This window comes from Mesocricetus auratus, unplaced genomic scaffold, assembly GCF_017639785.1.
Source record: "Mesocricetus auratus isolate SY011 unplaced genomic scaffold, BCM_Maur_2.0 Super-Scaffold_6730, whole genome shotgun sequence".
Taxonomy (NCBI): Eukaryota; Metazoa; Chordata; class Mammalia; order Rodentia; family Cricetidae; genus Mesocricetus; species Mesocricetus auratus.
In genome coordinates this window covers 118,036,746-118,155,139 of record NW_024429184.1, presented here as the reverse complement: position 1 = coordinate 118,155,139, position 118,394 = coordinate 118,036,746, and the positions used below count along the sequence as shown (strand labels likewise).

The 118,394-nt window shown below is 38.4% G+C and overlaps 3 pseudogenes; 2 read left to right on the top strand and 1 right to left on the bottom strand.

Annotated features, from left to right (window-relative positions):
- The first annotated feature begins 32,249 nt into the window (after window positions 1–32,249).
- Window positions 32,250–35,896, top strand: LOC121139028 (annotated as a pseudogene).
- Window positions 35,897–35,932: 36 nt separating this feature from the next.
- On the top strand, window positions 35,933–111,463 carry LOC121139027 (annotated as a pseudogene).
- Window positions 111,464–113,140: 1,677 nt separating this feature from the next.
- On the bottom strand, window positions 113,141–117,097 carry LOC101840354 (annotated as a pseudogene).
- Between the last annotated feature and the right edge of the window lie 1,297 nt (window positions 117,098–118,394).

Sequence of the window (118,394 nt, the reverse complement as noted above, 5' to 3'; positions counted from 1 at the left end):
CTTTGTTGTACTTCATTCAGTTACGTATTGCTAAAAAACAGAAGCTCCCAGGAGGAGCAGACGCAGGAAATAATCAAATTGAGGGCTGAAATCAATCAAGTAGAAACCAGGAAAACATTGAGAAGAATCAATGAAACAAAGAGTTGGTTCTTTGAGAAAATCAACAAAATAGACAAACCTCTGTCCAAACTAACCAAAAGACAGAGAGAGAACATGCTAATTAACAAAATCAGGGATGAGAAAGGGGACATAACAACGGACTCTGAGGAAATCAAGAGAATCATCAGGGCATACTTTGAAAATCTGTACTCCACAAAATTTGAAAATTTAAAGGAAATGGACAATTTCCTGGATAGATATCACTTGCCAAAACTAAATCAAGAACAGATAAATAATCTAAACAGACCTATAACCCCTAATGAAATAGAAGCAGTCATCAAAAGTCTCCCAAACAAAAAAAGCCCAGGCCCAGATGGCTTCAGTGCAGAATTCTACCAGAAATTCAAAGAAGAGCTCATTCCAATACTCGTCAAAGTATTCCACACTATAGAAGCAGGAGGCTCACTGCCAAACTCTTTCTACGAGGCTACAATTACCTTGATACCCAAGCCACACAAAGACACAACTAAGAAAGAGAACTATAGACCAATTTCCCTCATGAACATTGATGCAAAAATACTCAATAAAATACTTGCAAACCGGATTCAAGAACACATCAGAAAAATCATCCACCATGATCAAGTAGGCTTCATTCCAGGAATGCAGGGATGGTTCAACATTAGAAAATCTATCAATGTAATCCACCATATTAACAATCTGCGAAAGAAAAACCACATGATCATCTCACTAGATGCTGAAAAAGCCTTTGACAAAATCCAGCACCCCTTCATGATAAAGGTCCTAGAGAGATCAGGGATAACAGGAACGTACCTGAATATAATAAAAGCAATATACAGTAAACCAACAGCTAACATCAAACTAAATGGAGAGAAACTCAAAGCAATTCCTCTAAAATCAGGAACAAGACAAGGCTGTCCACTCTCTCCATATCTCTTCAATATTGTACTTGAAGTTCTAGCTACAGCAATAAGACAACAAAAGGAGATAAAGGGGATACAAATAGGAAAAGAAGAAGTCAAACTTTCATTATTTGCAGATGATATGATAGTTTACATAAGTGACCCAAAAAACTCCGCAAGGTTACTCCTAGAGCTGATAAACAGCTTCAGCAATGTGGCAGGATACAAGGTAAACTCAAAAAAATCAGTGGCCCTATTATATACAGATGATGAAGTGACTGAGAAAGAAATCAGAGAAACATCACCTTTTACAATAGCCAAAAACAGCATCAAATATCTGGGGATAATGTTAACCAAGGAAGTGAAAGACCTGTATATCAAAAACTTTGTGTCTTTGAAGAAAGAAATCAAAGAAGATACCAGAAAATGGAAAGATCTCCCATGCTCTTGGATTGGTAGGATCAACATAATAAAAATGGCAATCTTGCCAAAAGCAGTCTATAGATTCAATGCAATCCCTATCAAAATTCCATCACAATTCTTCAAGGACCTGGAAAGATCATTAATCAACTTTATATGGAAAAACAAAAGGCCCAGGATAGCCAAAACATCCCTATACAATAGAGGAACTTCAGGAGGCATCACCATACCTGATTTCAAGCTCTATTATAGAGCTATAGTCCTGAAAACAGCTTGGTATTGGCACAAAAATAGGCAGGTAGACCAATGGAACCGAATCGAAAGCCCTAATTTTAACCCACACACCTATGAACACCTGATTTTTGACAAAGAAGCTAAAACTGTACAGTGGAAAAAAGAAAGCATCTTCAACAAATGGTGCTGGCATAACTGGGTAATGGTATGCAGAAGACTGCAGATAGATCCATGTTTATCGCCTTGTACAAAACTTAAGTCCAAATGGATCAAAGATCTCAACATACATCCAGCCACACTGAAACTTTTAGAAGAGAAAGTGGGAGATACTCTTCAACGAGTTGGTACAGGAGACCACTTCCTAAACATAACACCAGTGGCACAGGCACTGAGGTCAACAATTAACAAATGGGACCTTCTGAAACTAAAAAGCTTTTGTAAGGCAAAGGACACAATCAAAAAGACAAAAAGGCAGGCCACAGAATGGGAAAAGATATTCACTAACCCTACATCTGACAGAGGGCTAATCTCCAAAATTTACAAAGAACTCAAGAAACAAGTCTCCAAAACACCAAAGGATCCACTTGAAAGGTGGGGTACAGAGCTAAATAGAGAATTCTCAGTAGAGGAGGCTAAAATGGCCAAGAGACACTTAAGAAAGTGCTCAACATCCTTAGCCATCAGGGAAATGCAAATCAAAACAACTCTGAGATACCATCTTACTCCTGTCAGAATGGCTAAAATCAAAAACACCGAAGACAATTTATGCTGGAGAGGATGTGGAGAGAGAGGATCACTCCTCCATTGCTGGTGGGAATGCCGACTCATACAGCCTCTTTGGAAATCAGTATGGAGATTCCTCAGGAAAATGGGAATTAATCTACCACTAGACCCAGCAATTCCACTCTTAGGCATTTATCCAAATGAGGCAGGTTCATACAACAAGGGCATCTGCTCCACTATGTTCATAGCAGCATTGTTTGTAATAGCCAGAACCTGGAAGCAACCTAGATGCCCCTCAACTGAAGAGTGGATGGAGAAAATGTGGTACATTTACACAATGGAGTATTACTCAGCAGAAAAAAACAATGGAATCTTGAAATTCGCAGGGAAATGGATAGCACTGGAAGAAACCATCCTGAGTGAGGTAACCCAGTCGCAAAAAGACAAACATGGTATGTACTCACTCATATATGGATTTTAAATATGGATCAGGATAGTGCCAGTCTGCACTTCCACAGATAGAGAGTCTGGGAAACAGGAAAGAACCTAAAAGATATGCATATATGCATAGTACCCAAGAGAAGAGGATGGAGACAAGATCCTCTGAATGGATGGGGAACAGGGCGAGGGGGGTAGTGGGACCTGGGAAGAGTAGAGGGGGTAAAGAGGAAGGGAGTTGGTCATGGGGGAACAGGAAGTTGAGGGGGTGGGGGTAAAATAGGGGGAAGAGGGAATCATAGGATCGAAGACAGATCAGGCACCAGAGTGACCTCGAGTGATCTAAAGGTATAACATCAATTGGCAAGCTAAGCAATAGTGGAAGGACCACCTCGAATGCCCATTCCTGATAATGAACTTGATGTCTATAACTATCCGGGAGCCTTCATCCTGGGACTGATGGAAGCAGAGGCAAACACACAACTAAGCACTGAACTGAACCCAAGGAACCCAGTGACAGAGAGAGAGGAGTGATGAGCAAATTGGCAAGGAATGGGCTGGCAAAACCAGCAGAGACGGCTGATCTGAACAGGGGAGTGCTCTTGGACCCCAGACCGACAGTGGGGAGGCCAGAATGGGACTGATCTGGACCCCCCAAATGTGAGTGTCAGTGAGAAGGCCTGGGCAACCTATGGGGCTCTGAGCTGTGGATCAGTGTCTATCCCTGGTATACAATCTGTCTTCATGTGCCTATGGCACAAGAGAGATGCTCTCTCAGCCTGGACTCTTAGGGGAGTGCCTTGACCCTACCAAGAGTGAAATGATAGACTCTAGACATCCCCTATGTGGAGGGATTTGGCAATAGGGTGGGAGGGAGGGTGGAAGGGGAGTGCGGGAGGAGGGGAGGGAGAGGGAACTGGGATTGACATGTGAAACAAGCTATTTAAAATTAAAATAAAAAATGATTAAAAAAAATGCAAGAAATGGAAGAAAAAACAAAGCAAAAAATGTGAGAATTGGAAGAAGAATCATACCAAAAAAGGCAGGAAAGGGAAGAAGAAACAAAGCAAAAAATGCAAGAAATGGTAGAAAAAACAAAGCAAAAAATGAAAAAAATGGAAGAAGAAACAAACCAAAAAATGCAGGAAATGGAAGAAGAAACAAAGCACAAAATGTGAGAAATGGAACAAAAAGCAAACCAAAAAATGCAAGAAATGGAAGAAAGAACAAACCAAAAAATTCATAAAAGGCAACAAACGGACGAACAGATAAACAGAAAATTGCAAGAAGCAATGCAAACACTGCAAGGGTTGAAAACTGAAATAGAGTCATTAAAAAACACACAATCTGAAGAAAGGCAGAAAATAGAAAAGCTGGACAAACAGTCAGGCACTACCAATACAAGCATTACCAACAGAATAGAAGAGATGGAAGAGAGAATCTCAAGTGTTGAAGATACATTAGGAGAAATGGATTTATCAACCAAAGAAAACCTTAAATCCAACAAATCCTTAACACAAAACATCCAGGAATTATGGGACACCATGAAAAGACCAAACCTAAGAATAATAGGTATAGAAGAAGGAGAAGAAATCCAGCTCAAAGGGGCAGAAGGCATATTCAACAAAATCATAGAAGAAAACTTTCCCAACCTTAAGAAAGACATGCCAATGAAGGTACAAGAAGCCTACAGAACACCAAATAGAGTGGACCACAAAAAAAATCACCTCGCCACATAATAATCAAGACCCCAAACATACAGAATAAAGAAAGAATATTAAGAGCAGCTAAGGAAAAAGGTCAAGTAACATATAAAGGCAGACCTATCAGAATTACACCTGATTTCTCCATGGAAACTCTGAAAGCCAGAAGGTCCTGGATAGATATTCTACCTACACTAAGAGACCATGGATGCCAGCCCAGACTACTATACCCGGCAAAGCTCTCAATCACTATAGACGGAGAAAACAAGATATTCCATGACAAAACTAGATTCAAGCAATATGTGTCCACTAACCCAGCCCTACAGAAAATTTTGGAAGGAAAACTCCAACCCAAGGAAGCTAACTACAACCAGAAAAACATGAGCATTAGAGAATCCCTCTCTACCAACAGCCAAAAGAACAAAGGGGTGAAACTCCACACATAATTCCACCAACAACAACCATCGCAAATCAAAGAAGGATGAGCAATCATTGGTCATTAATATCCTTCAATATTAATGGCCTTAACTCACCCATAAAAAGACACAGACTAGCAGATTGGATTCGAAGACAGAACCCTTCCTTCTGCTGCATACAAGAAACACACCTTACCCTTAAAGACAGACATTACCTGAGAGTTAAAGGTTGGGAAAAAATTTTTCAATCGAATGGACCCAAGAAACAAGCCGGGGTAGCAATCCTAATATCTAACAAACTAGACTTTAAAATAAAATCAATCAAAAGAGATGAAGGAGGTCATTACATACTCATCACAGGTGAAACCCACCAAGATGAAGTGTCTATCCTGAACATCTATGCCCCAAATACAAAGGCATCCACATTCGTTAAAGAAATATTATTAGAACTTAAATCTCATCTAAAGCCCCACACAGTTATAGTGGGAGATTTCAACACACCACTCTCACCACTAGACAGGAATACCAAACAGAAACTCAGCAAAGTAGCAAAAGGGCTAATAGAAGTAATGACCCAACTGGGATTAACAGATATCTATAGAACATTTCATCCACATAAAAAAGAATATACCTTCTTCTCACCACCACATGGAACCTTCTCAAAAATCGACCACATGCTTGGCAACATATCAAACCTCAGCAGATACAAAAAAATTGGAATAACTCCATGCATCTTATCAGACCACCATGCCTTAAAATTAGAATTCAACAACAACACAAATTGCAGAAAACCTACAAACTCATGGAAATTGAATAATGCTCAACTGCACCATCCCTGGGTCAAAGAGGAAATAAAAATAGAAATTAAAGACTTCCTCGAATTCAATGAGAATGAAGACACAACATACCCAAACCTATGGGACACTTTGAAAGCAGTGCTACGGGGGAAGTTCATAGCACTAAGTGCTCACATGAAGAAACAGGAAAACAGTTATACCAGAGAATTAACATCACAGCTAAAAGCTCTAGAACACAAAGAAGCAAACTCCCCCAGGAGGAGTAGACGCCAGGAAATAATCAAATTGAGGGCTGAAATCAACAAAGTAGAAACCAGGAAAACAATACAAAGAATCAATGCAACGAAGAGTTGGTTCTTTGAGAAAATCAACAAGATAGACAAACCTTTGTCCAAACTTACCAAACAGCAGAGAGTGAACACGCAAATTAACAAAATCAGAAATGAAAAGGGGGACATAACAACAGACTCTGAGGAAATCCAGAGAATCATTAGGTCATACTTTGAAAACCTGTACTCCACAAAATTCTAAAATTTAAAGGAAATGGATGACTTCCTGGACAGCTATCATTTGCCAAAACTAAATCAAGAACAGATAAGCAATTTAAATAGACCTATAACCCCTATGGAAATAGAAGCTGTCATCAAAAGTCTCCCAACCAAAAAAAGTCCAGGTCCAGATGGCCTCAGTGCAGAATTCTACCACAAATTCAAAGAACAGCTTATACCAATTCTTCTCAAAGTGTTCCACACAATAGAAGCAGAAGGGTCTTTGCCAAACTCTTTCTATGAGGCTTCAATAACCTTGATCCCCAAGCCACACAAAGATACAACCAAGAAAGAGAACTTCAGACCAATATCCCTCATGAACATTGATGCAAAAATACTCAATAAAATACTGGCAAATCGGATCCAAGAACACATCAAAACAATCATTCACCACGATCAAGTAGGTTTCATCCCAGGGATGCAGGGATGGTTCAACATACGAAAATCCATCAACGTAATCCACCATATAAACAAGCTGAAAAACAAAAATCACATGATCATCTCACTAGATGCTGAAAAAGCCTTTGACAAAATCCAACACCCCTTCATGATAAAGGTCTTGGAGAGATCTGGGATAACAGGGACATACTTAAACATAATAAAAGCCATATACAGTAAACCAACAGCCAACATCAAACTAAATGGACAGAAACTCAACGCAATTCCTTTAAAATCAGGAACAAAACAAGGCTGTCCACTCTCTCCATACCTTTTCAACATGGTACTTGAAGTTCTAGCTATTGCCATACGACAACAAAGGGGGATCAAGGGGATACAAATTGGGAAGGAAGAAGTCAAACTTTCACTGTTTGCAGATGATATGATAGTTTACATCAATGACCCAAAGAACTTTACCAGGGAACTCTTACAGCTGATTAACACCTTCAGCAAAGTGGCAGGCTACAAGATCAACTCAAGAAAATCAGTAGCCCTATTATATACAGATGATAAAAGGGCTGAAAGAGAAATCAGAGAAACATCACCCTTTACAATTGCCACGAACAACATAAAATACCTTGGGGTAACGCTAACCAAACAAGTGAAAGACCTGTATCGTAAGAACATTGAATCTTTAAAGAAAGAAATTAAAGAAGCCCTCAGAAAATGGAAAGATCTCCCATGCTCTTGGATAGGTAGGATCAATGTAGTAAAAATGGCAATTCTGCCAAAAGCAATCTACAGACTCAATGCAATCCCCATTAAAATCCCAGCACAGTTCTTCACAGACCTTGAAAGAACAATAATCAATTTTGTATGGAAAAACAAAAGACCCAGGATAGCCAAAACAACCCTGTTCAACAAGGCAACATCCGGAGGCATCACCATCCCTGACCTCAAGCTCTATTATAGAGCTATAGTCCTGAAAACAGCTTGGTATTGGCACAAAAATAGACAGGTAGACCAATGGAATTGAATTGAAAACCCGGGTATTAACCCACACACGTACGAATATCTAATCTTTGACAAAGAAGCTAAAAATATACAATGGAATAAAGAAAGCATCTTCAACAAATGGTGCTGGCATAATTGGAGACTGGCATGTAGAAGAATGCAGATCGATCCATGTCTATCACCATGCACAAAACTTAAGTCCAAATGGATCAAAGACCTCAACATAAATCCAGCCACACTGAACCTCTTAGAAGAGAAAGTGGGTGGTACCCTTGAACGAATTGGTACAGGAGACAGCTTCCTGAGTATAACACCAGTAGCACAGGCAGTGAGATCAACAATTCATAAATGGGACCTACTGAAACTGAGAAGCTTCTGTAAGGCAAAGGACACAGTCAGCAAGACAAAAAGGCAGCCCACAGAATGGGAAAAAATATTCACTAATCCCACATCTGACAGAGGGTTGATCTCCAAAATTTACAAAGAACTCAAGAAGCAAGTCTCCAAAACACCAAAGGACCCTATTAAAAAGTGGGCTGCAGAACTAAATAGAGAGTTTTCAATAGAGGAGTCTAAAATGGCTGAGATGCACATGAGAAAGTGCTCAACATCCTTAGCCATCCGGGAAATGCAAATCAAAACAACTCTCAGATACCATCTCACTCCTGTCAGAATGGCTAAAATCAAAAACACCAATGACAATTCATGCTGGAGAGGATGTGGTGAAAGGGGGACACTCCTCCATTGCTGGTGGGAGTGCCAACTGGTTCAGCCACTTTGGAAATCATTGTGGAGATTCCTCAGAAAAATGGGAACAAACCTACCACAAGACCCAGCAACTCCACTCATAGGCATATATCCAAAAGATGCCCATTCATACAACAAAGATGTCTGTTCCACTATGTTCATAGCAGCTTTATTTGTAATTGCCAGAACTTGGAGCAACCTAGATGTCTCTCACCTGAAGAGTGGATAGAGAAAATGTGGTACATCTACACAATGGAGTACTATTCAGCAGAAAAAAACAATGGAATTATGAGATTCGCAGGCAAATGGATGACACTAGAAGAAACCATCCTGAGTGAGGTAACCCAGTCACAAAAAGAGAAACATGGCATGTACTCTCTCATATATGGATTTTAGACATAGATCTGGGGAGTGCCAGCCTACAATCCTATGGCCAGAGAGTCTGGGACACAGACTCTTTATTTAGTGGCTGATCGAAGAAGAGGCAGGCTCCCTTGGTTAAGTACTGAGCTGAACTCAGAGAGGGAGGACTGATAATCAAAGGGATTAAGACTGGGCTGGTTTAACCCCCAGAAACAGCTGACCAGACAAAGGTTAACTCTTGAATCCCAGGCATCAGCCTGGGAAGCCAGCATGTGACTGATCAAGACCCCCTGAATCTGGGTGTCAGTGAAGAGGCCTAGATAATCTATTGAGCCTTGGGCAGCAGATCAGTACCCATCCCAAGTATACACATGGACTTTGGACTCCCATAGAACAATGTGAGGTGCACTCTCACCCTGAACCCTTGGAGAAGGGTATAGGCCCTGCCCTATGAAATGACAGATTATGCACACCCCCATGGAGGGCCTCACCCTCCCTGGGGAAATGAGGGGATAACGGGGGGGGGAGGGCACGGGAGGAAGGGGGAGAATGGGAAACGGACCTGGAACTGACTTGTGAAGCAACCTTTTTTCTTATCTAAATTTAAACTGGAAATAAAATTAAAAAAAAAGAAAATAAAAGAAACTACGTGCGTATCTTCTTCAAAACTAAGGATACAACACTGAGTGTGAAACTATGTGCTTAACTCCAAGAAATCTAACTATATAACATTATATGAGAAACTACGTACTTAACATCATGAAAACTAACGATACAACACTGTGTTTGAAACTACATGCTTAACTTCTTCAAAACTAGTGTTACAACACTGTGTGTGAAACTACATGCTTATCTTCTTCAAAACTAACGATACAACACTGTGTGTGAAAGTACATGCTTAACTTCTTAGAAACTAACGAAACAACACTGTGTGTGAAACCACATGCTTAACTTCTTCAAAACTAACGATACAACACTGTATGTGAAACTATGTGCTTAACTTCATGAGAACTTACCATATAACACTTTATTAGAAACTACGTGCTTATCTTCTTCGACACTAAGTTTGCAACACTGTGTGTGAAACTATGTGCTTAACTTCTTGAAATCAAACGATATAACACTATAAGAGAAACTACGTACTTAACATCATGAAAACTAACGATACAACACTGTGTTTGAAACTACATGCTTAACTACTTCAAATCTTATGACATTACACTGTGTGTGAAACTACATGCTTAACTTCTTCAAAACTAACTGTACAACACTGTGTGTGAAACTACATGCTTAACTTCGTCAAAACTAACGATACAACACTGTGTGTGAAACTACATGCTTAACTTCTTCAAAACTAACGAAACAACACTGTGTGTGAAACCACATGCTTAACTTCTTCAAAACTAACGATACAACACTGTGTGTGAAACTACGTGCTTAACTTCATGAGAACATACCGTATAACTCTTTATTAGAAACTACGTGCTTATCTTCTTCGACACTAAGGTTGCAACACTGTGTGAAACTATGTGCTTAACTTCTTCAAAACTAACAATACACCACTATGTGTGATATTACATGCTTCACTTCTTGAAAACTAATGATACAACTCCGTGTGTGAAACTATGTGCTTAACTACATGAAAACTTACCATGTAACACTGTATTAGAAACTACGTGCTAATTTTATTCGAAACTAACGATACAACACTGTGTGTGAAACTATGGGCGTAACTTCATGAAATCTAACTATATAACACTATATGAGAAACTACGTACTTAACATCATGAAAACTAACGATACAACACTGTGTTTGAAACTACATGCTTAACTACTTCAAAACTAATGACATTACACTGTGTGTGAAACTATGTGCTTAACTTCTTCAAAACTAACTGAACAACACTGTGAGTGAAACTACGTGCTTAACTTCTTCAAAACTAACGATACAACACTGTGTGTGAAACTATGTGCTTACCTTCATGAAATCTAACTATATAACTGTATATGAGAAACTACATACTTACCTTAATGAAAACTAACAATACAACACTGTGTGTGAAAGTACATCCTTAACTACTTCAAAACTAATGACATTACACTGTGTGTGAAACTACATGCTTAACTTCTTCAAAACTAACTGTACAACACTGTGCGTGAAACTACATGCTTAACTTCTTCAAAACTAAGGATTCAACACTGTGTGTGAAAGTACATGCTTAACTTCTTCAAAACTAAAGAAACAACACTGTGTGTGAAACCACATGCTTAACTTCTTCAAAACTAACGATACAACCTTGTGTGTGAAACTATGTGCTTAACTTCATGAGAACTTACCATATAACACTTTATTAGAAACTACGTGCTTATCTTCTTCGACACTAAGTTTGCAACACTGTGTGTGAAACTATGTGCTTAACTTCATGAAATGTAACGATATAACACTATAAGAGAAACTACGTACTTAACATCATGAAAAATAACGACACAACACTGTGTTTGAAACTACATGCTTAACTACTTCAAAAGTAATGACATTGCACTGTGTGTGAAACTACATGCTTAACTTCTTCAAAACTAACTGTACAACACTGTGTGTGAAACTACATGCTTAACTTCTTCAAAACTAACTGAACAACACTGTGAGTGAAACTACGTGCTTAACTTCTTCAAAACTAACAATACAACACTGTGTGTGAAACTAGGTGCTTACCTTCATGAAATCTAACTATATAACACTATATGAGAAACCACGTACTTAACACCATGAAAACTAACGATACAACACTGTGTTTGAAACTACATGCTTAACTACTTCAAAACTAATGACATTACACTGTGTGTGAAAATACATGCTTTACTCCTCTAAACTAACGATACACCACTGTGTGTGAAACTATGTGCTTAACATCATGAGAACTTACCATATAACACTGTATTAGAAACTACGTGGTTATCTTCCTCGAAACTAACTATACAACACTGTGTGTGAAACTATGTGCTTAACTTCATGAAATCTAAATATATCACTGTATAGGAGAAATTACATACATACCTTCATGAAAACTAACAATACAACACTGTGTGTGAAAGTACATGCTTAAAGTCTTCAAAACTAACGATACAACACTGTGTATGAAACTACATGCTTCACTTCTTCAAAACTAACCATACAACACTGTGTGTGAAACTACATGCTTAACTTCTTCAAAACTAACGATACAACACTGTATGTGAAACTATGTGCTTAACTTCATGAGAACTTACCATATAACACTCTATTAGAAACTACGTGCTTCTCTTCCTCAAAACAAAGGATACAATACTCTGTGTTAAACTATGTGCTTAACTTCTTCAAAACTAACGATGCAACACTGTGTGTGAAATTACATGCTTCACTTCTTCAAACACGGAGTTGTATCATTAGTTTTGAAGAAGTGAAGCATGTGCAATGATACCTCTCCGTGTTTGAAAGTATGTGCTTAACTACCTGAGAACTTACCATGTAACACTGTATTAAAATTACGTGCTTATTTTCTTCGAAACTAACGATACAACACTTTGTGAAACTATGTGCTTAACTTCATGAAATCTAACTATATAACACTATATGAGAAACTACGTACTTAACATCATGAAAACTAATGATACAACACTGTCTTTGAAACTACATGCTTAACTACTTCAAAACTAATGACATTGCACTGTGTGTGAAACTATGTGCTTAACTTCTTCAAAACTAACTGAACAACACTGTGAGTGAAACTACGTGCTTAACTTCTTCAAAACTAACAATACAACACTGTGTGTGAAACTAGGTGCTTACCTTCATGAAATCTAACTATATAACTGTATATGAGAAACTACATACTTACCTTCATGAAAATTAACAATACAACACTGTGTGTGAAAGTACATGCTTAACTACTTCAAAACTAATGGCATTACACTGTGTGTCAAACTACATGCTTAACTTCTTCAAAACTAAGGATTCAACACTGTGTGTGAAAGTACATGCTTAACTTCTTCAAAACTAAAGAAACAACACTGTGTGTGAAATCACATGCTTAACTTCTTCAAAACTAACGATACAACACTGTGTGTGAAACTATGTGATTAACTTCATGAGAACTTATCATACAACACTTTATTAGAAACTACTTGCTTATCTTCTTCGACACTAAGTTTGCAACACTGTGTGTGAAACTATGTGCTTAACTTCATGAAATCCAACGATATAACACTATAAGGGAAACTACGTACTTAACATCATGAAAACTAACGATACAACACTGTTTTTGAAACTACATGCTTAACTACTTCAAAACTAATGACATTATACTGTGTGTGAGACTACATGATTAACTTCTTCAAAACTAACTGTACAACACTGTGTGTGAAACTACATGCTTAACTTCTTCAAAACTAACGATACAACACTGTGTGTGAAAATACATGCTTAACTTCTTCAAAACTAACGAAACAACACTGTGTGTGAATCCACATGCTTAGCTTCTTCAAAACGAATGATACAACACTGTGTGTGAAACTATGTGCTTAACTTCATGAGAACTTACCATATAACACTTTATTAGAAACTACGTGCTTATCTTCTTGGACACTAAGTTTGCAACACTGTGTGAAACTATGTGTTTAACTTCTTCAAAACAAACGATGCAACATTGTGTGTGAAACTACATGTTTCACTTCTTCACAACTAACGACACAACACCGTGTATGAAAGTATGTGCTTAACTATATGAGAACTTACCATATAACACTGTATTAGAAAATACGTGCTTATCTTCTTCGTAGGTAACGATACAACACTGTGTGTGAAACTATGTGCTTAACTTCATGAAATCTAACTATATAAGACTATATGAGAAACTACGTACTTAATACCATGAAAACTAACGATACAACACTGTGTTTGAAACTACATGCTTAACTACTTCAAAACTAATGACATTACACTGTGTGTGAAACTATGTGCTTAACTTCTTCAAAACTAACTGAACAACACTGTGAGTGAAACTACGTGCTTAACTTCTTCATAACTAACGTTACAACACTGTGTGTGACACTATGTGCTAAACTCCAGGAGAATTTACCATATAACAGTGTATTAGAAACTACGTGCTTATCTTCTTCGAAAGTAAAGATACAACACTGTATGTGAAACTACCTGGACTCTTAGGGGAGTGCCTTGACCCTACCAAGAGTGAAATGATAGACTCTAGACATCCCCTATGTGGAGGGATTTGGCAATAGGGTGGGAGGGAGGGTGGAAGGGGAGTGCGGGAGGAGGGGAGGGAGAGGGAACTGGGATTGACATGTGAAACAAGCTATTTAAAATTAAAATAAAAAATGATTAAAAAAAAAAAACTAATGACATTACACTGTGTGTGAAACTACATGCTTTACTTCTTCTAAACTAACGATACACCACTGTGTGTAAAACTATGTGCTTAACTTCATGAGAACTTACCATATAACACTGTATTAGAAACTACGTGGTTATCTTCCTCGAAACTAACTATACAATACTGTGTGTGAAACTATGTGCTTAACTTCATGAGAACTTACCATATAACACTTTATTAAAAACTACGTGCTTATCTTCTTGGACACTAAGTTTGCAACACTGTGTGAAACTATGTGTTTAACTTCTTCAAAACAAACGATGCAACATTGTGTGTGAAACTACATGCTTCACTTCTTCACAACTAACGACACAACACCGTGTGTGAAAGTATGTGCTTAACTACATGTGAACTTACCATATAACACTGTATTAGAAACTACGTGGTTATCTTCCTCGAAACTAACTATACAATACTGTGTGTGAAACTATGTGCTTAACTTCATGAAATCTAACTATATAACTGTATATGAGAAATTACATACTTACCTTCATGAAAACTAACAGTACAACACTGTGTGTGAAAGTACATGCTTAACTTCTTCAAAACTAACAATACAACACTGTGTATGAAACTACATGCTTCACTTCTTCAAAACTAACCATACAACACTGTGTGTGAAACTACATGCTTAACTTCTTTAAAACTAACGATACAACACTGTGTGTGACACTATGTGCTAAACTCCAGGAGAATTTACCATATAACAGTGTATTAGAAACTACGTGCTTATCTTCTTCGAAAGTAAAGATACAACACTGTATGTGAAACTATGTGCTTAACTTCATGAGAACTTACCATATAACACTCTATTAGAAACTACGTGCTTCTCTTCCTCAAAACAAAGGATACAACACTCTGTGTTAAACTATGTGCTTAACTTTTTCAAAACTAACGAAACAACACTGTGTGTGAAACTACATGCTTCATTCTTAAAAACCAATGATACAACTCTGTGTTTGAAACTATGTGCTTAACTACATGAGAACTTACCATGTAAAACTGTATTAGAAACTACGTGCTTATTTTCTTCGAAACTAACGATACAACACTGTGAAACTATGTGCTTAATTTCATGAAAATTAACTATATAACACTATATGAGAAACTAAGTACTTAACATCATGAAAACTAATGATACAACACTGTGTTTGAAAATACATGCTTAACTACTTCAAAATTAATGACATTACACTGTGTGTGAAACTATGTGAACTTCTTCAAAACTAACTGAACAACACTGTGAGTCAAACTACGCCCTTAACATCATGAAATCTAACTATATAACTGTATGTGAGAAACTACATACTTACCTTCATGAAAACTAACAATACAACACTGTGTGTGAAAGTACGTGCTTAACTACTTCAAAAACAATGACATTACACTGTGTGTGAAACTACATGCTTAACTTCTTCAAAACTAACTGTACAACACTGTGTGTGAAACTACATGCTTCACTTCTTCAAACTAAGGATTCAACACTGTGTGTGAAAGTACATGCTTAACTTCCTCAAAACTAACGAAACAACACTGTGTGTGAAACCACATGCTTAACTTCTTCAAAACTAACGATACAACACTGTGTGTGAATCTATGTGCTTAACTTCATGAGAACTTACCATATAACACTTTATTAGTAACTACGTGCTTATCTTCTTCGACACTAAGTTTGCAACACTGTGTGTGAAACTATGTGCTTAACTTCATAAAATCTAACGATATAACACTATAAGAGAAACTACGTACTTAACATCATGAAAACTAAGGATACAACACTATGTTTGAAACTACATGCTTAACTACTTCAAAACTAATGACATTACACTGTGTGTGAAACTACATGCTTAACTTCTTCAAAACTAACTGTACAACACTGTGTGTGAAACTACATGCTTAACTTCTTCAAAACTAAGGATTCAACACTGTGTGTGAAAGTACATGCTTAACTTCTTCAAAACTAACGAAACAACACTGTGTGTGAAACTACATGCTTAAGTTCTTCAAAATTAACGATACAACACTGTGTGTGAAACTATGTGCTTAACTTCATGAGAACTTACCATATAACACTTTATTAGAAACTACGTGCTTATCTTCTTCGAAACTAAGTTTGCAACACTGTGTGTGAAACTATGTGCTTAACTTCATGAAATCCAACTATATAACACTATATGAGAAACTACGTACTTAACACCATGAAAACTAATGATACAACACTGTGTTTGTAACTACATGCTTAACTACTTCAAAACTAATGACATTACACTGTGTGTGAAACTACATGCTTTACTTCTTCTAAACTAACGATACACCACTGTGTGTGAAACTATGTGCTTAACTTCATGAGAACTTACCATATAACACTGTATTAGAAACTACGTGGTTATCTTCCTCGAAACTAACTATACAATACTGTGTGTGAAACTATGTGCTTAACTTCATGAAATCTAACTATAAAACTGTATATGAGAAATTACATACTTACCTTCATGAAAACTAACAATACAACACTGTGTGTGAAAGTACATACTTAACTTCTTCAAAACTAACGATACAACACTGTGTATGAAACTACATGCTTCACTTCTTCAAAACTAACCATACAACACTGTGTGATAAACTACGTGCTTATCTTCTTCGAAACTAACGAAACAACACTGTGTGTGTCACTATGTGCTAAACTTCAGGAGAACTTACCATATAACAGTGTATTAGAAACTACGTGCTAATCTTCTTCGAAACTAAATATACAACACTGTGTGTAAAATTCATGCTTAACTTCTTCAAAACAAACGATACAACACTGTATGTGAAACTATGTTCTTAACTTCATGAGAACTTACCATATAACACTCTATTAGAAACTACGTGCTACTCTTCCTCAAAACAAATGATACAACACTCTGTGTTAAACTATGTGCTTAACTTCTTCAAAACTAACGATGCAACACTGTGTGTGAAATTACATGCTTCACTTCTTCACAACTAATGATACAACTCCGTGTGTGAAACTATGTGCTTAACTACATGAGAGCTTACCATGTAAAACTGTATTAGAAACTACGTGCTTATTTTCTTCGAAACTAACGATACAACACTGTGTGTGAAACTATGTGCTTACTTCATGAAATCTAACTATATAACACTATATGAGAAACTACGTACTTAACATCATGAAAACCAACGATACAACACTGTGTTTGAAATTACATGCTTAACTACTTCAAAACTAATGACATTACACTGTGTGTGAAACTATGTGCTTAACTTCTTCAAAACTAACTGAACAACACTGTGAGTGAAACTACGTGCTTAACTTCTTCATAACTAACGTTACAACACTGTGTGTGAAACTATGTACTTAACTTCATGAAATCTAACTACATAACTGTATATGAGAAACTACATACTTACCTTCATGAAAACTAACAATACAACACTGTGTGTGAAAGTACATGCTTAACTACTTCAAAACTAATGACATTACCCTGTGTGTGAAACTACATGCTTAACTTCTTCAAAACTAACTGTACAACAGTGTGTGTGAAACTACATGCTTAACTTCTTCAAAACTGAGGATTCAACACTGTGTGGTAAAGTACTTGCTTAACTTCTTCAAAACTAACGAAACAACACTGTGTGTGAAACCACATGCTTAACTTCTTCAAAACTAACGATACAAAACTGTGTGTGAAACTATGTGCTTAACTTCATGAGACCTGACCGTATAACACTTTATTAGAAACTACTTGCTTGTCTTCTTCGACACTAAGTTTGCAACACTGTGTGTGAAACTATGTGCTTAACTTCATGAAATCTAACGATATAACACTATAAGAGAAACTACGTACTTAACATCATGACAACTAACGATACAACACTGTGTTTGAAACTACATGCCTAACTACTTCAAAACTAATGACATTAAACTGTGTGTGAAACTATGTGCTTAACTTCTTCAAAATTAACTGAACAACACTGTGAGTGAAACTACGTGATTAACTTCTTCAAAACTAACGATACAACACTGTGTGTAAAACTATGTGCTTAACTTCATGAAATCTAACTATATAACTGTATATGAGAAACTACGTACTTAACATCATGAAAACTAACGATACAACACTGTGTGTGAAAGTACATGCTTAACTAATTCAAAACTAATGACATTACACTGTGTGTGAAACTACATGCTTAACTTCTTCAAAACTAAGGATTCAACACTGTGTGTGAAAGTACATGCTTAACTTCTTCAAAACTAACGAAACAACACTGTGTGTGAAGCCACATGCTTAACTTCTTCAAAACTAACGATACAACACTGTGTGTGAAACTATGTGCTTAACTTCATGAGAACTTACCATATAACACTCTATTAGAAACTACGTGCTAATTTCTTTGAACTAAGGATACAACACTGTGTGTGAAACTACGTGCTTACTTCTTCAAAACTAACGATACAACACTGTGTGTGAAACCACATGCTTAACTTCTTCAAAACTAACGATACAACACTGTGTGTGAAACTATGTGCTTAACTTCATGAGAACTTACCATATAACACTTTATTAGAAATTACGTGCTTATCTTCTTCGACACTAAGGTTGCAAATCTGTGTGAAACTATGTGCTTAACTTCTTCAAAACTAACGATGCAACATTGTGTGTGAAACTACATGTTTCACTTCTTCACAACTAACGACACAACACCGTGTGTGAAAGTATGTGCTTAACTACATGTGAACTTACCATATAACACTGTATTAGAAACTACGTGCTTATCTTCTTCCAAACTAACGAGACAACACTGTATGTGAAACTATGTGCTTAACTTCATGAAATCTAACTATATAACACTATATGAGAAACTACATACTTAACACCATGAAATCTAACGATACAACACTGTGTTTGAAACTACATGCTTAACTACTTCAAAACTAATGACATTACACTGTGTGTGAAACTACATGCTTTACTTCTTCTAAACTAACGATACACCACTGTGTTTGAAACTAGTTGCTTAACTTCTTAAAAATTAACAATACAACACTATGTGTGAAACTATGTGCTTAACTTCTTCAAAACTAACGATGCAACACTGTGTGAAACTACATGTTTCACTTCTTCAAAAAAAAGGACGCAACACCGTGTGTGAAATTATATGCTTAACTACATGAGAACTTACCAAATAACACTGTATTAGAAAGTACGTGCTTATCTTCTTCGAAACTAACGATACAACACTGTGTGTGAAACTATGTGCTTAACTTCATGAAATCTAACAATATAACACTATATGAGAAACTACGTACTTAACACCATGAAAACTAACAATACAACACTGTGATTGAAACTACATGCTTAACTACTTCACAACTAATGACATTACACTGTGTGTGAAACTACATGCTTTACTTCTTCAAAACTAACGATACACCACTGTGTGTGAAACTATGTTGCTTATCATCCTCGAAACTAAAGATACAACACTGTGTGTGAAACTATGTGCTTAACTTCATGAAATCTAACTATATAACACTATATGAGAAACTACGTACTTAACACCATGAAAACTAACGATACAACACTGTGTTTTAAACTACATGCTTAACTACATCAAAACTAATGACATTACACTGTGTGTGAAACTACAAGCTTTAGTTCTTCAAAACTAACGATACACCACTGTGTGTGAAACTATGTGCTTAACTTCATGAGAAATTACCATATAACACTGTATTAGAAACTACATGGTTATCTTCCTGGAAACTAACGATACAACACTGTGTGTGGAACTATGTGCTTAACTTCATAAAATCTAACTATATAACTGTATATGCGAAACTACGTACTTACCTTCATGAAAACTAACAATACAACACTGTGTGTGAAAGTACATACTTAACTTCTTGAAAACTAACGATGCAACACTGTGTATGAAACTACATGCTTCACTTCTTCAAAACTAACGATACAACACTGTGTGTGAAACTACATGCTTAACTTCTTCAAAACTAACGATACAACACTGTGTATGAAACTATGTGCTTAACTTCATTGGAACTTACCATATAACATTGTATTAGAATCTACGTGCTTATCTTCTTCGAAACTAAAGACACAACACTGTGTGTTAAAATTCATGCTTAACTTCTTCAAAACTAACGATACAACACTGTGTGTGAAACTATGTGCTTAACTTCATGAGAAGTTACCATATAACACTCTATTAGAAACTACGTGCTTGTCTTCCTCGAAACAAAGGATACAACACTCTGTGTTAAACTATGTGCTTAACTTCTTCAAAACTAACGATGCAATACTCTGTTTGAAACTACATGCTTAACTACTTGAAAACTAATGACATTACACTGTGTGTGAAACTACGTGCTTAACTTCTCAGAACTAAAGATACAACACTGTGTGTGAAACTATGTGCCTAACTTCATGAAATCTAACTATATAACTGTATATGAGAAATTACGTACTTACCTTCATGAAAACTAACGATACAACACTGTGTATGAAACTCCATGCTTCACTTCTTCAAAACTAACGATACAAAACTGTGTGTGAAGCTACATGCTTAACTTCTTCAAAACTAATGATACAACACTGTGTGTGAAACGATGTCCTTAACTTCATGAGGACTTACCATATAACAGTGTATTAGAAACTCCGTGCTTATTTTCTTCGAAACTAACGAAAAAACACTGGGTATGAAACTATGTGCTTAACTTCATGAAATCTAACTATATAATTATATATGAGAAACTACGTACTTACCTTCATTAAAACTAACAATACAACACTGTGTGTGTGAAAGTACATGCTTCACGTCTTCAAACTAAAGATACAACACTGTGTGTGAAACTACATGCTTAACTTCTGCAAAACTAACAACACAACACCGTGGGTGAAACTATGTGCTTAACTACATAAGAACTTACCATATAACACTGTATTAGAAACTACGTGCTTATCTTATTCGAAACTAAGGATACAACACTGTGTGTGAAACTATGTGCTTAACTTCTTCAACTAACGATGCAACACTGTGTGTGACACTACATGTTTCACTTCTTCAAAACTAACGACACAACACCGTGTGTGAAAGTATGTGCTTAACTACATGAGAACTTACCATATAACACTGTATTAGAAACTACGTGCTTATCTTCTTCGAAACTAACGATACAACACAGTGTGTGAAACTATGTGCTTAACTTCATGAAATCTTACTATATAACACTATATGAGAAACTACGTACTTAACACCATGAAAACTAACGATACAACACTGTGTTTGAAACTACATGCTTAAGTACTTCAAAAATAATGATATTACACTGTGTGTGAAACTACATGCTTTACTTCTTCAAAACTAACGATACACCACTGTGTGTGAAACTATGTGCTTAACTTCATGAGAACTTACCATATAACACTGTATTAGAAACTACGTGGTTATCTTCCTCGAAACTAACGATACAACACTGTGTGTGAAACTATGTGCTTAACTTCAAGAAATCTAACTATATAACTGTATATGAGAAACTACGTACTTAACTTCATGAAAACTAACAATACAACACTGTGTGTGAAAGTATATGATTAACTTCTTCAAACCTAACGATACAACACTGTGTGAAACTACATGATTAACTTCTTCAAAACTAAGGAAACAACACTGTGTGTGAGACCCCATGCTCAACTTCTTCAAAACCAGAGAGGCAACGCTGTGTGTGAAACTATGTGCTTAACTTCATGAGAACTTACCATATAACACTGTATTAGAAACTACGTAGTTATCTTCCTCGAAACTAACTATACAACACTGTGTGTGAAACTATGTGCTTAACTTCATGAAATCTCTCTACATAATTGTATATGAGAAATTACATACTTACCTTCATGAAAACTAACGATAGAACACTGTGTGTGAAACTATGTGGTTAACTTCATGAAATCTGACTATATAACACTATATGAGAAACTACGTACTTACCTCAATGAAAACTAACGATACAACATTGTGTGTGCAAATAATTGCTTAACTTCATGGAACCTGACGATACAACACATTATGTGAAACTAAGTGCTGAACTTCTTCAGAACTAACCATACAACACTGCGTTTGAAACTATGTGCTTATCTTCTTAAAAACTACGGATACAACACTGTGTGTGAAATTACTAGCTGAAGTTCGTGAAAACTAACAATATAACACTGTGTGTGAAACCAGGTTCTTAACTTCATGAGAACTTACGGTACAAAACAGTGTGTGAAACTATGTGCTTAACTTCATGAAATCTAACTATATAACACTATATGAGAAACTACATACTTAATTTCATGGAAACTAACTACACAACACTGTGTGTGAAACTATGTGCTTAACTTCATGAAATCTAACTATATAACACTGTAATAGAAACTACGTGCTTAATTTCATGATAACTAACGACACAATACAGTATGTGAAGCTAACTTCTTCAAAAGTATCGATACAAAATTGTATGAGAAAATACGTGCTTAACTTCATGGAAAAAAACGATACAACACAGTATGTGAAACTAACAATACAACACTGTGTTTGAAACTAGGTGCTTAACTTCTTCAAAACTAACGATACAACACTGTGTGTGAATCACATGCTTAACATCTTCGAAACTAATGAAACAACACTGTGTGTGCAACTACATGCTTAACTTCTTCAAAAGTAAGGATACAACACTGTGTGTGAAACTATGTGCTTAACTACATAAGCACTTACCATAGAACATTGTATTAGAAACTACGTGCTTAACTTCTTCAAAACTAGCGATGCAACACTGTGTATGAACCTACATGCTTAACTTCTTCAAAACTAACGATACAACACTGTGTGTGAAACTTTGTGGTTAGCAACATGAGAACTTACCATATAACATTATATTGGAAACTACGTGCTTAAGTTCTTCAAAACTAGCGATACAACACTGTGTGTGAAAGTACATGCTTAACTTCTTCAAAACTAACGATACAACACTGTGTGTGAAACTATGTGCTTACCTTCATGAGAACTTGCCATATAACACTGTATTAGAATCTAGGTGCATAATTATTCTAAACTAACGATACAACACTGTGTGTGAAACTACATGCTTAACTTCTTCAAAACTAACGAGATAACACTGTGTGTGAAACTATGTGCTTAACTTCATGAGAACTTACCATATAACACTGTATTAGAATCTAGGTGCATAATTCTTCTAAACTAACGATGCAACTCTGTGTGTGAATTACATGCTTACTTCTTCAAAACTAACGATACAGCACTGTGTGTGAGAAACTATGTGCTTAACTTCAAGAAATCTAACTATATAACACTATATGAGAAACTACGTACTTACCTTCATGAAAACTAACGATAAAACTCAGTATGTAATACTACGTGCTTAACTTCTTCAAAACTAACGATAAATATTGTGTGTGCAAATACTTGCTTAACTTCATGGAACCTGATGATACAACACATTATGTGAAACTAAGTGCTGAACTTCTTCAGAACTAACAATACAACACTGCGTTTGAAACTATCTGCTTATCTTCTTAAAAATTATGGATACAACCCTGTGTGTGAAATTACTAGCTGAAGTTCGTGAAAACTAACAATATAACACTGTGTGTGAAACCAGGTTCTTAACTTCATGAGAACTTACGGTACAAAACTGTGTGTGAAACTATGTGCTTAACTTCATGAAATATAACTATATAACACTGTAATAGAAACTACGGGCTTAACTTCATGAAAACTAACGACAAAACACAGTATGTGAAATTAAGTGCTTAACTTCTTCAAAAGTATCCATACAACATTGTGTGAGACAATACGTGCTTAACTTCATGGAAACTAACGATACCACACAGTATGTGAAACTAACAAAACTAACAATACAACACTGTGTTTGAAACTAGGTGCTTAACTTCTTCAAAACTAACGATACAACACTGTGTGTGAAACCACATGCTTAACATCTTCGAAACTAATGAAACAACACTGTGTGTGAAACTACATGCTTAACTTCTTCAAAACTAACGATACAACACTGTGTGTGAAACTATGTGCTTAACTACATAAGCACTTACCATATAACACTGTATTAGAAACTACGTGCTTAACTTCTTCAAAACTAGCGATACAACACTGTGTGTGAGAAACTATGTGCTTAACTTCAAGAAATCTAACTATATAACACTATATGAGAAACTACGTACTTACCTTCATGAAAACTAACGATAAAACTCAGTATGTAAAACTACATGCTTACCTTCATCAAAACTAACGATAAAACATTGTGTGAGACAATACGTGCTTAACTTCATGGAAACTAACGATACCACACAGTATGTGAAACTAACAAAACTAACAATACAACACTGTGTTTGAAACTAGGTGCTTAACTTCTTCGAAACTAACGAAACAACACTGTATGTGAAACTACATGCTTAACTTCTTCAAAACTAACGAGACAACACTGTGTGTGAAACTATGTGCTTAACTTCATGAGAACTTGCCATATAACACTGTATTAGAATCTAGTTGCATAATTCTTCCAAACTAACGATGCAACTCTGTGTGTGAATCTACATGCTGAACTTCTTCAAAACTAACGATACAACACTGTGTGTGAGAAACTATGTGCTTAACTTCAAGAAATCTAACTATATAACACTATATGAGAAACTTCGTACTTACCTTCATGAAAACTAACGATAAAACTCAGTATGTAAAACTACGTGCTTACCTTCTTCAAAACTAACGATACGACATTGTGTGTGCAAATACATGCTTAACTTCATGGAACCTGACGATACAACACATTATGTGAAACTAAGTGCTGAACTTCTTCAGAACTAACAATACAACACTGCGTTTGAAACTACGTGATTATCTTCTTAAAAACTATGGATACAACACTGTGTGTGAAATACTAGCTGAAGTTCGTGAAAACTAACAATATAACACTGTGTGTGAAACCAGGTTCTTAACTTCATGAGAACTTACGGTACAAAACTGTGTGTGAAACTATGTGCTTAACTTCATGAAATCTAACTATATAACACTATATGAGAAACGACATACTTAACTTCATGGAAACTAACGATGCAACACTATGTGTGAAACTGTGTGCTTAACTTCATGTAATCTAACTATATAAAACTGTAATAGAAACTACGTGCTTAACTTCATGAAAACTGACACAACACAGTATGTGAAACTAACTGCTTAACTTCTGCAAAAGTAACGATACAACATTGTGTGAAAAACACGTGCTTAACTTCATGGAAACTAACGATAAAACACAGTATGTGAAACTCAGTCCTTAACAATTTCAAAACTTACAATACAAAACTGTGTTTGAAACTAGTTGCTTAACTTCTTAAAAATTAACGATATAACACTGTGTGTGAAACTACATGCTGAAATTCTTCAAGCTAGCGATGCAACACTGTTTGTGAAACTACATGCTTTACTTCTTCAAAACTAATGACACATGACAGTGTGTGAAACCATGTTCTTACCTTCATGAGAACTTACTGTATAACACTGTATTAGAAACTACGTGCTTATCTACAGGGAAACTAACAATACAACACTGTGTTTGAAACTACGTGCTTATCTTCTTCAAAACTAACGATACCACACTATGTGTGAAATTACTAGCTGAAGTTCATGAAAACTAACAATATAACAGAGTATGTGAAACCATGTGCTTAACTTCATGGGAACTTACGGTATAACACTCTATTAGAAAATACGTGCTTATTTTCATGGAAACTAACGATACAACACTGTGTGTGAAACTATGTTGCTTATCATCCTCGAAACTAAAGATACAACACTGTGTGTGAAACTATGTGCTTAACTTCATGAAATCTAACTATATAACACTATATGAGAAACTACGTACTTAACACCATGAAAACTAACGATACAACACTGTGTTTTAAACTACATGCTTAACTACATCAAAACTAATGACATTACACTGTGTGTGAAACTACAAGCTTTAGTTCTTCAAAACTAACGATACACCACTGTGTGTGAAACTATGTGCTTAACTTCATGAGAAATTACCATATAACACTGTATTAGAAACTACATGGTTATCTTCCTGGAAACTAACGATACAACACTGTGTGTGGAACTATGTGCTTAACTTCATAAAATCTAACTATATAACTGTATATGCGAAACTACGTACTTACCTTCATGAAAACTAACAACACTGTGTGTGAAAGTGCATGCTTAACTTCTTGAAAACTAACGATACAACACTGTGTATGAAACTACATGCTTCACTTCTTCAAAACTAACGATACAACACTGTGTGTGAAACTACATGCTTAACTTCTTCAAAACTAACGATACAACACTGTGTATGAAACTATGTGCTTAACTTCATTAGAACTTACCATATAACATTGTATTAGAATCTACGTGCTTATCTTCTTCGAAACTAAAGACACAACACTGTGTGTTAAAATTCATGCTTAACTTCTTCAAAACTAACGATACAACACTGTGTGTGAAACTATGTGCTTAACTTCATGAGAAGTTACCATATAACACTCTATTAGAAACTACGTGCTTGTCTTCCTCGAAACAAAGGATACAACACTCTGTGTTAAACTATGTGCTTAACTTCTTCAAAACTAACGATGCAATACTCTGTTTGAAACTACATGCTTAACTACTTGAAAACTAATGACATTACACTGTGTGTGAAACTACGTGCTTAACTTCTCAGAACTAAAGATACAACACTGTGTGTGAAACTATGTGCCTAACTTCATGAAATCTAACTATATAACTGTATATGAGAAATTACGTACTTACCTTCATGAAAACTAACGATACAACACTGTGTATGAAACTCCATGCTTCACTTCTTCAAAACTAACGATACAAAACTGTGTGTGAAGCTACATGCTTAACTTCTTCAAAACTAATGATACAACACTGTGTGTGAAACGATGTCCTTAACTTCATGAGGACTTACCATATAACAGTGTATTAGAAACTCCGTGCTTATTTTCTTCGAAACTAACGAAAAAACACTGGGTATGAAACTATGTGCTTAACTTCATGAAATCTAACTATATAATTATATATGAGAAACTACGTACTTACCTTCATTAAAACTAACAATACAACACTGTGTGTGTGAAAGTACATGCTTCACGTCTTCAAACTAAAGATACAACACTGTGTGTGAAACTACATGCTTAACTTCTGCAAAACTAACGACACAACACCGTGGGTGAAACTATGTGCTTAACTACATAAGAACTTACCATATAACACTGTATTAGAAACTACGTGCTTATCTTATTCGAAACTAAGGATACAACACTGTGTGTGAAACTATGTGCTTAACTTCTTCAACTAACGATGCAACACTGTGTGTGACACTACATGTTTCACTTCTTCAAAACTAACGACACAACACCGTTTGTGAAAGTATGTGCTTAACTTCATGAGAACTTACCCTATAACACTGTTTTAGAAATTACGTGCTGATCTCCTTCGAAAGTAACGATACAACACTGTTTGTGAAACTATGTGGTTAACTTCATGAAATCTAACTATATAACACTATATGAGAAACTACGTACTTAACATCATGAAAACGAACGATACAACTCTGTGTGTGAAACTACATGCTTAACTTCTTCAAAACTAATGACACTACACTGTGTGTGAAACTACATGCCTAACATCTTCAAAACTAAGGATACAACACTGTGTGTGAAACTACATGCTTAACTTCTTCAAAACTAACGATACAACACAGTGTAAGAAACTATGTGCCTAAATTTATGAAAACTAACCATGCAAGACTTTGGAGAAATTACATGCTGAACTTCATGAAAACTAACGATAAAACACTGTGTGAGATCTACCTGAGTAACTTCTTTAAAACTGACAGCACAGGCCGAGTCCTTTTGTCCAAGATGGCGGCGCCGGGGGCGCTGCCTCCTGGGCTGCAGCCACTGCCTCCGTGAGGGGCCTGCGGGCTGCCTGCCCACTGCGCCTGGGCCATGAAGTGGCAGAATGAGCTAGACTCCAGCCCGAGCGGGCGTGGCTTGTCATTGTCCGCAAAGGGGCCGCGGGAGCGCTAAGGGGAGGCAGAGGCGGGCGGGCGGCCAGCAGCACACGAGGCCTCAGGCGGCACCAGCACCCAGTTCCAGCGCGGACGCGTGACAAGCCCCGTGGCAGTGGCAGCGGCGGGACTCGCGACGGTCATGCTGCCGGGGATGCGAATCACCGGGCGAGCACCGGGCGCGCCCGGAGGCGGAGGACGCACCTGCACGGCCTCGGGGGGCCCCCGGGCCGGCGGCGCGTCGCCCCCGTGCATCTCCACTCCCGCCGCCCCCGCCGCCCCCGCCGCCCCCGCCGCCCCCCGGGGCGGAACCTGAGGGTCCCGGCTCCATGGCGGCTCTGGAATACAAGAAGCTCCTCATCAGTAGCCTGAGCCCCGCGCTGCCGGCCGAGCACCTGGAGGACCGGCTCTTCCACCAGTTCAAGCGCTTCGCGGAGATCAGCCTGTGTTTTTCGCACACCCCGGAGCTGGGCCGCGTGGCCTACGTGAACTTCCGGCACCCACAGGACGTGCGAGGCCCGGCAGCATGCCCTGGCACGGCAGCTGCTGCTGTACGACCGGCCGCTCAAGGTGGAGCCGGTCTACCTGAGCGGCGGCGACAGCGGGAGCAGCAGGCTCAGTAGCAGTAGCAGCACCGCAGCCTCCACACCGCCCCCAGGGCCTCCCATGCCCGCAGATCCGCTGGGCTACTTGCCGCCGCACTGGGGCTACCAGTACAAGCAGTGCTCACTGTCGCCTGTGGCCGCCCCGCCCCTGAGGAAGCCCTGCGCCCGGCACGCCGAGGCAGCCTTCGCCCTGGACGCTGTGGCCACCAAGGCCGTGGGACTGGGGCCTTGGACTACTAAGGGTTGTACGACGACCTTGGGCGCCCCTACGGCTACCCGGCTGTGTGCCAGGAGGACCTGATGCCGGAGGATGACCAGAGAGCCACTCAAAAGCTCTTCATCGGGCACCTGGACCACAGTGTGTCTGAGGTGAAGCTCCGACGGGCCTTCGAGAAGTACGGTATCATCGAGGAGGTGGTCATCAAGAGGCCTGCCCGTGGCCAGGGGGGTGCCTGTAGGGAAAAGGGACCAGTCAAAGAAACACACCCTGAGCAGAGCCAAAGAAACACACTTTGGCCCTGCAACCAGAACCAAAGAAATGTACCCTGACCCTAAAACCAGTGCCAAAGGAACACACTTTGTCCCTGGAATCAGAGTCAGTGAAAATGTACCCTGGCCCTAAAATTGGAGGCAAAAGGCTAAAAAGGACCAGAGAAAGAAACACTAACGATACAATACTGTGTGTGAACCTAAATGCTTAACTTCTTCAAAACTAACGATACAAAACTGTGTGTGAAACTACATGCTTAACTTCATCAAAATTAATGATACAACACTGTGTGTGAAAGTAATTGCATAACTACATTATAACTTACCATATAACACTCTATTAGAAACTAGATACTTAACTTTTTCAAAACTAATGATACAACACGGTGTATGAAACTACATGCTTAACTTCTTCAAAACTAACGATCCAACACTGTGTGTGAAACTATGTGGTTAACTTCATGAGAACTTACCATATAACACTGTATTAGAAACTATGTGCTTATCTGCCTCGAAACTAACAATACAACACTGTGTGTGAAACTATGTGCTCAACTTCATGGAAGCTAACGATACAGCACTGTGTATGAAATTACATGCCTAAATTCTTCAAAACTAACAATACAACACTGTGTGTGAAACTACATGCTTAACTTCTTCAAAACCAACGATACAACACTGTGTGTGAAACTACATGCTTAACTTCTTCAAAACTAACGACACAACACTGTGTGTGAAATTACATGCTTAAATTCTTCAAAACTCACGATACAACACTGTGTGTGAAACTACATGCTTAACTTCTTCAAAACTAACGATACAACACTGTATGTGAAACTATGTGCTTAACTACATGAGAACTTACCATATAACACTGTATTAGAAACTACGTGCTTAACTACTTCAAAACTAAAGATACAACACTGTGTGTGAAACTATGTGCTTAACTTCATGAGAACTTACCATATAACACTGTATTAAAAACTACGTGCTTGTCTTGTACGAAACTAACAATACAACACTGTGTGTGAAACTATGTGCTTAACTTCATGAAATCTAACTATATAACACTATATGAGAAATTACATACTTAACATCATGAAAACTAACGATACAACTCTGTGCGTAAAACTACATGCTTAACTTCTTCAAAACCAATGACACTACACCGTGTGTGAAACTATGTGCTTAATTACATGAGAACTTATCATATAACACTGTATTAACTTCATGAAATCTAACTATATAACGCTATATGAGAAACTACGTACTTACCTTCATGAAAACTAACGATACAACACTGTGTGTGAAAGTATATGCTTAACTTCTTCAGAACTAACGACACAACACTGTGTGTGAAACTGTGAGTTTAACTTCATGAGAACTTACCATATAACGCTGTTTTAGAAACTACGTGCTTATCTTCTTCGAAACTAATGATACAATACCGTGTGAAACTATGTGCTTAACTTCTTCAAAACTAACGATACAACACTGTGTGTGAAACTATGTGCTTAACATCATGAAATCATACTATATAACACTATATGAGAAACTACGTGTTTAACTTCATGAAAACTAACGATACAACACTGTGTGTGAAACTATGTGCTTAACATCATGAAATCATACTATATAACACTATATGAGAAACTACGTGTTTAACTTCATGAAAACTAACGATACAACACTGTGTGTGAAACTATGTGCTTAACATCATGAAATCATACTATATAACACTATATGAGAAACTACGTGTTTAACTTCATGGAAACTAACGATACAACACTGTGTGTGAAACTACATGCTTTACTTCTTCAAAACTAACGATACAACACTGTGTGTGAAACTACATGCTTCACTTCTTCAAAACTAACGATACAACACCGTGTGTGAAACTATGTGCTTAAATTCATGAAATCTAACTATATAACACTATATGAGAAACTATGTACTTAACTTCATGAAAACTAACTATACAACACAGTATGTAAAACTACGTGATTAACCTCTTCAGGAATAAGATACAACACTGTGTGTTAAACTATGTGCTTAACTTCATGAGAACTTACCATATAACACTGTGTTAGAAACTACCTGCTTAACTTCTTCAAAACTAACGATACAACACTGTGTGTGAAACTACATGCTTAACTTCTTCAAAACTAACGATACAACACTCTGGGTTTAACTATGTGCTTAACTTCATGAGAACTTACCACATAACACTGTATTAGAAACTAGGTGCCATTCTTCTTCCAAATTTAGGATACAACACTGTGTGTGAAACTATGTGCTTAACTTCATGAAATCTAACTATATAACACTATATGAGAAACTACGTACTTAACATCATGAAAACGAACGATACAACTCTGTGTGTGAAACTACATGCTTAACTTCTTCAAAACTAACGACACTACACTGTGTGTGAAACTACATGCCTAACATCTTCAAAACTAAGGATACAACACTGTGTGTGAAACTACATGCTTAACTTCTTCAAAACTAACGATACAACACAGTGTAAGAAACTATGTGCCTAAATTTATGAAAACTAACCATGCAAGACTTTGGAGAAATTACATGCTGAACTTCATGAAAACTAACGATAAAACACTGTGTGAGATCTACCTGAGTAACTTCTTTAAAACTGACAGCACAGGCCGAGTCCTTTTGTCCAAGATGGCGGCGCCGGGGCGCTGCCTCCTGGGCTGCAGCCTCTGCCTCCGTGAGGGGCCTGCGGGCTGCCTGCCCACTGCGCCTGGGCCATGAAGTGGCAGAACGAGCTAGACTCCAGCCCGAGCGGGCGTGGCTTGTCATTGTCCGCAAAGGGGCCGCGGGAGCGCTAAGGGGAGGCAGAGGCGGGCGGGCGGCCAGCAGCACACGAGGCCTCAGGCGGCACCAGCACCCAGTTCCAGCGCGGACGCGTGACAAGCCCCGTGGCAGTGGCAGCGGCGGGACTCGCGACGGTCATGCTGCCGGGGATGCGAATCACCGGGCGAGCACCGGGCGCGCCCGGAGGCGGAGGACGCACCTGCACGGCCTCGGGGGGCCCCCGGGCCGGCGGCGCGTCGCCCCCGTGCATCTCCACTCCCGCCGCCCCCGCCGCCCCCGCCGCCCCCGCCGCCCCCCGGGGCGGAACCTGAGGGTCCCGGCTCCATGGCGGCTCTGGAATACAAGAAGCTCCTCATCAGTAGCCTGAGCCCCGCGCTGCCGGCCGAGCACCTGGAGGACCGGCTCTTCCACCAGTTCAAGCGCTTCGCGGAGATCAGCCTGTGTTTTTCGCACACCCCGGAGCTGGGCCGCGTGGCCTACGTGAACTTCCGGCACCCACAGGACGCGCGAGGCCCGGCAGCATGCCCTGGCACGGCAGCTGCTGCTGTACGACCGGCCGCTCAAGGTGGAGCCGGTCTACCTGAGCGGCGGCGACAGCGGGAGCAGCAGGCTCAGTAGCAGTAGCAGCACCGCAGCCTCCACACCGCCCCCAGGGCCTCCCATGCCCGCAGATCCGCTGGGCTACTTGCCGCCGCACTGGGGCTACCAGTACAAGCAGTGCTCGCTGTCGCCTGTGGCCGCCCCGCCCCTGAGGAAGCCCTGCGCCCGGCACGCCGAGGCAGCCTTCGCCCTGGACGCTGTGGCCACCAAGGCCGTGGGACTGGGGCCTTGGACTACTAAGGGTTGTACGACGACCTTGGGCGCCCCTACGGCTACCCGGCTGTGTGCCAGGAGGACCTGATGCCGGAGGATGACCAGAGAGCCACTCAAAAGCTCTTCATCGGGCACCTGGACCACAGTGTGTCTGAGGTGAAGCTCCGACGGGCCTTCGAGAAGTACGGTATCATCGAGGAGGTGGTCATCAAGAGGCCTGCCCGTGGCCAGGGGGGTGCCTGTAGGGAAAAGGGACCAGTCAAAGAAACACACCCTGAGCAGAGCCAAAGAAACACACTTTGGCCCTGCAACCAGAACCAAAGAAATGTACCCTGACCCTAAAACCAGTGCCAAAGGAACACACTTTGTCCCTGGAATCAGAGTCAGTGAAAATGTACCCTGGCCCTAAAATTGGAGGCAAAAGGCTAAAAAGGACCAGAGAAAGAAACACTAACGATACAATACTGTGTGTGAACCTAAATGCTTAACTTCTTCAAAACTAACGATACAAAACTGTGTGTGAAACTACATGCTTAACTTCATCAAAATTAATGATACAACACTGTGTGTGAAAGTAATTGCATAACTACATTATAACTTACCATATAACACTCTATTAGAAACTAGATACTTAACTTTTTCAAAACTAATGATACAACACGGTGTATGAAACTACATGCTTAACTTCTTCAAAACTAACGATCCAACACTGTGTGTGAAACTATGTGGTTAACTTCATGAGAACTTACCATATAACACTGTATTAGAAACTATGTGCTTATCTGCCTCGAAACTAACAATACAACACTGTGTGTGAAACTATGTGCTCAACTTCATGGAAGCTAACGATACAGCACTGTGTATGAAATTACATGCCTAAATTCTTCAAAACTAACAATACAACACTGTGTGTGAAACTACATGCTTAACTTCTTCAAAACCAACGATACAACACTGTGTGTGAAACTACATGCTTAACTTCTTCAAAACTAACGACACAACACTGTGTGTGAAATTACATGCTTAAATTCTTCAAAACTCACGATACAACACTGTGTGTGAAACTACATGCTTAACTTCTTCAAAACTAACGATACAACACTGTATGTGAAACTATGTGCTTAACTACATGAGAACTTACCATATAACACTGTATTAGAAACTACGTGCTTAACTACTTCAAAACTAAAGATACAACACTGTGTGTGAAACTATGTGCTTAACTTCATGAGAACTTACCATATAACACTGTATTAAAAACTACGTGATTGTCTTGTACGAAACTAACAATACAACACTGTGTGTGAAACTATGTGCTTAACTTCATGAAATCTAACTATATAACACTATATGAGAAATTACATACTTAACATCATGAAAACTAACGATACAACTCTGTGCGTAAAACTACATGCTTAACTTCTTCAAAACCAATGACACTACACCGTGTGTGAAACTATGTGCTTAATTACATGAGAACTTATCATATAACACTGTATTAACTTCATGAAATCTAACTATATAACGCTATATGAGAAACTACGTACTTACCTTCATGAAAACTAACGATACAACACTGTGTGTGAAAGTATATGCTTAACTTCTTCAGAACTAACGACACAACACTGTGTGTGAAACTGTGAGTTTAACTTCATGAGAACTTACCATATAACGCTGTTTTAGAAACTACGTGCTTATCTTCTTCGAAACTAATGATACAATACCGTGTGAAACTATGTGCTTAACTTCTTCAAAACTAACGATACAACACTGTGTGTGAAACTATGTGCTTAACATCATGAAATCATACTATATAACACTATATGAGAAACTACGTGTTTAACTTCATGAAAACTAACGATACAACACTGTGTGTGAAACTACATGCTTCACTTCTTCAAAACTAACGATACAACACCGTGTGTGAAACTATGTGCTTAAATTCATGAAATCTAACTATATAACACTATATGAGAAACTATGTACTTAACTTCATGAAAACTAACTATACAACACAGTATGTAAAACTACGTGATTAACCTCTTCAGGAATAAGATACAACACTGTGTGTTAAACTATGTGCTTAACTTCATGAGAACTTACCATATAACACTGTGTTAGAAACTACCTGCTTAACTTCTTCAAAACTAACGATACAACACTGTGTGTGAAACTACATGCTTAACTTCTTCAAAACTAACGATACAACACTCTGGGTTTAACTATGTGCTTAACTTCATGAGAACTTACCACATAACACTGTATTAGAAACTAGGTGCCATTCTTCTTCCAAATTTAGGATACAACACTGTGTGTGAAACTATGTGCTTAACTTCATGAAATCTAACTATATAACACTATATGAGAAACTACGTACTTAACATCATGAAAACGAACGATACAACTCTGTGTGTGAAACTACATGCTTAACTTCTTCAAAACTAACGACACTACACTGTGTGTGAAACTACATGCCTAACATCTTCAAAACTAAGGATACAACACTGTGTGTGAAACTACATGCTTAACTTCTTCAAAACTAACGATACAACACAGTGTAAGAAACTATGTGCCTAAATTTATGAAAACTAACCATGCAAGACTTTGGAGAAATTACATGCTGAACTTCATGAAAACTAACGATAAAACACTGTGTGAGATCTACCTGAGTAACTTCTTTAAAACTGACAGCACAGGCCGAGTCCTTTTGTCCAAGATGGCGGCGCCGGGGGCGCTGCCTCCTGGGCTGCAGCCTCTGCCTCCGTGAGGGGCCTGCGGGCTGCCTGCCCACTGCGCCTGGGCCATGAAGTGGCAGAACGAGCTAGACTCCAGCCCGAGCGGGCGTGGCTTGTCATTGTCCGCAAAGGGGCCGCGGGAGCGCTAAGGGGAGGCAGAGGCGGGCGGGCGGCCAGCAGCACACGAGGCCTCAGGCGGCACCAGCACCCAGTTCCAGCGCGGACGCGTGACAAGCCCCGTGGCAGTGGCAGCGGCGGGACTCGCGACGGTCATGCTGCCGGGGATGCGAATCACCGGGCGAGCACCGGGCGCGCCCGGAGGCGGAGGACGCACCTGCACGGCCTCGGGGGGCCCCCGGGCCGGCGGCGCGTCGCCCCCGTGCATCTCCACTCCCGCCGCCCCCGCCGCCCCCGCCGCCCCCGCCGCCCCCCGGGGCGGAACCTGAGGGTCCCGGCTCCATGGCGGCTCTGGAATACAAGAAGCTCCTCATCAGTAGCCTGAGCCCCGCGCTGCCGGCCGAGCACCTGGAGGACCGGCTCTTCCACCAGTTCAAGCGCTTCGCGGAGATCAGCCTGTGTTTTTCGCACACCCCGGAGCTGGGCCGCGTGGCCTACGTGAACTTCCGGCACCCACAGGACGCGCGAGGCCCGGCAGCATGCCCTGGCACGGCAGCTGCTGCTGTACGACCGGCCGCTCAAGGTGGAGCCGGTCTACCTGAGCGGCGGCGACAGCGGGAGCAGCAGGCTCAGTAGCAGTAGCAGCACCGCAGCCTCCACACCGCCCCCAGGGCCTCCCATGCCCGCAGATCCGCTGGGCTACTTGCCGCCGCACTGGGGCTACCAGTACAAGCAGTGCTCGCTGTCGCCTGTGGCCGCCCCGCCCCTGAGGAAGCCCTGCGCCCGGCACGCCGAGGCAGCCTTCGCCCTGGACGCTGTGGCCACCAAGGCCGTGGGACTGGGGCCTTGGACTACTAAGGGTTGTACGACGACCTTGGGCGCCCCTACGGCTACCCGGCTGTGTGCCAGGAGGACCTGATGCCGGAGGATGACCAGAGAGCCACTCAAAAGCTCTTCATCGGGCACCTGGACCACAGTGTGTCTGAGGTGAAGCTCCGACGGGCCTTCGAGAAGTACGGTATCATCGAGGAGGTGGTCATCAAGAGGCCTGCCCGTGGCCAGGGGGGTGCCTGTAGGGAAAAGGGACCAGTCAAAGAAACACACCCTGAGCAGAGCCAAAGAAACACACTTTGGCCCTGCAACCAGAACCAAAGAAATGTACCCTGACCCTAAAACCAGTGCCAAAGGAACACACTTTGTCCCTGGAATCAGAGTCAGTGAAAATGTACCCTGGCCCTAAAATTGGAGGCAAAAGGCTAAAAAGGACCAGAGAAAGAAACACTAACGATACAATACTGTGTGTGAACCTAAATGCTTAACTTCTTCAAAACTAACGATACAAAACTGTGTGTGAAACTACATGCTTAACTTCATCAAAATTAATGATACAACACTGTGTGTGAAAGTAATTGCATAACTACATTATAACTTACCATATAACACTCTATTAGAAACTAGATACTTAACTTTTTCAAAACTAATGATACAACACGGTGTATGAAACTACATGCTTAACTTCTTCAAAACTAACGATCCAACACTGTGTGTGAAACTATGTGGTTAACTTCATGAGAACTTACCATATAACACTGTATTAGAAACTATGTGCTTATCTGCCTCGAAACTAACAATACAACACTGTGTGTGAAACTATGTGCTCAACTTCATGGAAGCTAACGATACAGCACTGTGTATGAAATTACATGCCTAAATTCTTCAAAACTAACAATACAACACTGTGTGTGAAACTACATGCTTAACTTCTTCAAAACCAACGATACAACACTGTGTGTGAAACTACATGCTTAACTTCTTCAAAACTAACGACACAACACTGTGTGTGAAATTACATGCTTAAATTCTTCAAAACTCACGATACAACACTGTGTGTGAAACTACATGCTTAACTTCTTCAAAACTAACGATACAACACTGTATGTGAAACTATGTGCTTAACTACATGAGAACTTACCATATAACACTGTATTAGAAACTACGTGCTTAACTACTTCAAAACTAAAGATACAACACTGTGTGTGAAACTATGTGCTTAACTTCATGAGAACTTACCATATAACACTGTATTAAAAACTACGTGCTTGTCTTGTACGAAACTAACAATACAACACTGTGTGTGAAACTATGTGCTTAACTTCATGAAATCTAACTATATAACACTATATGAGAAATTACATACTTAACATCATGAAAACTAACGATACAACTCTGTGCGTAAAACTACATGCTTAACTTCTTCAAAACCAATGACACTACACCGTGTGTGAAACTATGTGCTTAATTACATGAGAACTTATCATATAACACTGTATTAACTTCATGAAATCTAACTATATAACGCTATATGAGAAACTACGTACTTACCTTCATGAAAACTAACGATACAACACTGTGTGTGAAAGTATATGCTTAACTTCTTCAGAACTAACGACACAACACTGTGTGTGAAACTGTGAGTTTAACTTCATGAGAACTTACCATATAACGCTGTTTTAGAAACTACGTGCTTATCTTCTTCGAAACTAATGATACAATACCGTGTGAAACTATGTGCTTAACTTCTTCAAAACTAACGATACAACACTGTGTGTGAAACTATGTGCTTAACATCATGAAATCATACTATATAACACTATATGAGAAACTACGTGTTTAACTTCATGAAAACTAACGATACAACACTGTGTGTGAAACTATGTGCTTAACATCATGAAATCATACTATATAACACTATATGAGAAACTACGTGTTTAACTTCATGGAAACTAACGATACAACACTGTGTGTGAAACTACATGCTTTACTTCTTCAAAACTAACGATACAACACTGTGTGTGAAACTACATGCTTCACTTCTTCAAAACTAACGATACAACACCGTGTGTGAAACTATGTGCTTAAATTCATGAAATCTAACTATATAACACTATATGAGAAACTATGTACTTAACTTCATGAAAACTAACTATACAACACAGTATGTAAAACTACGTGATTAACCTCTTCAGGAATAAGATACAACACTGTGTGTTAAACTATGTGCTTAACTTCATGAGAACTTACCATATAACACTGTGTTAGAAACTACCTGCTTAACTTCTTCAAAACTAACGATACAACACTGTGTGTGAAACTACATGCTTAACTTCTTCAAAACTAACGATACAACACTCTGGGTTTAACTATGTGCTTAACTTCATGAGAACTTACCACATAACACTGTATTAGAAACTAGGTGCCATTCTTCTTCCAAATTTAGGATACAACACTGTGTGTGAAACTATGTGCTTAACTTCATGAAATCTAACTATATAACACTATATGAGAAACTACGTACTTAACATCATGAAAACGAACGATACAACTCTGTGTGTGAAACTACATGCTTAACTTCTTCAAAACTAACGACACTACACTGTGTGTGAAACTACATGCCTAACATCTTCAAAACTAAGGATACAACACTGTGTGTGAAACTACATGCTTAACTTCTTCAAAACTAACGATACAACACTGTGTGAAACTACATGCTTAACTTCTTCAAAACTAACGAAACAACACTGTGTGTGAAACTATGTGCTTAACTTCATGAAATCTAACTATATAACACTATGTGAGAAACTACATATTTAACTTCATGGAAACTAACGATACAACACTGTGTGTGAAACTATGTGCTTAACTTCATGAAATCTAACTATATAACACTGTATTAGAAACTACGTGCCTAACTTCATGAAAACTAACGACATAACACAGTATGTGAAACTAACTGCTTAACTTCTTCAAAATTATCGATACAATATTGTGTGAGAAAATACGTGCTTAACGTCATGTAAACTAACGATAAAACACAGTATGTGAAACTAAGTGCTTCGCAATTTCAAAAGTAACAATACAACACTGTGTTTGAAACTAGGTGCTTAACTTTTTCAAAACTAACGAAACAACACTGTGTGTGAAACTATGTGCTTAACTACATGAGAACTTACCATATAACACTGTATCAGAAACTACGTGCTTAAGTTCTTTAAAACTAGCGATACAACACAGTGTGTGAAATTACTTGCTGACGTTCATGAAAACTAATGATAAAACACACTGTGTGAAACTATGTCCTTACTTCATGAGAACTTACCATATAACACTCTTTTAGAATCTAGGTGCATAATTCTTCAAAACTAACGATGCAACACTGTGTGTGAAACTACATGCTTAACTTCTTCGAAAGTAACGACACAACACAGTATGTGAAACTAAGTCCTTAACTTCTTCAAAAGTAACGATATAACATAGTGTGAGAAAATACGTGCTTAACGTCATGGAAACTAACGACATAACACAGTATGTGAAACTAACTGCTTAACAATTTCAAAACTAACAATACAACACTGTGTTTGAAACTAGGTGCTTAACCTTCAAAACTAACGACACAACACTGTGTGTGAGACTACATGCTTTACTTCTTCACAACTAGCGATACAACACTGTGTGTGAAACTACATGCTTTACTTCTTCAAAACTAATGATACAACACAGTGTGTGAAACCATTTTTTAACTTCATGAGAACTTACGGTATAACACTGTATTAGAAACTACATGCTTATCTTCATGGAAACTCACAGTACAACACTGTGTTTGAAGCTACGTGCTTATATTCTTCAAAACTTACGATTCAACATTGTGTGAGAAAATACGTGGTTAACTTCATGGAACCTGACGATAAACACCTTATGTGAAACTAAGTGCTTAAGTTCTTCTTAACTAACAATACAACACTGTATTTGAAACTACGTGCTTATCTTCTTCTTCTTCAAAACTAACGATACAACACTGTGTGTGAAATTACTAGCTGAAGTTCATGACAACTAACAATATAACACAGTGTGTGAAACCATGTTCTTAACTTCATGAGAACTTACGGTATAACACTGTATTAGAAACTACGTGCTTATCTTCATGGAAACTAACGATACAACATTGTGTGTGAAACTATGTGCTTAACTTCATGAAATCTAACTATATAACACTATATGTGAAACTACGTTCTTAACTTCATGAAAACAAACGATACAACATAGTATGTGAAACTACGTGCTTAACTTCTTCAAAACTAACGACACAACATTGTCTGAGAAAATACGTGCTTAACTTCATGGAAACTAACGATACAACACAGTATGTGAAACTAAGTGCTTAACTTCTTGAAAACTAATGAAAGAACACTGTGCGTGATTTGCGTGTTTAACCTCTTCAAAACTAATGACAAAACACAGTGTGTGAAACTATGTCCTACTTCATGAGAACTTACCATATAACAGTGTTTTAGAATCTAGGTGCATAATTCTTCAACACTAATGATGCAACACTGTGGGTGAAACTACCTGCTTAGCTTGTTCAAAAATAACAACACAACACTGTGTGTGAAAATATGTGCTTAACTTCATGAAATCTAACTATATAACACAGTATTAGAAACTACGTGCTTAACTTCATGAAAACTAACGACACAACACAGTATGTGAAACTAACTGCTTAACTTCTTCAAAAGTAATGATACAACATTGTGTGAGAAAATACGTGCTTAACTTCATGGAAAATAACGATACAACACAGTATGTGAAACTAAGTGCTTAACTTCTTCAAAAGTAACGGTACAACACTGTGTGTGAAACTATGTGCTTAACTACATGAGAACTTACCATATAACACTGTATTAGAAACTGCGTGCTTAACTTCTTCACAACTAAAGATACAACACTCTGTGTGAAACTATGTGCTTAACCTCATGAGAACTTACCATATAACACTGAATTAGAAAATACGTGCTTAACTTCATGGAAACTAACGATACAACACAACATGTGAAACTAAGTGTTTAACAATTTCAAAACTAACAATACAACACTATGTTTGAAACTAGGTGCATAACTTCTTCAAAATTAACGATACAACACTGTGTGTGAAACTATATGCTTGACTTCTTCAAAACTAACGGTACAACATTGTGTTAGAAACTGATTGTTTAACAACAAGAAAACTAACCATACAACACTGTGTAGTAAACTACGTGCTGAACTTCTTAAAAACTAATGATACAACACTGTGTGTGAAACTACGTTTAACTTCATCAAAACTAACGATACAACACTGTGTGTGAATCTCTGTGCTTAACTTCATGAAACTAAAGATACAACACTGTATGAGAATCTTGTTGAGTAACTACTTAAAAACAAACGATACAACACTGTGTGAGAATCTTTTTGAGTAACTACTTAAAAACACGATACAACACTATGTGAGAAACTACGCGCATAACTTCATGACACCTAACGATACAAACCTGTTTGAGAATCTACCTGCTTAAGATCATGGAAACTTAAGATACGACACAGTATGTGACACTATGTGGTTAACTTCTTCAAAACTAACAATACAACATTGTGTGAGAACCTAAATGCTTAAATACATGAAAACTAACGATACTACACTGTGGGTGAAGCTACTTGCTGAACTTCATGAAAACTAACGATACAACACAGTTTGTGAAACCATGTTCTTAACTACATGAGAACTTACCGTATAACACTGTATTAGAAATAAGGTGCTTATCTTCATGGAAACTAACAATACAACACTGTGTGTGAAACTATGTGATTAACTTCATGAAATCTAACTATATAACACTATATGTGAAACTACGTACTTAACTTCAGGAAAACTAACGATACAACACAGCATGTGAAACTACGTGCTTAACTTCTTCAAAACTAACAACACAACATTGTCTGTGAAAATACGTGCTTAACTTCATGGAAACTAACGATACAACACAGTGTGTGAAACTATGTGCTTAACTTCATGATAACTAACGATACAGCACTATGTGAGAATCTTTTTGAGTAACTACTTAAAAACAGACGATACAACACTGAGTGAGAAACTATGTGCTTAAATTCATGTAACCTAACGATACAAACCTGTTTGAGAATCTACCTGCTTATGTTCATGGACACTTAAGATCCAACACTGAGTGTGAAACTACTTGCTTAACTTCATGAAAACTAACGATACAACACTGTGTGAGAATCTTTTTGAGTAACTACTTAAAAACAAACGATACAACACTGAGAGAGAAACTACGTGCTTAAATTCATGAAACCTACTGATACAAACCTGTTTGAGAATCTACCTGCTTAAGTTCATTGAAACTTAATATACAACACAGTATGTGAAACTAAGTGAGTAACTTCTTCAAAACTAACAATACAATATTGTTTGAGAAGCTACATGCTTAAATACATGAAAACTATCGATACAACACTGTGGGTGAAACTACTTGCTGAACTTCATGAAAACTAACGAAACAACACTGTGTGTGAAACTACATGCATTACTTCTTCAAAACTAATGATTCAGCACTCTGTGTGAAACTACTTGCTGCACTTCATGAAATATGACGATACAACGCTGACTGTGAAATTATGTGCTTAATTTCATGAAAACACGATATAACACTGTATTACAAACTACGTGCTTAACTTCATGGAAACTAAGATTACAAAGCTGTTTGAGAATCTACATGCTTAACTGCCTGAAAACTTACAATACAACACTGTGTGTGAAACTACCTGCTTAACTTCTTCAAAACTGACGAAACAACACTGTGTGAAACTATGTGCTTAAATTCATGAAAACTTACGATAGAACACTGTATTAGCAACAAGTGCTTAACTTCATGAAAACCAAGGATACAAAGCTGTTTGAGCATCTACATGCTTAACTTCATGAAAACTTACAATACAACACTGTGTATGAAACTACCTGCTTAACTTCTTCAAAACTAACGATACCACACTGTGTGTGAAAGTACCTGCTTAACTTCCTGAAAACTAACGATACAACACTGTGTGAGAATCTTGTTGAGTAACTACTTAAAAACAAACGATACAACACTGTGTTAGAAACTACGTTCTTAACTTCATGAAACCTAACGACACTAACCTATTTGAGAATCTACAAGCCTACCTTCATGAAAATAACTATACATACACAGTATGTGAAACTGAGTGCTTAACTTCTTCAAAAGTAACGATACAACATTGTTTGAGAAACTGATTTTTTAACTTCAAGAAAACTAATGATACAACACTGTGTGTGAAACTACGTGCTGAACTTCTTCAAAACTAACGATGCAACACTGTGTGTGAAACTATGTGCTTAAATTCATGAAGCTAACGATACAACACTGTGTGTGAAAATATGTGCTTACCTTCACCAAAACTTACGATATAACACTGTATGAGAAACTTCGTGCTTAACTTCATGAAAACTAACGATCCAACACTGTGTGAGAATCTTGTTGAGTAACTACTTAAAAACAAACGATACAACACTGTGTGAGAATCTTTTTGAGTAAGTACTTAAAAACAAACGATACAACACTGTGTGAGAAGATTTTGTGTAACTACTTAAAAACTAACGATACAACACTGTGTGAGAATCTTTTTGAGTAACTACTTAAAAACAAAAGACACAACACTGAGTGAGAAACTACGTGCTTAAGTTCATGAAACCTAACCATACAAACCTGTTTGAGAATCAACCTGCTTAAGTTCATGGAAACTTAAGATACGACACAGTATGTGAAACTATGTGCTTAACTTCTTCAAAACTAACGACACAATATTGTCTGAGAAAATACGTGCTTAACTTCATGGAAACTAACGATACAACACAGTATGTGAAACTAAGTGCTTAACTTCTTGAAAACTAATGAAAGAACACTGTGCGTGAATCTGCGTGTTTAACCTCTTCAAAACTAACGATACAACACAGTGTGTGAAACTATGTCCTTACTTCATGAGAACTTACCATATAACACTGTTTTAGAATCTAGGTGTATAATTCTTCAAAACTAACGATGCAACACTGTGTGTGAAACTACATGCTTAACTTCTTCAAAACTAACGATACAACACTGTGTGTGAAACTATGTGCTTAACTTCATGAAATCTAACTATATAACACTATATGAGAAACTACATACTTAACTTCATGGAAACTAACGTTACAACACTGTGTGTGAAACTATGTGCTTAATTTAATGAAATATAACTATATAACACTATATGAGAAACTACGTACTTAACTTCATGAAAACTAACGACACAACACAGTATGTGAAACTAAGGGCTGAACTTCTTCAAAACTAATGATACAACATTGTGTGACAAAATAAGTGCTTAACTTCATGGAAACTAACGATACAACACAGTATGTGAAACTAAGTGCTTAACAATTTCAAAACTAACAACACTGTGTTTGAAACTAGGTTCTTAACTTCTTCAAAACTAACGATGTAACACTGTGTGTGAAACTGCATGCTTAACTTCTTCAAAACTAATGATACAACACTGTGTGTGAAACTATGTGCTTAACTACATGAGAACTTACCATATAACACTGTATTAGAAACTACGTGCTTAACTTCTTCAAAACTAACGTTATACAACACTGTGTGTGGAACTACATGCTTAACTTCTTCAAAACTAACGATCCAACACTGTGTGAGAATCTTGTTGAGTAACTACTTAAAAACAAACGATCCAACACTGTGTGAGAATCTTGTTGAATAACTACTTAAAAGCAAACGATACAACACTGTGTGAGAAGCTTTTTGAGTAACTACTTAAAAACTAACGATACAATACTGTGTGAGAATCTTTTTGAGTAACTACTTAAAAACCAATGATACAACACTGAGTGAGAAACTACGTGCTTAAGTTCATGAAACCTAAGGATACAAACCTGTTTGAGAATCTACCTGCTTAACTTCATGGAAACTTAAGATACTACACAGTATGTGAAACTAAGTGCTTAACTTCTTCAAAACTAACAATACAACATTGTGTGATAACCTACGTGCTTAAATACATGAACACTAACGATACAACACTGTGTGTGAAACTATGTGCATGACTTCTCAAAACTAATGATACAACCCTGTGTGTGGAATTACTTGCTTAACTTCGTTAAACTAACGATACAACACTGTGTGAGATTGTTGTTCAGTAACTACTTAAAAACAAACGGTACATCATTGTGTGAAAAACTCCGTGCTTAAGTTCATGAAACCTAACGATACAAACCTGTTTGAGAATCTACCTGCTTAAGTTCATGGAAACTTAAGATACGACACAGTATGTGAAACTAAGTGCTTAACTTCTTCCAAACTAACGATAAAACTTTGTTTGAGAAACTTCGTGCTTAACTTCATGAAAACTAACAGTACAACACTGTGTGTGAAACTATGTGCTTAACTTCATGAAAACTAACGTTACCACACTGAGTGTGAAACTGTGTCCTTGCCTTCATGAAAACCTACAATACAACACTGTGTGTGAAACTACGCGTTTAACTTCTTCAAAACTAACGATACAACACTGTGTGTGAAACTACGTGTTATAATTCATGAAACTAACGATACAACACTGTTTGTGAAATTATGTGCTTAACTACATGAGAACTTACCATATAACACTGTATTAGAAAATACGTGCTTAACTTCTTCAAAACTAACGATACAACACTGTGTGTGAAACTACATGCTTAACTTCTTCAAAACTAACCATACAACGTGTGTGAAACTATGTGCTTAACTTCATGATAACTTACCATATAACACTGTATTAGAAACTACGTGCTTATCTTCTTCGAAACTAACGATACAACACTGTGTGTGAAACTATGTGCTTACCTTCATGATAACTAACGATACAACACTATGTGAGAATTTTTTTGAGTAACTACTTAAAAACAAACGATACAACACTGAGTGAGAAACTACGTGCTTAAATTCATGTAACCTAACGATACAAACCTGTTTGAGAATCTACCTGCTTACGTTAATGGAAACTTAAGATCCAACGCTGAGTGTGAAACTACTTGCTTGACTTCATGAAAACTAATGATACAACACTGTGTGAGAATCTTTTTGAGTAAGTACTTAAAAACAAACGATACAACACTAGGTGAGAAACTACGTGCTTAAATTCATGTAACCTAACGATACAAACCTGTTTGAGGATCTACCTGCTTAAGTTCATGGAAACTTAAGATATGACACAGTATGTGAAACTAAGTGCTTAACTTATTCATAACTAACAATACAACACTGTGTGAGAATGTTGTTGAGTAACTACTTAAAAACAAACGATACAACACTGTGTTAGAAACTGCCTTCTTAACTTCATGAAACCTAACGGTACTAACCTATTTGAGAATCTGCAAGCCTACCTTCATGAAAAATAACTATACATACACAGTATGTGAAACTGAGTGCTTAACTTCTTCAAAACTAATGATACAACATTGTGTGAGAAACTAATTGTTTAACTTCAATAAAACTAACGATACAACACTGAGTGAGAAACTACGTGCTTAACTTCATGAAACCTAACGATACAAACATGCTTGAGAATCTACCTGCTTAGGTTCATGGGAACTCAAGATACGACACAGTATGTGAAACTAAGTGCGTAACTTATTCCAAACTATCGATAAAACATTGTTTGAGAAACTACGTGCTTAACTTGATGAAAACTAATGGTACAACACTGTGTGTGAAACTATGTGCTTAACTTCATGAAAACTAACGTTACCACACTGAGTGTGAAACTGTGTCCTTACCTTCATGACCACCTACCATACAACACTGTGTGTGAAACTATGCGCTTAACTTCTTCTAAACTAACGATACAACACTGTGTGTGAAACTACGTGCTTAACTTCATGAAAACTAACAATACAACACGGTTTGTGAACCTACGTGCTTAACTTCATGAAAACAAACAATACAACACTGTCTGAGAATCTACGTGCTTAACTTCAGGAAAACTAAAGATACAACACTGTGTGTTAAACTACGTGCTTAACTTCCTGAAAACTCTTGATACAACACTCTGTGAGAAATCAAGTACTTAACTTCATGAAAACTAACAATATAACACTGGTTTTGAAATTACGTGCTTAACATCATGAAAACTAACGATACAACACTGTGTGATAATCTGCATGCTTAACTTCACGAACACTAATATTACAAATCTGTGTGAGAAACATTGTGCTTAACGTCATGAAAACTAACGATACAGCACTGTGTGCGAATATACTTGCTTAACATCATTAAAACTAACGATACAACACTGGGTGAGAATCTACGTGCGTAACTTCAAGAAAACAAATGATACAACACTCTATGAGAAACTAGGTGCTTAACAACATGAAAACTAATGATACAACACTGTGTGAAAATCTGCATGCTTAACTTCATGAACACTAATATTACAACACTGTGTGAGAAACATCGTCCTTAACTTCATGAAAACTAATGATACAGCACTCTGTGAGAATATACTTGCTTAACTTCATTAAAACTGACAATACAACACTTGATGAGAATCTACGTGCTTAATTTCATGAAAACTAAGGATACAACACTCTTTGAGAAACTACTGCTTATCTTAATGAAAACTAACAGTACAACACTGATTGTGAAACTAGGTGCGTAACTTCATGAAAAGTAACGATACAGCACTGTGTGAGAATATACTTGCTTAACTTCATTAAAACTAACGATACAACACTGGGTGAGAATCTACGTGCGTAACTTCAAGAAAACAAATGATAAAACACTCTATGAGAAACTAGGTGGTTAACAACATGAAAACTAATGATACAACACTGTGTGAAAATCTGCATGCTTAACTTCATGAACACTAATATTACAATACTGTGTGAGAAACATTGTGCTTAACTTCATGAAAACTAACGATACAGCACTCTGTGAGAATATACTTGCTTAACTTCATCAAAACTGACGATACAACACTGGGTGAGAATCTACGTGCTTCACTTCAAGAAAACAAATGATACAACACTCTCTGAGAAACTAGGTGCTTAACTTCATGAACACTAATGACACAACATTCTATGAGAACCTACATGCTTATCTTCATAAAAACGAACACGACAACACTGTTTGTGAAAATACATGCTTAACTTCATTAAAACTAACGATACAACACCAAGTGAGAATCTACGTGCTTAACTTCATTAAAACAAACAATACCACACTGTGTGAGAATCTACATGCTTAAATTCAGGAAAACTAAAATACAACACTATTTGTGAAACTACGTGCTTAACTTCATGAAAACTAAAGACACAACACTGTTTGTGAAACTACGTGCTTAACTTCATGAAAACAAACAATACAACACTGTCTGAGAATCTACTTGCTTATGTTCAGGAAAACTAAAGATACAACACTGTTTGTGAAACTACGTGCCTACCTTCCTGAAAAATCATGATACAACACTCTGTGAGAAATCAAGTACTTAACTTCATGAAAACTAACGATACAGCACTGTGTGAGAATATACTTGCTTAACTGCATTCAAACTAACGATATAACATTGTGTGAGAATGTACATGCTTAACTTCGTGAAAACTAAGGATACAACACTCTGTGAGAAAATATCTGCTTAACTTAATGAAAACTAACAATACAACACTGATTGTGAAACTACGTGCTTAATTTCATGAAAACTAAGGTTCCACACTGTGAAACTACATGCTTAACTTCATGAAAAATAACGAAAAAACACTGTATGAGAATCTACATGCTTATCTTCATGAAAACTGACGATACATCACTGATTGTGCAACTACTTGCTTAACTTCATCAAAACTAAAGATACAACACTGTGTGAGAATCCACCTGCTTAACTTCATGAAAACTAACACTACAACACTGTTTGTGGAAATACGTGCTTACCTTCATTAAAACAAACATTACCACACTGTGTGAGAATCTACGTGCTTAACTTCCTGAACACTAATATTACAACCCTGTGTGAGAAACATTGTGCTTAACTTTATGAAATCTAATGATACAGCACTGTTTGATAATATACTTGCTTAACTTCATTAAAACTAACGATACAACACTGTGTGATAATCTACCAGGTTAACTTCATGAAAACTAATGATACAACACTCTTTGAGAAACTTCGTGGTTAACATCCTGAAAACTAACATTCCAATACTGTGAAAACACGTGCTTTACTTCATGAAAACTAATGTTTCAACACTGTGTGAGAATCTATGTGCTTAACGACATGAAAACTAACGATACACCACTGTGTGATAATCTGCATTCTTATCTTCATGAACACTAATGATACAACATTCTTTGAGAAACTTCGTGCTGATCTTCATGAAAACTGACGATACAACACTGATTGTGAAACTATGTGCTTAACATCAAGAAAACAAATGATACAACAGTCTGTGAGAAACTTCCTGCTTAACTTCATGAAAACTAAAGATACAACACTGTGAAACTACATGCTTAACTTCATGAAAACTAACGAAAAAACACTGTATGAGATTCTACATGCTTATCTTCATGAAAACAGATGATACATCACTTATTGTGAAACTATGTGCTTAACTTCAAGAAAACTAATGATACAACACTCTTTGAGAAACTTCGTGCTTAACTTCATGAAAACTGAGGATACAACATTTTTTGTGAAACTACGTGCTTAACTTACTGAAACCACATGATACAACACTCTGTGAGAAATCAAGTACTTAACTTCATGAAAACTAAAGAAACAACACTGTGATAATCTGCATGCTTAACTTCATGAACACTAATATTACAACACTGTGTGAGATACATCATGCTTAACTTCGTGAAAACTAACGATACAGCACTGTGTGAGAATATACCTGCTTAACTTCATTAACACTTACGATACAACACTGGGTGAGAATCTCGTGCTTAACTTCATGAAAACTAAGGATACAACACTCTTTGAGACACTATCTGCTTAACTTAATGAAAACTAACAGTACAACACTGGTTGTGAAACTACGTGCTTATTTTCATGAAAAGTAACAATACAGCACTGTGTGAGAATATACTTGCTTAACTTCATTAAAACTATCGATACAACCCTGGGTGAGAATCTACATACTTAACTTCAAGAAAACAAATGATACAACACTCTTTGAGAAACTAGGTGCTTAACTTCATGAAAACTAATAAAACAACATTCTGTGAGAACCTACGTGCTTATCTTCATAAAAACGAACACGACAACACTGTTTGTGAAACTACATGCTTAACTTCATTAAAACTAACGATACAACACTGTGTGAGAATCTACATTCTTAACTTCTTGAAAACTAACACAACAAAACTCTTTGTAAAACTACGTGCTTACCTTCATTAAAACAAACAATACCAAAATGTGTGAGAATCTACGTGCTTAACTTCAGGAAAACTAAAGATACAAAACTGTTTGTGAAATTACTTGCTTAACTTCGTTAAAACTAACGATATAACATTGTGTGAGAATCTACGTGCTTAACTTCATGAAAACTAAGGTACAAACCTCTTTGAGAAATTATCTGCTTAACTTAATCAAAACTAACAATACAACACTGATTGTGAAACTACGTGCTTTACTTCATGAAAACTAACGAAAAAACACTGTATGAGAATCTACAAGCTTATCTTCATGAAAACTGACGATACATCACTGATTGTGAAACTACGTGCTTAACTTCAAGAAAACTAAGGATACAACACTCTTTAGGAAACTTTGTACTTAACTTCAGGAAAACTAATGATACAGCACTGTGTGAGAATTTACTTGCTTAACTTCATTAAAACTAACAATACAACACTGGATGAGAATCTACGTGCTTAACTTCAAGAAAACAAATGATACAACACTCTGTGAAAATCTAGGTGTTTAACTTCATGAAAACTAATGAAACAACATTCTGTGAGAACCTACGTGCTTATCTTTATAAAAACGAACACGACAACACTATTTGTGAAACCACATGCTTAACTTCATTAAAACTAACGATGCAACACCTTGTGAGAATCTACGTGCTCAACTTCTTTTTTTTTTCTTTTTTTTTATTAATATTTTTTTTATTTTCCATTTTAAATTTAGATAAGAAACAAGGTTGCTTCACAAGTCAGTACCAGGTCCCTCTCCCTTTCCCTCCCCTCCTCCCGTGCCCTCCCCCCATCCCCCCCCCGTTATCCCCTCTTTCCCCCAGGGAGGGTGAGGCCCTCCATGGGGGTGTCCATAGTCTGTCATTTCATATAGGGCAGGGCCTAGACCCTTCCCCAAGAGTTCAGGGTGAGAGTGCACCTCACATTGTTCTATGGGAGTCCAGAGACCGTGTGTATACTTGGGATGGGTACTGATCTGCTGTCCAAGGCTCAATAGATTACCTAGGCCTCCTCACTGACACCCAGATTCAGGGGGTCTTGATCAGTCCCATGCTGGATTCCCAGGCTGATGCCTGGGATTCAAGAGTTAACCTTTGTCTGGTCAGCTGTTTCTGGGGGTTCAACCAGCCCAGTCTTAATCCCTTTGATCATCAGTCCTCCCTCTCTGATACTGGCTTTCTTGAGTTCAGCTCAGTACTTAACCAGCCAGTAAATGAAGTTTCTGTTTCCCAGACTCTCTGGCAATAGGATTGTAGGCTGGCACTCCCCAGATCTATGTCTAAAATCCATATATGAGAGAGTACATGCCATGTTTCTCTTTTTGTGACTGGGTTACCTCACTCAGGATGGTTTCTTCTAGTGTCATCCATTTGCCTGCGAATCTCATGATTCCATTATTTTTTTCTGCTGAATAGTACTCCATTGTGTAGATGTACCACATTTTCTCTATCCATTCTTCGGGTGAGGGACATCTAGGTTGCTTCCAAGTTCTGGCTATTACAAATAAAGCTGCTATGAACATAGTGGAACAGACATCTTTGTTATATGAATGGGCATCTTTTGGATATATGCCTAAGAGTGCAGTTGCTGGGTCTTGTGGTAGGTTTATTCCCATTTTTCTGAGGAATCTCCATACTGCTTTCCAAAGTGGCTGAACCAGTTGGCACTCCCACCAGCAATGGAGGAGTGTCCCCTTTCACCACATCCTCTCCAGCATAAATTGTCATTGGTGTTTTTGATTTTAGCCATTCTGACAGGAGTGAGATGGTATCTCAGAGTTGCTTTGATTTGCATTTCCCGGATGGCTAAGGATGTTGAGCACTTTCTCAAGTGCCTCTCAGCCATTTTAGACTCCTCTATTGAAAACTCTCTATTTAGTTCTGCAGCCCACTTCTTAATTGGGTCCTTTGCTGTTTTGGAGACTTGCTTCTTGAGTTCTTTGTAAATTTTGGAGATCAACCCTCTGTCAGATGTGGGATTAGTGAATATTTTTTCCCATTCTGTGGGCTGCCTTTTTGTCTTGCTGACTGTGTCCTTTGCCTTACAGAAGCTTCTCAGTTTCAGTAGGTCCCATTTATTAATTGTTGATCTCACTGTCTGTGCTACTGGTGTTATGTTCAGGAAGCTGTCTCCTGTACCAATTCTTTCAAGGGTACCACCCACTTTCTCTTCTAAGAGGTTCAGTGTGGCTGGATTTATGTTGAGGTCTTTGATCCATTTGGACTTAAGTTTTGTGCATGGCGATAAACATGGATCGATCCGCATTTTTCTACATGCCAGTCTCCAATTATGCCAGCACCATTTGTTGAAGATGCTTTCTTTATTCCATTGTATATTTTTAGCTTCTTTGTCAAAGATCAGATGTTCGTACGTGTGTGGGTTAATACCCGGATTTTCAATTCGATTCCATTGGTCTGCCTGTCTATTTTTGTGCCAATACCAAGCTGTTTTCAGGACTATAGCTCTATAATAGAGCTTGAGGTCAGGGATAGTGATGCCTCCGGACGTTGCCTTGTTGAACAGGGTTGTTTTGGCTATCCTGGGTCTTTTGTTTTTCCATACAAAATTGATTATTGTTCTTTCAAGGTCTGTGAAGAATTGTGCTGGGATTTTAATGGGGATAGCATTGAATCTGTAGATTGCTTTTGGCAGGATTGCCATTTTTACTACATTGATCCTACCTATCCAAGAGCATGGGAGATCTTTCCATTTTCTGAGGGCTTCTTTAATTTCTTTCTTTAAAGATTCAAAGTTCTTACGATACAGGTCTTTCACTTGTTTGGTTAGCGTTACCCCAAGGTATTTTATGTTGTTTGTGGCAATTGTAAAGGGTGATGTTTCTCTGATTTCTCTTTCAGCCCTTTTATCATCTGTATATAGTAGGGCTACTGACTTTCTTGAGTTGATCTTGTAACCTGCCACTTTGCTGAAGGTGTTAATCAGCTGTAAGAGTTCCCTGGTAGAGTTCTTTGGGTCACTGATATAAACTATCATATCGTCTGCAAACAGTGAAAGTTTGACTTCTTCCTTCCCAATTTGTATCCCCTTGATCCCCCTTTGTTGTCGTATGGCTATAGCTAGAACTTCAAGTACCATGTTGAAAAGGTATGGAGAGAGTGGACAGCCTTGTTTTGTTCCTGATTTTAGAGGAATTGCGTTGAGTTTCTGTCCATTTAGTTTGATGTTGGCTGTTGGTTTACTGTATATGGCTTTTATTATGTTTAAGTATGTCCCTGTTATCCCAGATCTCTCCAAGACCTTTATCATGAAGGGGTGTTGGATTTTGTCGAAGGCTTTTTCAGCATCTAGTGAGATGATCATGTGATTTTTGTTTTTCAGCTTGTTTATATGGTGGATTACGTTGATGGATTTTCGTATGTTGAACCATCCCTGCATCCCTGGGATGAAACCTACTTGATCGTGGTGAATGATTGTTTTGATGTGTTCTTGGATCCGATTTGCCAGTATTTTATTGAGAATTTTTGCATCAATGTTCATGAGGGATATTGGTCTGAAGTTCTCTTTCTTGGTTGTATCTTTGTGTGGCTTGGGGATCAAGGTTATTGAAGCCTCATAGAAAGAGTTTGGCAAAGACCCTTCTGCTTCTATTGTGTGGAACACTTTGAGAAGAATTGGTATAAGCTGTTCTTTGAATTTGTGGTAGAATTCTGCACTGAGGCCATCTGGACCTGGACTTTTTTGGTTGGGAGACTTTTGATGACAGCTTCTATTTCCATAGGGGTTATAGGTCTATTTAAATTGCTTATCTGTTCTTGATTTAGTTTTGGCAAATGATAGCTGTCCAGGAAGTCATCCATTTCCTTTAAATTTTAGAATTTTGTGGAGTACAGGTTTTCAAAGTATGACCTAATGATTCTCTGGATTTCCTCAGAGTCTGTTGTTATGTCCCCCTCTTCATTTCTGATTTTGTTAATTTGCGTGTTCACTCTCTGCTGTTTGGTAAGTTTGGACAAAGGTTTGTCTATCTTGTTGATTTTCTCAAAGAACCAACTCTTCGTTGCATTGATTCTTTGTATTGTTTTCCTGGTTTCTACTTTGTTGATTTCAGCCCTCAATTTGATTATTTCCTGGCGTCTACTCCTCCTGGGGGAGTTTGCTTCTTTGTGTTCTAGAGCTTTTAGCTGTGATGTTAATTCTCTGGTATAACTGTTTTCCTGTTTCTTCATGTGAGCACTTAGTGCTATGAACTTCCCACGTAGCACTGCTTTCAAAGTGTCCCATAGGTTTGGGTATGTTGTGTCTTCATTCTCATTGAATTCGAGGAAGTCTTTAATTTCTTTTTTTATTTCCTCTTTGACCCAGGGATGGTGCAGTTGAGCATTATTCAATTTCCATGAGTTTGTAGGTTTTCTGCAATTTGTGTTGTTGTTGAATTCTAATTTTAAGGCATGGTGGTCTGATAAGATGCATGGAGTTATTCCAATTTTTGTAGCTGCTGAGGTTTGATATGTTGCCAAGTATGTGGTCGATTTTTGAGAAGGTTCCATGTGGTGGTGAGAAGAAGGTATATTCTTTTTTATGTGGATGAAATGTTCTATAGATATCTGTTAATCCCAGTTGTGTCATTACTTCTATTAGACCCTTTGCTTCTTTGTTGAGTTCCTGTCTGGTATTCTTGTCTAGTGGTGAGAGTGGTGTGTTGAAATCTCCCACTATAACTGTGTGGGGCTTTAGATGAGATTTAAGTTCTAATAATGTTTCTTTAACGAATGTGGATGCCTTTGTATTGGGGGCATAGATGTTCAGGATAGACACTTGGTCTTGGTGGGTTTCACCTGTGATGAGTATGTAATGACCTCCTTCATCTCTTTTGATTGATTTTATTTTAAAGTCTAGTTTGTTAGATATTAGGATTGCTACCCCTGCTTGTTTCTTGGGTCCATTTGATTGAAAAATTTTTTCCCAACCTTTAACTCTCAAGTAATGTCTGTCTTTGAGGGTGAGGTGTGTTTCTTGTATGCAGCAGAAGGAAGGGTTCTGTCTTCGAATCCATTCTGCTAGTCTGTGTCTTTTTATGGGTGAGTTAAGGCCGTTAATATTGAGGGATATTAATGACCATTGATTGCTCATCCTTCTTTGATTTGCGATGGTTGTTGTGGGTGGAATTATGGGTGGAATTTCGCCCCTTTGTTCTTTTGGCTGTTGGTAGAGAGGGATTCTCTAATGCTTATGTTTTTCTGGTTGTAGTTAGCTTCCTTGGGTTGGAGTTTTCCTTCCAAAATTTTCTGTAGGGCTGGGTTAGTGGGCACATATTGGTTGAATCTAGTTTTGTCATGGAATATCTTGTTTTCTCCGTCTATAGTGATTGAGAGCTTTGCTGGGTATAGTAGTCTGGGCTGGCATCCATGGTCTCTTAGTGTAGGTAGAATATCTATCCAGGACCTTCTGGCTTTCAGAGTTTCCATGGAGAAATCAGGTGTAATTCTGATAGGTCTGCCTTTATATGTTACTTGACCTTTTTCCTTAGCTGCTCTTAATATTCTTTCTTTATTCTGTATGTTTGGGGTCTTGATTATTATGTGGCGAGGGGATTTTTTTTGTGGTCCACTCTATTTGGTGTTCTGTAGGCTTCTTGTACCTTCATTGGCATGTCTTTCTTAAGGTTGGGAAAGTTTTCTTCTATGATTTTGTTGAATATGCCTTCTGCCCCTTTGAGCTGGATTTCTTCTCCTTCTTCTATACCTATTATTCTTAGGTTTGGTCTTTTCATGGTGTCCCATAATTCCTGGATGTTTTGTGTTAAGGATTTGTTGGATTTAAGGTTTTCTTTGGTTGATAAATCCATTTCTCCTAATGTATCTTCAACACTTGAAATTCTCTCTTCCATCTCTTCTATTCTGTTGGTAATGCTTGTATTGGTAGTGCCTGACTGTTTGTCCAGCTTTTCTATTTTCTGCCTTTCTTCAGATTGTGTTTTTTTTAGTGTCTCTATTTCAGTTTTCAACCCTTGCAGCGTTTGCATTGCTTCTTGCAATTTTCTGCTTATCTGTTCGTCCGTTTGTTGCCTTTTATGAATTTTTTGGTTTGTTCTTTCTTCCATTTCTTGCATTTTTTGGTTTGCTTTTTGTTCCATTTCTTGGATTTTGTGCTTTGTTTCTTCTTCCATTTCCTGCCTTTTTTGGTTTGTTTCTTCCTCCATTTTTTTTCATTTTTTGCTTTGTTTTTTCTACCATTTCTTGCATTTTTTGCTTTGTTTCTTCTTCCATTTCCTGCCTTATTTGGTATATTTCTTCTTCTAATTCTTGCATTTTTTGCTTTGCTTTTTCTTCCATTTCTTGCATTTTTTGCTTCATTTCTTCTTCCATTTCGTGCCTTTTTTGGTTTGTTTTTTCTTCCAATTCTTGCATTTTTTGGTTTGTTTTTTCTTCCATTTCTTGCATTTTTTGGTTTGTTTTTTCTTCCATTTCTTTGAGGGATTTTCCAATATCCTCTTTTAGGGCCTCTACCATTTTCATGAAAGTGCTTTTAAGGTCGTTCTCTTCTGCTTCCTTCACGTTGGAATATTGGGGTCTTGCTGGTGTGGAGTCTCTAGAATCTGGCGGTGTCATATTTGTTTTTCTGTTGCTGACTGTGTTTTTGTATTGTCTCTTTCCCATCTCTTCTTTTAGTGGGTGCAGAAAGAGCCCCTTCCTGGTCTGGGGACCAGAGTTCCCTTTTGGTGGGTGCTAGTAAGTCCAGTAATCTGGTGGTTCTTCTATGCCTTGTCCAAATGCTGGTCCATGGGTAGAGAAGAAGAACAGGAATCTGGGGCGCTTAGCCTCCTACCTGGTCCCCTGGACCCTATGCTGGGTCCTGTTGTACCTGATCCGGAACAGCTACTCCCCAGGTCTCCCTGGCTCCTGTAGTTTCCTGGTCTCTTTGGTGGGAGAGAAGATCTGGAGTCTGGGGTGCTTGGCTCCCGCCGGGATTGGGAGCTCTGTGCAGTTCCCAGGTGATCTGCAGGGTCTGGAACACAGGCCGGGAAGCTGGCCTGTTTACCTGATGATGCCAGAGGGACAGCTACTTCCCTGTGCGCCCAGCCTCCTCTCCTTTCCTGGAATCGTTGGTGGGAGAGAAGATCTGGAGTCTGGGGTGCTTGGCTCCCGCTGGGATTGGGAGCTCTGTGCAGTTCCGAGGCAATCTGCAGGCTCTGGAACACAGGCCGGGAAGCTGGCCTGTTTACCTGATGCTCCCGCCGGGATTGGGAGCTCTGTGCAGTTCCCAGGCGATCTGCAGGCTCTGGAACACAGGCCGGGAAGCTGGCCTGTTTACCTGATCGCTCAACTTCTTAAAAACTAAACTAAAACACTGATTGTGAAACTACGTGCTTACTTTCATTAAAACAAACAATACCACACTGTGTGAGGATCTACGTGCTTAACTTCAGGAAAACTAAAGATACAACACTGTTTGTGAAACTACTTGCTTAACTTCGTTAAAACTAACGATACAACATTGTGTGAGAATCTACGTGCTTAACTTCATGAAAACTAAGAATACAACACTCTTTGAGAAACTATCTGCTTAAGTTAATGAAAACTAACATTACAACACTGATTGTGAAACTACGTGCTTAACTTCATGAAAACTAACGAAAAAACACTGTATGAGAATCTACAAGCTTATCTTCATGAAAACTGACCATACATCACTGATTGTGACACTACGTACTTAACTTCATGAAAACTAATGATACAACACTCTTTGAGAAACTTCGTGCTTAACTTCATGAAAACTGAGGATACAACATTTTTTGTGAAACTACGTGCTTACCTTACTGAAACCACATGATACAACACTCTGTGAGAAATCAAGTACTTAACTTCATGAAAACTAACTAAACAACACTGTGTGATAATCTGCATGCTTAACTTCATGAACCTAATATTACAACACTGTGTGAGAAACATCGTGCTTCACTACATGAAAACTAACCTTACAGCACTGTGTGAGAATATACTTACTTAACTTCATTAACACTTACTATACAACACTGGGTGACAATCTACGTGCTTAATTACATGAAAACTAAGGATACAAAACTCTTTGAGACACTATCTGCTTAACTTAATGAAAACTAACAGTACAGCACTGGTTGTGAAACTACGTGCTTAACTTCATTAAAAGTAGCGATACAGAACTGTTTGAGAATATACTTGCTTAACTTCATTAAAACTAACGATACAACACTGGGTGAGAATCTACATGCTTAACTTCAAGAAAACAAATAATACAACATTCTTTGAGAAACTAGGTGCTTAACTTCATGAAAACTAATGAAACAACATTCTGTGAGAACCTACGTGCATATCTTCATAAAAACGAACATGACAACACTGTTTGAGAAACTGCATGCTTAACTTCATTAAAACTAACGATAGAACACTGTGTGAGAATCTACATGCTTAACTTCTTGGAAACTAACACAACAAAACTGTTAGTGAAACTACGTGCTTACCTTCATTAAAACAAACAATACCACACTGGGTGAGAATCTACGTGCTTAACTTCAGGAAAACTAAAGATACAACACTGTTTGTAAAACTACTTGCTTAATTTCCGTAAAACTAATGATATAACATTGTGTGAGAATCTACGTGCTTAACTTCATGAAAACTAAGGTACAACACTCTTTGAGAAACTATCTGCTTAACTTAATGAAGACTAACAATACAAAACTGATTGTGGAACTACGTGCTTAACTTCATGAAAACTAACGAAAAAACACTGTATGAGAATCTACAAGCTTATCTTCATGAAAACTGACGATACATCACTGATTGTGAAACTCCATGCTTAACTTCAAGAAAACTAATTATACAACAATCTTTGAGAAACTTCGTACTTAACTTCATGAAAACTAATGATACAGCACTCTGTGAGAATATACTTGCTTAACTTCATTAAAACTGATGATACAACATTGGGTGAGAATCTACGTGCTTAACTTGAAGAAAACAAATGATACAACACTCTGTGAGAAACTAGGTGCTTAACTTCATGAAAACTAATGATACAACATTCTGTGAGAACCTACATGATTATCTTCATAAAAACGAACACGACAACACTGTTTGTGACACTACATGCATAACTTCATTAAAACTGACGATACAACACCGTGTGAGAATCTACATGCTTGACTTCAGGAAAACTAAAGATGCAACACTCTTTGCGAACTTACGTGCTTAACTTCATGAAAACTAAAGACACAACACTGTTTGTGAACCTACGTGCTTAACTTCATGAAAACAAAAAATACAACATTGTCTGAGAATCTACGTGCTTAACTTCAGGAAAACTAAAGATACAACACTGTTTGTGAAACTACGTGCTTAACTTCCTGAAAACTCATGATACAACACTCTATGAGAAATCAAGTACTTATCTTCATGAAAACTAACGATATAACAGTGGTTTTGAAATTACGTGCTTAACTTCATGAAAATTTACGATACAACACTGTGTGATAATCTGCATGCTTAACCTCATGAACACTAATATTACAACACTGTGTGAGAAACATCGTGCCTAACTTCATGAAAATTAACGATACAGCACTGTGTGAGAATATACTTGCTTAACTTCACTAAAACTAAAGATACAACGCTGGGTGAGAATCTACGTGCTTGCCTTCATGAAAACTAAGGATACAACACTCTGTGTGAAACTACGTGCTTACCTTCATGTAAACTAACACTACAACAGTGCTTGTGAAACTGCGAGCTTAATTTCATGAAAAATCATGATACAAAACTCTGTGAGAAACAACGTGCTTAACTTCATGAACACTAACGATATAACACTGTTTTTGAATTTACGTGCTTAACTTCATGAAAACTAACGACACAACACTGTGTGATAATCTACCTGGTTAACTTCATGAAAACTAATGATACAACACTCTTTGAGAAACTTCGTGCTTAACATCATGACAACTAACATTACAAAACTGTGAAAACACGTGATTTACTTCATGACAACTAACGATACAACACTGTTTGAGAATCTATGTGCTTGACGACATGAAAACTAACGATACAACACGTTATGATAATCTGCATTCTTATCTTCATGAACACTAATGATACAACATTCTTTAAGAAACTTCATGCTGATCTTCATGAAAACTGACGATACAACACTGATTGTGAAACTACGTGCTTAACATCAAGAAAACAAATGATACACCACTCTTGAGAAACTACGTGCTTAACTTCATGAAAACTAAAGATACAACACTGTTTGAGAAACTATCTGCTTAACTTAATGAAAACTAACAGTACAACACTGATTGTGAAACTACGTGCTTAACTTCATGAAAAGTAACGATACAGCACTGTGTGAGAATATACTTGCTTAACTTCACTAAAACTAACGATACAACACTGGGTGAGAATCTACATGCTTAACTTCATGAAAACGAACGGCACAACACTGTGTGATAATCTACCTAGTTAACTTCATGAAAACTAATGATACAACACTCTTTGAGAAACTTCGTGCTTAACATCATGACAACTAACATTACAAAACTGTGAAAACACGTGCTTTACTTCATGACAACTAACGATACAACACTGTGTGAGAATCTACGTGCTTAACTTCATGAAAACTAAGGATACAACACTCTGTGAGAAACTACCTGCTTACCTTCATGAAAACTAACACTACAACACTGTTTGTGAAACTGCGTGCTTAACTTCATGAAAACTCATGATACAAAACTCTGTGAGAAACAACGTACTTAACTTCATGAACATTAACGATATAACACTGTTTTTGAATTTACATGCTTAATTTCATGAAAACTAACGACACAACACTGTGTGATAATCTACCTGGTTAACTTCATGAAAACTAATGATACAACACTCTTTGAGAAACTTCGTGCTTAACATCATGACAACTAACATTACAAAACTGTGAAAACACGTGCTTTACTTCATGGAAACTAACGATGCAACACTGTGTGAGAATCTATGTGCTTAAAGACGTGAAAACTATCGATACAACACTGTGTAATAATCTGCATTCTTATCTTCATGAACACTAATGATACAACATTCTTTGGGAAACTTCGTGCTGATCTTCATGAAAACTGATGATACAACTTTGATTGTGAAACTACGTGCTTGACATTAAGAAAACAAATGATACAACACTCTATGAGAAACTACGTGCCTAACTTCATGAAAACTGAACATACAACACGGTTTGTGAAACTACATGCTTAACGTCATGAAAACTAACGAAAAACCACTGTATGACATTCAACATGCTTATCTTCATGAAAACTGACGATACATCACTGATTGTGAAACTACGTGCTTAACTTCAAGAAAACAAATGATACAACACTCTGTGACAAACTAGGTGCTGAACTTCATGAAAACTAATGATACAACATTCTGTGAGAATCTACGTGCTTATCTTCATAAAAACGAACACGACAACACTGTTTGTGAAACTACATGCTTAACTTCATTAAACCTAACGATACAACACCGTGTGAGAATCTACCTGCTTAACTTCCTGAAAACTAACACTACAACACTGTTTGTGAAACTACATGCTTACCTTCATTAAAGCAAACAATACCACACTGTTTGAGAATCTACCTGCTTATCTTCAGGAAACCTAAAGATACAACACTCTTTGTGAAACTACGTACCTAACTTCATGAAAACTAAAGACACAACACTGTTTGTGAAACTACGTGCTTACCTTCATGAAAACAAACAATACAACACTGTCTGAGAATCTACGTGCTTAACTTCAGGAAAACTAAAGATACAACACTGTTTGTGAAACTACGTGCTTAACTTCATGAAAACTCATGATACAACACTCTGTGAGAAATCAAGTACTTAACTTCATGAAAACTAACGATATAACACTGGTTTTGAAATTACGTGCTTAACTTCATGAAAACTAACGATACAACACCGTGTGAGAATCTGCAGTCTTAACTTCATGAATACTAATATTACAACACTGTGTGAGAAACATCGTGCTTAACTTCATGAAAACTAACGATACAGCACTGTGTGAGAATATACTTGCTTAACTTCATTAACACTTACTATACAACACTGGGTGAGAATCTACGTGCTTAACTTCATGAAAACTAAGGATACAACACTCTTTGAGAAACTATCTGCTAACTTAATGAAAACTAACAGTACAACACTGATTGTGAAACTACGTGCTTAACTTCATGAAAAGTAACGATACAGCACTGTGTGAGAATATACTTGCTTAACTTCACTAAAACTAACGATAAAACACTGGATGAGCATCTACATGCTTAACTTCATGAAAACTAAGGATACAACACTGTGTGAGAAACTACCTGCTTACCTTCATGAAAACTAACACTACAACACTGTTTCGGAAACTTCGTGCTTAACTTCATGAAAACTCATGATACAACACTCTGTGAAAAACAACGTACTTAACTTCATGAACACTAACGATATAACACTGTTTTTGAATTTACGTGCTTAACTTCATGAAAACTAACGACACAACACTGTGTGATAATCTACCTGGTTAACTTCATGAAAACTAATGATACAACACTCTTTGAGAAACTTCGTGCTTAACATCATGACAACTAACATTACAAAACTGTGAAAACACGTGCTTTACTTCATGGAAACTAACGATGCAACACTGTGTGAGAATCTATGTGCTTAAAGACGTGAAAACTATCGATACAACACTGTGTAATAATCTGCATTCTTATCTTCATGAACACTAATGATACAACATTCTTTGGGAAACTTCGTGCTGATCTTCATGAAAACTGATGATACAACTTTGATTGTGAAACTACGTGCTTGACATTAAGAAAACAAATGATACAACACTCTATGAGAAACTACGTGCCTAACTTCATGAAAACTGAACATACAACACGGTTTGTGAAACTACATGCTTAACGTCATGAAAACTAACGAAAAACCACTGTATGACATTCTACATGCTTATCTTCATGAAAACTGACGATACATCACTGATTGTGAAACTACGTGCTTAACTTCAAGAAAACAAATGATACAACACTCTGTGACAAACTAGGTGCTGAACTTCATGAAAACTAATGATACAACATTCTGTGAGAATCTACGTGCTTATCTTCATAAAAACGAACACGACAACACTGTTTGTGAAACTACATGCTTAACTTCATTAAACCTAACGATACAACACCGTGTGAGAATCTACCTGCTTAACTTCCTGAAAACTAACACTACAACACTGTTTGTGAAACTACATGCTTACCTTCATTAAAGCAAACAATACCACACTGTTTGAGAATCTACGTGCTTATCTTCAGGAAAACTAAAGATACCACACTCTTTGTGAAACTACGTACCTAACTTCATGAAAACTAAAGACACAACACTGTTTGTGAACCTACGTGCTTACCTTCATGAAAACAAACAATACAACACTGTCTGAGAATCTACGTGCTTAACTTCAGGAAAACTAAAGATACAACACTGTTTGTGAAACTACGTGCTTAACTTCATGAAAACTCATGATACAACACTCTGTGAGAAATCAAGTACTTAACTTCATGAAAACTAACGATATAACACTGGTTTTGAAATTACGTGCTTAACTTCATGAAAACTAACGATACAACACCGTGTGAGAATCTGCAGTCTTAACTTCATGAATACTAATATTACAACACTGTGTGAGAAACATCGTGCTTAACTTCATGAAAACTAACGATACAGCACTGTGTGAGAATATACTTGCTTAACTTCATTAACACTTACTATACAACACTGGGTGAGAATCTACGTGCTTAACTTCATGAAAACTAAGGATACAACACTCTTTGAGAAACTATCTGCTAACTTAATGAAAACTAACAGTACAACACTGATTGTGAAACTACGTGCTTAACTTCATGAAAAGTAACGATACAGCACTGTGTGAGAATATACTTGCTTAACTTCACTAAAACTAACGATAAAACACTGGATGAGCATCTACATGCTTAACTTCATGAAAACTAAGGATACAACACTGTGTGAGAAACTACCTGCTTACCTTCATGAAAACTAACACTACAACACTGTTTCGGAAACTTCGTGCTTAACTTCATGAAAACTCATGATACAACACTCTGTGAAAAACAACGTACTTAACTTCATGAACACTAACGATATAACACTGTTTTTGAATTTACGTGCTTAACTTCATGAAAACTAACGACACAACACTGTGTGATAATCTACCTGGTTAACTTCATGAAAACTAATGATACAACACTCTTTGAGAAACTTCGTGCTTAACATCATGACAACTAACATTACAAAACTGTGAAAACACGTGCTTTACTTCATGGAAACTAACGATGCAACACTGTGTGAGAATCTATGTGCTTAAAGACGTGAAAACTATCGATACAACACTGTGTAATAATCTGCATTCTTATCTTCATGAACACTAATGATACAACATTCTTTGGGAAACTTCGTGCTGATCTTCATGAAAACTGATGATACAACTTTGATTGTGAAACTACGTGCTTGACATTAAGAAAACAAATGATACAACACTCTATGAGAAACTACGTGCCTAACTTCATGAAAACTGAACATACAACACGGTTTGTGAAACTACATGCTTAACGTCATGAAAACTAACGAAAAACCACTGTATGACATTCAACATGCTTATCTTCATGAAAACTGACGATACATCACTGATTGTGAAACTACGTGCTTAACTTCAAGAAAACAAATGATACAACACTCTGTGACAAACTAGGTGCTGAACTTCATGAAAACTAATGATACAACATTCTGTGAGAATCTACGTGCTTATCTTCATAAAAACGAACACGACAACACTGTTTGTGAAACTACATGCTTAACTTCATTAAACCTAACGATACAACACCGTGTGAGAATCTACCTGCTTAACTTCCTGAAAACTAACACTACAACACTGTTTGTGAAACTACATGCTTACCTTCATTAAAGCAAACAATACCACACTGTTTGAGAATCTACCTGCTTATCTTCAGGAAACCTAAAGATACAACACTCTTTGTGAAACTACGTACCTAACTTCATGAAAACTAAAGACACAACACTGTTTGTGAAACTACGTGCTTACCTTCATGAAAACAAACAATACAACACTGTCTGAGAATCTACGTGCTTAACTTCAGGAAAACTAAAGATACAACACTGTTTGTGAAACTACGTGCTTAACTTCATGAAAACTCATGATACAACACTCTGTGAGAAATCAAGTACTTAACTTCATGAAAACTAACGATATAACACTGGTTTTGAAATTACGTGCTTAACTTCATGAAAACTAACGATACAACACCGTGTGAGAATCTGCAGTCTTAACTTCATGAATACTAATATTACAACACTGTGTGAGAAACATCGTGCTTAACTTCATGAAAACTAACGATACAGCACTGTGTGAGAATATACTTGCTTAACTTCATTAACACTTACTATACAACACTGGGTGAGAATCTACGTGCTTAACTTCATGAAAACTAAGGATACAACACTCTTTGAGAAACTATCTGCTAACTTAATGAAAACTAACAGTACAACACTGATTGTGAAACTACGTGCTTAACTTCATGAAAAGTAACGATACAGCACTGTGTGAGAATATACTTGCTTAACTTCACTAAAACTAACGATAAAACACTGGATGAGCATCTACATGCTTAACTTCATGAAAACTAAGGATACAACACTGTGTGAGAAACTACCTGCTTACCTTCATGAAAACTAACACTACAACACTGTTTCGGAAACTTCGTGCTTAACTTCATGAAAACTCATGATACAACACTCTGTGAAAAACAACGTACTTAACTTCATGAACACTAACGATATAACACTGTTTTTGAATTTACGTGCTTAACTTCATGAAAACTAACGACACAACACTGTGTGATAATCTACCTGGTTAACTTCATGAAAACTAATGATACAACACTCTTTGAGAAACTTCGTGCTTAACATCATGACAACTAACATTACAAAACTGTGAAAACACGTGCTTTACTTCATGGAAACTAACGATGCAACACTGTGTGAGAATCTATGTGCTTAAAGACGTGAAAACTATCGATACAACACTGTGTAATAATCTGCATTCTTATCTTCATGAACACTAATGATACAACATTCTTTGGGAAACTTCGTGCTGATCTTCATGAAAACTGATGATACAACTTTGATTGTGAAACTACGTGCTTGACATTAAGAAAACAAATGATACAACACTCTATGAGAAACTACGTGCCTAACTTCATGAAAACTGAACATACAACACGGTTTGTGAAACTACATGCTTAACGTCATGAAAACTAACGAAAAACCACTGTATGACATTCAACATGCTTATCTTCATGAAAACTGACGATACATCACTGATTGTGAAACTACGTGCTTAACTTCAAGAAAACAAATGATACAACACTCTGTGACAAACTAGGTGCTGAACTTCATGAAAACTAATGATACAACATTCTGTGAGAATCTACGTGCTTATCTTCATAAAAACGAACACGACAACACTGTTTGTGAAACTACATGCTTAACTTCATTAAACCTAACGATACAACACCGTGTGAGAATCTACCTGCTTAACTTCCTGAAAACTAACACTACAACACTGTTTGTGAAACTACATGCTTACCTTCATTAAAGCAAACAATACCACACTGTTTGAGAATCTACCTGCTTATCTTCAGGAAACCTAAAGATACAACACTCTTTGTGAAACTACGTACCTAACTTCATGAAAACTAAAGACACAACACTGTTTGTGAAACTACGTGCTTACCTTCATGAAAACAAACAATACAACACTGTCTGAGAATCTACGTGCTTAACTTCAGGAAAACTAAAGATACAACACTGTTTGTGAAACTACGTGCTTAACTTCATGAAAACTCATGATACAACACTCTGTGAGAAATCAAGTACTTAACTTCATGAAAACTAACGATATAACACTGGTTTTGAAATTACGTGCTTAACTTCATGAAAACTAACGATACAACACCGTGTGAGAATCTGCAGTCTTAACTTCATGAATACTAATATTACAACACTGTGTGAGAAACATCGTGCTTAACTTCATGAAAACTAACGATACAGCACTGTGTGAGAATATACTTGCTTAACTTCATTAACACTTACTATACAACACTGGGTGAGAATCTACGTGCTTAACTTCATGAAAACTAAGGATACAACACTCTTTGAGAAACTATCTGCTAACTTAATGAAAACTAACAGTACAACACTGATTGTGAAACTACGTGCTTAACTTCATGAAAAGTAACGATACAGCACTGTGTGAGAATATACTTGCTTAACTTCACTAAAACTAACGATAAAACACTGGATGAGCATCTACATGCTTAACTTCATGAAAACTAAGGATACAACACTGTGTGAGAAACTACCTGCTTACCTTCATGAAAACTAACACTACAACACTGTTTCGGAAACTTCGTGCTTAACTTCATGAAAACTCATGATACAACACTCTGTGAAAAACAACGTACTTAACTTCATGAACACTAACGATATAACACTGTTTTTGAATTTACGTGCTTAACTTCATGAAAACTAACGACACAACACTGTGTGATAATCTACCTGGTTAACTTCATGAAAACTAATGATACAACACTCTTTGAGAAACTTCGTGCTTAACATCATGACAACTAACATTACAAAACTGTGAAAACACGTGCTTTACTTCATGGAAACTAACGATGCAACACTGTGTGAGAATCTATGTGCTTAAAGACGTGAAAACTATCGATACAACACTGTGTAATAATCTGCATTCTTATCTTCATGAACACTAATGATACAACATTCTTTGGGAAACTTCGTGCTGATCTTCATGAAAACTGATGATACAACTTTGATTGTGAAACTACGTGCTTGACATTAAGAAAACAAATGATACAACACTCTATGAGAAACTACGTGCCTAACTTCATGAAAACTGAACATACAACACGGTTTGTGAAACTACATGCTTAACGTCATGAAAACTAACGAAAAACCACTGTATGACATTCTACATGCTTATCTTCATGAAAACTGACGATACATCACTGATTGTGAAACTACGTGCTTAACTTCAAGAAAACAAATGATACAACACTCTGTGACAAACTAGGTGCTGAACTTCATGAAAACTAATGATACAACATTCTGTGAGAATCTACGTGCTTATCTTCATAAAAACGAACACGACAACACTGTTTGTGAAACTACATGCTTAACTTCATTAAACCTAACGATACAACACCGTGTGAGAATCTACCTGCTTAACTTCCTGAAAACTAACACTACAACACTGTTTGTGAAACTACATGCTTACCTTCATTAAAGCAAACAATACCACACTGTTTGAGAATCTACCTGCTTATCTTCAGGAAAACTAAAGATACCACACTCTTTGTGAAACTACGTACCTAACTTCATGAAAACTAAAGACACAACACTGTTTGTGAAACTACGTGCTTACCTTCATGAAAACAAACAATACAACACTGTCTGAGAATCTACGTGCTTAACTTCAGGAAAACTAAAGATACAACACTGTTTGTGAAACTACGTGCTTAACTTCATGAAAACTCATGATACAACACTCTGTGAGAAATCAAGTACTTAACTTCATGAAAACTAACGATATAACACTGGTTTTGAAATTACGTGCTTAACTTCATGAAAACTAACGATACAACACCGTGTGAGAATCTGCAGTCTTAACTTCATGAATACTAATATTACAACACTGTGTGAGAAACATCGTGCTTAACTTCATGAAAACTAACGATACAGCACTGTGTGAGAATATACTTGCTTAACTTCATTAACACTTACTATACAACACTGGGTGAGAATCTACGTGCTTAACTTCATGAAAACTAAGGATACAACACTCTTTGAGAAACTATCTGCTAACTTAATGAAAACTAACAGTACAACACTGATTGTGAAACTACGTGCTTAACTTCATGAAAAGTAACGATACAGCACTGTGTGAGAATATACTTGCTTAACTTCACTAAAACTAACGATAAAACACTGGATGAGCATCTACATGCTTAACTTCATGAAAACTAAGGATACAACACTGTGTGAGAAACTACCTGCTTACCTTCATGAAAACTAACACTACAACACTGTTTCGGAAACTTCGTGCTTAACTTCATGAAAACTCATGATACAACACTCTGTGAAAAACAACGTACTTAACTTCATGAACACTAACGATATAACACTGTTTTTGAATTTACGTGCTTAACTTCATGAAAACTAACGACACAACACTGTGTGATAATCTACCTGGTTAACTTCATGAAAACTAATGATACAACACTCTTTGAGAAACTTCGTGCTTAACATCATGACAACTAACATTACAAAACTGTGAAAACACGTGCTTTACTTCATGGAAACTAACGATGCAACACTGTGTGAGAATCTATGTGCTTAAAGACGTGAAAACTATCGATACAACACTGTGTAATAATCTGCATTCTTATCTTCATGAACACTAATGATACAACATTCTTTGGGAAACTTCGTGCTGATCTTCATGAAAACTGATGATACAACTTTGATTGTGAAACTACGTGCTTGACATTAAGAAAACAAATGATACAACACTCTATGAGAAACTACGTGCCTAACTTCATGAAAACTGAACATACAACACGGTTTGTGAAACTACATGCTTAACGTCATGAAAACTAACGAAAAACCACTGTATGACATTCTACATGCTTATCTTCATGAAAACTGACGATACATCACTGATTGTGAAACTACGTGCTTAACTTCAAGAAAACAAATGATACAACACTCTGTGACAAACTAGGTGCTGAACTTCATGAAAACTAATGATACAACATTCTGTGAGAATCTACGTGCTTATCTTCATAAAAACGAACACGACAACACTGTTTGTGAAACTACATGCTTAACTTCATTAAACCTAACGATACAACACCGTGTGAGAATCTACCTGCTTAACTTCCTGAAAACTAACACTACAACACTGTTTGTGAAACTACATGCTTACCTTCATTAAAGCAAACAATACCACACTGTTTGAGAATCTACCTGCTTATCTTCAGGAAACCTAAAGATACAACACTCTTTGTGAAACTACGTACCTAACTTCATGAAAACTAAAGACACAACACTGTTTGTGAAACTACGTGCTTACCTTCATGAAAACAAACAATACAACACTGTCTGAGAATCTACGTGCTTAACTTCAGGAAAACTAAAGATACAACACTGTTTGTGAAACTACGTGCTTAACTTCATGAAAACTCATGATACAACACTCTGTGAGAAATCAAGTACTTAACTTCATGAAAACTAACGATATAACACTGGTTTTGAAATTACGTGCTTAACTTCATGAAAACTAACGATACAACACCGTGTGAGAATCTGCAGTCTTAACTTCATGAATACTAATATTACAACACTGTGTGAGAAACATCGTGCTTAACTTCATGAAAACTAACGATACAGCACTGTGTGAGAATATACTTGCTTAACTTCATTAACACTTACTATACAACACTGGGTGAGAATCTACGTGCTTAACTTCATGAAAACTAAGGATACAACACTCTTTGAGAAACTATCTGCTAACTTAATGAAAACTAACAGTACAACACTGATTGTGAAACTACGTGCTTAACTTCATGAAAAGTAACGATACAGCACTGTGTGAGAATATACTTGCTTAACTTCACTAAAACTAACGATAAAACACTGGATGAGCATCTACATGCTTAACTTCATGAAAACTAAGGATACAACACTGTGTGAGAAACTACCTGCTTACCTTCATGAAAACTAACACTACAACACTGTTTCGGAAACTTCGTGCTTAACTTCATGAAAACTCATGATACAACACTCTGTGAAAAACAACGTACTTAACTTCATGAACACTAACGATATAACACTGTTTTTGAATTTACGTGCTTAACTTCATGAAAACTAACGACACAACACTGTGTGATAATCTACCTGGTTAACTTCATGAAAACTAATGATACAACACTCTTTGAGAAACTTCGTGCTTAACATCATGACAACTAACATTACAAAACTGTGAAAACACGTGCTTTACTTCATGGAAACTAACGATGCAACACTGTGTGAGAATCTATGTGCTTAAAGACGTGAAAACTATCGATACAACACTGTGTAATAATCTGCATTCTTATCTTCATGAACACTAATGATACAACATTCTTTGGGAAACTTCGTGCTGATCTTCATGAAAACTGATGATACAACTTTGATTGTGAAACTACGTGCTTGACATTAAGAAAACAAATGATACAACACTCTATGAGAAACTACGTGCCTAACTTCATGAAAACTGAACATACAACACGGTTTGTGAAACTACATGCTTAACGTCATGAAAACTAACGAAAAACCACTGTATGACATTCTACATGCTTATCTTCATGAAAACTGACGATACATCACTGATTGTGAAACTACGTGCTTAACTTCAAGAAAACAAATGATACAACACTCTGTGACAAACTAGGTGCTGAACTTCATGAAAACTAATGATACAACATTCTGTGAGAATCTACGTGCTTATCTTCATAAAAACGAACACGACAACACTGTTTGTGAAACTACATGCTTAACTTCATTAAACCTAACGATACAACACCGTGTGAGAATCTACCTGCTTAACTTCCTGAAAACTAACACTACAACACTGTTTGTGAAACTACATGCTTACCTTCATTAAAGCAAACAATACCACACTGTTTGAGAATCTACCTGCTTATCTTCAGGAAACCTAAAGATACAACACTCTTTGTGAAACTACGTACCTAACTTCATGAAAACTAAAGACACAACACTGTTTGTGAAACTACGTGCTTACCTTCATGAAAACAAACAATACAACACTGTCTGAGAATCTACGTGCTTAACTTCAGGAAAACTAAAGATACAACACTGTTTGTGAAACTACGTGCTTAACTTCATGAAAACTCATGATACAACACTCTGTGAGAAATCAAGTACTTAACTTCATGAAAACTAACGATATAACACTGGTTTTGAAATTACGTGCTTAACTTCATGAAAACTAACGATACAACACCGTGTGAGAATCTGCAGTCTTAACTTCATGAATACTAATATTACAACACTGTGTGAGAAACATCGTGCTTAACTTCATGAAAACTAACGATACAGCACTGTGTGAGAATATACTTGCTTAACTTCATTAACACTTACTATACAACACTGGGTGAGAATCTACGTGCTTAACTTCATGAAAACTAAGGATACAACACTCTTTGAGAAACTATCTGCTAACTTAATGAAAACTAACAGTACAACACTGATTGTGAAACTACGTGCTTAACTTCATGAAAAGTAACGATACAGCACTGTGTGAGAATATACTTGCTTAACTTCACTAAAACTAACGATAAAACACTGGATGAGCATCTACATGCTTAACTTCATGAAAACTAAGGATACAACACTGTGTGAGAAACTACCTGCTTACCTTCATGAAAACTAACACTACAACACTGTTTCGGAAACTTCGTGCTTAACTTCATGAAAACTCATGATACAACACTCTGTGAAAAACAACGTACTTAACTTCATGAACACTAACGATATAACACTGTTTTTGAATTTACGTGCTTAACTTCATGAAAACTAACGACACAACACTGTGTGATAATCTACCTGGTTAACTTCATGAAAACTAATGATACAACACTCTTTGAGAAACTTCGTGCTTAACATCATGACAACTAACATTACAAAACTGTGAAAACACGTGCTTTACTTCATGGAAACTAACGATGCAACACTGTGTGAGAATCTATGTGCTTAAAGACGTGAAAACTATCGATACAACACTGTGTAATAATCTGCATTCTTATCTTCATGAACACTAATGATACAACATTCTTTGGGAAACTTCGTGCTGATCTTCATGAAAACTGATGATACAACTTTGATTGTGAAACTACGTGCTTGACATTAAGAAAACAAATGATACAACACTCTATGAGAAACTACGTGCCTAACTTCATGAAAACTGAACATACAACACGGTTTGTGAAACTACATGCTTAACGTCATGAAAACTAACGAAAAACCACTGTATGACATTCTACATGCTTATCTTCATGAAAACTGACGATACATCACTGATTGTGAAACTACGTGCTTAACTTCAAGAAAACAAATGATACAACACTCTGTGACAAACTAGGTGCTGAACTTCATGAAAACTAATGATACAACATTCTGTGAGAATCTACGTGCTTATCTTCATAAAAACGAACACGACAACACTGTTTGTGAAACTACATGCTTAACTTCATTAAACCTAACGATACAACACCGTGTGAGAATCTACCTGCTTAACTTCCTGAAAACTAACACTACAACACTGTTTGTGAAACTACATGCTTACCTTCATTAAAGCAAACAATACCACACTGTTTGAGAATCTACGTGCTTATCTTCAGGAAAACTAAAGATACCACACTCTTTGTGAAACTACGTACCTAACTTCATGAAAACTAAAGACACAACACTGTTTGTGAAACTACGTGCTTACCTTCATGAAAACAAACAATACAACACTGTCTGAGAATCTACGTGCTTAACTTCAGGAAAACTAAAGATACAACACTGTTTGTGAAACTACGTGCTTAACTTCATGAAAACTCATGATACAACACTCTGTGAGAAATCAAGTACTTAACTTCATGAAAACTAACGATATAACACTGGTTTTGAAATTACGTGCTTAACTTCATGAAAACTAACGATACAACACCGTGTGAGAATCTGCAGTCTTAACTTCATGAATACTAATATTACAACACTGTGTGAGAAACATCGTGCTTAACTTCATGAAAACTAACGATACAGCACTGTGTGAGAATATACTTGCTTAACTTCATTAACACTTACTATACAACACTGGGTGAGAATCTACGTGCTTAACTTCATGAAAACTAAGGATACAACACTCTTTGAGAAACTATCTGCTAACTTAATGAAAACTAACAGTACAACACTGATTGTGAAACTACGTGCTTAACTTCATGAAAAGTAACGATACAGCACTGTGTGAGAATATACTTGCTTAACTTCACTAAAACTAACGATAAAACACTGGATGAGCATCTACATGCTTAACTTCATGAAAACTAAGGATACAACACTGTGTGAGAAACTACCTGCTTACCTTCATGAAAACTAACACTACAACACTGTTTCGGAAACTTCGTGCTTAACTTCATGAAAACTCATGATACAACACTCTGTGAAAAACAACGTACTTAACTTCATGAACACTAACGATATAACACTGTTTTTGAATTTACGTGCTTAACTTCATGAAAACTAACGACACAACACTGTGTGATAATCTACTTGGTTAACTTCATGAAAACTAATGATACAACACTCTTTGAGAAACTTCGTGCTTAACATCATGACAACTAACATTACAAAACTGTGAAAACACGTGCTTTACTTCATGGAAACTAACGATGCAACACTGTGTGAGAATCTATGTGCTTAAAGACGTGAAAACTATCGATACAACACTGTGTAATAATCTGCATTCTTATCTTCATGAACACTAATGATACAACATTCTTTGGGAAACTTCGTGCTGATCTTCATGAAAACTGATGATACAACTTTGATTGTGAAACTACGTGCTTGACATTAAGAAAACAAATGATACAACACTCTATGAGAAACTACGTGCCTAACTTCATGAAAACTGAACATACAACACGGTTTGTGAAACTACATGCTTAACGTCATGAAAACTAACGAAAAACCACTGTATGACATTCTACATGCTTATCTTCATGAAAACTGACGATACATCACTGATTGTGAAACTACGTGCTTAACTTCAAGAAAACAAATGATACAACACTCTGTGACAAACTAGGTGCTGAACTTCATGAAAACTAATGATACAACATTCTGTGAGAATCTACGTGCTTATCTTCATAAAAACGAACACGACAACACTGTTTGTGAAACTACATGCTTAACTTCATTAAACCTAACGATACAACACCGTGTGAGAATCTACCTGCTTAACTTCCTGAAAACTAACACTACAACACTGTTTGTGAAACTACATGCTTACCTTCATTAAAGCAAACAATACCACACTGTTTGAGAATCTACGTGCTTATCTTCAGGAAAACTAAAGATACCACACTCTTTGTGAAACTACGTACCTAACTTCATGAAAACTAAAGACACAACACTGTTTGTGAACCTACGTGCTTACCTTCATGAAAACAAACAATACAACACTGTCTGAGAATCTACGTGCTTAACTTCAGGAAAACTAAAGATACAACACTGTTTGTGAAACTACGTGCTTAACTTCATGAAAACTCATGATACAACACTCTGTGAGAAATCAAGTACTTAACTTCATGAAAACTAACGATATAACACTGGTTTTGAAATTACGTGCTTAACTTCATGAAAACTAACGATACAACACCGTGTGAGAATCTGCAGTCTTAACTTCATGAATACTAATATTACAACACTGTGTGAAAAACATCGTGCTTAACTTCATGAAAACTAACGATACAGCACTGTGTGAGAATATACTTGCTTAACTTCATTAACACTTACTATACAACACTGGGTGAGAATCTACGTGCTTAACTTCATGAAAACTAAGGATACAACACTCTTTGAGAAACTATCTGCTAACTTAATGAAAACTAACAGTACAACACTGATTGTGAAACTACGTGCTTAACTTCATGAAAAGTAACGATACAGCACTGTGTGAGAATATACTTGCTTAACTTCACTAAAACTAACGATAAAACACTGGATGAGCATCTACATGCTTAACTTCATGAAAACTAAGGATACAACACTGTGTGAGAAACTACCTGCTTACCTTCATGAAAACTAACACTACAACACTGTTTCGGAAACTTCGTGCTTAACTTCATGAAAACTCATGATACAACACTCTGTGAGAAACAACGTACTTAACTTCATGAACACTAACGATATAACACTGTTTTTGAATTTGCGTGCTTAACTTCATGAAAACTAACGACACAACACTGTGTGATAATCTACCTGGTTAACTTCATGAAAACTAATGATACAACACTCTTTGAGAAACTTCGTGCTTAACATCATGACAACTAACATTACAAAACTGTGAAAACACGTGCTTTACTTCATGACACCTAACGATACAACACTGTGTGAGAATCTATGTGCTTAACGACATGAAAACTAACGATACAACACTTTATGATAATCCGCATTCTTATCTTCATGAACACTAATGATACAACATTCTTTAAGAAACTTCGTGCTGATCTTCATGAAAACTGACGATACAACACTGATTGTGAAACTACGTGCTTAACATCAAGAAAACAAATGATACACCACTCTTGAGAAACTACGTGCTTAACTTCATGAAAACTAAAGATACAACACTGTTTGAGAAACTATCTGCTTAACTTAATGAAAACTAACAGTACAACACTGATTGTGAAACAAGTGCTTAACTTCATGAAAAGTAACGATACAGCACTGTGTGAGAATATACTTGCTTAACTTCACTAAAACTAACGATACAACACTGGGTGAGAATCTACATGCTTAACTTCATGAAAACTAACGGCACAACACTGTGTGATAATCTACCTGGTTAACTTCATGAAAACTAATGATACAACACTCTTTGAGAAACTTCGTGCTTAACATCATGAAAACTAACATTACAAAACTTTGAAAACACGTGCTTTACTTCATGAAAACTAACGATACAACACTGTTTGAGAATCTATGTGCTAAACGACATGAAAACTATCGATACAACACTGTGTGATAATATGCATTCTTATCTTCATGAACACTAATGATACAACATTCTTTGAGAAACTTCGTGCTGATCTTCATGAAAACTGACGATACAACATTGATTTTGAAACTACGTGCTTACCATCAAGAAAACAAATGATACAACACTCTGTGAGAAACTACACGCTTAACTTCATGAAAACTAAAGATACAACACTGTGAAACTACATGCTTAACTTCATGAAAACTAAAGAAAAAACACTGTATGAGATTCTACATGCTTATCTTCATGAAAACTGACGATACCTCACTGATTGTGAAACTATGTGCTTAACATCAAGAAAACTAATGATACAACACTCTTTGAGAAACTTCTTAGTTAACTTCATGAAAACTAATGATACAGCACTTTGTGAGAATTTACTTGCTTAACTCATTAAAACTAACGATACAACACTGGGTGAGAATCTACGTGCTTAACTTCAAGAGAACAAATGATACAACACTCTGTGAGAAACTAGATGCTTAACTTCATGAAAACTAATGATACAACATTCTGTGAGAACCTACGTGCTTATCTTCATAAAACGAAAACGACAACACTGTTTGTGAAACTACATGCTTAACTTCATTAAAACTAACGATACAACACCGTGTGAGAATCTACGTGCTTAACTTTATTAAAACAAACAATACCACACTGTGTGAGAAACATCGTGCTTAACTTCATGAAAACTAACGATACAGCACTGTGTGAGAATATACTTGCTTAACTTCATTAACACTTACTATACAACACTGGGTGAGAATCTACGTGCTTAACTTCATGAAAACTAAGGATACAACACTCTTTGAGAAACTTCGTACTTAACTTCTTGAAAACTAATGATACAGCACTCTGTGAGAATATATTTACTTAACTTCATTAAAACTAACGATACAACACTGGGTGAGAATCTACGTACCTAACTTCATGAAAACTAACACTACACTGTTTGTGAAACTACGTGCTTACCTTCATTAAAACAAACAATACCACACTGTGTGACAATCTACGTGCTTAACTTCAAGAAGACTAAAGATATGACACTCTTTGTGAAACTACTTGCTTAACTTCATTAAAACTAATGATACAACATTATGTGATTATCTTCGTGCTTAACTTCATGAAAACTAAGGATACAACACTCTTTGAGAAACTATCTGCTTAACTTAATCAAAACTAACAATACAACACTGATTGTGAAACTACGTGCTTTACTTCATGAAAACTAACGAAAAAACACTGTATGAGAATCTGCAAGCTTATCTTCATGAAAACTGACGATACATCACTGATTGTGAAACTACGTGCTTAGCTTCAGGAAAACTAATGATACAACACTCTTTGAGAAACTTAGTACTTAACTTCATGAAAACTAATGATACAGCACTCTGTGAGAATATACTTGCTTAACTTCATTAAAACTGACGATACAACACTCGGTGAGAATCTATGTGCTTAATTTCAAGAAAACAAATGATACAACACTCTGTGACAAAACTAGGTGCTGAACTTCATGAAAACTAATGATACAACATTCTGTGAGAACCTACATGCTTATCTTCATAAAAACGAACACGACAACACTGTTTGTGAAACTACATGCTTAACTTCATTAAAACTAACGATACAACACCGTGTGAGAATCTATGTGCTTAACTTCCTGAAAACTAACACTACAACACTGTTTGTGAAACTACATGCTTACCTTCATTAAAACAAACAATACCACACTGTGTGAGAATCTACGTGCTTATCTTCAGGAAAACTAAACATACAACACTCTTTGTGAATCTATGTACCTAACTTCATGAAAACTAAAGACACAACAATGTTTGTGAACCTACGTGCTTAACTTCATGAAAACAAACAATACAACACTCTCTGGGAATCTACGTGCTTAACTTCAGGAAAACAAAAGATACAAAACTGTTTGTGAAACTACGTGCTTAAACCATGAAAACTAACGATACAACACTGTGTGATAATCTGCAGGCTTAACTTCATGAACACTAATATTACAACACTGTGTGAGTACATCGTGCTTAACTTCATGAAAACTAACGATACAGCACTGTGTGAGAAGATACTTGCTTAACTTCATTAACACTTACTATACAACACTGGGGGAGAATCTACATGATTAACTTCATGAAAACTAAGGATACAACACTCTTTGAGAAACTATCTGCTAACTTAATGAAAACTAACAGTACAACACTGATTGTGAAACTACGTGCTTAACTTCATGAAAAGTAACGATACAGCACTGTGTGAGAATATACTTGCTTAACTTCACTAAAACTAACGATACAACACTGGGTGAGAATCTACGTGCTTAACTTCATGAAAACTAAGGATACAACACTGTGTGAGAAACATCCTGCTTACCTTCATGAAAACTAACACTACAACACTGTTTCTGAAACTGCGTGCTTAACTTCATGAAAACTCATAATACAACACTCTGTGAAAAACAACGTACTTAACTTCATGAACACGAACGATATAACACTGTTTTTGAATTTACGTGCTTAACTTCATGAAAACTAATGACACAACATTGTGTGATAATCTACCTCGTTAACTTCTTGAAAACTAATGATACAACAGTCTTTGAGAAACTTCGTGCTAACATCATGACAACTAACATTACAAAACTGTGAAAACACGTGCTTTACTTCATGACAAATAACGATACAACACTGTGTGAGAATCTATGTGCTTAATGACATGAAAACTAACGACACAACACTTTATGATAATCTGCATTCTTATCTTCATGAACACTAATGATACAACATTCTTTAAGAAACTTCGTGCTGACCTTCATGAAAACTGACGATACAACACTGATTGTGAAACTACGTGCTTAACATCAAGAAAACAAATGATAAAACACTCTGTGAGAAACTACGTGCTTAACTTCATGAAAACTAAAGATACAACACTGTTTGAGAAACTATATGCTTAACTTAATGAAAACTAACAGTACAACACTGATTGTGAAATACGTGCTTAACTTCATGAAAAGTAACGATACAGCACTGTGTGAGAATGTACTGTTTCGGAAACTTCGTGCTTAACTTCATGAAAACTCATAATACAACACTCTGTGAAAAACAACGTACTTAACTTCATGAACACGAACGATATAACACTGTTTTTGAATTTACGTGCTTAACTTCATGAAAACTAATGACACAACATTGTGTGATAATCTACCTCGTTAACTTCTTGAAAACTAATGATACAACACTCTTTGAGAAACTTCGTGCTTAACATCATGACAACTAACATTACAAAACTGTGAAAACACGTGCTTTACTTCATGGAAACTAACGATGCAACACTGTGTGAGAATCTATGTGCTTAAAGACGTGAAAACTATCGATACAACACTGTGTAATAATCTGCATTCTTATCTTCATGAACACTAATGATACAACATTCTTTGGGAAACTTCGTGCTGATCTTCATGAAAACTGATGATACAACTTTGATTGTGAAACTACGTGCTTGACATTAAGAAAACAAATGATACAACACTCTATGAGAAACTACGTGCCTAACTTCATGAAAACTGAACATACAACACGGTTTGTGAAACTACATGCTTAACGTCATGAAAACTAACGAAAAACCACTGTATGACATTCTACATGCTTATCTTCATGAAAACTGACGATACATCACTGATTGTGAAACTACGTGCTTAACTTCAAGAAAACAAATGATACAACACTCTGTGACAAACTAGGTGCTGAACTTCATGAAAACTAATGATACAACATTCTGTGAGAATCTACGTGCTTATCTTCATAAAAACGAACACGACAACACTGTTTGTGAAACTACATGCTTAACTTCATTAAACCTAACGATACAACACCGTGTGAGAATCTACCTGCTTAACTTCCTGAAAACTAACACTACAACACTGTTTGTGAAACTACATGCTTACCTTCATTAAAGCAAACAATACCACACTGTTTGAGAATCTACGTGCTTATCTTCAGGAAAACTAAAGATACCACACTCTTTGTGAAACTACGTACCTAACTTCATGAAAACTAAAGACACAACACTGTTTGTGAACCTACGTGCTTACCTTCATGAAAACAAACAATACAACACTGTCTGAGAATCTACGTGCTTAACTTCATTAAAACAAACAATACCACACTGTGTGAGAATCTTCGTGCTTACCTTCAGGAAAACTCAAGATACAACACTCTTTGGGAAACTACGTGCTTAACTTCATGAAAACTAACGATACAACACTGTGTGAGAATCTATGTGCTTAACGACATGAAAACTAAAGATATAACACTGTGTGACAATCTGCATTCTTATCTGCATGAACACTAATGATACAACACTCTTTGAGAAACTTCGTGCTTGTCTTCATGAAAACTGAGGATACAACACTGTTTGTGAAACTACGGCTTAACTTCCTGAAAACTCATGATACAACACTCTGTGAGAAACCACGTACTTAACTTCATGAAAACTAACAATATAACACTGATTTTGAAATTACGTGCTTAACTTCATGACAACTAACGATACAACACTGTGTGATAATCTGCATGCTTAACTTCATGAACACTAATATTACAACACTGTGTGAGAAACATCGTGCTTAACTTCATGAAAACTAACGATACAGCACTGTGTGAGAATCTTCGTGCTTAACTTCATGAAAACTAAGGATACAACACTCTTTGAGAAACTATCTGCTTAACTTAATGACAACTAACAATACAACACTGATTGTGAAACTACGTGCTTAACTTCATGTAAACTAACGAAAAAACACTGTATGAGAATCTACATGCTTATCTCTATGAAAACTGACGATACATCACTGATTGTGAAACTACGTGCTTAAATTCAAGAAAACTAATGACACAACACTCTTTGAGAAACTTTGTGCTTAACTTCATGAAAACTAACGATACAGCACTGAGTGAGTATATACTTGCTTAACTTCATTAAAACTAACGATGCAATACTGGGTGAGAATCTACGTGCTTAACTTCATGAAAACTAAGGATACAACACTCTGTGAGAAACTACGTGCTTACCTTCATGAAAACTAACACTGCAACACTGTGTGTGAAACTGCGTGCTTAACTTCATGAAAACTCATGATATAACACTCTGTGAGAAACCACGTACTTAACTCATGAACACTAACGATATAACACTGTTTTTGAAATTACGTGCTTAACTTCATGAACACTAACGACACAACACTTTGTGATAATCTTCCTGGTTAACTTCATGAAAACTAATGATACAACACTCTTTGAGAAACTTCGTGCTTAACATCCTGAAAACTAACATTACAAAACTGTGAAAACACGTGCTTTACTTCATGAAAAGTAACGATACAACACTGTGTGAGAATCTATGTGCTTAACGACATGAAAACAAACGATACAACACTGTGTGATAATCTGCATTCTTATCTTCATGAACACTAATGATACAACACTCTTTGAGAAACTTCGTGAATATCTTCATGAAAACTGATGATGCAACACTGATTGTGAAACTATGTGCTCAACTTCAAGAATACAAATGATACAACACTCTGTGTAAACTAGGTGCTTAACTTCATGAAAACTAATGATACAACATTCTGTGAGAACCTACGTGCTTATCTTCATAAAAACTAACACTACAACACTGTTTGTGAAACTACTTGCTTAACTTCATGAAAACTAACACTACAACACTGTTTGTGAAACTACATGCTTACCTTCATTAAAACAAACAATACCACACTGTGTGAGAATCTACATGTAAGAACCCATATGCATAACTTCATGAAAATTAGCTAAACAAAACTCTATTACAAACTGCATAACTTAATGAAACCAAACTATGCAACTCTCGGTGACCATCTCTAAATTTTTCAAAAAAGTAACTATGGGAAACTACAGTCACTGCTTATTGGAAACTATATATCTCTCGGTGAGCACCTACATATATAACTTACAGAGAGCTAAATATATAACACTCACTGATCACCTACATGTATAACATCATGAAAACTGTACATCACCTGGGGAGCACCTACTTGTAAAAGTTCATGAGAAGTAATTATACAACATTCTATGAGAAAATACATGCATAACATCTTTTAAAAATTACTATACAACACTCTATGAACATCTACTTCAAAGACAGAATACATCCTTCTGCTACATACAAGAAACACACCTCAGCTTCAAAGACAGACAGTATTTCAGAGTAAATGGTTGGGAAAAGATTTTCAGTCAAATGGACCCAAGAAACAAGCAGGGGTAGAAATGCTAACGTCTAACAAATTAGATTTTAAACTAAAATCAATCAAAAGAGATGAAAGAGAAATCAACCAAGATGAAGTCTAAATTCTGAACACTTATGCCCCAAGTACGTTTGTAAAAAAAAAAAAAACATTACTACAACTCAAAGCACATATAAAACTTCACACACTTGTAGTGGGAGACTTCAACACCTCATTCTCACCTCTAGACAGGAACACGAGACAAAACCTAACAAGGATATGAAGGTCCTAATAGATGTTTGTTATGGCCCAGTTGGGTATAACAGACATCTATAGAACACTTGTACAAATACTGAAGAATATACCTTCTACTCAGCACCACTCGAACCTTCTCAAAAATCAACCACATACTTGGCAACATAGCAAACCTCAATAGGTACAACAAATTGAAATAACTCCATGTATATTATCAGACTATCATGCCTTAAAGTTGGATTTCAACAATAACACAAATCGCAGAAACCCTGCAAAGCCATGGAAATTGTATAATACACAATTGCACCACTCCTGGGTCAAAGAAGAAATAAAAAGAGAAATTAAAGATGTCCTAGACTTCAATGAGAATGAAGACACAACATACCCAAACTTTTGTGGCAATTTGAAAGCAGTGCTAAAAGTAAAGTTCATAGCACAAAGTGCCCACAGAAGAAACTGAAGAATAGAAACACTAGAGAATTAACAACACAACTGAAAGCTCTAGAACAAAAGGAGGCAAACTCATCCCAGAGGAGCAGATGCCAAGAAATAATTAAATTGAGGGCTGAAACCAATAAAGTAGAAACTAGGAAAAAGATACAAAGAATAAATAAAAACGAGTTGGTTCTTTGTGAAAATCAACAGGATAGACAAATCTTTATCCAAACTTACCAAACGGCAGAGTAGGAACATGCAGAATAACAAAATCAGAAATGAAAAGGGAGACATAACAACGGACAGTGAGGAAATCCAGAGAATCATCAGGTCATATTTTGAAAAGCAGTGCTCCACAAAATTTGAAAATTTAAAGGAAATGCACAATTTTCTGGATAAATAAAAATTAATTCGAGAACAGATAAGCAATCTAAACAGTCGTATAACACCTAAGGAAATAGAAGTAGTCAACAAAAGTCTCCCAACCAAAAAAAAAAGCCTAGGCCCAAATGGCTTCAGTGCAGAATTTTGACAGAAATTCAAAGAACAGGTTATGCCACTTCTCCTCAAAGGATTCCATGCAATAGAAGCGGAAGGTTCTTTGACAAACTCTTTTTACAAGGCTTCAATAACCTTGATACCCAAGCCACTCAAAGACAACTAAGAAAGAGATCTTCAGACCAATATCCCTCATGAACATTGATGCAAAAATACTCAATAAAATACAGGCAAATCAGATCCAGGAACACATCCAAAATGATCAAGTAGGTTTCATCCCAGGGATGTAGGGACGGTTCAACGTATGAAAATCCATCAATGTATTCCACCATAAAAACAAACTGAAAAACAAAAATCACATGATCATCTCACTAGATGCCGAAAATGCCTTTGATAAAATCCAACACCACTTCATGATAAAGGTCTTGGCGAGATCAGGTATAACAGGAACTTACCTAAACATCATAAAGGCTATATACAGCAAACTAACAGCCAACATCAAACTGAATGGAGAGAAACTCAAGGCAATTCCTTTAACATCAGAAACAAGGCAAGGCTGCCCTCTCTCTCCATACCTCTTCAATATTGTACTTAAAGTTCTAGCTATAGCAATAAGACAACAAAAGGAAATCAGATTCAGCTTCAGGAAGGAAGGAGACCAGTGGAGACGGAAAGACCCCACCAGCACCCACTGAAAGAAGAGATGGGAAGAAGACAGAATAAGAGCTCACTCAGTAATAGAAAGACCAACATGACTCCACAAGAATCTAGGGATCCAACACCAGCAAGACCCAAAAAGCACTACATAGAAGAAGCAGAGGAGACAGACCTTAAAAATTATTTCATGGAGCCCCTCCAAGACCCCAACCCAGCGAGCCCAGCTTCAGAAAAGAGATCAGCCCCTCCAAGACCCCAACCCAGCGAGCCCAGCTTCAGGTGAGATTGGGTCTCTGGCTGGGACCACCCACCCATCACCCATCCCCCTCCATCTTCGGGGCCGCTCCTGGCTTCCAGAAGAACTGCCCACACAGGCCCCTCCAAGACCCCAACCCAGCGAGCCCAGCTTCAGGTGAGATTGGGTCCCCGGCTGGGACCACCCGCCCATCACCCATCCCCCTCCATCTTCGGGGCTGCTCCCGGCTTCCAGAAGAGCCGCCCACACAGGAAAGAGATCAGCCCCTCCAAGACCCCAACCCAGTGAGCCCAGCTTCAGGTGAGATTGGGTCCCCGGCTGGGACCACCCGCCCATCACCCATCCCCCTCCATCTTCGGGGCCGCTCCCGGCTTCCAGAAGAACCGCCCACACAGGCCCCTCCAAGACCCCAACCCAGTGAGCCCAGCTTCAGGTGAGATTGGGTCCCCGGCTGGGACCACCCGCCCATCACCCATCCCCCTCCATCTTCGGGGCCGCTCCCGGCTTCCAGAAGAACCGCCCACACAGGCTCCTCCAAGACCCCAACCCAGCGAGCCCAGCTTCAGGTGAGATTGGGTCTCTGGCTGGGACCACCCGCCCATCACCCATCCCCCTCCATCTTCGGGGCTGCTCCCGGCTTCCAGAAGAGCCGCCCACACAGGAAAGAGATCAGCCCCTCCAAGACTCCAACCCAGCGAGCCCAGCTTCAGAAGAGCCGCCCACACAGGAAAGAGATCAGCCCCTCCAAGACCCCAACCCAGCGAGCCCAGCTTCAGAAAAGAGATCAGCCCCTCCAAGACCCCAACCCCAGCGAGGCCAGCTTCAGCTTCAGCTGCAGTAAGGAAGGAGACCAGTGGAGACAGAAAGCCCCCACCAGCACCCACTGGAAGAAGAGATGGGAAGAAGACAGAATAAGAGATCACTCAGCAATAGAAACACCAACATGACCCCACCAGAATCCAGGGATCCAACACCAGCAAGACCTGAAAAGCACTACATAGATGAAGAAGAGGAGACAGACCTTAAAAATTATTTCATGAAGATGATGGAGAGCCTCAAAGAAGAAACGAGGAAATCCCTTAAAGAAATAGAAGAAAAAACAAACAAAAAAATCCATGAAATGGGGGAAAAAATTCAAGAAATAAACAAATCTCTCAAAGAATCTAAAGAGCACCAAGAAAAAACAACCAAGAAAATTAAGGAAACAGCTCAAACAGTTGAAGGATTGAAAGCTGAAATAGAAACGATAAAGAAAACACAGAATGAAGGGATGCTGGAAATAGAAAAGCTCGGTAAACGGTCTGGAATTACAGATGCAAGCATCACCAATAGAATACAAGAGATAGAAGAGAGAATCTCAGGTGTTGAAGACTCATTAGAGGACATAGCATCGTCAACCAAAGAAAATCTCAAAACCAACAAATCCTTAACACAAAATATTCAGGAAATATGGGACACCGTGAAGAAGCCAAACCTGAGAATAATAGGTATAGAAGAAGGTGAAGAACTTCAACTTAAAGGTACAGAAAACATATTCAACAAAATCATAGAAGAAAACTTCCCTAACCTAAAGAAAGATATGCCTATGAAAGTACAAGAATCTTACAGAACACCAAATAGGCTTGACCAGAAAAAGAAGTCACCTCGCCACATAATAATCAAAACATCAAACCTACAGAGCAAAGAGAAAATATTAAGAGCAGCTAAAGAAAAAGGCCAAGTAACATATAAAGGCAGACCTATCCGAATTACACCTGACTTCTCAATGGAAACGATGAAAGCCAGAAGATCCTGGTCAGATGTCCTACAAACGCTAAGGGAACAAGGATGCCAGCCCAGACTACTATATCCAGCAAAGCTCTCAATTACCATAGATGGAGAAAACAAAATATTCCATGACAAAGCCAAATTTAAACAATACGTATCCATGAATCCAGCTCTACAGAAAATGCTAGAAGGAAAACCTAGAGCCAAGGAAGATAACTACATTCACAAAGACACAGGCAATATATAATCATACTTTACAAAACACTAAAAGAAAAAGGGAGGAGAAACTACACAAAATAACTTCACTAACAATAAATCAAGCGCAAACAAGGATCACCAATCAATGGTCATTAATATCCCTCAATGTCAATGGCCTCAACTTACCTATAAAAAGACACAGACTAGCAGAATGGATACGAACACAGAACCCTTCCTTCTGCTGCATACAAGAAACACATCTCAACAACAAAGACAGACGTTATCTCAGAGTAAAGGGCTGGGAAAAGATCTTCCAATCAAACGGCCCCAAGAAACAAGCGGGCGTAGCAATCCTAATATCTAACAAATTAGGCTTCAAATTAAAATCAATCAAAAGAGATGAAGAAGGGCACTTCATATTCATCAAAGGAAAAATACATCAAGACGAAGTCTCGATTTTAAACATCTACGCCCCAAATACAAAGGCACCTACATTCGTGAAAGAAACATTACTAAAGTTCAAAATGCACATAAAATCTCACACACTAATAGTAGGAGACTTCAACACTCCGCTCTCACCACTAGATAGGACCTCCAGACAGAAACTTAACAAAGAAACAAAAGAATTAATAGAAGTTATGACCCAACTGGGTTTAACAGACATCTATAGAACATTCCACCCAAATACAAAGGGATATACCTTCTTCTCGGCACCACATGGAACCTTCTCTAAAATTGACCACATAATAGGAAACATAGCAAATCTCCACAGATACAAAAAAATTGGAATAACCCCCTGCATCTTATCAGACCACCATGCATTAACATTAGAATTCAACAATAACACAAATCGCAGAAACCCTACAAACTCATGGAGATTGAACAATGCACAATTGCACCATCCCTGGGTAAAGGAACAAATAAAAAAGAAATTGAAGACTTCCTCGATTTCAATGAGAATGAAGACACAACATACACAAACTTATGGGACACTTTGAAAGCAGTGCTGAGAGGAAAGTTTATAGCACTAAGTGCCCACATGAAAAAACTGGAGAACAGTCATACTAGAGAATTAATAGCACAGCTGAATGTTCTAGAACAAAAGAAGCAAACTCCCCCAGGAGGAGCAGACGCCAGGAAATAATCAAATTGAGGGCTGAAATCAATCAAGTAGAAACCAGGAAAACATTGAGAAGAATCAATGAAACAAAGAGTTGGTTCTTTGAGAAAATCAACAAAATAGACAAACCTCTGTCCAAACTAACCAAAAGACAGAGAGAGAACATGCTAATTAACAAAATCAGGGATGAGAAAGGGGACATAACAACGGACTCTGAGGAAATCAAGAGAATCATCAGGGCATACTTTGAAAATCTGTACTCCACAATATTTGAAAATTTAAAGGAAATGGACAATTTCCTGGATAGATATCACTTGCCAAAACTAAATCAAGAACAGATAAATAATCTAAACAGACCTATAACCCCTAATGAAATAGAAGCAGTCATCAAAAGTCTCCCAAACAAAAAAAGCCCAGGCCCAGATGGCTTCAGTGCAGAATTCTACCAGAAATTCAAAGAAGAGCTCATTCCAATACTCGTCAAAGTATTCCACACTATAGAAGCAGGAGGCTCACTGCCAAACTCTTTCTACGAGGCTACAATTACCTTGATACCCAAGCCACACAAAGACACAACTAAGAAAGAGAACTATAGACCAATTTCCCTCATGAACATTGATGCAAAAATACTCAATAAAATACTTGCAAACCGGATTCAAGAACACATCAGAAAAATCATCCACCATGATCAAGTAGGCTTCATTCCAGGAATGCAGGGATGGTTCAACATTAGAAAATCTATCAATGTAATCCACCATATTAACAATCTGCGAAAGAAAAACCACATGATCATCTCACTAGATGCTGAAAAAGCCTTTGACAAAATCCAGCACCCCTTCATGATAAAGGTCCTAGAGAGATCAGGGATAACAGGAACGTACCTGAATATAATAAAAGCAATATACAGTAAACCAACAGCTAACATCAAACTAAATGGAGAGAAACTCAATGCAATTCCTCTAAAATCAGGAACAAGACAAGGCTGTCCACTCTCTCCATATCTCTTCAATATTGTACTTGAAGTTCTAGCTACAGCAATAAGACAACAAAAGGAGATAAAGGGGATACAAATAGGAAAAGAAGAAGTCAAACTTTCATTATTTGCAGATGATATGATAGTTTACATAAGTGACCCAAAAAACTCCGCAAGGTTACTCCTAGAGCTGATAAACACCTTCAGCAATGTGGCAGGATACAAGGTAAACTCAAAAAAATCAGTGGCCCTATTATATACAGATGATGAAGTGACTGAGAAAGAAATCAGAGAAACATCACCTTTTACAATAGCCAAAAACAGCATCAAATATCTGGGGATAATGTTAACCAAGGAAGTGAAAGACCTGTATATCAAGAACTTTGTGTCTTTGAAGAAAGAAATCAAAGAAGATACCAGAAAATGGAAAGATCTCCCATGCTCTTGGATTGGTAGGATCAACATAATAAAAATGGCAATCTTGCCAAAAGCAGTCTATAGATTCAATGCAATCCCTATCAAAATTCCATCACAATTCTTCAAGGACCTGTAAAGAACATTAATCAACTTTATATGGAAAAAAAAGGCCCAGGATAGCCAAAACATCCCTATACAATAAAGGAACTTCAGGAGGCATGACCATACCTGACTTCAAGCTCTATTATAGAGCTATAGTCCTGAAAACAGCTTGGTATTGGCACAAAAATAGGCAGGTAGACCAATGGAACCGAATCGAAAGCCCTAATTTTAACCCACACACCTATGAACACCTGATTTTTGACAAAGAAGCTAAAACTGTACAGTGGAAAAAAGAAAGCATCTTCAACAAATGGTGCTGGCATAACTGGGTACTGGTATGCAGAAGACTGCAGATAGATCCATGTTTATCGCCTTGTACAAAACTTAAGTCCAAATGGATCAAAGATCTCAACATACATCCAGCCACACTGAAACTTTTAGAAGAGAAAGTGGGAGATACTCTTCAAAGAGTTGGTACAGGAGACCACTTCCTAAACATAACACCAGTGGCACAGGCACTGAGATCAACAATTAACAAATGGGACATTCTGAAACTAAAAAGCTTCTGTAAGGCAAAGGACACAATCAAAAAGACAAAAAGGCAGGCCACAGAATGGGAAAAGATATTCACTAACCCTACATCTGACAGAGGGCTAATCTCCAAAATTTACAAAGAACTCAAGAAACAAGTCTCCAAAACACCAAAGGATTCACTTGAAAGGTGGGGTACAGAGCTAAATAGAGAATTCTTAGTAGAGGAGGCTAAAATGGCCAAGAGACACTTAAGAAAGTGCTCAACATCCTTAACCATCAGGGAAATGCAAATCAAAACAACTCTGAGATACCATCTTACTCCTGTCAGAATGGCTAGAATCAAAAACACCGAAGACAATTTATGCTGGAGGGGATGTGGAGAGAGAGGAACACTCCTCCACTGCTGGTGGGAATGCCGACTCATACAGCCTCTTTGGAAATCAGTATGGAGATTCCTCAGGAAAATGGGAATTAATCTACCACTAGACCCAGCAATTCCACTCTTAGGCATTTATCCAAATGAGGCAGGTTCATACAACAAGGGCATCTGCTCCACTATGTTCATAGCAGCATTGTTTGTAATAGCCAGAACCTGGAAGCAACCTAGATGCCCCTCAACTGAAGAGTGGATAGAGAAAATGTGGTACATTTACACAATGGAGTATTACTCAGCAGAAAAAAACAATGGAATCTTGAAATTCGCAGGGAAATGGATAGCACTGGAAGAAACCATCCTGAGTGAGGTAACCCAGTCGCAAAAAGACAAACATGGTATGTACTCACTCATATATGGATTTTAGATATGGATCAGGATAGTGCCAGTCTGCACTTCCACAGATAGAGAGTCTGGGAAACAGGAAAGAACCTAAAAGATATGCATATATGCATAGTACCCAAGAGAAGAGGATGGAGACAAGATCCTCTGAATGGATGGGGAACAGGGCGAGGGGGGTAGTGGGACCTGGGAAGAATAGAGGGGGTAAAGAGGAAGGGAGTTGGTCATGGGGGAACAGGAAGTTGAGGGGGTGGGGGTAGAATAGGGGGAAGAGGGAATCATAGGATCGAAGACAGATCAGGCACCAGAGTGACCTCGAGTGATCTAAAGGTATAACATCAATTGGCAAGCTAAGCAATAGTGGAAGGACCACCTCGAATGCCCATTCCTGATAATGAACTTGATGTCTATAACTATCCGGGAGCCTACATCCTGGGACTGATGGAAGCAGAGGCAAACACACAACTAAGCACTGAACTGAACCCAAGGAACCCAGTGACAGAGAGAGAGGAATGATGAGCAAATTGGCAAAGAATGGGCTGGCAAAACCAGCAGAGACAGCTGATCTGAACAGGGGAGTGCTCTTGGACCCCAGACCGACAGTGGGGAGGCCAGAATGGGACTGATCTGGACCCCCCAAATGTGAGTGTCAGTGAGAAGGCCTGGACAACCTATGGGGCTCTGAGCTGTGGATCAGTGTCTATCCCTGGTATACAATCTGTCTTCATGTGCCTATAGCACAAAGAGAGATGCTCTCTCAGCCTGGACTCTTAGGGGAGTGCCTTGACCCTACCAAGAGTAAAATGATAGACTCTAGACATCCCCTATGTGGAAGGATTTGGCAATAGGGTGGGAGGGAGGGTGGAAGGGGAGTGCGGGAGGAGGGGAGGGAGAGGGAACTGGGATTGACATGTAAAACAAGCTATTTAAAATTAAAATAAAAAATAATGTAAATCATCAATTACACCTGAAAAAAAAATAAAATTCTCACTACCTTTTAAAAAAAAATTATTTCATGAAGATGATAGACACCCTCAAAGAAGAAACGAGGAAATCCCTTAAAGAAATAGAAGAAAAAACAAACAGAAAATCCATTAAATGAGGGAAAAATTCAAGAAATAAACAAATCTCTCAAAGAAACTAAAGATCACCAAAAAAAACAAAAACAAAAAAATGAAGGAAACAACTCAAACAGTTGAAGGATTGAAAGCTGAAGTAGAAACGATAAAGAAAACACAGAACGAAGGGATGCTGGAAATAGAAAAGCTGGGTAAACGATCAGGAACTACAGATGCAAGTGTCACCAATAGAATACAAGAGATAGAAGAGAAAATCTCAGGTGTTGAAGACTCATTATAGGATATAGAGTCGTCAACCAAAGAAAATCTCAAAACCAACAAATCCTTAACACAAAATATCCAGGAAATATGGGACACCGTGAAAATACAGAAGAAGGTGAAGAAATACAGCTCAAAGGTACAGAAAACATATTCAACAAAATCATAGAAGAAAACTTCCCTAACCTAAAAAAGGAAAGGCTTATGAAAATACAAGAATCTTACAGAACACCAAATAGGCTTGACCAGAAAAAGAAGTCACCACGCCGTATAATAATCAAAACATCAAACCTACAGAGTAAAGAGAAAATATTAAGAACAGCTAAAGAAAAAGGCCAAGTAACATACAAAGGCAGACCTATCCGAATTACACCTGACTTCTCAATGGAAACGATGAAAGCCAGAAGATCCTGGACAGATGTCCTACAAAAACTACAGGAACAAGGATGCCAGCCCAGCAAAGCTATCAATTACCATAGATGGAGAAAACAAAATACTCCATGACAAAGCCAGATTTAAACAACACGTATCCGTGAATCCAGCTCTACAGAAAGTGCTAGAAGGAAAACCTAGATCCAAGGAAGATAACTACACTCACAACGACACAGGCAATATATAATCACACTTTACAAAACACCAAAAGAAAAAGGGAGGAGACACATAACTTCACTGCCAATAAATCAAGCACAAACAAGAATCATCAATCAATGGTCATTAATATCCCTAAATGTCAACGGCCTCAACTTGCCTATAAAAAGACACAGACTAGCAGAATGGATACGAAGGCAGAACCCTTCCTTCTGCTGCATACAAGAAACACATCTCAACATCAAAGACAGACGTTATCTCAGAGTAAAGGGTTGGGAAAAGATCTTCCAATCAAACGGTCCCAAGAAACAAGCAGGTGTAGCAATCCTAATATCTAACAAACTAGACTTCAAATTAAAATCAATCAAAAGAGATGAAGAAGGACACTACATATTCATCAAAGGAAAAGTCCATCAAGATGAAGTCTCAAATTTAAACATCTATGCCCCAAATACAAAGGCACCTATATTCGTGAAAGAAACATTATTAAAGCTCAAAATGCGCCTAAAATCTCACACACTAATAGTAGGAGTCTTCAACACTCCACTCTCACCGCTAGACAGGACCTACAGACAGAAACTTAACAAAGAAACAAAAGAACTAATAGAAGTTATGACCCAACTGGGTTTAACAGACATCTATAGAACATTCCAACCAAATACAAAGGGATATACCTTCTTCTCGGCGCCACATGGAACCTTCTCTAAAATTGACCACATAATAGGAAACATTTCAAATCTCCACAGATACAAAAAAATTGGAATAACTCCTTGTATCTTATCAGACCACCATGCATTAAAGTTAGAATTCAACAATAACACAAATCGCAGAAACCCTACAAACTCATGGAAATTGAACAATGCACAATTGCACCATCCCTGGGTAAAGGAAGAAATAAAAAATGAAATTAAAGGCTTCCTGGAATTCAATAAGAATGAAGACACAACATACGCAAACTTATGGGACACATTGAAAGCAGTGCTGAGAGGGAAGTTCATAGGACTAAGTGCCCACATGAAGAAACTGGAGAACTGTCATACTAGAGAATTAATATCACAACTGAACGTTCTAGAAAAAAAGAGGCAAACTCACCAGGAGGAGCAGACGCCAGGAAATGGTCTTGGAGTTTGTCTTTCCCTCAAAATTGTATGTCTTGCTGATCTTCTCCCACATAATACACTCTTGTTTTATTCTCTTTTGATCTTCCACACAAACTTGCTTCATAGTCACTCTGATCTTTTACAGGCATAAATATGTGAACAAACCAATGAAGAATCTGGCCTGAGGCTCTCAAGACATAACTCTTACATTGCAGCAAAGGGATATAAAATCAATTAGAGCATATTAAATTGGCGCTAAACTCATACCCCCATTTGAAGATATGTATAAATAACTTGGATTTTTAATCCCTTATTCTGGAAACGTGATTTATCTATGCTAAAATTACCTTATATGCATTCTTCTATGTTTACATCATATTATACAATCACCACTAAGAAAGTCACAAAAAATGTCATTGATGTCAAGAGCTCTTCAACACATTCAGATGGGGACAGTGTCATAAAAGGCTATTGAAGCAGAAAAAGAGCAGTGACATGTTGAGGTCATACACAAGTCATAGTGTTGAGGTCATATTCAAGTCATAATGAACTTGTACAAGATGTAAAAATACAGACTTAAATAAACTAAAATGTGATCAGAGTGGCAGTAACGCTTAAACTTGTGTGAATAAAGCAAAATAACTGATTGATGATAACAAAATAATGAGATAACAGTGACATGAAAGTGGACAGTAACACATTTTGATTATCCTCTTGCTAGAGATGTCCTTGCTTCTTCAGTACAAAGAACATATGAACTCATTAAACAAAAGCTAGTTTTGTTTCAACAATATAAATGAGATGAGATTGAAAATGTAAAAAACAAAAATATTGCATTACCTGTGAATTTTTTACTGTCCTATGACTGTAATGAGATTCCATGAATAAAGGAACTTGTGAAAAGAATCATATATGTCAGGACTTACCGATTCAGAGGGTATGTTGATGTTCATCATGGCAGGGAGGTTGGCAGATACGGCACTGGAGTAGTAACTGAGAGCTTACATCCTGATTCACAGGAGGAGGGGAGAGAGAGAGAGAGAGAGAGAGAGAGAGAGAGAGAGAGAGAGAGAGAGAGAGAGAGACTGGGCCTGACATGGGCAAAAGAACCTCTCACACCATGCTCCCTCACCTGAGACATATCTACTCCAACAAGGCCACACTTCCTACTCCTTCCCAAACAGTTCCACTAACTGGAGACCAAGCATTCAATGTATGAGCTCACTGGGTCATTCTCATCCAAACCACCACAGAATGAAATAGTTTCCTTTATTTAGCCAGTTTAAAAAAATTGTGCAACACTCCTTCATAAGTCTAAGAAACTGTGTTTGACAGATGATAATAATAGTGTAGCTTTCTTTAGATGACAAAACAACCAGCTTAAATATTATAAAAAGTGATGCCTGCTTTAAGAGCCTCCTGTGAAATAAAATTATAGTGAAAGAACATACGAAATAGGCTTACAAAATAACTATTGAAGCTTGGTGAACGGTACATGCTCAAAACTTTTCTAAAATCGGAAGATTTTAGAGACATGAAGAACACCTGATATGAGAAACACTGCTTTCTCTTCCCATTTCTCCTCACAAGCATTGCAAAAACTGTGAGACAGTGACTTCTCAGGATACAGCAGAGAACAGGCAAATATGAATGAATGATCTCATCATCCAGGCCCTGCATTAACAAGTGTGAAAAGCTCTACTCTTGATCTTGTCAAGCAATAAATGTCTTATCAATTCCTCCAGTTTAACAGACATTCTATCACAGCCAGTTACCACTGATACCATGTTATATAAAATTATTTTATTGCCATCTTAAGTTATTTACTTTTAATTAAACAAGTAACTATATACCCATTGAAGCAGTATATTGTGTGCTCACTGAGACACAAATAGTAGAACGGAATAAAGGGCACAGCTCATGCTTCTCTTTCATGTCCCCGTCTCTCTTTTTCTAAGAGGCTATTACACATAGTTCTAATTATGTGGGTTTAAAAGTTACATGAGCAGCTCTATCTTAGATGGTTTATGTGTAAGGACTTCTTAGTGAGTTTATGTGATGATGTCTATTTTTACCATCATGTGTGACATAATCCCTTTGGGACACGGAATTTTGTTCTCCTTTCACCTCTATTTCTCCAGACACTCAGTAAACACTCATTTGTAGGTGACGTTGATGGTGATAATAACAGCTGGATTCACGGCAACTTTTCCTAATTGCACTCAAACTAAACTCCAGGTCTGCAAATATTTTACCTTCCCCACCCCACAGAAAACTAACAATAGAGCACCACCAACCACAGGGGCACAAAATAGGAGCTGAAGGGACTGACATTCTGAAGACATTTTCCAGTGAGGTAAACAGTCAAAGCTGAGAACATGTGAACAGCAGGACACAGGAAAGAGGCATCCATCTTCACATTTCAAGTCATTGGGCTGGGCTCGGCAGAGTTCTCCAGGGAAGTAAACTGTCAATGCTGAGAACATGTGAACAGCGGGGCACAGGGAAGAGGCATCCATCTTCACATTTCAAGTCATTGGGCTGGGCTCAGCAGAGTTACTTCTGAAATTTACTAAAGAGAAATCTGCAGTAACTGATGAGCCATCCATAGGGCTGCATTTGGTGAGGAGAGAGGGCATATGTGTCCATGTACTCCGGATCTAGCTACCTTCCTAGCCTTGCCTCTCTTGTCATTTTTAGAATGCAAAAAAAATTGAATATGAGGAGGAACCAGATTCTGTGCTGTGTTCTGAACAGTTTCCAGCAATTTGAGCCCTTAGAACATGTTTAAGGAAAAACAAGATTTTTGCATTGGACTGGAGGGAATAGAACTTCCCCTTCATTTGCTAAAATGAGAATATCTTTTATTCACCAAAAGCTATTCTTTTGCTGACCAATTTAGCAAAAGAATAAAGAACTCCCCCCACTCGTGCATAGAAGGGACCTGTTCTTAAACAATTGAATGGTAATTAAGGACACATGTAGTAGCAGTGAGCCAGTTTGTAAAAGTAATTTTCTGGACAGAAACATATTTTCAGAATGTAGGACCTTGACTGGAAGCAGCCCTGCCCACGTTCAGTAGGGAATATTTGTAGTTGGACCAGGTGCATATAAGAGGAACAGAAAATTTTCTGATTGCATATGCCTAAGTCTCTAAGTGGGCAGAGGGGATGGTACTGTCTCCTGAATTCTTTAAGATCTAGAGTCTGCCTCACTAAAAGAAAAACAAGGTTTGTAAAATTTCACTTGACTCTGATACAATAGTTCTTGAGATTCAGATGAAAAGTAGATGTAACTGATAAAGTAAGCTGTATATGGTTACCGCAAAAGACTGCAAAAAAACACCTCTAGTGTCCCCAAAAGAGTCAAATCATCGGAGCAGCAGAGTAGCATGCAGTGGGTAAAGAAGGGCAGTCTTTTCATCATCCTAGGACAAGCCAAGTGTACAGTAATCTCACAAAATGGTAAGTGTGGTGGGATGCTGGCTTCCCAGCAAAGCACTGTAAATACAATAGCACATTTTAAGTAACTTCACGTGCAGGGCAGGAATTGGGGGACCCATCTTCAAAATGCAGTTATTCATAGTTTCTCATCTTGGACTGTTAAAGTATTTTAAATTAAGACCCATTTCAGCATTTATTAAATTTGAGATTCACTAAGCAGGCCAAATTTCACCTTTAGAATGACTTTTTTAATACCAACTTCCAAGTCTTGAAAAGGAAGACAGTGCTGTCTAGGCTGACAGTCCCTAAACACACAAACAAAATAAAGCAAGTTACAATGTATATGAAAAAATACACTACTTTTCCTTAGACCGTCAATTCATAAATATTTGAAATGGTAAGCTGCTAATGTAAAATGAAAGGACTAGAGCTGAAACCACAAGGGAATGACTACAATTTAGAGGAATACAGTCAAACTAATGAGACTGTAAACAAGAAGCTTAGTTGAATGACAAACATTATAAACCATCCACAGTGAAGGCTGGTTTACATGCTGTGCTCCATTTGTGTCAGTAGCTGTCATATGCGTGAAATGTATGGATGTTTCACCCAACAGCACATTTCCATAGGGAATGAAAGTGTAGGAAAAAGGGTAACCATGGCACCACCGCTGGTTAAAAACTGTTGGGAATGATGATCCAGTCAGAGAAAGAATACTACAGGTCTCCAGGGGAAATTTAACCTAATCCCTAAAACCATTTGCTGTCCTGTATTCTGTTACTTCTCAATTATTCTGAAAGTGCACTCCCTCAGTAGCTGGAGAAATTTTAGTGTGTGAAGGCAAAATAATTTCTCTTTCTCAAGAATATAACAAAATCTTCAAAATCTCTCCAGCATTAACAAGAGTGAATCAATCTAAAAGAGAATTAGAACTTATGCCTTAAAGGTATGTAAAAGACAAGAGCCCAGTGTTTCAGGTGAGATCTAGAGAACTATTCTCTAGCCACATAGAGGAGAGGCAATGGTCTGAGGTTTGGCGGCTTGGAGGTAGAGGTGAGAGCTAGTGGCTGGCACCTCTACTTTTCTGGCCTACACCTTAAAGCTTGGACCCCAGTATCTGTCGCTGGGTCTTTTATTTTTCGAGTTACACCTTTTAATATTGTTTAAATGAAAGTAATACAATATTCGCCAAAGAAACATTACTAAAGCTCAAACTGCACATAAAATCTCACACACTAATAGTAGGAAACTTCAACACTCCACTCTCACCGCTAGACAGGACCTCCAGACAGAAACTTAACAAAGAAACAAAAGAATTAATAGCAGTTATGACCCAACTGGGTTTAACAGACATCTATAGAACATTCCACCCAAACACAAAGGGATATACCTTCCTCTCAGTGTCACATGGAACCTTCTCTAAAATTGACCACATAATAGGAAACAGAAAATCTCCACAGATACAAAAAATTGGAATAATCCCCTGTATTTCATCAGACCACCATGCATTAAAATTTGAATTCAACAATAACAAAAATCACAGAAACCCTACAAACTCATGGAAATTGAACAATACACAATTGTACCATCCCTGGGTAAAGGAGGAAATAAAAAAGAAATTAAAGACTTCCTGGAATTCAACATACCCAAACTTATGGGACACTCTGAAATCAATACTGAAAGGAAAGTTCATAGCACTAAGTGCCCACATGAAGAAACTGGAGAACAGTCACACTAGAGAATTAATAGCACAGCTGAATGTTCTTAAAAAAAGAAGCAAAGTCACCCAGGAGGAGCAGAAGCCAGGAAATAATCAAATTGAGGGCTGAAATCAATCAAGTAGAAACCAGGAAAACATTGAGAAGAATCAATGAAACAAAGAGTTGGTTCTTTGAAAAAATCAACAAAAATAGACAAACCTCTGTCCAAACTAACCAAAAGACAGAGTGAGAGCATGCTAATTAACAAAATCAGAAATGAAAAGGGGGACATAACAATGGACACTGAGGAAATCCAGAGGATCATCAGGGCATACTTTGAAAATCTGTACTCCACAAAATTTGAAGATTTAAAGGAAATGGACAATTTCCTGGATAGATATCACTTGCCAAAACTAAATCAAGAAGAGATAAACAATCTAAACAGACCTATAACCCTTAATGAAATAGAAGCAGTCATCAAAAGTCCCACAACCAAAAAAAAGCCCAGGCCCAGATGGCTTCAGTGCAGAATTCTACCAGAAATTCAAAGAAGAGCTAATTCCAATACTCCTCAAAGTATTCCACACAATAGAAGCTGTTTGCAGTTTGCTTCACGCCACTTCTTTCATCGTCTTCTGCTAGAAATTCATCTTCAAGACTAGAGATTCTCTGTTTCTCATCTGAAAGTTCTGCCCAGTTAAGAGGCTCCTTGACTCTACTCTTAGGAGTACAAAGGTACACAGTACCCCACTCTAAGACTACCAACTGCATAGCACACTACAGGCATTGACTACTTCTATTTAAAGGGTTTGTTAGAAATTTATTTTCTGACTTTGGTTTGTTTGGGGGGAGGGATGTTTGGTTTTCCCAATATAACCAGATAGTCTCACTTTATTCTTAAAAGTTGGTTCTATTGGTTTCTTTGCTTATGACTTTAGCATAATGTTTACTGACTCTTTGGGAGTTACACATCATGCACTCCAATCCCACTCATTTCCCAGTCCCTCCATGTCCACTTTTCACCCTTGCAGCATCCCCATCGGCTCCACCAAAGTAAAATTATAAAAGAAATAAAGATACGAGCCCCTCCAAGACCCCAACCCCAGCGAGTCCAGCTTGAGGTGAGATTGGGTCTCCAGCGGGGACCGCCCCCCCATCACCCATCCCCCTTGATCTTCCAGGTCGCTCCAGGCATCCAGAAGACCCACCCACACAGGAAAGACATCAGCCCCTCCAAGACCCCAACCCCAGCGAGTACAGCTTCAGGAGACCTGCCCACCCAGCAAAGAAGTCAACAATTCCAAGACCCCAACCCCAGTGAGACTAGCTTCAGGAAAGACATCAGTCCTACCAGGACCCAAACTCCGTGTCAGGATCCCCAGCTTCAGCTGCAGGAAGGAAGGAGACCAGTGGAGATGGAAAGACCCCACCAGCACCCACTGAAAGAAGAGATGGGAAGAAGACAGAATAAGAGATCACTCAGCAATAGAAACACCAACATGACCCCACCAGAATCCAGGGATCCAACACCAGCAAGACCCGAAAAGCACTACATAGACGAAGAAGAGGAGACAGACCTTAAAAATTATTTCATGAAGATGATGGAGAACCTCAAAGAAGAAACGAGGAAATCCCTTAAAGAAATAGAAGAAAAAACAAACAAAAAAATCCATGAAATGGGGGAAAAATTCAAGAAATAAACAAATCTCTCAAAGAATCAAAAGAGCACCAAGAAAGAACAACAAAAAAAAAATTAAGGAAACAACTCAAACAGTTGAAGGATTGAAAGCTGAAATAGAAACGATAAAGAAAACACAGAATGAAGGAATGCTGGAAATAGAAAAGCTGGGTAAATGATCAGGAACTACAGATGCAAGTATCACCTATAGAATACAAGAGATAGAAGAGAGAATCTCAGGTGTTGAAGACTCATTATAGGATATAGAGTCGTCAACCAAAGAAAATCTCAAAACCAACAAATCCTTAACACAAAATATCCAGGAAATATGGGACACCGTGAAGAGGCCAAACCTGAGAATAATAGGTATAGAAGAAGGTGAAGAACTTCAACTTAAAGGTACAGAAAACATATTCAACAAAATCATAGAAGAAAACTTCCCTAACCTAAAGAAAGATATGCCTAGGAAAGTACAAGAATCTTACAGAACACCAAATAGGCTGGACCAGAAAAAGAAGTCACCTCGCCATATAATAATCAAAACATCAAACCTACAGAGTAAAGAGAAAATATTAAGAGCAGCTAAAGAAAAAGGCCAAGTAACATACAAAGGCAGACCTACCCGAATTACACCTGACTTCTCAATGGAAACGATGAAAGCCAGAAGATCCTGGACAGATGTCCTACAAACGCTAAGGGAACAAGGATGCCAGCCCAGACTACTATAGCCAGCAAAGCTCTCAATTACCATAGATGGAGAAAACAAAATATTCCATGACAAAGCCAGATTTAAAAAATACGTATCCATGAATCCAGCTCTACAGAAAATGCTAGAAGGAAAACCTAGAGCCAAGGATGATAGCTACATTCACAAAGACACAGGCAATATATAATCACACTTTACAAAAAAGAACCAAAAGAAAAAGGGAGGAGAAACTACACAAAATATCTTCACTAACAATAAATCAAGCACAAACAAGGATCACCAATCAATGGTCATTAATATCCCTCAATGTCATCGGCCTCAACTTGCCTATAAAAAGACACAGACTAGCAGAGTGGATACGAAGACAGAACCCTTCCTTCTCCTGCATACAAGAAACATATCTCAACATCAAAGACAGACGTTATCTCAGAGTAAAGGGTTGGGAAAAGAACTTCCAATCAAACGGTCCCAAGAAACAAGCGGGTGTAGCAATCCTAATATCTAACAAATTAGACTTCAAATTAAAATCAATCAAAAGAGATGAAGAAGGATACTTCATATTCATCAAAGGAAAAGTACATCAAGACGAAGTCTCAATTTTAAACATCTATGCCCCAAATACAAAGGCACCTACATTCGTGAAAGAAACATTGCTAAAGCTCAAAATGCACATAAAATCTCACACACTAATAGTAGGAGACTTCAACACTCCACTCTCACCGCTAGACAGGACCTACAGACAGAAACTTCACAAAGAAACAAAAGAACTAATAGAAGTTATGACCCAACTGGGTTTAACAGACATCTATAGAACATTCCACCCAAATACAAAGGGATATACCTTCTTCTCGGCACCACATGGAACCTTCTCTAAAATTGACCACATAATAGGAAACATAGCAAATCTCCACAGATACAAAAAAATTGGAATAACCCCCTGCATCTTATCAGACCACCATGCATTAACATTAGAATTCAACAATAACACAAATCGCAGAAACCCTACAAACTCATGGAAATTGAACAATGCACAATTGCACCATCCCTGGGTAAAGGAACAAATAAAAAAGAAATTAAAGACTTCCTCGATTTCAATGAGAATGAAGACACAACATACACAAACTTATAGGACACTTTGAAAGCAGTGCTGAGAGGAAAGTTTATAGCACTAAGTGCCCACATGAAAAAACTGGAGAACAGTCATACTAGAGAATTAATAGCACAGCTGAATGTTCTAGAACAAAAAGAAGCAAACTCCCCCAGGAGGAGCAGACGCCAGGAAATAATCAAATTGAGGGCTGAAATCAATCAAGTAGAAACCAGGAAAACACTGAGAAGAATCAATGAAACAAAGAGTTGGTTCTTTGAGAAAATCAACAAAATAGATAAACCTCTGCCCAAACTAACCAAAAGACAGAGGGAGAGCATGCTAATAAACAAAATCAGGGATGAAAAAGGGGACATAACAACAGACTCTGAGGAAATCCAGAAAATCATCAGGGCATACTTTGAAAATCTGTACTCCACAAAATTTGAAGATTTAAAGGAAATGGACAATTATCCTGGATAGATATCACTTGCCAAAACTAAATCAAGAACAGATAAACAATCTAAATGGACCTATAACCCCTAATGAAATAGAAGCAGTCATCAAAAGTCTCCCAAACAAAAAAAGCCCAGGCCCAGATGGCTTCAGTGCAGAATTCTACCAGAAATTCAAAGAAGAGCTAATTCCAATACTCCTCAAAGTATTCCACACAATAGAAGCAGGAGGCTCACTGCCAAACTCTTTCTATGAGGCTACAATTACCTTGATACCCAAGCCACACAAAGACACAACTAAGAAAGAGAACTATAGACCAATTTCCCTCATGAACATCGATGCAAAAATACTCAATAAAATACTTGCAAACCGGATTCAAGAACACATCAGAAAAATCATCCACCATGATCAAGTAGGCTTCATCCCAGGAATGCAGGGATGGTTCAACATTAGAAAATCTACCAATGTAATCCACCATATTAACAACCTGCGAAAGAAAAACCACATGATCATCTCACTAGATGCCTTTGACAAAATCCAGCACCCCTTCATGATAAAGGTCCTAGAGAGATCAGGGATAACAGGAACGTACCTGAATATAATAAAAGCAATATACAGTAAACCAACAGCTAACATCAAACTAAATGGAGAGAAACTCAATGCAATTCCTCTAAAATCAGGAACAAGACAAGGCTCTCCACTCTCTCCATATCTCTTCAATATTGTACTTGAAGTTCTAGCTACAGCAATAAGACAACAAAAGGAGATAAAGGGGATACAAATAGGAAAAGAAGAAGTCAAACTTTCACTATTTGCAGATGATATGATAGTTTACATAAGTGGCCCAAAAAACTCCGCAAGGTTACTCCTAGAGCTGATAAACACCTTCAGCAATGTGGCAGGATACAAGGTAAACTCAAAAAAATCAGTGGCCCTATTATATACAGATGATGAAGTGACTGAGAAAGAAATCAGAGAAACATCACCTTTTACAATAGCCAAAAACAGCATCAAATATCTGGGGATAATGTTAACCAAGGAAATTCAAGACCTGTATATCAAGAACTTTGTGTCTTTAAAGAAAGAAATCAAAGAAGATACCAGAAAATGGAAAGATCTCCCATGCTCTTGGATTGGTAGGATCAACATAATAAAAATGGCAATCTTGCCAAAAGCAGTCTATAGATTCAATGCAATCCCTATCAAAATTCCATCACAATTCTTCAAGGAACTGGAAAGAACATTAATCAACTTTATATGGAAAAACAAAAGGCCCAGGACAGCTAAAACATCCCTATACAATAAAGGAACTTCAGGAGGCACCACCATACCTGACTTCAAGCTCTATTGTAGAGCTATAGTCCTGAAAACAGCTTGGTATTGGCATAAAATAGGCAGGTAGACCAATGGAACCGAATCAAAAGCCCTAATTTTAACCCACACACCTATGAACACCTGATTTTTGACAAAGAAGCTAAAACTGTACAGTGGAAAAAAGAAAGCATCTTCAACAAATGGTGCTGGCATAACTGGGTACTGGTATGCAGAAGACTGCAGATAGATCCATGTTTATCGCCTTGTACAAAACTTAAGTCCAAATGGATCAAAGATCTCAACATACATCCAGCCACACTGAAACTTTTAGAAGAGAAAGTGGGAGATACTCTTCAATGAGTTGGTACAGGCACTGAGATCGACAATTAACAAATGGGACCTTCTGAAACTAAAAAGCTTCTGTAAGGCAAAGGACACAGTCAAAAAGACAAAAAGGCAGGCCACAGAATGGGAAAAGATACTCACTAACCCTACATCTGACAGAGGGCTAATCTCCAAAATTTACAAGGAACTCAAGAAACAAGTCTCCAAAACACCAAAGGATCCAATTAAAAGGTGGGGTACAGAGCTAAATAGAGAATTCTCAGTAGAGGAGGCTAAAATGGCCAAGAGACACTTAAGAAAGTGCTCAACATCCTTAGCCATCAGGGAAATGCAAATCAAAACAACTCTGAGATACCATCTTACTCCTGTCAGAATGGCTAAAATCAAAAACACCGAAGACAATTAATGCTGGAGAGGATGTGGAGAGAGAGGAACACTCCTCCACTGCTGGTGGGAGTGCCGACTCATATAGCCTCTTTGGAAATCAGTATGGAGATTCCTCAGGAAAATGGGAATTAATCTACCACTAGACCCAGCAATTCCACTCTTAGGCATTTATCCAAATGAGGCAGGTTCATACAACAAGGGCATCTGCTCCACTATGTTCATAGCAGCATTGTTTGTAATAGCCAGAACCTGGAAGCAACCTAGATGCCCCTCAACTGAAGAGTGGATAGAGAAAATGTGGTACATTTACACAATGGAGTATTACTCAGCAGAAAAAAACAATGGAATCTTGAAATTCGCAGGGAAATGGATAGCACTGGAAGAAACCATCCTGAGTGAGGTAACCCAGTCGCAAAAAGACAAACATGGTATGTACTCACTCATATATGGATTTTAGATATGGATCAGGATAGTGCCAGTCTGCACTTCCACAGATAGAGAGTCTGGGAAACAGGAAAGAACCTAAAAGATATGCATATATGCATAGTACCCAAGAGAAGAGGATGGAGACAAGATCCTCTGAATGGATGGGGAACACGGCGAGGGGTGGGGGGTAGTGGGACCCGGGAAGAATAGAGGGGGTAAAGAGGAAGGGAGTTGGTCATGGGGGAACAGGAAGTTGAGGGGGTGGAGGTAGAATAGGGGGAAGAGGGAATCATAGGATCGAAGACAGATCAGGCACCAGAGTGACCTCGAGTGATCTAAAGGTATAACATCAATTGGCAAGCTAAGCAATAGTGGAGGGACCACCTCGAATGCCCATTCCTGATAATGAACTTGATGTCTATAACCATCAGGGAGCCTTCATCCTGTGACTGATGGAAGCAGAGGCAAACACACAACTAATCACTGAACTGAACCCAAGGAACCCAGTGACAGAGAGAGAGGAGTGATGAGCAAATTGGCAAAGAATGGGCTGGCAAAACCAGCAGAGACAGCTGATCTGAACAGGGGAGAGCTCTTGGACCCCAGACCGACAGTGGGGAGGCCAGCATGGGACTGATTTGGACCCCCCAAATGTGAGTGTCAGCGAGAAGGCCTGGGCAACCTATGGGGCCCTGAGCTGTGGATCAGTGTTTATCCCTGGTATACAAACTGTCTTCATGTGCCTATAGCACAAAGAGAGATGCTCTCTCAGCCTGGACTCTTAGGGGAGTGCCTTGACCCTACCAAGAGTAAAATGACAGACTCTAGATATCCCCTATGTGGAAGGATTTGGCAATAGGGTGGGAGGCGGGGGAAGGGGAGTGCGGGAAGAGGGTAGGGAGATGGAACTGGGATTGACATGTAAAACAAGCTATTTAAAATTAAAATAAAAAATGATAAAAAAAGAAGTCAAACTTTCACTATTTGCAGATGATATGATAGTTTACATAAGTGGCCCAAAAAACTCCGCAAGGTTACTCCTAGAGCTGATAAACACCTTCAGCAATGTGGCAGGATACAAGGTAAACTCAAAAAAAAAACAGTGGCCCTATTATATACAGATGATGAAGTGACTGAGAAAGAAATCAGAGAAACATCACCCTTTACAATAGCCAAAAACAGCATCAAATATCTGGGGATAATGTTAACCAAGGAAATTCAAGACCTGTATATCAAGAACTTTGTGTCTTTAAAGAAAGAAATCAAAGAAGATACCAGAAAATGGAAAGATCTCCCATGCTCTTGGATTGGTAGGATCAACATAATCAAAATGGCAATCTTGCCAAAAGCAGTCTATAGATTCAATGCAATCCCTATCAAAATTCCATCACAATTCTTCAAGGAACTGGAAAGAACATTAATCAACTTTATATGGAAAAACAAAAGGCCCAGGACAGCTAAAACATCCCTATACAATAAAGGAACTTCAGGAGGCACCACCATACCTGACTTCAAGCTCTATTGTAGAGCTATAGTCCTGAAAACAGCTTGGTATTGGCAAAAAAATAGGCAGGTAGACCAATGGAACCGAATCAAAAGCCCTAATTTTAACCCACACACCTATGAACACCTGATTTTTGACAAAGAAGCTAAAACTGTACAGTGGAAAAAAGAAAGCATCTTCAACAAATGGTGCTGGCATAACTGGGTACTGGTATGCAGAAGACTGCAGATAGATCCATGTTTATCGCCTTGTACAAAACTTAAGTCCAAATGGATCAAAGATCTCAACATACATCCAGCCACACTGAAACTTTTAGAAGAGAAAGTGGGAGATACTCTTCAATGAGTTGGTACAGGAGACCACTTCCTAAACATAACACCAGTGGCACAGGCACTGAGATCGACAATTAACAAATGGGACCTTCTGAAACTAAAAAGCTTCTGTAAGGCAAAGGACACAGTCAAAAAGACAAAAAGGCAGGCCACAGAATGGGAAAAGATACTCACTAACCCTACATCTGACAGAGGGCTAATCTCCAAAATTTACAAGGAACTCAAGAAACAAGTCTCCAAAACACCAAAGGATCCAATTAAAAGGTGGGGTACAGAGCTAAATAGAGAATTCTCAGTAGAGGAGGCTAAAATGGCCAAGAGACACTTAAGAAAGTGCTCAACATCCTTAGCCATCAGGGAAATGCAAATCAAAACAACTCTGAGATACCATCTTACTCCTGTCAGAATGGCTAAAATCAAAAACACCGAAGACAATTAATGCTGGAGAGGATGTGGAGAGAGAGGAACACTCCTCCACTGCTGGTGGGAGTGCCGACTCATATAGCCTCTTTGGAAATCAGTATGGAGATTCCTCAGGAAAATGGGAATTAATCTACCACTAGACCCAGCAATTCCACTCTTAGGCATTTATCCAAATGAGGCAGGTTCATACAACAAGGGCATCTGCTCCACTATGTTCATAGCAGCATTGTTTGTAATAGCCAGAACCTGGAAGCAACCTAGATGCCCCTCAACTGAAGAGTGGATAGAGAAAATGTGGTACATTTACACAATGGAGTATTACTCAGCAGAAAAAAACAATGGAATCTTGAAATTCGCAGGGAAATGGATAGCACTGGAAGAAACCATCCTGAGTGAGGTAACCCAGTCGCAAAAAGACAAACATGGTATGTACTCACTCATATATGGATTTTAGACATGGATCAGGATAGTGCCAGTCTGCACTTCCACAGATAGAGAGTCTGGGAAACAGAAAAGAACCTAAAAGATATGCATATATGCATAGTACCCAAGAGAAGAGGATGGAGACAAGATCCCCTGAATGGATGGGGAACACGACGAGGGGTGGGGGGGAATGGGACCTGGAAGAAGAGAGGGGGTGAAGAGGAAGAGAGTTGGTCATGGGGGAACAGGAAGTTGAGGGAGTGGGGGTAGAATAGGGGGAAGAGGGAATCATAGGATCGAAGACAGATCAGGCACCAGAGTGACCTCGAGTGATCTAAAGGGATAACACCAATTGGCAAGCTAAGCAATAGTGGAGGGACCACCTCGAATGCCCATTCCTGATAATGAACTTGATGTCTATAACCATCCGGGAGACTTCATCCTGTGACTGATGGAAGCAGAGGCAAACACACAGTTAATCACTGAACTGAACCCAAGGAACCCAGTGACAGAGAGAGAGGAGTGATGAGCAAATTGGCAAAGAATGGGCTGGCAAAACCAGCAGAGACAGCTGATCTGAACAGGGGAGAGCTCTTGGACCCCAGACCGACAGTGGGGAGGCCAGCATGGGACTGATTTGGACCCCCCAAATGTGAGTGTCAGCGAGAAGGCCTGGGCAACCTATGGGGCCCTGAGCTGTGGATCAGTGTCTATCCCTGGTATACAAACAGTCTTCGTGTGCCTATAGCACAAAGAGGCATGCTCTCTCAGCCTGGACTCTTAGGGGAGTGCCTTGACCCTACCCAGAGTAAAATGACAGACTCTAGATATCCCCTATGTGGAAGGATTTGGCAATAGTGTGGGAGGGTGGGGGGGAAGGGGAGTGCGGGAGGAGGGGAGGGAGAGGGAACTGGATTGACATGTAAAACAAGCTATTTAAAATTAAAATAAAAAATGATAAAAAAAAGAAAATTAGAATGAGCTGAAATTATATATCTTTTTATAATCTTTAAAACTTTATTAAAATTAGATTGCAAATAAATACTTTGTTTGCATTTTAAAATAGAGTTAGCATTTTATAATAAAAACATTTATTTTAGACAAAAAAAAGAAATAAAGATACAAATAAAAACATTGACGAAAAGTAAACAAAACAACAATAAAAAACAGACAAAACACAATGTTCCTCCATCTTTCCCATCTGTCCATCAACTCTACATTAGAATTAATGGCACTGGGAGCTGCAGTGTGTCACATGCACCCTTTTGTCCAATCAGCTTTACTTGCAAGTGTTCAAGGCAATGTGTCATTGGTCAGGCCCATGGTTCTCTTCTACCCACCCAAGTTGAGTGACAATGCTCAGGTATGTGGCTGTCCTCCATCTACCCAATTTCCTTATGTTTTCTAAAAAATGGATTAATTTCCTAAGGTGTATCATACTCTATTTCCATCTTACTAATTTTCGTAACATCTACTGTTTCCTTTTTTAATTTAACGTCATTTCTGAACAGGATGTGGTGATACTGATGGTACTACACTGGAGAGGGGAAGAGAATAAAGGGTTCAAGGACAGCCTTGGACACATAGCCATTCTGAGGTCAGCCTAAGCTATATGAAGTTAAAATAAAATCTATATTATTGAGGGAATGTGTTTTTTTCTTTTCTGAGCTCTGAAGAGAGACAGGTAGAGGGAGAAAAGGCTTCCTATAAAGCATATCTGCTTGTTTTGTTGTCATTTGATTTGGCTCATCTATTGGTTGCATTCATTGTGTTTTCTTATTTTCCAGGGAATTTTCTTCCTTCTTATACTGTCTTTCTTGAGTGCTCATCAGTGCTTGTCTATAATTAATTGGGCTTCTTTCCTTCACGAGACTCACTTCCTATAAGGACAATCTGGTAAATGGGAGAGAAGACGAATCAGTTCTTGGTTTATTTGTGCTGCAGTAGCAGGGTACCAGAGGCTAGCATTATAGAAGGAATGTGATCCTTACAGCTCTGCAGAGTGAGTCCAGGACTAAGATGCTGTCAAGCTTGGCTCTTGAGGCAAGACTGTCCCCCACCCCCCGATACTACCTTGAACACCAGAAGTAAAGAGCATCGCAGCCTATAGTAGACAAAGTCAGACAGCAGAGATACACTCCCTGTTGCAAACTTTTTTGTAAGGGAACTTAAACTTGGTCTTGAGTCTTGGCCTAATCAGTTCCCAAAGGCTACATTCTGTTACATTAGGGACTGTGTTCAAGCATGAATTTTGGTAGAGCCAGCAGCATTCCAATACAGTCATCCACTGTCAATGTCTTAGTTGTGAGTGGGGCTAGTCTACTTTTCCCTCACACTTCTGAACCAAACACATGGAGCTTTTCCTCACACAAACTAAAATCCAACTCTCAAGACAATTTAACTCATCTCTGACACAAACTACCCATTTTAGCATAGATCTCCAAGGTGAAGGAGCCCAGTATCACAAAGACTGCCCACCTCACAAAAATTCTACATTTCCATGACCCCATATCAGCCTTATTAATTTGCCAGGATTGCTCACAGAACTCAGAAAAAATCCTTTTGTTTACATTTATTGCTTCATTATAAAGAATACAACTTCAGACGAGCAGAATGGAAAGGATGCATGGAGCCAGGAATGAGGGTTGAATACCACACAGTCCTTCCATGCCCTTTCTGAGCAGCCCACCCACACAGAACTTTAAAATGTTCACCAGCAGAGGCTCTACGGTGCTACCTACAACACTATATAATAGTCTCCTTGGGTAGGCATGAGCACTCTAATCCCTGTCCACTAGCAATTAGCTCACACTCCAGCTCCTGTCCCCAACTCAGAGACTGATTAGTGGTTGGAGTTAAAACTTCCAAACTACTAATTATGTCTTGGGCATTCTGCTAGCTACCAATAAATCTCTCTAGCTACAAAAGACAGTCTTACTAATCAATATAATCAAAATAAATTAGGAAAAAACATGACAGCAATCAGGAAACCCACTATGTATTTTTATGGTAGTGCACTGTGACTGGTTTTATTTCTGTTAATCTCTGACCACTTAGGATCACTTTTGTGTGTTCATGGACACCCCCAAATATCTCTCATGTCTCAGGCTGCTTCCTCTATAGGGTTAAATGTTTACTGACTGTTCTTTGTGTCCTACCAATTCTGGCAAACCTCACCCCCACTTTCATCCCTGTGCCTGTCACCCTGCACACTGACATGCCATGCTATCCTTCACCAGCTCGGATTTCATTGTATGTGCAGACTGTGATCAGTCTCCTCTTTATCAAAGGAATGGGAAGTTGTATCCCTGGCCCCAGGCTTTCTCACCTCGTTCCCAGCTTAAGCTACTCCTCTATACAGAATGCCTGCTCTCTGTGTTCTCTGTGGGTAATGCTTGCTGAAGAGCAAAAAAGGTACTGGATGAGTAGCGACTGACGCTGTGTCTGAGGGCTTAGCTCCTGAGCCCCCACTGCTGCCCTTGCCCCAACTCAGTCGCCGTCCCAGTGCAGAGCTGGTTGTTGGATTCCATGGAACCAGGCTTGGTGATCTTGGTGTCAATGGGACGGCTGCCTTTGCTAATGAGGACAGTATTCCAGCCACCATCATCCACAAGTGGAAGGCCATGGCTGATGGGCAGGGCTGGAGGGCGACCCTGACAGTTGTCGCTGCCTTTGGGCATGAGTTGCTGCACTTTGATGTGTTCTCGGGGCTCTTCCATCTCAGGGACCCTGATCCCCTCAGCGTGGTGCCCAATTGCTCTGCTGCAGACCCAGTACATCCTGCAACATAAAACGGATTGGAGATGAGTTCTTCCTTTCTTTAATGGTTGAATTTGGTTGAAATACTGATCCATTCGAGGCTTGGCTTTTGCAAAGTCCAGGTCTTTGCCAATAGTGAGGAGGTGACAGAGGCACTACAGGGACTCTTCATCATGGTTCCTAAGCAGTTTGACCACACAGTCATGCATTATTGCTTCAGTTAACATCTTCAGCTTGAATAACTCTCCAGTGACTGTGATGTTCCCTAAAGAGCGCCATCGAACTGTGTCCTGGCCTCTCCCAGCTCTTCCTTCAGGCGACCCCGTTCTTCTGCTGCAGCGGCTTCATCCATCTCGTTTTGCTTTTTTTCAAAAACTTCAACATTTTTGTCTTTCTCAGATTCCTTCTGGCGTCGATTTAACAATGGTTTTCGAAAACTCACAGTCACTGTTGGCTTTTCAGCGCCATGAGTCAATGGCACATGTTGGCCTAAGCCACAGAGAAACTGGGCTCTGAAATGGCTTTCTCAAAGATGAGGTCAGTAACTCCTGTGAGGCGTTCCTCGGTGTCAGTGGCCGGCTGTGTCACCTGCTTCATCAGCTGCTGGAACATCTGGGGCGTCAGCTTGTTCCGGATGGAGCGCACCCTGCGGAACAGGTCCTGGGTTTTCTTCCATTAGCATCCTCTTCCCCTCGATCCTCATCAGCAGCTGTCCGTTTGCTACTGGGTTTTCAAGTCTTCTCAGCCTTGTTCAGTTTTATGTCTTCAGTCATTATCACGGATGAAATGATCTTCCACGTTTCCTTTCTTGGGCCCTGCTGAGATCGCCTGGGTCCCAGGCCAGCCTGCAGCCCTTGGTGCCCACAGCTGTTGAGGGTTGGTCGGCCAAGTTTGGCAAAGGATGGAGTAAATCTGGGCCACAGTTTATGCCAGGTAGTCTGGAGTGATCCAGTTGCTGAAGTGGTGTTTTATTGACCTTGTCCAGGACCACATCGGTGATATGGGGCAGTGTTTCTGGTTTCTGCACCTGGCAAAGATAAACTGAGAGCCCAGAAAGAAGTCCCTGTCATAGCACTTCCTCTCCTCAAGGTTCAGAGGCTTCTCCTGATCTCACTTGTATTCGTACTTCTCTTCCCCAGGCTGGATGTTCTCAGCACTGTGAATTTTGTCTTCCTTAGACTCCTGGGTTTCATCTGCTTCCTCAGGCTGTGAGGGCGTGGTGCTGCCCTCTGACTGGGTTTGGGGTACTGCCTGTGGGAGGCTGATTCTCTACCTCCTTGGGTCCTCCTCCATGAAGACACTCAGAAAGTCACCCTTCCTATTTTGCTCTTTAATTTTCTGCCTCCTCTTTGGCTGAGGCCACCTCTAAATTCTGACACAATTGGGCTGGGACAGGGGCGCTGTCAAGGAGGAGGTCCTCGGCCCCCTTTCCCTCTCAGCTTCCCTGCCTTCTTCTTCCTCTATTTCTTCCTCCTGAGCAGGAGAAGGCTCTGAAGGAGACACAGGTGTTGTGGCACAAAGAATGGTGCCTTGTGCCATGGATGAAGAAACCTCCCTGGCTGGTTCCTCTGGCTCACTGACTGGGCTTAAGTCCACTGGTGGTGGCAAGAGGGCTCCATTAAGCAGTTCCTCAGGTTGGGTAGTTGGAGCAATGGGCACAGGCGACTCAGAAGCACAAGCTGAAAGAGGAGGAGAAGCTGGCTCTATGCTTGACTCCACCTCTGGCTTCAGATCCTCGGATGGGACCATGCCATTGGGCTCATGAGTTTCTGCCCGATGAGGCGCCAGGGCCGTGGAAACCTGGAGAGGACTGGAAGAGAACTCAGATTCTGGAATGGGTCTGCTGACTGTCACTTCTGCTTCCAGTATGGGTTGAGCAATAGTGGAATCTGGAAACAGGCAATATGGTTCTCCAGTTTCACAAGAGATGGGAGTGGATTCTTCTACAGACATTTGTGTAGGAGTGAATCCCACAAAGCTATCTGCCCAACAGGGCAGGGTCAAGGTAGAGATAAAAGGAAGTGAAAGGAAAAGGGGCTTCCCTTTTCTCCTGGAAGCCAGCCACGCTTCTAACTCCTGGTCTGTGCGACTCTCTCTCTCTCTCTCTCTGGTAAATAAATATATTGTTTTCCCTATATAGCTTCGAGTATCGTTATACATTTGTATCATCGCCACTGTCATAGTGTCCCCAGGAATAGAGAGGATTCCAAGATTAGACTCAGATCCGGATTCCAAAATTGAGGTTGGTGATGGGATTGGAAAAGGAGATGAAGGCTGAGATTCTGTGCCAGGGCTGTGCTCTGGACCAGCCAGTCCTCGCTGACCCCCAATGGCTGCTCCCTGTGATCGGTCATCTGGCCGGATAATGGCAGCAACCTGAGGCGACTCCCCATTAGGCTGAGGCTCCAAAACGCCTCCCCAGACGGAGTGGATGTAGAGGCAGTGTGAGCGACAGACATGATCTCATCTGTGATATCCTTCCCTCCTTGGTTTGGGTCTCAGATTCGGATAGTTTTGCGCTCCTTCTTAGGAGCAATCTGGGGTGGTTGTTCATCAGAACTGGGGCAGGAGCCACACTAGCAGGAAACTGCTGCACATCTTGGGCTGAATAATAGGCACCAGCGTAGATCCCAAACTCAGTAGGGCTTGCACCCGGGGCTCCTGGCTGCACAGGGTACTGCAATGTTGGGACAACATATGTAGAACGCCCCTGTCCAGGGATATACTAGGCTCCTTGGGAGGCTGAAAAGGTGATCTGAGAAGGGATCATCATTATTTGTGACCCAGAAGGGTAGACATGGGCAGCTGGGCCAGGACGGGCAGGGACTGCACTGTACTCGGGAGTCTGCACTGCTCGTGGGCGGGACCCGGCTAGAGTAGAGGCGCTGGCTGGGCTGAGAAGGCCTGTTCATTTGTGGCTTGCTAAACACCACCTGTGCAATCTGCCGGGGGAAACGCTAGCTGTGGGAGTCCAGGGGACCAGGCAGGTGGGGGCCTGGGGCTGAGAAAACCAAGTCTATTTACAGGAGACCCTGGAAGGGAAAAGGAGCAGGGAGATACGTGCTGACCGGGACGTCCTTGAACAAATGGCACAGAGCAAGCAAAGCCTTCTGCTCTAAGCCTGCTCTCACGGGACCCCTGCCTGCTGTCCACATGGGTAGGCACGTGCTAGATCACTTTAGAGCTGACACAAGTCACTGTGACTTCAAGTTAACCAATGAGGGTGTCTTGATTGGTGTGTCAATCTGATCGGCTCAGATCTGTACCTGTCACCTGTCACCAATCAGGTCGCAGATAGGGATGCACAGACAGCACGAGCTGAGTGGTCCACAGGCAGTTGGTGCCAGTCTTGCGAGTGAAGGCAGAGCGTTCACTTCGCTGACACCAGTGCCAGTGGCAGTGCGCACAGACAGTGCTTTCTTAAGCCGCAAATTGGAAGATGGTTTTATGATCATCAGAAGCAACACCAGGTACAGCCTCATTGGCTGCTGTCTTCCAAGGATATTTTGTCTTCATGGAACCCAGAATGCTCTCTTTGTCAAAAACACTTTGGAGTGCGGATTGGGCCACACTGGACATTGTTCCTATTGGCTGACTCGTCAGGAACCCCAGCCTGGATTCCAAACTACCCAGTTCTCTGTCTCTTTTGTCTAAAGAGTCTGTGGTGGCTGAGACACACAGGCTCCTTCTCAGAATATTGTGGACCATCCTAGGGAGACTGCTGTTCTATTCCTTGTCCTCAGTGACATATGTTAAGTTCCCTCCCTCAATATTTGCGGGGTTGTTAGGGTTTTGTTTTGTTTTGTTTTTTGGATTTTGATACAAAATTTCTTTGTGAAGCTATGGAGTCTGTCTTGACATTACCTCTGTAGACCAGGCAGTCCTCAAACACGGAGACCTGCCTGCCTCTGCCTTCCAAGTACTGGGTTAAAGACATTCATCACCACCACCGCCAGTCATGTTCCCTCAAAATTTATATATTGAGACTGACATGTCCCACATAACAAAGTCATCTTCATTTGCAACTGTTTTCTGGAAAATAACTGAATTACATTCTTGAAACTACAGGCTTTTACCCTGTATCTTCATTTTTTGCTTTTTTTTATGAGGTTTTTTGTTTTGTTTCTTTATTTGGTTGGTTTGGGTTTTTTTTTTTTTTGAGACAGGGTTTCTCTGTGAGTTTTGGATCCTTTCCTATGGAACGTGCTCTGTCTACAAGTCTGACCTAGAACTCACAGAGATCTGTCTGCTTCTGCCTCCTGAGTGCTGGGATTAAAGTCCCTCGGCCCCACTGCCTGGACCCTTCTCTTCATATGCTTTATTTGCCAATTTTTAAATTAGTATGCCCTTCGGTCCCTCAGTCATGAACTAAACTTGGCCTTGTTTCTGTTCTATTGAACTTACAGAAAGTTTCAAGTGATTTCAAAAAGGATTGTCATGTTTAGGTGCATAAACTGTTGGCTTATAGTCTGCTTATTTTAGGGTTAGGGTTATTTTGTTCTGTTTACTTATCTTGCTCTGAGTTATTTGTGTGTCTGTTCACAACACACACTTGGGGAACTCAGGGAAAACTGAGGGGTGGATGTCAGTGTCTATTTTTTTTCAGCATGTAGAATCAAGGAAGGAAAGCTCATGTTACTAGGTCTGGAGAAGGCTACTATAGGCCTTTTAGAAGATATGGGAAAGCATCTCTTTCCTGTTCCCTTATTGAATAGTTGGAAAATATTACTGCCTGTCAATTATTTTAAAACTTGGGTAAAATGTATATATGAATATATC